The sequence below is a fragment of the Vigna unguiculata genome, chromosome 11 (genome assembly GCF_004118075.2).
Source record: "Vigna unguiculata cultivar IT97K-499-35 chromosome 11, ASM411807v1, whole genome shotgun sequence".
In the NCBI taxonomy this organism is placed as follows: domain Eukaryota; kingdom Viridiplantae; phylum Streptophyta; class Magnoliopsida; order Fabales; family Fabaceae; genus Vigna; species Vigna unguiculata.
The window spans coordinates 4,496,853-4,641,031 of NC_040289.1; the positions used below are offsets into that span (position 1 = coordinate 4,496,853).

The 144,179-nt window shown below is 32.0% G+C and overlaps 9 protein-coding genes across 12 annotated transcripts in view; 3 read left to right on the forward strand and 6 right to left on the reverse strand.

Moving 5' to 3' along the window:
* Positions 1-5,288: 5,288 nt before the first annotated feature.
* Positions 5,289-9,794, reverse strand: LOC114169465 (protein DYAD). Its single transcript, XM_028054621.1, has 9 exons — positions 9,780-9,794; positions 8,931-8,984; positions 8,403-8,532; positions 8,037-8,137; positions 7,247-7,926; positions 6,741-7,124; positions 6,526-6,643; positions 6,352-6,435; positions 5,289-6,057 (listed from the first exon to the last, which is right to left on the reverse strand). Exons 1-9 carry the CDS (start codon positions 9,792-9,794, stop codon positions 5,464-5,466), a joined length of 2,160 nt encoding a protein of 719 aa, XP_027910422.1. The 3' UTR covers positions 5,289-5,463.
* Positions 9,795-26,955: 17,161 nt separating this feature from the next.
* LOC114168960 lies at positions 26,956-27,646 on the reverse strand. Its single transcript, XM_028053965.1, has one exon. It carries the CDS (start codon positions 27,595-27,597, stop codon positions 27,184-27,186), a length of 414 nt encoding a protein of 137 aa, XP_027909766.1. The 5' UTR covers positions 27,598-27,646; the 3' UTR covers positions 26,956-27,183.
* Positions 27,647-34,471: 6,825 nt separating this feature from the next.
* On the forward strand, positions 34,472-36,624 carry LOC114169022 (protein YLS3-like). The gene is made up of 3 exons (XM_028054031.1): positions 34,472-34,901; positions 35,898-35,993; positions 36,377-36,624. The coding sequence occupies exons 1-3, from the start codon at positions 34,556-34,558 to the stop codon at positions 36,520-36,522; spliced, it is 588 nt and encodes a 195-aa protein (XP_027909832.1). The 5' UTR covers positions 34,472-34,555; the 3' UTR covers positions 36,523-36,624.
* Positions 36,625-46,029: 9,405 nt separating this feature from the next.
* LOC114170627 (CTP synthase-like) lies at positions 46,030-52,941 on the forward strand. Of its 4 annotated transcripts, none has more exons than XM_028056146.1 (22): positions 46,030-46,361; positions 46,654-46,810; positions 47,410-47,489; positions 47,668-47,754; positions 47,863-47,913; positions 48,003-48,120; positions 48,386-48,442; positions 48,555-48,619; positions 48,753-48,836; positions 48,913-48,963; positions 49,046-49,108; positions 49,304-49,350; positions 49,471-49,540; positions 49,666-49,728; positions 50,525-50,614; positions 50,706-50,744; positions 50,865-51,092; positions 51,201-51,286; positions 51,477-51,525; positions 51,691-51,771; positions 51,900-51,993; positions 52,350-52,941. In XM_028056146.1, exons 2-22 carry the CDS (start codon positions 46,693-46,695, stop codon positions 52,550-52,552), a joined length of 1,824 nt encoding a protein of 607 aa, XP_027911947.1. In that variant the 5' UTR covers positions 46,030-46,361; positions 46,654-46,692; the 3' UTR covers positions 52,553-52,941. The 4 variants fall into 4 exon arrangements, with proteins under 4 accessions (XP_027911947.1, XP_027911946.1, XP_027911944.1 ...); XM_028056145.1 differs by having other exon boundaries at positions 46,030-46,330; XM_028056143.1 differs by lacking the exon at positions 46,030-46,361 and adding an exon at positions 46,381-46,480.
* Positions 52,942-55,961: 3,020 nt separating this feature from the next.
* On the reverse strand, positions 55,962-68,836 carry LOC114169755 (zinc finger CCCH domain-containing protein 37). The gene is made up of 11 exons (XM_028055042.1): positions 68,401-68,836; positions 67,070-67,308; positions 65,525-65,584; positions 65,313-65,438; positions 65,022-65,234; positions 59,434-59,471; positions 59,208-59,254; positions 59,002-59,132; positions 58,184-58,243; positions 56,702-56,833; positions 55,962-56,372 (listed from the first exon to the last, which is right to left on the reverse strand). The coding sequence occupies exons 1-11, from the start codon at positions 68,660-68,662 to the stop codon at positions 56,226-56,228; spliced, it is 1,455 nt and encodes a 484-aa protein (XP_027910843.1). The 5' UTR covers positions 68,663-68,836; the 3' UTR covers positions 55,962-56,225.
* A 27,230-nt stretch (positions 68,837-96,066) lies between these two features.
* Positions 96,067-99,151, reverse strand: LOC114169466 (serine/threonine-protein kinase RHS3-like). Its single transcript, XM_028054623.1, has 2 exons — positions 97,986-99,151; positions 96,067-96,934 (listed from the first exon to the last, which is right to left on the reverse strand). Exons 1-2 carry the CDS (start codon positions 99,149-99,151, stop codon positions 96,067-96,069), a joined length of 2,034 nt encoding a protein of 677 aa, XP_027910424.1.
* Positions 99,152-102,981: 3,830 nt separating this feature from the next.
* Positions 102,982-106,292, reverse strand: LOC114168324. The gene is made up of 5 exons (XM_028053098.1): positions 105,503-106,292; positions 105,353-105,410; positions 105,021-105,104; positions 104,761-104,896; positions 102,982-103,883 (listed from the first exon to the last, which is right to left on the reverse strand). Exons 1-5 carry the CDS (start codon positions 106,125-106,127, stop codon positions 103,620-103,622), a joined length of 1,167 nt encoding a protein of 388 aa, XP_027908899.1. The 5' UTR covers positions 106,128-106,292; the 3' UTR covers positions 102,982-103,619.
* A 27,255-nt stretch (positions 106,293-133,547) lies between these two features.
* LOC114169468 lies at positions 133,548-136,106 on the reverse strand. The gene has a single exon (XM_028054626.1). It carries the CDS (start codon positions 136,104-136,106, stop codon positions 133,548-133,550), a length of 2,559 nt encoding a protein of 852 aa, XP_027910427.1.
* Positions 136,107-143,004: 6,898 nt separating this feature from the next.
* The window catches only part of LOC114169553 (metacaspase-5-like), a 3,347-nt gene continuing 2,172 nt past the window's right edge, over positions 143,005-144,179 (forward strand). The window contains exon 1 of the mRNA XM_028054754.1: positions 143,005-143,415. Within this exon, the coding sequence (XP_027910555.1) occupies positions 143,070-143,415 (346 nt within the window). The 5' untranslated portion in view covers positions 143,005-143,069. The remainder of the gene's footprint in view (positions 143,416-144,179) is intronic.

Below are 144,179 nucleotides of genomic sequence, written 5' to 3' on the forward strand. Positions count from 1 at the left end.
AACAATACATCTTTAAATATATAGATAACTTTCACCAAATTAAAATCTCTATTCATAGTCTATTTATGAAAATCTCATATTGCATTCATGTGCTAAGCACCGTGTAGTAAAACATGAATTTACTAGAGACCATGCTCACAAAGGTATTGTAGACCTACAATTTGTACCTAAAATAATAATCTTTCTAATATTTTTTACAATTCGTTATTAATTTGTAAATTCGACTTTGAATAGTAAATAAGTTGTATTCGTCATGTAAAAAAGTTATTGGAGAAATTTAAGAAAACATAAATAAATTTAATTAAAATCAATTTATAGATTATAACTTTTTGAAAAGTTCATTAAAATATATTGCTATTGATTGACATTTATAGATTTTAACTTTTAGTTTATAAGAACAAAAATATATTGTTATTGATTGAAATTTCAACCCCAAAAACAAAGTTATATATGTATTGTTATTGATTGAAATTCTAACCCAAAAGCTAAAAGATTTTCAACAGATTCATTGCACACACAAAAGAATATATGAGTTCATTTGATACTATTCACAACTTTGATTTGGCAACCAAGTTTAGTTGTTATCACCACCCACAATGAATTCACAATCATGCTTCTCAAATTCCACTTTCAATGTGTAAAAGATTACATCACACAATGGAAAGGTATAAACTACCACAATATTCATGCTCATCCACATAGCACATTAATTATAAAAAGAAAATATATGGTAACAAAAAAAAATTAAGATTGAAATTTTGTTGTCACTATAAATTCTATATTTTACATAAATTAGATTTATTAGTATGGTGCATTATAGTAAATCTTATTAGTATATATATATATATATATATATATATATATATATATATATATATATATATATATATATATATATATATATAAAAGGATAGTTACAAAACACAATATTCAATATTTAGTACAAAGTACAAAAAAATGTATACATAACAAATCACTGTCTTATTTATATAATAATAATAAATAATAATAATAATAATAAATTTAAATTTGTGAGGATTTTATTATTATTATTATTATTATTATTAATATTACTTTATTATATTAATTAACGAAAATACAGACACATCACCTTTGTATTTGTATTTTTAATTTTTATAAAAATTTAAGTTAAGATTAATAAAAAAATATAATTAATTTTTAAAATAGTTGTTAAATATAAAATTAGAAAATAAAATATGTAAAAAAATTTAAAATAATTTTTAAAGATAATATTTTTTTAAAATAACAATTAAAAGTAAATTATTTATAAAATATTAATTTTTTAAAATAATTAAAGATAAAACTAAAATAACAAAATATGGAAAAATGGACAAAAAAAATATATTTTTCGTATATCGTTATAGATGATAGTAATTGTATTCCGTAAAGGAGATCAAAATATATTTTTCCTTTATTATTACTTTTTCATTATATTTTGTTAGATTTCTGAGTACAACTGTGAAATGATTTTCGCTTTTACTTACACCTCATCATCTATCTACCCTTCATGCTATACTGAAATGGTGACTTCTGCTTTACCCATTGGAAAAAAAAAAAGAATAAGATTTCAAAACAAGATTTTCAGAATAACATTTTTGAAAACGGTTTCCAAACATAAACTTTATTAACTATGTAAGATGTTTTTCAAACAAAGATTTTCAGAGTAATTTTATAAAACATGGAATACTTTCCCAAACACATAAAATAATTTCAAGAATATGATTTTTAGAATAAAATACTTCAAACAAACTTTCTGAAACATATGAAGAATCCAACGTTTGTAGAATAAATTTTCAAGTAAATCCAACGTTTTATTCTCTCTTTTTTCTTCTTCCTGTGCAATGAAGAATGACAGTGGAAAAGAAAAAGACACATTAATCACAATTACTCTGACGGCAGCGTAATGCGTCAACTGAACGTATTTTAGTTCTTTAGTATTGGATGCAAATACTAATCATGCGGTGCAGAAAGTAAAAGGCCCTTTTTATCAATAGAGGTTAGAATTTGGTCCATGGGCTAAGGTATGCGGACTGGTCTCTTTAGCCTGTAGTTCATATGGACCACAACCTTAAAATTTCAATTCGCTTTACACTTTTTCTTTTTACACCCGCACATTTCTTCCTTTCAGTTTCAGCATCTTTTTTTGTTCTTTTTGAAGGGCTAATCTAGAAGGATAATGATTTCGTGACTCTTAAAATTTGATTACTATTTTACTCCCTCAGCTTATGATGTGGCAGTAATATTTGATTTTGTAATTTATTTCTTTAAAATCTACGTTGGCACCACTAAAAGGAGAGAGGAGAACGTATGTTTTGTTTGAAATTGAGTTAGGTAATTCACATTTTTACTTTCTCGTTCATATTCTCATGTCTCGTGAACACCACTCTGTCGCCCCAAAATCCTCTCGTCTCCCCATTTCAAATCAACAAATGACGGTGCAGTCGATGAAACCGAAGCGGATTTTGGTGGTTTTCGCCATTTGGAGATTTGAAGTGGGGAGACGAGAGAGGGTTTTGGGGTGACGAAGTGGTGTCCATAAAACATAAGAATATGAAAGAGAAAGAAAAAATGTGAATGACCTAACCCAATTTCAAACAAAACATATTTTCTCCCATCTCCCTTTAGTGCTGCTAATGTGGATATTAGAAAAATAAATTACAAAATCAAATGTTACTGCCACATCAGATTCCACTTCAGGGAGTAAAATTATAGTTAAATTTTAGGAGTCAGTAAATCATCATCCAAATTAGAATTATGTGAATGATCCTCTTCTTTCTTAATTTATGGATATTATTTTTTATTATTACTATTATTATTATTATTATTATTATTATTATTATTATTATTATTATTATAGAACGATTTATTTCATAAAATATAAAGTTATTATCGAATTTACAATTCTAAATGTATATGACAATATTTCAGATTATATATTTTAGACTTTCTTGTTCTATATCAAAAATATAAGTTCAGATGACAAGACAATAAATTTTTTCTATAAGACTTTATTTATCTAAAATGATATAAATGGTGCTTACTTTACATCATCTTTGAATGTGCATTACAAAAATTAGGGATGGCAATTAGGGCCTGGCCTGCGGGCCCGCAGAAAAAACGCGGGATGGGCCAGGGTAGTGAGCCCATAGGCCTGCACGGGCTAGCCCACGGTCCGCGTGGGCCGGCCTGCAAGCTTGCATAAAATTAAAAAAAATAAACTTGCACTTGTGTATATTAATTACTTCTTTTATGGACTCTTGCATTAACGTTTCAAATTCTTGTATAACTGGAAAAGACAAGTATTATGTAAATTTTTAATGTGCTAAAATTTAAAGAATACATTATGTATGTCATAGTATTATAGTATTATGATGAAAATGTTGAATTATCAATTTATCATCTAATTCCCCAAAGTTTTTACTTAATTTTGTGAACTTCTTAAAGTTTCCCAATTTTTAAACATTGAAAGTTTTATCATAAAAATTTAAAAAAAAGTAAAAAAAATTAATTTTTTTTTTTTAAAAAAAGCGGGCCAGCCTGCAGGCTAAGGAGTATGTGGGACGACCAGTGTTTTCAGCCCGCATAAAGTATGCGGGATGGAGCGGGCCAACCTGCATTGTGCGGGTCTTATGCGAGCCGGACCTAAACAGGCCGGGCCGACCCGCATTGTCACCCGTAACAAAAATGTCTTTTACCTTTATCATTCCAGAAGACATTAAACGCTATTTTAAAATGCATGATCTATAAAGTTTTTTATATTATTCTAAATTACGTATTTTGAAACATTACTTTGCCCTTTTTTGTTTTCTGGAAGACTAAAAATACATTTTGAATAATATTTTTCAGAATGTGACAAGAATTTCAAACGGAAATTTTTTTTCCCATTAAATATGTCTGGGGTGTGAAGAGAATAGTGAGAGGTGCAAGTACTTACAACAACCTTATTCCATGTTAGTTGTCATTATATTTGTGCATTTAAACTTAAAATTTTTAATATGTTAACACAATTTCATATTTGGGTACACATTTTAAATTAACATTAACTAATCTGACACTGATTAAATATTAACATAAATATTTTTATTTATTAAAAATATAATGTAAATTTAGAATTATTTAAACTAATTTTATATTTGTAGTGAATGTTAAATTAATCAATATACATATTTTAATAATATGAAATTAAGCTTAAAAATTATTTGTTTTTTAACTTTAAAAAAATTAATCTTTTATATTACATTAGATTTGATTTAACTGATTATAGTAATATCATTGGCCGACATTATTATAACTTAATTTTATGTTTTTATTTTAAGAATGATTGTGAAATTAATGATTTCGATAAAATTAATTAAAATCCATACTTTTTTTTTTATGTTTCATTCTGTACAATCAGAATTTAAAATTGTACTCCTAACCCTATTTATAGTAGTATCCAGTTAACTAGTCTATCGTGATGGGAAAATTAATTAACATAATTAGCAGTATTCTACTTTTGTCTTGAACTATTTTTTTTTTCTTTTATATCATCCCTAATAACAATAGGACACAAATGTGTTTGAGATTACTGAAAATTTTAAATTACTCCAATAACTAATTACGAATATAATTTGATAAATTACACAAATTAATTTCTTCTTTAATAAGTTTGATAACAAAAATAATGTTAAGATAAATGCTATAAATATATATATATATATATATATATATATATATATATATATATATATATATATATATATATATGAATCAAACGATAAGAAAAAAAAAACTGTCGAAAAGTAATAAAAATTATAAATTTTCATAATCAATGAAAAAATAACCTATTTTATAAATTTACCGACTTGACTGAAGAAGTTAAAAAAAGAAAGGCATTTTGTCTCTCGACCAAGTAGTTAAGCTAAGAAAAGCTTTGCTATTTCAAGTCATCTTAAAAAATGTGAGAGCTAAAAAGAGTTTAATAATATATATATATATATATATATATATATATATATATATATATATATATATATATATATATATATATATATATATATAATTTTGGTACTATCTTTAAGGTAATGATGCTAAAATTTAGCTGACCTACAACAGTGAAAGTATAATTTTTTTTCTTAAAAAACAAAATAGAGAAATAATTGAGACAGTTGAACAAAACCTGAGAAAACTTTATGCAAAAGACAAGTTACTCCAAAAATTATGCATAGATCATGAGCGACTTGGGTAATTTTAATGTGAGTCAGTTTCATTGAACAGCACATCTGCAAAATCTAACTTCAATTATACATAGTATAAACCCAGAAAGAGTTTCCAATTCCAAACTATTGTCAATATAGTGAAAAACTGGCCTAGTCTTTTGCTCAATCTATTTATACCAACAAGAGACTCAAAATGGTGTGGTTTCTTTAAAATATATATATATAAAAAAGTATGCAGGCAGCACTAGTCTAGGGTGAGAGGGGCCTCATTGAGGTTAATAGTGATGGTGGTGGTGATTTTGGATAAAGGAGTACCTGATGGAGGAGAAAGATGAGGGGAGAATGGCCCAGTGACATGGGTCAGTGTGGCTGTGCTCACAGGGCGCCTCTCTGCAAGTGGCTTAACTGGGGAAGAAGGACGGGTTAGGATTTGTAATGGTAGGTGCTGAGGCTGAGGTTTGAAAATCAGCTTTGGGGCTGAGGTGGTAGAAGAGGAAGCTGATGGTGGCGTAGGGACCACTGTTTGGTCATCATGGTTGCCCACAACATGGGGAGACACACCTATATTTGGCCACACAAAGGTTCCTTGAGGCTTGCATATTTGAAAACCACTTTTCAGCCTTTCAATTTTTGCTGTCTTGTTCTCTGCTTCACTGTTGTTTTTCTGCATCTGTGTATCCGCTGAGTTTGTTACTCTGTTCTTGTAGCTTTTCTTTTCCTTCCTTGTCTCACCTCCTATGTTTACTGATGTTGGTCCTGGAAAACAGGCTTGGGGTGTTTCCGATTCTGACATTATTTGTTCCTCCACCATTGTTGGTTTTAGCATTTTAAGTTTCTCCTGCATCAAGGATTCCATCATTTATCACTTCTCAATATTTTATTTCCTTTTATCTGGCAAGTAATTCATTGGCTATCATTTCTCAATAATTAATCCGGGTGAAAAGGACAGGGAAACAAATAATAACAAACTAACAAGCATGATTTTGTACACTTTTGTCGTCTGTTATCTGTCTATGATACTCAACCGGTAGATTTTAAGGAAAAGAAACCAATCATTAGCAACATTCCTTGCTATCAAAATCATTCAAACCATGGACTATAAATAAGATGAAAATGATAATGATTATATTACCTCCATACAACTCAGAGTCAGTGAAATTTCCTTCAATTGTTCCTCTATTTTAGCCTTCTTACTCACCAACTCCGCATAAATCTCCTGCAATATAGCATTTAAGTAACTACAATGGACCAATTTCTATTCACATTAGCAATTAGTTATAACCCTATTACTACTACTGTGCTTCACCTCCTTTGGAGCGAAGGAACCATAGTCCTCCGAATTCAGACTAGACAAACATGAGCTAGGAGTAGTCTCAATGGCCAATGTCTCCTCTCCCTTCTTCATTGCGAGCTCTCGCATATCTCTGTACATCAATATGAGTAACCAGTAATAGCTCAGAATCAGAGGAATATATAACCTAGAAAGTATTTAACAAAAATGAATAAAGACATTGACTTTACTGTTTCAACTTGAGTATTTCTTCTTTGATCTCTCTTAGCTCACTGCCAGTAACGTAATCTTGTGAAATGCTGTCCCCAAGCTTCCATCCAGGGGACGGAGTCCAGTAAGGGTCTTGTACCCCTGCTTCCTTCCTCATTTCAACAAGATCAGCACTCTCTAACCAGTATTCCATTGCGCCCTCAGCATTGTGTCGCCGTCGGAATCTCTCAACTCCTCCGGGTGCCACTTTTCCAGCCATGTGCTTCAGCAAATGATCAAGCAGACCCGTATCACCAATATACTTTCGTGCTTCTGATCTCAAATCTGGCCTCAATATTGGGTTCCCATACACAGCTCTTTTTTCTTTCATAACCTTTAACATGTTCTCCTCTGCCATCATATACCTTCACATATGCGAGGCAACAAAAAGCAATTTATATTTGAGCCATGCAAGAAAACATTGAACTGATTACTATACTAGATTTAAGCTTACAATACTATCATTTGGATAAAAATTATTATATACCTCTCAGCAGACCATCTTCCAATAGAGATTTTCCGTTTGTTTTTGTTGTAAAGCACGATTTGTTGCTTCTTGGGGTCATTCTTTGCTTTCTTAGATTTTTTATCTCCATTGCTACTAACGTTTTGATGATTTTGCCTACATTGACGCGTCATCCTCATATCCCCGAAAGACTCTTCCTTGGTAGCCTCCACTTCCTCTTCGCCTTTCTTCCTTTTCTTCTCACTAGTTCCTTCTCTGAGTTCAACGCTGGCCACTTTTCCCTTACACGGTTCCGGTAAAGATTGAACCTTTGCCTCTTCATGGCGGCCCAAGAACCGAACTTGCCGGCGTTTTCCCCACTGCATCATCCCTGTGAACTTGAGCTGAGTCCAGCAAGAACCCTGCTTGGAAATGAGGCTCCTTGCGACATCATTGAGAGCTGGATTCTCGGGGTCTTGGATGTTTTCTTTAGAAGGAGAGACCCAGAAGCTCCAAGAGTTTCTTCTTTGTGCAAATTCCTCCGTTGGGATGCTCCTGGAAAGCGCTTTGATGGCGAAGTCCATCCCCATCACGTACTTCTCGTCGAGTGCAGGGATCGTCTTCCCGTCCTGTTTCCCAAAGTTTTGGTCGCTGAAGTGCATGCGAAGTGATTGGAGGCTTGGGTACCTTAACGACACCAAGTGCTCCCCTATGTCACTGACCTAATGAATGCACACATTATCCGTTAAACCAAAAAGAATGTTTTTGAATTTCTATTCAATGTTCAAAAGGAACTCTCTTTTTATACACGTATATAGTAATATAGTAATACCATTCCAATGCGAACAGATTTTAGTTGCACTGGGGATATTGGTGAGAGCCTGCTGTGATCAATTTCATGAAATAGACCCACTTTAAAATGCTCCCATGCCCCTGCAATACCGACAGTTTTTACTATAGTGCCTTCGGAAAATATATAATGAAAATATTTATATAACAATACCACAGTAAAAAGAAAATCAACCGCTATTATTCTTTCATTTATTTCTTATCTTCGATAACAAATAGAAGACCAATATTATTGAAAACAAAAAACTAAGAGAAAATTATTTCCCTTCCAATTTAAGACTTACCAAAAGGTTTATAATAGGCCCACACAAATGCCAGTTACCTATTTGTACCGAAAAAGGGATGTTACCTATAGCGCTAGTTGATTCAGAGGCAGGTGGAAACAGCAGAACATGTTTGTCCAAACATGGGCTCTTTTTGCTTCTATCTTCGTCGACGTGGGCATCGCTCTTTTCATGCCTCTTCAAGTGCGAACTCCTCTACAAAACCATGTAATATATAATCATAATTGTCACATAATAACAGAATAAATTTAAGTGTTCTTCTTTATTATGAGAAATTATTAGAAATATAATTCCAACCAATCTTTATTTCACGTTACGCAGATAAACAATTATCAATGTTATCATGATAAAATACTAAATATTTGCAGGAGAGAGAAAATGTACGTGCGTGAAAAAAGCAAATGTAATCATTTATCTTTTTTATCAACGCTGCATTGCGTGCGTGCATGCGGCGATATTGTTCGTTAAGCACACAGGATCCCATAAGGATCGCGTAACTATGGAAAAAAGACTTATATGAATATATATTTAACAGAAAAATGCGCGCGCGTGTTATACTTTTTGACCGTGAAATGGGTAAGAAAGAAAGAGACCATATCTTCTTCATCTGTTCCAGCAACAAAACCACACGGACTTTGCTCCACAATCTGCACAAAACACAGCAACAACATTATTAACAGTAACTAACATCTAACAATTAATTTCACCGCATAAAATAAATAAAACAAAGCATCAACAATTAGGCTTGGACAAACTTCGGAACAAAATTAAGAATAAGGAAAGCTTTTAAAAAAAACAAATTAACAGACACATATATGCGCTTATAAATTAATCATTTGTATTAGAGAAAACAAAATAAAAGTACCAATTATGCTAAGTGAATTAATATGATGAATGTGAAACTATCAATCAAACAGTTCTTAATACGGTAAAGAATTAAATAGGGGACACAGACCAATCATGAAACGAAATTAATGCAAAAGCTGGTTTTATCAGTGCTTGAACAGAGAATGTCGATTTGCTGCTTCATCGAGCAACATGCAATTCAATTAATGAACTGGAAGGTACTGAATCTGAATCACCAACAAAAGCATTAGCAAAACGCTAAGTTCGTACACTGATCGTTCTGAAGCAGCAAAACGAATGAACAATAGTTCACTAAAATCTCGAAAACGAATTAAATGGGTCGGAAAAATAACTCCGTTTAATATTCGCGTTTTCAATTTCGAAAACGAACAAATATAAACACGATTCACGTTGTTTTCTTCTGCGAAATCAAAACAAACAGCGATCAAAGAACGTTGACGCTGATCAACATTCATCCTCGTCGCTTTCAGCATTTCAAAATGAACTAGCTAGAAACACGATTCTTCACGCCAAATAAAAAAATCGATGATCAATGCAGCGATTCAGCATTTTTTTTCACTGAATCTACTACTCACTCGTTCAATCGCCATCTTCATGTGATCAAGAGTTGAAAAACAGCAACGCGAAAATGGTGATCGACACGATCCACACGATCCGAGAAGACGATCGGTGAATAATTGAAAGAGAAAAAGGAACGAAGAACGCGAAGAAGAATTGATGAGAGTTGGAGCATTAGCGTTCTTCAGTGAGGTTTTGGTTTTTTGCTGAAAGTGGATTTGAAAAACATTTTCTTTTCACTGTTTGTTTCACGAGAAACAGGTAAATATAAATATATAATGTTGGAGCGAAAATTTGTTATGCGGGTGAACGCACGTAATGAGAGCAAGGAAATGTGATGATTACGATTCTATGTGAAAATACCTTAATGCCCCTACTGCATCATGCATAGTTCCCGTGTGATACAAGGTTTCAATAGAAGGTGATGAACAGCCAATAGAATAGCGACACGTGGGCATAAGTTTTGTAACAGTGTTAAAAACTCTGAATGCATAAGGGGATTGATTAGTAAAGTTTACACGTTCTTGATGTTATTGTGAATTTGCATTAAAAAAACAGAAAAAATAAAGAACATAATTTTAAATAATTATTAAACAATGTTAAGACAAACAAGTTTCCATTTATGTTAAAGTGAATGTTTTGTAATTGCACTATAATTTCAAAGTCATAAAAGATTAGGTTGTATTATTACATAATTAATAACAATGTTACAGTGCGGGTTATTGTAAGTTACAACAGATTTCTTTATAAACATTTTTAGAGTTAATTGGGTGTTCATTTTAGGTATGGTGACAAAAACAGAAAATTTAAAAAAGACAGAAAATATATATAAAACATAAAGTAGGATGTTATATATATATATATATATATATATATATATATATATATATATATATATATATATATATATATATATATATATATATATATATATATATATATATATAACATCATGTCATTTATTCATATGCTATTTTTTTGTGTGCAGATCTATTACATATTAATATAATATGATATGTTAATATGGTTAATTTTCTGATGATTAATTAACTTGAATATGACAAATAAGAGGTGTGGGAACAAAAGAAGCTATTTTTTAATTTTCAATAAATAAGTTAAAATGATTCATATAGTAAAAAATTAAATGATAAAAGTAAGGATTTAAATTTAATAAATGTTGTACTCTAAATAGATTTAGAATATTTAAAATTAAAGTTAAATATATTTCTCCTCTTTAAATTACTTTTATAAGTTATGATCTGTCCTTCAACTAAATTATATATTTATTTATTCTATGCACTATGAAAGTTAAGAAACATCTTATAAAAGGTGAAGGCTATATTATAGTTTATTATATATTTCATGGAAAATATTTCATATGTTATTTATAGAAAAAAAATATTGTCATCACTTTTATTATTTCACATCATAATTTTTTGTTATCAAATCATACTTTTTGCTTCCGTTGATCGATGCTTTAGGAGTTGAAAACCAACTCAGTCCAAACCGTTCAATGTTTTATATTTATTATTTATTTCATTGCTTAATGTTTACTAATAAATTGAAACACACGAGGAAATAGATAAAATTGTCATTCATCTTTTTGTCAATGTGGTATAACCAAACACAAGTTTAGTAATTTCAGAGCACGAGCCTTTTTGTTTTAGTATATTGCTTCTTAATGTTATTTAGATAATATAATTTCATGCTAGGAAAAGAAAAGAAAAAGAAAAAGTTATTTTTCTTAATATCTCCAAATGATGGAAGACTCTCCTACAAATTTATCCTACATTTATAAACTAAAAGATCTATTAAATCCCGATAAAGTACCATTAATGAATATATAAACAGACTTTACTATAAAATGTAATTAGTTAAAAGAAGATCTAGAAGTAGGGATAACTCATAATAATATAGCATAATACTATTTCAAATTTTGAAAAAAAAAGAGTAAAAGATGAAAATACTCGTAGATAATTTCTTTTTCATAATGACATTTTGACTCGTTTTTAACCTATCATTCCATTTCAATTATCCTTAGATTATCATATTACATGACTAAAAATAATCAAGATAGATAATTAAAGGGTGATTGGAATGGTGGATTAAAAGTGGGTCAAAATTTTTTATTTATTTATAAAAATTAAGGTTCATTTACTTAGAAATGATAATAATTGAACATGTGTTTCAAAAGTTGAAGAGGATAAAAATAAAAACAACTCACTAAAATGAAAACAAAGAAATAACTCATTGAAATAAATAAAATTCTATAAAATTGCATTAACTAATACTATTGTGTGTACAAAAGTAGTGATTTGAGAGCAAATATCATGTTATTCTAGTGTATTGGTTCTTATAATTTTACTTAAATACGATAGTACGAATAATCATGCAATCATTATACATACTAACAAATAATCTTTATGGCTAGTGAAAAGACAATTGAAGTTGTTTTTCTCAACTTGCAAATAATTGAAAGCTTCTCCTACGCTATTATCTGTCAACTTAAGACTTCATTGAAACATACTCCAAAAGTGTATCACGAATGGAATGATGAGTATGAACTTATGTCTTAGCTTGATTATTATAAGAAAATTGATTTTTGTTTCCATTTTTACTTTTAGGATTCAAAATACGAACAACATGATTTTTAAAGATGATGATCAGTAAACATGAATTTAATCCATATGATCACTAGGGAAGGAAAACCTTTTTATGTGAATTAAAAAAGATTTTCTATATCGATTCTAGAACAAGCATAAATACGTGCAATATAGAAAATTTTCACTTTCTATGTCTGTTTTGGAAAAATCGGCATAGAAAATGCACATTCTATGTTTGTTCTAGACCCGACATAAAAAGTCTACTTGGGAAGAGAAAAACCAACACACACTGACGCAGGGGTCTCCGTCTTCCCCATTCAACTCTTCCTTCTCTTCTCCTCCCATGGGTAGAATAAGCACCAACCCACCTTCTCTAGCGTCCATCAAACCCTCACCAGAACCACCTTTGTTTAGACTTGTTCACCATTATCGGCGCTAGCGAGCATTAAAGCCTTAGGTTCCTGTTTCCAGATTCCAGTGAGCTTCTAGCTAGCGTTGCCCATGAATGGCGTCAACACAACCCACCACCTAACCCTCACTAAAGCATCTAGTTAGCCTTCGCCTCAGTCGTTGGTTGTTCCTCCTACGCTCAAGCATGTTGCAAGCTCACCAGTATTAGAACTTGTCGAATTAGGGGTCACCTTCGTCGAAGCTCGCACCTGTACGCACCATTATATTCGACATTCCTACTCACCACCATGAGTACTCTTCGCACTCACCTTCTGCCATAAAACCCTTGTCTGACTAAGTGTCTCCAACTTTGCCCCTAAACATCCTAGCTTGAGCTCGTCGCCCCTAAACCCCTTGCCACTACATCACGGAGAAGTCATCCTGACCAGCACCCCGTCTTCTCATCTCCGACAGAATATTAGGTTTTGGAATTTGAGGTTTTCTTTGTTTTGGTTCAGGCATTCTTGTTGGATTTTTTTTCTTTGATTGAGAATTTTTTTAAATAAAAAAATTTAATGTAAGATATTAGGGTTCAAGATTGACCTTCTAAATATTTCCCTAACACCCTAAAATAGAGAAAAAATAAGAGCATAACGATAGAGATGCGTAAACAACGACAAGAACGACACGCAAGAGCAACACTAGGGCACGACAGCGAGAGCAACCCATGGCCCAACAACGACAACAACATTAGGGCACGACGACAACAAAAATTGGGCATTATTGTGAAAGTGAAACAAGAAGAGAGAACTCTGAAGTGTAGTGAGTGTGAAGTGAGTGTTGCGCGAAGAAGGAAAGAGAAAAATTTAAGATTTTATGGAAAGCTATTTTTGCACTAGAGCATTCAGTATGTGTTAAAGTTTGTACATAAGAACAAAAACAAAATAATGAATACAAGAGCAAAAATAATTAAATAGAATGTAAGTTCTTAGAAGCTTACAACTAGATATGAGTGTTATTTGTAGAATTACACAAGTGTGAAAACTTCCTTCCAAGAAGAGAAGATGAACAAACAAAACATGAAATATAAATATGACCGAAACATAGAAAAAGGACAGGAATAATTTAAAACTTGAAAGGCAGAAAAGAGAAAATAATGTAGAGGAAGAACTTATGGTTCAATGGAGGAAGTCACTGATCGAATCGCCATCGTTTGCACTGTTCGTGTTGTCTGGGTCTTTGGTACCGTCTAACCCATTTCATTGAAGGTAGTGAAATTACAAGGTATTGTCTGCAATCCTTAACTCCATTTTCGCACAAAATTCCTTTGTTCTATTTCGCTACTCAGTAATATCATTTTGGGTCACCAATCTTATCTCATTGGAACCCTAACTTTCGTGAAGCAAATTCAGTTGCAGCAATGAATCTTCGTCTTCTCAACGATGCTTGATGTTTCAGGTGACGTGTTGAGTGTCTTTATTCTCTATTTGGGGTAAATTTTATGGTAGTGAAGAGGATAGATTCATTTAAGGAAGAGAAAGAAGCAATCAAATTTGAAGAACGTTAAGTGTCTAACTCCATTTTGTTTCTTAAGGCTCCTATAAAAATTATCCTTACTCCTTTCAGCAACATTACCTGCAACGATTGATGTTTTCTCACTAATTATGTTTGTTCTCAATAATCTGGCCCAAATAGGTATTGTAGAGGGGAGGAAGACATCACCACCTTGCTTTCAATTTTTAGCTTTTGCAATTTTCTGGGGCGGCTTGGTGGAGGAGTTGTATCATAACATTTGGTCAGGTGAGTGACACTTACTCATGCTGAGAAAATTGTTTGTACATATAATGTTTACCTACATAAGTTACAATATCAATAGATGACTAAGTATTGATACTTCTTTGGAGTGATACTTCTTAATCCATGTTTTTTGACGTTTTTCAGGCAAGAACAGTTCCAAGGACCGCGTGGATGTCGTGCACGCAAACAATTATGCTCATTGTATACCTTTTGTTTGCCTATGCTTTCAATGGAACCCTTTACCCTGTAGATGCATTCCTGGGTGTCTATTATGGTGTGCAAATCTCCGTGATGATCCCCACAGTTTCTGAAGTTTTCGGTCTCAAGCACTACGATGTACTAAGCAGCATGATGAGGTTGGGGAATCCAATTGGTGCAGTGTTGTTTTATGTTCTGCTAGCAGGGAACATATACAATAATTGGTATGTTTAAAAAGAAATTAGAATTGTCCCTACAATTTATTATTAATATATATTTTCCTATTATTATTCTTTTTTTGTAGTCTCATTTGTTTTATTGACTGTGCGTTACATGTACATAATTAAGCTTTTTGTTTATTCTTAAGCTTTTTGTTTATTTTGGGTTTGGTGCTAGATAATGTGACTTGGAATGTTTAATTACATATCAGTTACCTTCGCTTGGCTTTGGAACTTGCAAAATGCATATAATATTGTAGTCCTTCCTCTTATGAGCTATATTGGTATTTTTTAGTTGCTTGTCTTCTGACTCTTCTTTTTGGTGAACCTTTTACTGGTAAAGTTGTGTGCTGACATTCACTCTATGATTCTTGATAATTGTGTTACCATATGAAAATACATCTTAATATACTAAAATAAGAAAAATCTTATAAATTATTAGTAACATCAATTCTTAGTACAAAACTAATTAGTTTCTACGACCTATCTGAATTGAAGGTATCATCTAATTAGTTACTAAACTCAAATGAGGTAGTGATGGAGAAGTTTGTTACTTAAGAAAAGTATGTGACATAGTTTAGTTATAAACATAGGAGATTAACGAGAAGGGTTACTGTGATGAAGATGAAAGGAGAGGAATGAGAAGCAACTATAAAAATATAGGAGATCGCCTATATTTTTCTTTGACACGGTGCATGTTTTTCAATACCTTACTAGTACAGAATAGTATCTAAATTTGGTAGTTGTAAGCTAACAACGTTCACATGAATGGTGTCTCCTATCATTTACTTCAATGACTGAAAATTGGTCGACATCCATAATTCAAGATGTTGACACTAGAAATTGTTCAACCCTAATACATTGACTACTAACTATATATATAGAGTCATTATCATTATAATTAATTATTTTATGCATAATTCACTGGTATAAAGTGATCACGATGTTTTATGCATGCTTTTTTGTCAACAACACCAATTATGAAAGAAAACAAAAATGGATAGCTTTTGCAGTTTTATTAGGATATCTAGTCATTTTTTTCAATGGCAAGGTTCTTTTGTAATGTTGGCATGCAATAATTTACAAGCGCAGGCAATGAAAGAGCAAGCTCAACTTAGGGAGGAGATGGCTTATCAGTACAAGCTGGGAAACTTCAAGGTCATAATTACATGATAATTTCCTATTTTGAGATCTGATTTTAGCTTTTAAGACTCAGCTAAAACTAGTTGTTGTTTTATCACTATAGGTTGTTGCTGCTATCCAGAGAAGGTTGGATCCTGATGTTGCCATATAGCTAAACATTACTTGTTGTAAATGAAGAATTGGGTTTATAGGGCAGAAATAATGTTGTCGCCATGACCGGGTAATGATGATCCTGTCGCCACAAGGATTGATTTTGTGCCAACTACATGTATCTTTTGACCTGGTGTTAGCATGCCATGGATGGTTATGTTTCGATGGATAAGTAAATTTTCACTATTATTGCCTCTTCTATACTACTTTTGCTAATTGAAGAGTAATGCTTTTTCAACCAGTGACCATTTCAAACCTCTAAGAGTTCAAGTTGCGTGCATGGCTTCAAAATTTTCCACCACTCATGATCATTCGGACATACATAAATTGACTATTTGAAAGTTCATCTTTTGAAATGATCTTTTGTCTGACATTATTTCTTACCACATGTTTGAGTGAAAACGGAGAGAAGGAAAATCTGGATATGGAGAGATTAAGGACTAAAGTTGCAACCTGAGACATGCAGTTGTACTATGTACCCACTGATAGTTATGTCGTACTGCTTCCATTGAAGACAATTGTCATCATTCAGTTTGAAAATGAAAAGCTAAGATGCTTTTTGGTTGAGAAAATATTATATATTTTTGTTTCATGTTGAAGTTTCTGGAATTTTTTTTTGTTTCAATTTAAAAATATTTTTACGTTTACTTCCTATTTACTTAATATTTTTGCTTGTCAATATTGAAGGCTTGAAAAAGGAAATTGAAAAATATTCTTGATGTCACGAGCAGCAGCACATATGAAGATATTGAAGGCAATACCCTTGGCATATTATTCATTGTGTTTGGTCTTAAATGAAGCACGTGAGATTTATTTACGTGAGTGAGGTAGCAGTACATGTTGTTGTTTATACTTTTATTATTTTATTATTTGAGAGAGTTAGTTGTTATTTGTTTTTTTTTTCATAATGTGGATATTTAATTATAGTGCTAATAAAAATAGCCATTTATACTTTTATTATTTGAAAGAGTTAGTTGTTATTTGTTTTTTTTTTTCATAATGTGGATATTTAATTATAGTGTTAATAAAAATAGCCAATTGGGTTCAATCTCAAACCTTTTAGAAAGTAGGCAAATGCTCTACCACTTAGCTAAGCATTATACACTTTTAAAATGATTTTTAAAATATATATATATATATATATATATATATATATATATTGAAAGGATTTTAGAATGTTTTAATTTTTTTATATTTGAGTTATCTACGAAATTCTTTGTAGGTAATTTACCTACGCTGGTTTTTGTAGGTAGTTATCTGTGAAAATTTTCATACGTAATTTATCTACAAAATATTTCGTAGGTGATTCGACTATTGGATGAAAAAAGTTTTGACAAAAATTTTTGTAGATAATTATGGATGCTCCAATTTCGTAGATAATATTCGTAGATAAGTTATCTACGAAACTTATTTTCGTAGATAAAGTTACCTACCAGCTCAATATCTACGAAATATGCGTCGTAGGTAATTCGTAGATAATAATACATTACCTACGAAAATTTGACGTAGATAATAAGCTAATTTCTTGTAGTTTATATATCCATAAGTTGCTTACAAAGAAAAATAAGTGACTATTTATAGTAAAAAGGTGTCCCTCAGGCTAAATGTAGATAAAATTCAAATGTTTTTAAAGTGAAATGCAAATCTAACATAGTGGTCTAAATTAGTTAGGCAAAATTACAAAGTTCTTTGAGGGAAATTTGAATTTCAATATTCAAATAAAAGAAATTATCTTAGTGGTCTAAAATTGTGAACACATTTTATATGCTTGTTGATGCTTTCTAAGTCTTTGTTTGACTTTTTGGTTGTGCTAGGTTGAAAATTGGAGCCTTCCAAAGCGGTTTGATGGGACTCAAGTTCCTCTTTCCTTCTTTTATTATTATTTTTTCTTATTATTCACACCCTTAGCTTATTTGCGTTGAATAGTCTCAACAATAAAAACTGCTATTTAAACATATTTTTACAATGAAAGTAAATTTTTCATTTATAAAATTGAATATAAATATGCTTGTTCTATTTTATAAACATCTATTTATTTAATATTATTTAAGATTCCTCTATTCATCAAATTTATATATAAATCTCGTTGCAAGTTATGGTTAAGTAAAAAAGTTTGTTCCTTATGACCAATTGCATCATCATGTAAATAAATACATTTCACATGACAAAAAAAATTATCTTTTTGAAGTTTCGTTGCTTCATCACATTCAACATTGTAAACAAACCTTGTTCCATCATACAATTTTGATTTGTGTTTCCTCAAATTATGTTAAAAACATTCATCAAAACACAAACATAGTGATTAGATAGTACATATTGTAAGACATGAGAGTTTTATAAGTGAAAACATATTAAAAGAGTTTGAGCATGTCTCATAAGAGTAAGTTGTTAGATGAATCAACATGAGAAAACACATAGGCAAGTAAATGGATTAGACGAGTCTAGTATTGAGTTTAGAAAAGAAGAAAGGAAGGATAAGGCAGACATGGAATAGACGTATGAAAGAGGCACTAGACGTCTGATAATAAAAAGGGGTTTCTAATGTCAAAGAATAGTGAGTGAACAAATCAATATAACCTAGTAGATTTTGTCATGGCAATAAGAAAATTCTCAAGAAATGGATTACAAGTGTCTTCGAGAAAAGTGTGTTCAGATGCAACATGGCCATGTGAAACGTATTTAAAACACATCAAGAGGAACGAGGGAAAAGTAGGTGGATAATAGTGGAATATTAAGGAAAAATAAGAATTTTATTTCATGTCGTAGAAATATATTAGAGCCTTGCTTGGCATTTCTCTATATAAGTGAGGGTTGGTCAAAATAAGTATTTTTTGGAAAAATCATGAGATTTAAGAAATAGAAGTTCTTCACGGGAGTGAGTAGAATTATTGCTAGATAAATCAAAGTTTAGAGGAATTTTGGAAAGAATAGTTGTTGCATTTGGTGCCCTAAGAATTTGGGCAGTAGAACTTGTAGAGCTAACTTCCAAGTAAGGGAAGCTAACTTGAGTATGTGTTTTGGGCAAAATGTATATGTATGTGATGTGTTATTGTTTGATTGGGTGTATTGTATGATATTGTGAATGGTTTTCATGATAACCTATGAATTTTGTAATATGAATTAAGAAGTGAAAATTGTATGTTTGATGTCATGCTAAATAACAAGAAAAATTGGGCGTTCTTGTTATGAATGATTCATTCTCAGAGGTAATTGTCTTAAACTTACTTTTTATACACATACGAGGATCGATTGATACAATATGAAATATTCCAGGAAGTACTTGGAGAATGTTGGAATGGTATGGAATAATCATTCTCATGTATAAGAGCATAAGGGGAATAAATACTACAATATAGCTAAATTCAAAGTTAAGGTCGTCTAATGGACACTAAACTCTAGGTCATCTAATGGACACTAAACTTTGGGTCGTCTAGTAGGTCATTTGTGGCTAATATCGTATAATGAGTTATTAGACATTGTGGTTATATAGTGGATGTTTCTACCTTGGATGTTTGAGAAAATAAATTTACAAAGACAGTATGAAAACCCCTTGATGATATGTATGCTTGAGATTAAACACGTTTAGAGATAGATGCGTATGTGTGTATGAAAAACTTGAGGACCAATGGCTTAAAGGCTTGGTTAACCTCTTGTCTATGTTATGAGACCTGCACAATTGAGGATTTGCTTAGCAATGAAGGGTAGTAAGTCCTAGTATTCACTAGAGAATATACTCACCTACATAGATAATATATATAAGGTTTGTGAGATGTTGGGGTGGTTCCATGGAGGAAATCACTGTGGTGGTGATTGTGCTATGTATTGAATTCAAAGTTTTGGGAAATCTATCATACAGACTCTAATAGTTATAGATTTACATAGAAGAAAATAGTTATGTGTTAAAAGTCAATGGAGGTTTTAGGGAGACGAACATGGTATGACATAGGACCACGCTTCTTGGAACCTAATGAAGCTAACCATTTCGGTGTGGTCATTTGGTCAAGGCAATGGTATGAAATAGTAGGAGTGAGCATCGGTCGGGTTGGGCCGGATTCGGGCCCAACAGACCAAATCCAACAAAATCCAAATTTAACATTCGGAAAACCATACCCGACCATTTTACACCTCGGGTTCATCAGGTTCAGATAGTTTCGGATGCGGTTAAAAATGGATAGATACTGGTTATCCAAATTTCAATTACAGTTCAAAGATCAAATGACCTAAGCCTCGAGAAGATCTGGGTGACTCCTCCTCCACCGCGCGTCGTCTTCGTCATCTACTATGACATTCTCCACATGCTTTACCAAACAGATCTACTGGTCACAGCCACAACAAGCAAATATGCGTGCAAGTAAGAGATCCACCATTGTCAGTGTTTGAACTAAGCAGATCTGAAATGAAGGTGGTAAAATGTGTTCTCTGTGATATATCTAGTTTGTGCGTTATTGTAGATGCGTATTCTTGCTCATTCCGCTATTTCCCATGGCTAATGTTGTTTCCCGACAAGCTGTGACGAAGCTCTGGTGGTAGTTGCGCTTCACTAGATCACGATCTATGAGAGTTTTTAGCGAAATGATGGTTATCAGAGTTTATAGTGAGCAGATTTGTTGGGATTGATGGTTATTAAAGAAATGGTAAAGGGAATGGAAGGAGGATTCACAAGGAGAAAATGATATTAAGGGGTTCTAGATGTTGGAAAAAGATGATATGAAAGGGTTTCAGGATGTTGGGGAAGAAGACGTGAAAGGGTTGTTAAATGTTGAAGAAGATGATACAAATGGGTATGTGAATGTTGATTGTAAATTGCACAAGTTCATAACGAAATAGTAGGATTAGAAAATTTCAGATCGGATCGGGTTACTGTGGATTTTGAATTCAAAATCCATATCTGACTATTTTAATCCATCTAAACCTGATTTTTTTATCCAAAGTAACCTGACTCAGAATAAATCGACCACATATACATTCTTCTTTTTGGATATGGCAATTTCGGTCAGGTTGCCTTTGTTTGCTCAAGCCTATGAAATAGGACCATGTTTGGCAAACGGGGCTTGTATAGCTTATTGTACCATGGAGTCTGATGGTAGTATAAGGTGTGGTTTTCACCTAATAGGTGCAAGGTCTCTAAGACTGGTTTTCAATACAAGTAATCTTCTAAAAGATAAGTCGTGATGTTTTGTGTGTGATGTTACTTTGTTGAATTTGTATAATTATAATGTTGATTTTGGACTAATATGTTCCCTTTTATCATTGGACCTTTCATAAATTTTGTATGATTGTTTGACTTCTTAATTAGCTTACCCTTATATTTGTTTTGTTTACCTTTTACCTTGCGATGATTATTACATGAGAGCTGACTCTAGGATTGAAAAAATTCATTTGTTAGGAATGAAGATCAAGCATATACTTGAGGAGAAGTGAGAGATGTAGGAAGTTCTTCCAAATACATTATTTACATTTAAGTTGTAAATTATTTTGAAAAACTGTGTACTGGAAGAATGTAATAGAAATGAAATTTTAAAGTAATGAAATATGTATTTCCATATATTTCTCGTTCTCACTAAGTCTTTTATTGGTGTTGAGAAATTATAACCATTACCAAATGCTAAATTGAAATGAATATGCTTATTCTCGTTTACCTTGTATCAATCTATTTTCAACAATGATTGTAAACGGTTTTACTAAAGAATGAGAATTGATCAAAGTAAAATGGGTTAAGTATATTAGCACCCTAGATTTGGGATGTTACACATATCCTTTTTATTTTAATTTATAGTTTCTTATTTTACTTAAATAACACAATTTCAATAACTCTATAATCCTTAAACATAGTAATAAATCATCCTAAAATGCTATATGTATGGCACCTTGACAATCACAATTAACAACCTATAATACTCAACTCTGTAACGACAATGTCTCATTCATCCTCCCTTTAGGTATGATATACTATGCCTAGGTAGTAGATAAAGCCTCCATTGGTTGCAAACTATAATCCAAACAAATTGTAGTACCAATAATGTAAAAGTATAACCAAAAAGTGACTTTCTGGTATCAGTATTCCTTGCATAATCAACATCTACAAACTCGTCTATAGTAGCTTTGTCGTGGGCAGACCGCCTATACATTAGGTGAGACAATACTATGTACGCCTAGGATCTGTCATGAACCTATTAAACATACTAACAACATGCTCCAAATCCAATCTATTACAAACTATCTCATACATGATACTCTTAACTCCATTAGGATATGAAGTATTCTTCACCACCCTCTTTTCTTCTCTGTACTATGAGTTTGGTAAATAAGAGCTTTGTATGGTGTCACAAAGGTGTTCTCATAGGTTTAGATTCATGCATCCTAAACTTGTAGATCGCTTTCTTTAATTACCCTGTTGATACAAACATAGTATCCCAATTGTTTGGTCTCTCTGTATGTTCATTATAATGTATGTCTCGCAAGACCAAGATCCTTCATTTTAAACTCTAAGCTTCATTTTTTTAGCTTCTTCAATTCACTTTTATACTAGCTAACTGTAATGATATCTCATATATATATATATATATATATATATATATATATATATATATATATATATATATATATATATATATATATATATATATATATATATATATATAAAAGATCAATAGCAACACAAACTCTTTTTCTCTTTTTAGGATGTACATGTAACTACCATAACTGCTTCTCTTAAATCTCGTTTACTTTAGAAAGTCATCAAATCTCTTGTATCACTACATTAAACTTATCTTCTAGTCGTACAACAATCTCTACAAAAGATACATTTTTCCCTCTTCTTCAACAAACCCTTTAGGTTGCTGCATGTAGACGATCTCCTCCAAGATTCCATGTAGAAAAATTGTCTTCACGCCTAACTGTTCAAACACCAGATTGTACTGGTTAACAATAGACATCAATATCCTTATTGGACAATGTTTTACCACAGGTGAGAATATCTCATTATAGTCTACCTCATCCATTTATGTCAAACCTTTTGTCACAGTTTAACCTTAAATCTTTGTGCCTCCACTTTGGTATTCCTTTCTTTTGCTTGAACACCCACTTGCATCCTACCTCCTCCATGGCAACTAGTCGCAATTGACCTTTTGGTCCTTCTATAGCCTCTTGGAAGATTCTAGGCTCTTAACCATTTATCTTTTCAGTTGTTTTCAAAGCATAGATGACAAAGTTAGCATATACAAACCTCTATGTAGGTTTGATTGTCATATTCTCCCTATCATGTGTAAGCTAATAGCTGAAGTCGACCTCTTTACTTTTAGAACTTCTCATGAAAGAGGTAGAGGTTTGGTACACATCATTTGATGCCTTATCGCCTTACACCACTTGATGGTTTGATCCACCACCAAAAGGTTTAACCTCAAAATTGATTTTATCTTTCCTTCTCTTTGGATCTCTACACATATCCTTGTTAACAAAGAATCTGGTCTCTCCTACCCCAACCTCCATAATATGTATACCTTCACAACTTTTTTGTATCCAATGAAAATATGCCTTTCAGTCCATGCCTCTAGTTTATCCTTCTTAACATGTACAAATCCCGAGGTGCCAAACATTCTCAAATTCTCACAATTTGCAAGCCTTTCACTTCATATATTTTCATAGGAATTTTGTAGCTTACAGTAGATTATAGACTATTATTTATTAGGTAGACAATAGTGTTTGCAACTTTCCTCCAAAAGGCAATTTGACTCCTAGAAGTATAGATCCCAACCTCTCCAAGATGGTTTTGTTCATCGTCTTAGTCAACCCATTGTATAGTTGTGTACTTGTAATCATCTTTCACTTATTTATACCTTATGCCCTACAAAACTCATTAAACTCCCTTAAAACGAACTTCAACCCATTGTTTATCGTCGAAACTTCCAATTTGGTACCTTGTTGATTACTCACCATGGTGTCACTCTTTAAACCATTGAAAAGTATGGATGGAAATGTGGGACGGCCCGGCCTGTTTAGGCCCGCCCCACACTTGGCCTGAAAAATGTGGGTTGGGTTGGCCTATCCCGTGTTAAAAATACTTATGTGTACCAGCCTTAGATGTCATAGCTTCACCTTATCCTACATTGTTTGACTAGTCATAGACACAAGCACATTCATTCTTGAATACAGTCATTCTTGAACCAAATAAGATGTACAAATCGTTCTTGGTTGTTGAATCTTTATCACTCATTGTCCAATCTTGGTTGTTGAACCACTATGATTAAACATATTGATCGATAAAATGATTTGTCTTGAGCTTTGGAACATACCTCACTTCTTGCAATAGCATTTCTCAGTCATCAAACATCTTTAATATGATAGACCTCAGGCCTTGCACCTTACAGACTTCATTGTTTCTAAGAATGATTACTCCGCCTTATTTCAATTCCAAAGTCTCATATATCTCTTTCACTAGACATGTATGATAAGTGCATCTTGAGTCCATGACCCAACTCCTCTGTGCATTAGACACAGACTCCACTCGCATCCCAAAAAACTGACAATTATCATACACTAAAGCAACATCAACAAATTCTTTCTTGGAATGGGATTTCTTGCCTTTCTCGTTTCTCTAATTTTGTTCACAACTTATCATGAAGTGACTTTTCTTATGGCAATCATAGCACTCACCTTCTGCCAGATCGTTTGATGAGTATTGCTTTGTCTTCTTCCCTTTAAACTCATTTTCCTTATTCCCCTTGAACTTAGACACATTCAGACTTAAACTATTACCCTTTCCTTTAGACTCTTGAAACTTATGAAGCTCCTTAATCCTTATCAAGGTTTGCACCTCCTTTAAAGAGTAAGGGTTTTCTACTTCCTGAACACCAAAGTGTATTTAAATGTCCATACATCTCAGGCAAGACGTAAAAAAAGTAAAGTCTTATCTTCATCCTTAAGTTTCACTTTAATGTTCTCTAGATTGTCTAAAATCTTACTGAAATCTGCTAGTTGTTACAACATCATTCTTGTATCAGTCATCCTGAATGAACATAATTATTGCATTAAACAAAGTTTATGTTCCAAAAACTTAGTCATGTACAATAACTCAAGTTTCACCCACATTAACGCAACAATTTTCTCTTTACCAACTTCTCTTAGTGTTTGACTAAGACACTAAATTATGGTTCTCTTAACTTTGTTGATCGTGTCAAACTTATTCTTCTTCTAAGACATAAATGCTAGAATGGTCGTCTCACTCTTCAAAGTCTCATCTCAACCTTGTTGTTTCAAGATGGCTTCCAACTTGATCCTCCACAGTCTAAAGTCTTTGTCCCCGAAAAACTTTTGGCCACCAAACTTGGTGGCCATATTTTTAACTTCTTGACTTTCTTTTTCTTATTTCCATATACAACACCAGTTGTTGGGTTCTCAACAATATCAATTCAAGAAAACATAAGAATAAGATTGAAAGAAAGCACTTTTATTGATCGTGGAAGGCTCTATACACAGAGGCTAATTATAATTCAGTGTGATGTTTAAACCCATAAGGGTCTTTACATAAAGATCTCAAAATAAGAGAATAACAAAAAACAATTAAGACAGTTAAATCTAAAAATACTTTCACTAGACTCTATTACATCACTATTAGACAATCTGTAATAAACGATCTATTGTGTCATTCTATCAAACAATTTAATAACCTTACTAAACTATTTAGCACATCATTTGTTGCACATAATTTAAAGTCAATCATCACACAATTCATACTTAGATTTTTGACATTGTCATCTTTTCTGGAATGGCGCATCTCATATTTAACTCTAATTGTTCAACGTCTCCATATGACAAATTCAACTATCAATAAGTAAAACATCTTCACTTTTAATACACTTAATAGATAACCTATTTATCCTTCCTTCCACTTTCACAAAGAAATTAGTAATCTTTTCAATAGTTCTTTTATGATGTCATGTGATTACATTCAATACACACTCCTCCTCTTCGATTATCAATCAACTTTCATCACATCAAATGTTCTTTCTACATTGACTATTTTTAATATATTCTCATTTAATCTAAAATATATCAATTTATGTCATAAATTATTTATTTGTAGACCAATGATTCTAATCAATTTTGTTAGCATTTTTTTTTTTGAAAAAAATCTATCAATGATAATTTAAAATTTTTTTCTGAACAAAATAGTTTGATACTGTGATTTTATTATATTCGAAGGAAAAAAGTAAGAGGAAGAAATTGAAAGAAAAAAAAAACTTAGAACGAGAATGGAAGTATGATATTTAAAAAAGTTGCTCCGCTTGTTAAATATTTTTACTATTTTTACTTTATTTAATTATATTTTCTCTAAAATATTTTATTGTTAATTAATTTTAAAATTTTGATAACACTAATTTCTTTTAGTATTTACTTTTAAAATTTGTCTTTGATTTTTATATTTCCAAAATGATAAATTCAATCTTTTAACTCTTAAAATGATGTGATTGTAATTATTTTTATTCTAAATTTGATATTTATTGACCGTGTTTAAATTAAATCCATATGATAGATATATAGTTTTGAAATTTTGAAATTTAATATTTAAAAATCATCGTATATTATTACATTAGTTGATAAAAAAACTAAATACATTTTTTATTTAAAATTAATTAACTAATTTTTAAAACCCGAAACCAAAGACAAATTTAATGAATAATTGTAAGAAGGAAAAATAATATTCAACCCTTACTTTTTTATTCAAGCACACTAATCTCAACATAAATCCTTTATTAAGAGAAAAAGAAAAAAAAACAAAGTTACCACACGAAGGCACACGGTCAAACACAGTTACCAAATCTAAAACGGCGGCGTTTCAATTGCCGTCGTTTCAGTTCACGGAATCCTGAAACGCCGCCGTCTCTATTCGTGTCTCGTAAGCATAGAAACGTCACCGTTTTCATTCAGGTCTTGGAAGCTTCGAGATCCGCGGCTTTCTGGAGGAGACTGTTGGGGTCGTCTTCGAGGACCATCTGGATAGGGAAGGAGCCGAGGCCGTCGGCGATGGCGAACATGATCTTCTTCATCTCCTCTCGGAACTCGTCGCGGTCCACGGTACCGCTCCGGTCGACGTCGAATTTGTCGAAGATGGAGTCGTAAAGCGTGGCGAGCTTCTCCGGCGTAGTGGTCACGTCGATGCCAAAGTGCGCTTCGATGAGGCGCATGGACTCGAACGCCTTGCGGAGCTCCGACCGCGACAGCACGCCGTCGTTGTTGAGGTCCAGCGCCGCGAACTGATCGTCCACGGACTTCGTGAACGCGGCGGTGTCGTTGACGAAGTCGCTCACGGTGGTGCCGTCGATTATTACCACTCCCATTCTGTTCTCTCTCACTTTCCCTCTAAAGATTAGTAGTGCTCTTTGTGACAGTGAACTATTTAATACAAGATTTAAAAAATTATTTTATAAAATTTTATTTATTATAACTGAATTTCATTTATTATATATTTTTTTATAAATTTTACTCAAAAAGCAAAATGTTTCATCAAATTCACATTTGTTACTTTAAAAATTAATTTGATTATCGGGTTAAGATTAACAATCATTTTTATTTTAAATTCAGGAATCTTAAATTTAAGATTCTCTTTATATCATCTTAATATATTTTAATGGATTTATTTATGTTTAGTTGTTAAAATTATAGTTATTAATACTAGCATTAAAATTGTTCCAATGATATTTTGTTGCGAATGGAAACCGTTGGAAAAGGGTGGCCATTCGATTCTGCGTCGTCAGCAGCAGATTTTTTTACGAAAATCTATGGACGCAGTTTGATTTTGGGACATCGAGATGGAAAATTTTGTACTCACATGTAAAAGAAAAAATTAAATTGGTCTGTTATTTTTTTTTTTTTAATTTGATCCTTATTTTAGAAGATTTGTTTCGTGATATTCTATTCGTGATTAATGTATCAATAACGTTTATCGATATGTTATATGTTAATTCCAGATTTTTTTAATCTTTTAAAAATTTAATTTAATTTTAATTTTCTTTTATAGATAATATTAGATTATTATATGATTTAAACCTCATCTTATCATAATTTTTGAGTTTTTCGGATGGATACTCCTTGATTTTATTTGTCATGTTTTTGTTACTCAATCTTGATGGAACATGGTGGAACATGGGATTATCTGTAGAAAAGTTTTCGACAAATACGTATCTTTAATTATTAGGGTCCACTCTTATTTATAGGAAATTAATCTCTTTTTTACCTTGATTCAAAATGTGGGTTGAGTCCTGATTACGTTCACAGTGATCCAATCTTCATTGGGCTTGGTGTGGGCTTAGTTGGACCCAGACTTTAGGCCTATCATTCTTTCATAGTGGTTTCCTTTAACTTTTCTCTAAGTTAGAGTACACGGCATTCCACTGATGTGGTTGGTTAGTGTAGGTATCGCCTTTATGATTAAGGAATCCGCCTAGTTGGTTACCCTTGTCGTTATGTAAGTTAGTTGATTCATGCATGTTTATTGATGAGGTATTAACTCAGTATGTCGTTATGTACTCGGTTGTGGTTTGTGTGGTATTCCTTTAGGCCTAATGGTTACTTTAAGTTAGCGACCTTTTTGGATAGTGGCCAATCTTGCCTTAAGTTAGCAGCCTTCTAGGATAGCGGACAATCTGGCCATTATGGTACACTTTAAAAAAAAATCATGTGTTAAATTAAGATCCTATTCACGTGGTAAAGATAGTGTGACATGGCATTTATAATGTGGCATTGATAGTACCACATGTCAAGGTTGATGTGAAAAATCTAAATTTAGTTTCTGTATTTGTTATTTTGTTTCAATTTATCCCCAATTTCTTTTTAAACCGAAGCAATTTCATCTCGTGCGGAACTTTAAAAAAAATTTAGGGGTGCCAAATTAAATTTTTTTAAATTCATTATATGCAACTCTGAGAGTTTTAGATAGTTGTTTTTCGTGGTCTTTAATTTTTGGATTATCGTGAAATTTTTCAAGTTTGATTGATGTACATAAATAAATCTTCTTCTTAAAAAAAATCAATTATTTTATTCTTTATCATAATTTTTCTAATATAAATCTACCACGTCTCACCTATTTAGAAAAATATGAATTTGTTATCACCTAATCCAAAGTAGACAAATTTATCACATGCAAGAGGAAACCATATACTTAAAAAAAGTACAAAATAAACCAATTCAAAAGAATAAATTAATTGATCTAAAATATTCTTTAACTTATCAATTTTACTGTGTTACCGTTTTATTTTGAAAAAGAAGTGATATTAAAAGTAAAAATTGAGATAAAAAGAAGAGATAAGATACAAAATAAAAAAAAAAATATGTATGATATTTTAAGAAAAACTTAAAAAATTAATATAAATAATATAATAATACATAAATAAATAATTTAAATGTATATAACAAATTAAATAAAAAAAAATTGGGGGAGTCATGGCTAGAGATGGCAAATAAACCCGTCCCCGTGGGTATTGCCCGAACCCGTCCCCGTTTTGACGGAGAATCCCCGCATTGACTGGGTATGGGTATGGGTATGGGGAATCCCCGACTTTTTCAGTTAGGTATGGGGATGGGTATGGGGATGTACATATCCCCGCCATAATACCCGTCCCCGCCATATCTCCATTCTCGTTTAAATTATTTAAATATTCACAGTTAATGAAGTAACCCTATATATATATATATATATATATATATATATATATATATATATATATATATATATATATATATATTCTATTTTTTATTTCTTTTAATTATTTGATTTGTCATGAAACTCATTTGCATCTCCAATATATTTTTTATCTTATCATAACCTTTATGTAGTTATGTTAAAATGATATATGTTAATTAAAAAAAATTATGACTCACATTTGAATATTTCTATTATTTTTTAATATTTTTATTTATTATATATTTTTCTTTCGCATGAGAATATTTATACTCTCAATTTAAGGTAATAGAACAAAAAATATTTACTTATTATTATTATTATTATTATTAATTTTTGTTTAATCTGAAGAACTCTTTTGTTTCATTAAAATAATTTTTGTTATTATTCAACTATTGAGTATATATGTTGATATTTGAAAAGTTGTCTTAGTTCTCTAAGATATTTTTCATCTTATCATATTTTAATTATACATTTGATTTTCTTTGTGCGATTTCTTAGATAGTTTCTCAAATTATTTCTAAAACACACATTTGTTAGTTTTTTAATATTTTTTTTATTGTTTGTTTCCATCATGTAAAAAAATATTTTGATATATTCTATCTAATTATTTTTTATTTTATCATTCATTATTAATCATACTGTAATTTTTTTCACTTTAAATTATGTTTGAAGTGGTTAAAGTTATATATATATATATATATATATATATATATATATATATATATATATAATGATATTTAGGAATAGTATATGATAATTCACTACAAGAAAAACATGAAATAGTGACTGATTTAGTCATTAACCCATATCAGTCACTATTTTTCGTCATTGGTGGTAGTAATTGATTTATTGTCTGAATCAATGATTAAATTAGTGACCGATTCAATGATCGAACCGGTACTTGATTTAGTGACCAATTTAATCACTAATTTATTTGTAATTTAATGACAAACTTTTGTTGTCACTAATGATATTTCTATTTAATTTTAACCACTTCAAACATAATTTAATAATTAGTTCTCTAAGGTATTTTTCATCTTATCATACCTTAATTATACATTTGATTTTCTTTGTGCAATTTCTTTCAATAGTCTCTCAAATTATTTCTAAAACACACATTTGTTAGTTTTTTAATATTTTTATTTATTGTTTATTTTCATCATGTAAAATAATATTTCGATATATTCTATCTAATTATTTGTTATTTTATAACTCATTATTAATCATACTGTAATTTTTTCACTTTAATTGTATAAATAAATTTTATTTACTACAATATAAAAATTTAATGTAATTGCTATGAATATTTATTTGTCACTATCCAACATATATTGAAGTTCAAAAGATACAAAATCTATGTCAAAATTTTATTATTATGTTTATTATTTGTTCTTTGTGTCATTTTGATCCAGTGATGTATTATAACTTTTATTAGTCTATAAAAAAAAGATTCATTAGAATTTAAAATATTGAAGTAAACAAACATTTAAAATATATTTTAATTTGAATATTTGTTTTCTTTTATATTTTTTTGAAATATTTTTTAATTTTATCAACTAAGTTTCATCAATGTTGTAGTTGGCAAATTTAATAAATGTTTTGGTTCTCATGAAATTTTATTTGGTATTTTAATCGAAAATGTAGACAATTATAATTTATTTCAAAGTATTTGATATGGAAGAAATAATCATCCTCCTAATATTGAATATTTGATAATATTATGTTTTCTTTACCGTAACTTTTTTTCTTTTATAAAAATTAATATTGAAATAGTTAGAACACGGGTACGGGTATGGGTACGAGATTATACCCGTTACCCGATGGGGATGGGGATGGGACAAAAGTTTGATACCTGTTGGGTTTGGGTATGGGGATGGGGATGAATTTTTTATGCGGGGATGGGTATGGGATAACGAAACTCGTCCCCGCCTCGCCCCGTTGCCATCCCTAGTCATGGCTCCCCTCCATCATGCGGAAGGTCTGCTACTAATTTAATCCATTTTAAATTGAGACGAAAATTTTAATTTGTATATAAATGTTATATTGATATTTTTATGGATGAAATATATTTTTGGTCCCTTAACTTTAGATGAGATTGAAATTAATCATTTCTCGAAACTTTGGACCAATTTAGTCATTTTAATCAATTTTTTGTTAAGTTTTTTTGATGTTCAAACACGTTTCTCAACTAATATTGAAACGAAAATGTGTCAAACGGTGTAAACAACTTCAATGATATCATGAAAAGTGTTTGATACGTCAAATAAATTTAACAAAATTTGATTAAAATGAATAAATTTATGCATTTCTAAAGGTGAGAGACTAAATTGGGCCACCAAATTTTCTAAGAGAGATTAATTTCAATTTTCATTCAAAGTTTAGGAAGCAAAAACATATTTAACCTTATTTTTATTATAATGGATATTTTTAACCAAATTAGGTTTATTTAAATTTATATTTTGTATTAAACTTTATTTTAAACCTATTTTAAATATTATATATATATATATATATATATATATATAAAATTTCTTATATGCGTTTATATTATCTTAGTTAATGTATTTAATTATTTTAACTTTGAATATAAAAGTGAAGGAACCAATACAAATTAATTATCATTAACTAGTGTTCTTACGTGTTAACATTCTCCTTTTAATTGTGTATAACTTCCATGAGACTCTTCATTGTCTGTACTTTTGGATCTTCAACCTCCATTTGGAGCTTGATTTCTTTAAAATCTTTTGACATCTAGACTAGGTCTTAATATGAAGACATATTATTTGATTATAAAAAAAAAACAAATCTCTTATTTTTAATTTTTGAAAAATCAACTAGGTGTAGTTATAGAAAGTCTTAGAAAGCAAAGTTTACAGTTTATTAAGAATGAATATTTTAATTAATTAAATTATAAGGATATAAATAGCAAAACAGACAATTCCTTCTTCATTTATTATAAACTTCAATCTTTGTATTACTTGACTCTTCCTAACCTTGCTCTAAATTTAGGAGATTACCATTCATCCATTTCACTTCCAGAAACCAACTTAAAAGACAACATAAAATATATCAAATCTATTTCATTATAATCTTGATATGAGTAAGTTTTCTCTTTTCTCTTAAATTTTAAGTTCCTTAATTATCGTTCTTGTACATGTCGATTGTAAGAAAAAATGAATGTTTGTTATCTTAGGATTGTAATTACATATTTGGTCTCTGAACAAATGTTTACAATTAAAAGAAAAATTGTCTTAATTTAAATGAAAATTAAATTGGGTTATGATTATCAAGTATGTTGCTCTCATGTGATAAATGGTGAATTTGAATGAATTCTTTGATGTTATTAATATTGAGTAGTATGATGAAATTAACATGGTATTGTTGAATAAGAATTGAATGTATTATGATAATTGAACTTAAATGAAAAAGAAATAAAAGCAAACTCTTTAAGGCACAATTGAGTTGAAATTTTTTTATAAATTTCAATACGCAACCAGGCTTACTCGGGTTAAATCCGTGATGAGTCGGGTTGGCTCACCAACCTGTAGATAAAAGGATCACACACGTATTTTTTATTAAGTTGGGCTTCATGTTAGGTTTTCTTTTAAATAATTTGTATTTTTTTATTTTGGTTTGTATTTGGATTGTATTAAATTTTATTTAGATTTTAATTATAATTATAATTTAGTTTTGACTGAAAAAAAATAAAAAAAAATTGTATTTTTTTTAATTAAGTGAACCCGTGAGCCAACCCCATTTAACTCGCCAACCTGTGGTTGGCCGGGCCGAGTTCGAATTTTTTTGACTCGCTAAAAAGTAAGCTGGATTGGGTTAGTTCACTAAATGATCAACCCGTGATGGGTCGAGCCGGGTCGGGCCAGGTTACCCATTTTGACATCTCTACTTTTAGATATGAAAGTTTTCGAAAGAATAATGATATTTTGATAACTAATTTTTAATAAATTTTTTTTACAACTTAAGTTGATATTTTATAAATAATTTTCTAATAAATGAAAAAAATATAAATAATACTATAAATTATAAGAAAAAAATTGTTAAAATTTAATCCTTAAAAAATATTTTTCTCTTAGAAGAGTAGAAGAATTTTTTTTTCTCTATAGGCTAAAAGTGAATGAAGGTAAAGGCTTGTAATAATGAATATGAAGTCACCAAAAGGAGAATATGATATCATGTTTTCTTGCCACTTGTCATCCACGCATGCCACAAGAAGCCACTAAGTCTCTATACATCATTTGCCATAGTGGGTTGGTGAAGTGACGCACTAAGTTATAATACACTTTTCTAGTTTTGTTCACACCATTCTTTTCTTGCTTTTACACATTAAAAGAAACATTAGTTTACAACTAATATTTGTTATTGTTGGTTTTTTTTTCGTTCCAACCTTAATCATAATGCTATTGTTATCTTAAAATAACGTATTTTCATTACATTTTAATTTAATATAAACATCACCAACACCATATATTTATACATACATATATACACTTTCACCAACACCATAATGTTTTCTCAATATTTAAGCACTTTCCATTCTCACATTCACCTCAACCACTTTCCCATCTCTCTCACTTCATTTTCTGAACACTCTTCACAAAATGTCCTACCACCACAAGACAAAAGCCATGGCAGAGTTCTTGTTGCTGGCAACAGTGATAGTTGGCACTGCCATGGGAGATTCTTCATCAACTGACAAAGATGAATGCGCACAGCAATTGGTAGGGCTAGCAACATGTTTGCCCTATGTTGGAGGTCAAGCACAAGCTCCAGCTACAGATTGTTGCAGTGGTCTCAAGCAAGTTCTGCAGAACAACAAGAAGTGTTTGTGTGTAATCATCAGAGATCGCAATGATCCTGACCTTGGTGGCTTGCAGATTAATGTCACTTTGGCTTTGAATCTCCCCACTGCATGCAATTCCCCTGTCAATGTCTCCAAGTGCCCCGGTAACATTCTGTTTGTAATACTCTAAATTATAGATTTCTAAGTACGAGTTTAAATTCGTATAGTCTGATTTGGAGTGTATACTCCGTGACAGTTTTGTTCTTAAAAAACGTCTTGAAAGGTAAACAGAGTAAGAGGTATTGAAACCGTCTAACGCCTCAACTTTTAAGCGAAGTGAGATTATTAGACGTGGTATGATTGTTTTAAGGTTTTAGATTGAAGGGTTTGTTTGTAGGTAAAGTTGAAAGGGAGAATGAGATAGGTTGTTGATTTAAGGTTTAATTAGTCAGATAATACTCACTCTCATTTAGATGCGTCAGTTTGGTATTTACTTTTAAAAAGGTGTCAATTGAGTCATAACTTTTGAAAAGATGTCTGAATTAAGTCATTTTCAGCAAAAAATTATTACCACCATTAACGATATTAATATTTAAAACGACTTACAAAATTAAGTATTGATATTTATATTAAAATTTAGTGGTAAAAGTCATGAATTAAGTTAACGACTTTAGTATTTTTTTTGTCTAAAAAGAACATGATTAAGATAATTTTTCAAAAGTTGAAACTAGATTTACACATTTATAAAAGCGGGTACCAAACTGACATATCTGAACAAAAGTGAGTACCATCTAACTAATTAAACCTAGATTTAACTTCACTTACTAACAATGTAGGATATAAAATTAGTTTATTGAGTTTAAAAGGATGGTAAGAGATTATGGATTCAACTCCACCTATAATAAATACTATAACTAACATTGCTGAAGAAAAAAAAAAGGTTAAAGTTGATGTTATTTGAAGTTAAAACATATTCGTATTTTATTAGTGTTCATTTCTACTACGAAACCTCTCCAAAAACCATGAAATTCTTACCTCTTATCTCATGTGAAAGTTAATTGTGATTTGTAGAAAAATATATTCTTTTTCTTTTACTTATACTTTTTTTCCTTAAGAAAAGAAATGCTTGTTACCTAATAGTCACTTTTCAATGGAAGCAGAACTCTTGCACATGGACCCCAAATCAAAAGAGGCTCAAGTTTTTTATCAGTTGGAGAAAGGAAAAAATGGCACAAGTCCTGCACCAAGTCCTTCAGGTAATGAAATTGACATCAAACTTTGTTTGCTGGTTAATTAAGAACATGTTTAAATTGTGAGTTTAAATGAGTTAATTTGTATAAAATATGAGTTATTTTTTATATATTGTTGAATTCTTTTATTTCTATTTAGTGTCAACTCAAATTTACACATGAATCTTTATAAATTTTTAAAAAAAATGAAAACGTTATTTTTATATATTAAAAATTAATTTGTATGCGGATTAAAAATATTTCAAGAAAGTAAATTTTTACAGATTAACTTATGTAAAATTAGTTTTAACTTTTTTAAGAATTTTTTTGTTTTCTATTTTTATTTAGAAATAATTTATATGGTTTTTTGATAAGAAGGAAATAAGCATGCAAGTGTGATTATGATGCAGCTGCAGTTGGAGCAAATCCTTCAAGCAACCAAACATCCAGTGCCCCACAGAAGAATGATGCATTCTGCAAAAAAAATGGATTTTTTAGGTTAAATGTTTTGGCTATTGGGCTTCAAGTTTGGGCTTTAACTGGGCTTTTGTGCTAAATTCTTTTCTCTCTTTCATTTCTCTCCCTTTATGTACCATTAATGTTATTATTACTTAATATAAAATATGCCAAGTATGGTGTGATTATTTTTCCCTTCAAATTATTGTACAATTTGTGAGAAAATGTATGGAAAATATGAAATTCATGTGTATGAAAATAATAGTTTTTAATATATATATTTTTCTTATGTTCATATATTTTTTAACTAAATACTTTCAAAAACATTTCTAAAATAATAAAATGAAATTAGTCTTTCCATAATTTACAAATTGGTTTATACATAAAGTAATTTAAACTTATTTATTTTAATTTTTTTTTCTTTTAGAAAATTGTTTCTGGAAAATTTATCTAATGATAAAACTCATTGTAATTGATGCGAGAATATTTATATCGGCACCAACTCCATTTAACAAAACATTTTGTCTAACAGATCTAAAAATATCACTTTAAATATATTCTAAAAACAGTTAATTCTAATTCTGGTACATTAATAATTTTATATGACTTAAAAATTGAAATTAATGACAATTTAAATATATTTACATTTTTTAACACGTGTTAGTTGAATATCTTTACTTCAACATTTTTTATCAGAGTGACTTAGAAAGTTTGAATTATTCCATGTCATCTCAAATTTTCAATTACTTTTAATTAAAATTAAGATAAAATTAATTTTAATGAAAAAGTAATTAAAATTCAAGACAAACTTATAATAATTTATACTATACTAATTATTTAAATAACATTAATTAACAATTAGTTACAAATTTATAAAATGATGAAGTTCAACCAATAAAAATAACATTAATGAATACCAACACCTTGGCCATAAATAACCTAGGAATGACCACTCCATCAATGATCCACTTACTCAACTTCAATTTAGGTCATTGAATTCTCCACCTACTTATTTCTATTGTTAAAATTAATGCTTCTATTTTATTATTTATAACAGTAAAATTAAAAGAAATATTTGCTTTTTGACAACTATTAAATCAGTTCTCAGTACACTAGAATCTTTTATGAATTTGGATTTTTTGGGTTTTATTGGATTATTTCTCTACTGTATTTTTATAATATTCTAATTACTATTAGTTTTGACGTTTTAAAATATATTAAAAAAATATTTAAAACATCAATGTAATGTATTTTTAATATTTTTTAATGTTCAGCACAGAATAGAAAAATAATCAGTAAAAAATTTACATTCGTCTTTTATTTGGATATTGAAAATGTGTTTTTCTTTCTTAATACACTTAGCATTCAGTTATGTTTGTTTTCTCTTTTAATCCCTTAAACTGTGGAAGATTTTTTTTTTCTTTTGTTAAACACAGTTCGTATAATGTCACTGGCATTAATGATATTTAAACTATAATATTCGTCATTAAAAGAGAAATATTATATCAATAAATATATTTTGAGACTAACAAATTTTTATATATACTTTGCATTCACTATTCTACTCTTCAATTTCTCTTTCTTTACAAATACAAAAGATAACTTTTTTAATGACCAAAATACTCCTAATAAAAATATATTGTCAAGCATATAGTGTTAAAAAAATTGTTTTAAATAAGAGGTACTTAAGTTTCTAAATTAGGTTAGACATGCGATAAATGTTTGGTTATATTTGAGGTTTGTTTCGGCTATGTATGGTTTCAAAATTATTTTGGTAGACATGTTCTTGTTGTATTAAATGTGAACTTTGAGTAACATGTGAATATTTGGATCTTGGAAGAAAGATGTATTTCTGGTATAGATTATTGTTTCTGACATGGGTTTAAAATGTGGGTCCATATATAATTCCCTAAAAGTTTCAACCTTAAAATTAAAGGGTTAAGTATATTTTGTTTTTTCAGTAAATTTTAAAATTAGTTAATTTTAAATTTTTAGATTAATTTAATTCTTCATATTTTAAAATATGTAGATTTAATCTTTTTAATAAAATTGTGTTAAGTTTATTTGATATTTTAAACGCTTTTCATAATAATATTTGACTTAACATTAAAATAAAAATATGTCAAATAATATAAATAACTCAAATACAATCATGAAAATATATACAACACATCAAATAAACCTAACAAAATTTGATTAAAAAAACTAAATCCACATATTTCGAAGAATGAAAAACTAAAATGGTCTAAAGTTTCGAAATAAACTAATTCACTACAAGGGACAAAAATATATTTAATCCAAAATTAAAATCCAAATTTTCTAATTTTTTAGTTCAAATAAAGACGTACACAATGAATATTTATTAAAAAAAATTACTAACCTAACATCATTCTTTACAATTCAAGTATTATAATTTATAAATTTTAATCTTTAAACTTGTATTCGTTTTATTATCGTATATTTTTAAAATGTCAGACCTTTTTGTCATGTTTGTAAGCTATTCACCATACCGCCAATTATGTAATTTTGTTTATTTAGTAATATGTAACGTTACTATTATAAATCCCAAATTCATATTCAATTTAAATTTATCTTAGGTTCCATTTCCTACCGTTATAAATACCAATTAAAACAAACTAAATAATTAACTTTTATCTGAAGAAAGATTTCTAACACTGTATTTTCCCTACAGTTTCAAAAAACCCTAAACCCTACATACATTTACAAAAAAATAGTTTCTACTTGTTTCTTTATTTTAGATCTTCATCTATAACAATATATAAAAAAGATTTTCTCTTTTGTGTCCACATTTTAAAATATCAATTTTACCCTTTAAAATAAAATTATTTATTAAATTTTTTAAAATTGATCGTTATTTTTACAAACTTTTTATAAAATCGTCTATCTCTCCTCCTCTCTTTTTTTTATTTATCAACCATTATTCTCTCATCTTTTTTGGTGTATTTCATTTTATTTTCAATAAATATAATTTTATTTTATATATTAACTTAATAACATTATATTATCATCATCTACTAATATAATATTATGACAGTTTCTGTGTGTACGCCAGTGAAGATTAAGTTTGTTTAAATATAAATAGAAATTATTATTTTAAATTTATGAACTAGCTAATTGAACTTATGATTTTTTATTTATTTTTCTTAGAAAGTGCTCACTTAAGGTGAGTTAGTGTGAAAAGTGTTGGCATTAGAGAACCATGGGCAAAGAAAGAAACTTGGAACTGTTAAGCACCGAATGAAGCCCCAATGCATGTGTAACACTTGATATCCACGAATATACCTATTTAGGGTTAGGGTTAGGGTTTATCTGATGATGGAAAAAAGCCATTGGAGTTTGGCAAAAATTGCAGGGAAGTGTCTATTTCTAAAAAATTGTGTGATGGTCCTTCCTCTAACAGACCCAATGCATGTTGATTCCATACTACAGAGATTCATCAATAATGTGTCAGGTTGCAGTGATGCATCATGCATTGGGAACATGAATCACCACATGCAAGGAATTCATCTTAGGATTCTCTTACTCTTTCAACAATTTCTACATTTTCTACTCTATCATTTTAAAATGGATCATCATATTTTTAAATTAAATTTTGATAAATTTTTTTACAACACGAAGTAATTTTAAATTATAAAAATAAAAATTTTTCTTAAAAAATGTTACATCATATTATAAGAAAAAAAGTTATTAAAACTTAGTCGTGAAAAATGTTTTTAAAACTACATTTACGCAGTTAATTCATATATATATATATATATATATATATATATATATATATTATTAATTTATATAAATATTACAATAAATATGACTAATTATATATTTAAGTTATAAAAACGAACATGTATGGATAAGTTATTTAAAAGGATTTTTATGAGAAAAAAATATAATAATAAACTTGACCTTTTATAATTAAAATTCGCTTATACATAAATTACAAATGAAAATTTTGGAAAAATTATATAAAAATAAGTTAACTAAGTCAAATTATTTTTCATTAATAAAGAAATATTTTTTATTTTCTTCGTATCTTTCATTTGTAAGAGCCTTGAAAGTTTTTCCAAACATGCTATTTTAACTTCTCAATTCCTTATTAAGGAGGCTTTAACTTCCACGTAAAAAAAAAAAAAAAAAACTAATTTGCAAGTAACAATAATATATAATAATAGAATATTAAGAAAGTATTTACACCTTCATGATATATAATTTTATTACCATATAAGAAAGAGTTAGTTAAGATTTGGAAAAATATAACTTTCTTCAAATCTTTTAAATAGCCAAAATAATTAATATAATTTATATTTTTGCTCAAGCATACATAATTCTTCACCTTCCCATAACTAAGTTAAGAGATCACTCTTCTTAACTATTTTCATTAATATTAATAACAAATGCATAATAAATATAAGAACATAAATAATTTTTATAATAAATAATTTTATTTAAAGATCTGACTGGTTGTAATACAATTTTAAAAAAGATAATGTTTCAAAAAAAATTAAGAGAACAAATAAGTAAAAAAATAACGAAATTTACATAAATATAATAATTTAAAAATATTTGAAAGAAAAAAAATGCGGTTAATCCAATTATTTTACATAAATAACAATTTGTTTTCTTGAACAAAAGGAAAAAACACCAACTCTTATATCAATTTAACTATTCGAAGAAAAGTATTATGTTTTATTCAACATGAAAAAAATAAGCACATTTATTTAGTATTATTATATATGTCAATTTTTTATGGTGATAAAAAATAAAAAAATAGATCATATATTATCATAATTATTAAAATAAAAATATATTACTAACTTTACAAAAATTAATTATAAAATAAATATTATAATTTTGTCATTAATACTTTTTCATATGATTAATAGTTAATTAAATTTAAAACAGAATAATAACAAAACATAAAGAATAAAATAATAAAATAAATTATATCAACAATAATAAAATTAGTAATAAATTATATATACTTTGAGCGGTTACAAAATAAAAATGATAAGATATAGATTATAAATAAATAAAAAAATAGATTAATACTTATAGTGTTAATAAATTAATAAATATTATACAAAACTGATCAAATAACTATAACTGAATAAGACTCGAATAAATAAAAAATTTGACTATAGGACAATTTGTTTTAAATATTTAACAAGTAATTGGATCAATTTTTTCAAAGCAATAGGCCAATATTTGTAATTTTATTCTTGGGTTTAAAATTGCCCCAAAAGCAAGCACAACACTATATTCATCCCAATACTTTTCAGATTTGACCACCATCAATTTAACCACATTCTTTAATACTTCCTCCCCATCCTTCACATTCTCAATCAACAAACTTTGAATCTTCTAAGCTTGTAAGAAATATAAATTCAAATTGGGATAACTTATGGCAAAATTAAGGTTGTAATATCATAAAAAGGCAATAAAAACCTAAACTATTTTGAGTCCTCTCTCCTTCTTCCTCTGAAGGACAATATTTTTAACATTCACCAACCAAATGACAAGCTTCCAAAAACATGTTGACATTTTAGGACACTTTTGAGCTTCAAGCATGTTGAGTTCCATCGTGTAGGGACATCAAGAGACAACCCACATGATGTAATCAACATCGCCAAATTCTTCAAGACATTGTTTGAATTCTACCATTATAGTCTCTGAACCCCTAACATATTTGATGTTATTTCTAATTTGATCCAAATCATTGCTAAACACTTTTAATCCTTCTTGAACAATCAAATTCAATATGTGTGCACAACAATATATATGAAAGAATTCACCCCCCTCCCAACCCCCACATATCAAACAATTTTGTAGATTAAGTTGAATTCTTAAGGAATTTTGGAGCACATCATTAGCATAAGCATTGTCCAAAGTAATAAAAAATACTTTTTTCTCAAGTCTCAATCTTGCAAAAGTTCATAAACTTTCCTAGACAACTTAAAACCTTTATGTGTGTGTGAAAGGAGGGGGAGAGGGGGGGGGGGTAGGTAGACATGTGGCAAAAGTTTAGAAGCTTACTATTTAATTTTTAATTTAAGTTCACAAAATGGGCAGTTGAAGATATGAAACCCTCAGTATTAATAGATGTCCACAAATCATAAGTGAAAAAATCCCACTAAGAATGGAAACAAGCAAATTCTTAAGCATCATAATTTCTTTAATGTACAATCTCCCAATATCATCTTTCTAGTATAACCATAATTGCATTAGGACACAAGTAGCTTATCCAATTCCTGAGTTCAGGATACTCAACAAATTTATAAGCCAAATTGTGCCTAATAATTAGTTCACACAATAATTCATGGTGTATTGCTTGATCTATTTTATTTTCCTTCAATTTTCCTTGGATATCTAGCATCATTTGACCAACATCTTCACCTTTTTCTTTTATCATATTTCATAACATAACATATTCAAATGAGAAGTTCCATATTTTCTTCCACCACACACAAATATTTTGTTGCAACCATTACACTTTGCTCTTTTTTTCCCATCCTTATCCACCCCATTCCTAGTATAATACCTCTAACAATCAACTATGCTAGCCTTATTTTTTCTATTTTTAGTCTCAACTGCTGTTTTCAATATCATCTTCCTCAATTTCATTTTCACAAAAGGGTATATTAACATCCTTTCATCCATTCTTTCTTATTTTTAAATTCTAATTCAATTTCCTAATACACTTACATCAACAACAAATCAATAACAATACACACATCATCAAGCAATACAAATTCAATATATACAAGTTACAACATCATCAAATCAACAATATATCCTGACTCAACTAAGTGTTTAACTCATATAGAATAAAAATACTTAGAGTGAGAGTTAAAAGAGGTCATCAGTGTGAGTTTAACTTCATGGTTGAACTTACATATGGATGATTTACCTATTATACTATTTTAATTGAGGTATAACCATGGAATGGCGAGGAAAGTCCTTGAAAATAGGAGGTGCATGGTCCTAGAGTCTAATAAATACATTGTGTCTTTTGGAAGTTTTGTTCAGTTAGGATATCTTTGAAAGGTCACTAGTGCAGTTTCATGTTTAGACAACGTCTTATATGCCTCAGTTCTCCCGCAAACGAGGTAGATAGAGACGCGGTGACATTTTTGTGATTTTAAACAACTTTTATGTCTCAGTTTACAAAAGAACCGAGGCCTATGAGTGTTTATGCCTCGGTTATAATTCCAACCGAGGCAGTAATGTTGTCAAAAAATTTCAACCTTCCCGTTTTTTTGAAATTCAAAAATAATGACGCAATTTTATGCCTCGGGTCCCACTCAACCGAGGCCTATTCAGGTTTATGCCTCGGTTTCGAATTAACCGAGGCAGTAAACCCAATTAGGTTTAAAAACCCCAAATCGCAACACTGTTCTTGCATCTTATTCATTCGAAAAAAAAGGGCAGCCGCTGGTTCAGAGAATCCAGGTCGCGCCACCACTGATTTTGCTCCTCCATCACGATGACTCCATGATTGTCCTCTTCATCTTTGAGAAGAGACTCCGTGAGCGCTGCGAAACCCAGCGAGGGTTTCACCGGGAGAGTGAGAGGGTGAGGGAGATTGGGGATTTGGTACGACGCAGAATCGAAGAGAAAGGCTTCGGGGGGGGGGGGGTTAATGGCCTGGATCATGCACACGTCGAAGATGGATATAGGGTTGAAGACGAGCCTCTGGATTTGAAGAGTCTTGGACAAGTCCTTGCTCCAGGTGAAGAGGATATCGGGGATGAAGACATTGGGATGAGACTATTTCAGGACAGCTTCATTCTGAGGCTGGATGAAGTGCGCTGCCATGTGGATTTTTGCGGCGGTGGTGCTCATGGTGGCTGAAACAAGATTTTCCACAGCTTCCGGTAGACCCACACGGGTGTTGGGGAATTTGATGAGGTGGACGCAGATGTGGTGGTCGAAGGCTATGTCGTCGTCGATGGTTTTCTGAAAGAGTTCGGCGTTGCCGGGAGTGGTGACAATTGTTACGTGCTGTCCACGTGAGGCGACCAAGCATGAGAGCTAAACCAGTGAGATTTGATGGGGGCGTGCGGTGGCAGATTGAAGTTGTGGTGGTTTGAAGGGGAAAGAAGAAGAAGCTTTATTTTTTTAATTAGGTTTACCCATTAGGCCTTGGTTATGAGAAAACCGAGACAGTAAATATTAAATATGCCTCGGGTTAGTAACCGAGGCATAAAGTACTACCTTTTTACCTTGGTCGTACATGTCTCGGTTGTGGACCCGAAGCCAAAAGCTGAAAATAATCGCTGTCATTTCCCTTCCCTGCACTAGTGAGTTGAATATATGTGATGTGAAATTGTTTGTGATGGAATAAGTTATTGATGTATGGTAGATGTTTTATTATGACCATAATATTTAAATCTATATAGTTATATGAAAAACCCTTTATTATGACCATAATATATAAACCTTTATTATTATTTTAAACGACTTTAGCTTTGTTGTCCATAATTTTACTCTTTGCTATGACCGTGTTATTGACGTGAGTAAAGAGAGAGGTGTGCATGTGTAGATTATGAACAACATTAAGATTATCTAAGGATTTAGGAGACTAATAAGATATATGTAGATTACATTATATATTTATTTTGTAGCAGTATGTAAAAATAATTTGATATTTTATTTTGGAAAACCTTTTTTCTATATTTTGAAGCACTAAACTTAATCCTCTTATCCTATGTGTTTGCTTTTTGAATACCTTTGTTATATGGATCTTTGAATTGTTACAATAATAGTTACAAATATCATATTTTCATTATTATATCCATTTAGTTAAAATCTATAACAATAATAAAGGGGATTCTCCTTTTTGTGTCCACGTTTTAAAATACCAATTTTAACATTCAAATATAATAATTTATTAAATTTTTAAAAAATGACCGTTACTTTTACAATTTTTTTTATAAAATCGGCTATCTCTGTTACTTTTCTTCTTCTTTATCTATCAACGGTTATTATTTCATCTGTGATATATTTCACTTTATTTTTAATAAATATAATTTTAGTTTATATATTAACTTAATAACATTATAATATTATCATTTACTAATATAATATCATGCATATTTAAAAAATGCATACACACAGGCACGATAGCGCCTGTGTTTACACTAGTGTAATATAAAGAATTTGTTCCTTGTACAAACAAAATAAAATATAATAAAACCACGGCAATGAATAAATAAAGATAGTAAAAGAGGTAAACATAACAACCATTTCAATAAAAAAAAAACTTAAAATATTTAGAAAGTAGATTTAAAACAAGTTATAAATTCTTTTTAAAAACATAGCTAAACCAAAATCAAATAATAGGGTAAGAAGTTATTTTAGCTATTAAAAGGTTAACAATTAACTACAATGATGTGCCAAATGACAAAAAGTTAAAAACTAAAGCAAGTTATCATGCAACACTTGTATCTGCTCCTTAACTGTATTTAAGAAAGGTAAATAAAAAATACTTATATTTTTTAAAATTTGAATAAAATATAAATTTTTTGATTATTTGTATTTAATTTGTGGGTTTTGGTTGCTATATAAGTTGAAAAAGAGGGGGAGGGAGGCTCGTTGTTCACCCGCCGCCTGAAGAAAAACGAGAAGTGTGGCTGCAGAGAGGGAAAGAAAAAGGGTTCAACCAATTCACACATCACGCATTCCTTCCCATCAAACCCACTCTAAAACTCAAACCTTCTCTTTCTCTTTCCTCTCTCTCGCATTCCTTCTCAACACTACTCCATTCCATTTCCTGATTCAGATTCCAACCCTTCAAACTTTCCCACCAATACCCCTTTTTATTCTTCTTTTTTCTTCCTACCAAACGATAAAAATAACCCTTTTCGCCATCACCCTCATTGCCACCTAAGGTTTTCTCACACACCCATCATCTCTTTTTCTGTAAAGTTTCGGTCTTTGTCAGTTTTTTCCTCGTCTTTCTTTGGTTCTGCATGTGGGTGATGTGTATGCAATGTCACTGCCGCGTGTGTATCTTGTCATCTCATATTTGCATTTTTCGTGTAATGTTTCTGTTCTTGGTGGTTCTGGTGGTTTCATCGTTTTTGGTAGTTTTGTGGCCAACTGGTGGATCTTAGGAATGGTTAATTAATTCAATAACACTGTTGTGTTTGAGTCTCACGATGTTTTTTGTGTTATGGTTACTGACATGTGTGAGTGTTTGCATGTGGTGTAGGAGAAACAGCAAAAGAGGGGTTTCGATTCAGAGAAAAAGATGAAGTACGTGTTGGTGACAGGTGGTGTTGTGAGTGGACTTGGGAAAGGAGTCACTGCAAGCAGTATCGGTGTGCTCCTTCAGGCCTGTGGCTTTCGAGTTACTTCTATCAAGATTGGTATTTTTCTGTTTTCTTTTGTTTCTTTGATTTAATTGTCACTCGTTTCTTGGAATATAGAAAAAATATCGAATGGAATGGGGAGGTTTTGCCGGTTCCATTTTTTGCTTGAAACAAGAAGAGCAGAATAACATGCATCTTGTACATATGGGACAGAATAAGTTTTTTTTTTTTTTAATTTATTTTGTTTAGTTTTATTTTAAAATATCCATGCAATGGAATGGTGAGTTTAATTCTTACCATCTGATCGTTTGTTACATTTTGTATGCATGTTTCTGAATTGATTATTATCGTCTTTATAAATGATTTTTTTTTACAGTTGTATTGAAACCAAGACAAATGACTATTTATTTGAAATAAGTTGAACATATCTTAATTAATAATGGTGAATGACATTGTGAAGTTCTAAGGGGAACTGAGAAATATTGCATTTTAATTTATCTCTGTTGGCATAGAGGAAATGGCTGGCTTGTGTTTTTTAAGTTGGTAATGATGTGAAAGCCTGGTCTTTCTTTGTTTGTGAAAGTATTTTTGGTATGCAAAATAATATTTGTTTTTATGCAATTTGAGTTGTGATTAAACTTATCTATCTCTTGCAGATCCCTATCTGAACACTGATGCAGGAACGATGTCTCCTTTTGAACATGGCGAAGTGTTTGTTTTAGACGATGGCGGTGAGGTAAAAAACCTGACCCCTTTTATATAATGCCATGATGCTATGCACTCATTTCTTTGAACTCAGTTGATGAATAACATGGCATTGGGCATTATCATGTGAATATTCAATCTTGTGGTTGAATTCAGTTTTAGTAAAAGGATACCTTTTCATTCATGTCTTATTTTCAATTTGGTTAAAGGTTGACCTCGATCTTGGAAACTATGAACGTTTCCTGGACCTCAAGTTAACTCGTGACAATAATATCACAACTGGAAAAATTTACCAGGTTGGTAAATTGTCTTTTTTTCCCTTTTAAAATGTCATGAAGTCAGTTAATCTTCCTATTCGTGCTTGAATTCTTAATGTTTTTGTTTTTATTTTGAATGCTTTTTAGTCTGTTATTGCAAAGGAGAGAAGAGGAGATTATCTTGGCAAGACCGTGCAGGTACATCTCTCTTCTGGGTTTATCTCCAAATATATTTGTTTTGGGCTGAATGCATCTTGGTTCTGATTTCATCTTTGCTGTTCTGGTAGGTTGTTCCACACATTACTGATGCCATCCAAGAATGGATAGAGCGTGTCGCACAAATACCAGTTGATGGAAAAGAAGGCCCAGCTGATGTCTGTGTCATTGAGTTGGGTGGAACTATTGGTACATTGATATTTTTTAAATATTTTTTTATTGAAGTAGAATTTGATTTCCAATAGCATTATAATTTTATTCTTCCAAATAAACTCATGCTAGGCATCACTGTGAGCTTTATAACATTTTTTTAATTATTCAATATTTTAATTTTAAAAATCATGGATGGGGTCAAACCAGAATTTCTCACTTTAAGTAGGACTGTAACAGTAATATGAAAATGCCTGAACCTTCATATTTTCAATGTTAATCCAATGACTTTTCTTTAATGTAGGGGATATTGAGTCCATGCCTTTTATTGAAGCACTTGGCCAATTTTCCTACCGTGTAGGTAATAATTGTCATGCCTGATACCTCATATTCTACTGAATTATATTCACTAATTTCTGTTTGGTGTACTTCAACAATGTAGTCTTGCTTATGTTACTGTTTCCTTTTCCTAGGCCCCGGAAACTTCTGTTTAGTTCATGTCAGCTTGGTGCCTGTTCTCAATGTTGTTGGTGAACAGGTATTGCAAACTGTTTGCTATCAGAGAAGAATTTTTATTCATCCTTCTTAGAAATAAACAAGAGAAAATGTATTTAGATTGTATCTTAGGTCTGTTTTGCACAGTTAATAAATAGATTGGGAATGTATTGCAGAAAACAAAGCCAACTCAGCACAGTGTCCGTCAACTTAGAGGGTTAGGGTTGACTCCAAATCTTCTTGCTTGTCGCAGTTCAAAGGTCTGTCTATTACTTTTTAACCTTGTTTTCATGTTGGTTCCATATTTTGATTGTAGTTTTTCATTGTCCTTTACAGGAACTTGATGACAATGTCAAGGAAAAACTTTCTCAATTTTGTCATGTTCCGGTAACGATACTAATGTTGACAATTTTCTCCTTGTTATCTTTATATACCCTTGCATACTCAAAGGAAACTTTTGCTTGCGCAGTCATCAAACATACTCACTCTCTATGATGTTCCAAATATTTGGCACATTCCTTTGCTATTAAGAGTAAGTAATTCTGTGAGATTTTATGAAACTACTTTTTTTGTATTACTGAAACCCTGTTTGTGGAGTTTTAAGTTGTTTCGCTTGTGGTTTAGTATTCTTTTTCCTAGACAGTTGAATAGCATTATTTTTTACGAAGCAATGTGATTCATAGAATAACCAAAATTTCTCCTTTTTGATGTTCTTTTACTATAATAGGACCAGAAGGCACATGAGGCAATCCTGAAAACATTAAACCTTCGAGGGTTTGTTTGACAAACTCATTCTTTAATTTGTTGTACATCTTCATCATATTTATGTGCTGATGGCAGTTACCTCAAGCAGTTCTGTGATTCAGCTAATCTTTATGGTCCTATTATTTGCAGTGTTGCTACAGAGCCCAATTTTAAGGAGTGGATTGCAACAACAAAAGTATATGACAAATTTAATGAATCTGTGAGTTTCAATATTCCTGATGTAATATCATCCAAAAAATTTTTGTATATTCCATCAGTGAGTTTCAATATCAACACTGAGTAGTGGCTAGTACTGAGCACACAACTATTTTTTTTTCTTCACAGGTTAGAATTGCAATGGTGGGAAAATATACAAATCTTTCAGATGCATATCTTTCTGTACTGAAGGTACGAAAAATTTGCCAGTGATCTTTGCAATGTCCACAAAATGTGCTCGTATAAAGGCCAACTAACTCTTAAATTAAAGTATAAATTTTGTCCTGTTCAACCCGTACATTAGCTTTTATTAGAGTTCAATCACTGTTTTATCAATTTGTGGTCCTGACTCTGTTATCTGTAGCATAGAGGCACTCATATCACTTGTTATGACTAATCTGCAGTAATGTAATCAGCAATGGGTGTCTATATCACCCTACGATTCTGATGCATGGAAACCTGGATTTGGTATACTAAGGCAAAGCAACAGAACCTTAAGAAAATAAGGAAAAGTAAGAAAAATGGCTAAAAGGAAGCATTGATTTTTCAGAATATATAGGGAGTTATAACATCACTAGTGATAAATTATGACTTACAAACACAAAATATATTGAATTGCTTTTTCACATGTTATGTTTTTTTGTGCAATTCCATTCATAATGTCAGTGGCTAAGTGAGTGAGTCAACATATTTACAGATTTACTTGAGTAAAAACACCAGAGAAAGTTTTTTCATGTTAAATTTGTATTTTCCTGCATGGAATATTGTATCTTTCTTTATTTTATCACTACATTTTATGGATGAACTCCTTTGCCTTTTCTTTTTGGTTTTTGTTTTCTTTCTGTCTAAAAGGATGTAATATTTGTGAGGATAAGCCAAGGACTTGTTATTATTGCTCAGAATGCATGTATATAACGTAAGATTGATTTTGAATCTTTGTTTGAACTATAATGTTGCAGACCCTTATGTTCTTTGTCCTTTTGTGCAGGCACTTTTGCATGCTTCTGTTGCTTGCAACCGTAAGCTTGTTGTGGACTGGGTTCCTGCAGAAAATCTTGAAGATGATACCTCTAAAGAGGTAGACAGATCTTTCTATTGTTCTGCATGTCATCTAACTGTTTTTGTTTTACTTTATGCCAAATCTCTGATGATATGTTTACTTCTTGCAGGATCCTGATGCACATAAAGCTGCTTGGGCTCTTTTGAAGGTTTTTTCCTAGCTACCATTCGGAGTGTTTTAGACTAAATGCTTTCATTGTGTGTCAATACACTCTTATTGATAATGAATGTATTGGAATGTAGATGTTGACTAAAAACTCTTATTGCAGGGTGCTAATGGGATTCTAGTTCCAGGAGGATTCGGTGATAGAGGTGTGCAAGGAAAAATTCTTGCTGCCAAGTATGCTCGAGAAAATAGTGTTCCATTTCTTGGCATTTGCTTGGGGATGCAAATTGCTGTCATTGAGTTTTCAAGATCTGTTCTGGGTCTTCATGATGCTAATAGCACAGAATTTGATCCCAAAACTAAAAATCCATGTGTCATATTTATGCCAGAAGTATATTTCTTGATACACCTTTTTACTCTGTTCATATTGTGATAATATTGTTCCTTGGTAAATTTACTTAAGATGGTTTGTAACTTTGTATTATATATATATCAATAGGGTTCAAAGACTCATATGGGGGGAACTATGCGTCTCGGTTCGAGGAGAACTTACTTTCACGTTGCTGACTGCAAATCGGCCAAGTTGTAAGTATAAATAAATATTTCATATGTTGTCATTTCCTGAGGGGATAACACTGACTATAATTTTGATGATCTTTGTTCCAACAAGAATATATTCATTATCACTTTTATATTAAGAGTTTAGTTCACATGGTACCATATTGGTCTCCAAAGATTGATATAGCAGTGATATGATATTATTTTTTTTCATTAGGTATGGCAATGTACACTTTGTTGATGAGCGACATCGGCATCGATATGAGGTAAATTGTGTTTACTTTTAGAAGCTTCCTTTATGTGAAAGGTGTTAAGAATCATTCATACAATACGAGTTTTTAGTGTTGTATTTTTGCTGAACTTTCAAAATAATTTGATGGGTGTGTTTGATATTTTAACATATATTAAACCCTTTTCTATATACTGTACAGGTTAATCCTGACTTGATATCACAACTTGAGAGTGCTGGTCTGTCTTTTGTTGGCAAAGATGAAACAGGGAAGCGCATGGAGGTGTGTCCTTGAGATTGATTAAACCCTTATGGCATTAAATCTTGAAATTGCCACAAACTGTTAAACATATATATATATATATATATATTCCTTTTATCATTATGTGACTATGAATTATACAAATGCAGATAGTTGAATTTCCTGGCCATCCTTTCTTCATCGGTGCTCAATTTCACCCCGAGTTTAAGTCAAGACCAGGGAAACCTTCTCCATTGTTCTTAGGTATTTTTCCAGAGTTACTTCCTCTTGATTTTCATTTAACTTGAAGATAAATGAATTGATTCACTTCCTAGGCGAATGAAGTGTAATTTTGACATCTCAGTTATGCTGATATCCCAAAATCCATCAATCATTTGCCATTAATAATTTTGCCAAAGTTTAGTGTTTTGTGCTATTTTTCTTCCATAGCTTGCTATGGTTATTGCTGATAGCAATCCTCTTTAGTTCTGAACCAAATATTGAATTTATTACATTGATTAAGTTGGGAATCTTCATCTTGGGAAGTTCCAAACTACAAATTTGGTTGAAAAAGATTGGCACATTGAATGAACTAAATGAAGAGTGTGTGATTGTGACAGGGTTGATAACAGCAGCATGTGATAAGACAGTTGTGCCTGCAAGCAAAGGGTATAGCACAAAGATAGCAACAGGGATACTTGGTTCACACTCACCAATGTTGAAAGCACACAATGGAAATGGGTTCAAGTCTCCCAATAGTTCCTTAAATGGTGTATATACAAGTACAACTACCAATGGGGTGTGTGTGGATGGTAGCTGTTAATCAACTTGGTTGTTTTTGCTTACAAATATGTGGGGTTTGATTTTCTCCAGTGACAATTTTGTCCACGGTTAGCTTGTACAGTTTTTAGTGGACTTAGTAGTTCATCAGGGGTTTTCTTTCTCCACCAGATCAAGCAAATTTTGAGTCTTTTTAACAGCTTTTCATATTTCCAACCATATAGGCCAAACCTTGTGGATCATCATACTTGTTCACAATGAATATCAAAACATGGTTGTTGCCTTCCTTAATTTCCATTCTGCTTTTCTTCTGTAGTTTTTGAATGAATAATGAAGAGGGGTGATCCTATGTTCCATCATTCATCATGTCACACTTTGGATTTCCTTGGGGAAAGAATAAGAATAGAGCAAAATGTGTTTTTAGAGACTTCATGTTTGTGTCAAATTTGGTCTTAGTTATTGTATTTTAGAATCAATGATTTGGTCTTTGACATTTTTAAGAAAAAAAAAGGTGGAATTGGTTTTTGTTTTTCACCTTATCTCTTTTAGTCTTGTTTGTTGATGTGGTTAATTGGCCACGTGACATTTGGGATTAATTGTATCTTATTTTAGAAATGTGAAGACTGATTTTTTAGATTTGAAGTACAACGATTATCATCAATCTTGATTACAAGTTTTATACCAAAAGTTGAATTTTATATAATATTATCAACTCCTTATTTTTAAAGGTTTATAGATAATCAAATTTGGAAGTAAAATTCACTTATATATTAACAATAGGAATTAGGTTATTGTTAGAGATCAAGTCAATAAATAGGGACCAATAAATTTCGATTAGAAACTTGAGAACAACATTCATAAATTTTAGTGTACCAAGATAAAAGTTTTTTATTATAACATGTTTAAACATTTTTAATAATATTAAATATTTTATAATAAAACTAGATCCTTTTTATATAATTATTATCATGGATATTACTTAGGTTTGAACTACCAATACTAAGCAATTCCATTCTCATAGGATTTGTTGATATTTCTGGTATAATAGTATTTTCACATAAACCCTTTCACTATAATATAGTTTTTATTATGATATAAGTTATCAAAATAAGTGCATGATCTCATTTTGTATGTGTGGTGGAAAGGGAATAAAAAAATACTTTCCTTTTCAATTCTTTCTCAAACTATAGAACAAAACAAACAAGTGAAGATGAAAATAAAAAATCCTAGCCCCATATATTATGATAAGCCTCCTAGGTTTAACTTCTAAAATCCAAGCTAATTCTTAAACTTCTTTTACTCTCCCTTTGATTGTTTGAACTTTATCTATTATCACTTTGTTTTAATATTTATATTTATAAAACACTTTCACTTTATGATCTAATCTGATTTAAATATGTTAATTAAGCTAAATAAATAACTTGTATTTTTTTTTAGTAAAGAAAATGTTATCTATAAAGGGGATTCCCCTTTTTGTGTCCACATTTCAAAATACTAATTTTATCCTTTAAATATAATAATTTATTAAATTTTAAAAATTGACCATTATTTTTATAAGTTTTTTATAAAATCGGCTATCTCTTCTTTATTTATCAATAATTATTCTTTCACCTTATTTTTAGTAAATATAATTTTAATTTATATATTAACTTAATAATATTACAATATTATCACCTACTAATATAATATCACGCATATTTAAAAAATGCATACACACATGCGCAATAGCGTCTGTGTTTACGCTAGTATTATACAAAGTCGATAATTAAGTTGGACACCTTGTCGCAGAGAATAAATTATTTTAATCATTTAATCAATTGACTTGTATACATACTCGTTTGTAATAAATTATTTATATTTTTTAATTGATTATTTGGAATTGTATGATATTTGCTTTTCATAAGCTTGTACTTTAAGTAAGTCTTCCTCTAGTTTCCCACTTTTTCTTGCATTACTTAGTTTTTCTCTTTTTGATGAATTTTAGTTTTATTAAAAAACCAATTGAGAATTGAACTTTTGTTTTTCTACTATAGTTGTGCCTAACTTTTCATGTGCAATTGTTGAGTGTTATTTCTAGAAAACATAGGAGATGCAAAGTATTCATATGTCGTTGTGATTTGTTGGCTTCAAAAAGCTTATGAGGATGTTACATAAAGGAATCAAACAAGACAGAAGTCATGGTATGTTGTTATTTTGGGAAGTGGATTTTCATATACAAAGGTAGAAAATGTGATAAAGAAAACGCCTCAATTTGAAACATTTCCTTTTATGATGCATGTATTCACATGGATTGTAGGGTTCGTTTGTGGTGAGTCACAATTGGTTATTAGTTTTTCTCATTTCAATTGAAAAACTTGATAATTAAAGAAAATGTTAGATATTTTTTATAACTATTTTTAATAGAAAAAAAACTACAGTAAATGATTTTTTTTTTTATAAAATTAAATTCCTTTACGTATGAATTAGTTTATAATTGTCTTTGATAGAGAAAATGAAATGAATTCCCTTACAAATTAAAATACTTTTATTTGTAAGTTGAAATTGATTTATATATAAAAAGTGGTTTCTAAAAGTGCTTTCCTTTTAACCTTTTTTAGAATTTGATTCTTAACTGTCTATGATCTCATGGGAGGTGGGAAGTTATTGCGATAATGTTTTGCTGCAATGATTTTACCATAAAATGTATATCATATTTCAAAAGTTAGTATACGAGAATTTTTATAAATTACTTCTTACATATGGTAAATATTAAATTTTTGTGTTGGTATGAACAAGTTTATTCGAATAAACTATAGAAAGTGATATCACCGCAAAAAGGAAGATGGATAAGATAAAAACTAAAAAAATTAGAAAAAGATTGGGAGATGCTTGGAAATTTCTTGTATTTATAATTATCTTTGCCATCTAAGCTAGAATTAGAATAAACTTAATCCAAGTTTAAAAATATGTAAAATGAGCTTTTTTATATGAACATAAAACAAATATTGAAGTCTAATATCATTTAGGAGTAATTTTCTAAAATTGGACTAAATTGTTGCAGATAAACTAGATCTTTCACATGCCCCTTGAACAAAATACATTTGTCATCAAAGAGCAACTTCGATAGAAAGGTCCAAAAAAATACTTCAAATTAGACTAAAATTATAAGAGGCAAAATTAAAGATATATTTCCCCACTTCCCAAAGACAACTTAACCATTCAAATTTGATATTTGTAGTTCTAGTTAATATTTGCACAAGACCTTTAGTTTGAATTTCTCTCTTCTTCTATAGGTTTGACTCTATATATTTGAATATCCTCAAATGAGAACATTCAAGGATCCTCATAATACTTACACTTTATGAAAATAAAGAAGCCAATGTTAGTGAAGTGCCTGTTAAAATTACTTCTGTTGATGAAGTTTTTGTAATATGTTGAACATCGTCCCTTCAAAATTAAATAACTTTATTAGATTTAAACAAAAAGAGATCAACCATTCAATTGCAACAATTACAAATTCACCTGTATACATCAAATTCATAGTAGGATTAAACACAATATATGTTTGATTTTTGGGACATAAATGTGTTAGAATGAATTGTGCGTGAAAAGAGAAATTAGTCACTAAAGGAAACATAAACAGGTGTTCAGTCACAGCTCATAGCGATTCACACCATGGTACGAAAGAGAAAGCAGAAGAATTAAAGGGATGATGAAATCCAGAGCAGAAGATTATATCAGTCTTCTGCTTCCCCTCCATCGGCTGATGTTCCTTGAGATTTTGCCATCTCCACAACTTCTCCAGGTGGTGGGTGGTCAAACTTGCAGGTCGCACCAAACTTGCATGTTCCAGTTTTCAAATAATATGGACAAATAACAGCACCCTGTCATGTAACAAAACAACAACCATATATTGTTTAAATATAACCTTGTTTTGGTAGAAATTTTGAGGCTGCTACGTAAGCTAGAGCTTATGTCCACAATGAAAGAATGCACATGGACGATTTGCTTAGACACATAAACAGCATCTACTAAGATTGTTTTGGTAAGCTCTCTTCACATGCAGCGAGACATATCAAGTGAATTGAAATAGGTTGACACCAAAGCCAAAGCCAGACTAGTCATATCAATCTTACACTTTTTGAAAATGTTAATAGAAAAATGCAAATAAAGCGACAAATTGAAGTATGCCCCTGAAAAAGATTTGACATACCTCTCTTCTTGGTAATCCTGCAGGAGTGAGCTTGACAGAAGCCTGCTTTGACAGTGATGGTGCTGAGCGATCAATTGGGTGATGATACTTGCATCTTTCACCGAATTTACAGTCGCCAGTTTTCATGTAAAACTACACGGCAAGCCATTGAATAGAAATATAAAACGAAATTAGAATTTAATGAGGTTGTGACACAAGTTCAGTAAATCAATAAGTTTCCATGAAGATTTAATAATTATCTTTCTCTATATGGAATAATATAATTAAAAAAGAATTAGTTAGTTAGTTAGTTACACTCACAATTGTTAGGTAAAATAGAATCAGTGTTACATGTATAAAGAGCTACGAAGCCCAGATACGACAGAGATACGACTAAATTGAAAAAACATAAAACACGGAACACGGCGTGTATATACATATTAGTTTCAAACTTTCAACTAACACATTCTCAACTAACACAAAAATGAATATAATCTACCTAATATCCAAAAAAGTGAAAAGTAGCAATCATATACAATTTTTTCCTTATTTTTATAATCATAATAGAAACTTATGTAATAAGTTTACAAGTTTATGGATTTTTTAGAAAATTATTGAATTTGTGATTATTAACATTGTGTTGGAGTCATGTCAAAATCATGTCAAATACAAAAAAAATGCCTTTCAAATTGGACTTTACTGAGATATGTGTCGTACAAGAATCGCAAGCGTGCCGGTGTTCGACACGTGTCGGACACGGGACACACCATTGATGAGGTGTGTCCGAGCTTCATAGATAAAGAGGAAAAGAGAGGAGGAGAGAAAATTGGCATCTTCAGCTATTGCTCAGTTATATTAACTTTAATTATCAACCACAACGTGAGCTTACTAATAAGCAGCCATGGAGCAGTGGTGAACACTATTAGAATGTAACTTCAAATTTTATGTAATTACTTAAAGAAAGGGAACTAATCCGACTGATCAAATTGTCTCCACTTTGTAACCAATTCACCTGTTTCAACACCCACTTTCCACATACTGGCTTTGGATGCTTTAAGGGAAATATCATATTGTCGATGACAAGAAAATGACATTAAAAACGTACTTGATAATCAACTTTATCCTAATCCCTTCCTTGAAATCTCAATAATGTGTCTGCTATTGCCATGACAATAAATTCATATTCAAGCCCCCAACATTAAGTTAATCTCATTCTAACCATACAATATATCAACAAATGTTTATTTGTTTCTAGCCTAGAAAATCACATAATGATACTTTGTATAATTCTTGATCTAACCTATTTCATGGTATTATTATTAAGGCTACCCTACCTTATTTAGCTTTTAAAAAAAACAGATTGATCTGAATTGAACCCTTAGCCCCCTGCATTTTTTAAATTGAATACTAAATAACCCAACAAATAAATACTGACATGTAAAATTCCAAATACGTATTGGCTGGAAATCTAATTACTATAACAAAAGACAAGTCTTTGCTTACATCACATTCGATCTGGCCAGGTCGTTGAGGATAGATGGTTTCTGCAATTCCCACCTGAGACTGGAAAACATGCCACATGCATAAGACATATTGAGTTTTGGGTAAGTCATCTACGATGACATCTCATGGAAATGCAGTTTAGAATCATTATTTTTTTTGTTTGTTTAGTTGTTAATATTGTGAATTGTTAAGAGCATATCTCAAACTTGTCCTCCTACATTATTGAGTCAAAACAGCAAAGAGGCTTCACCACTATAAACCCAAACATGTATTTTTCTAAGAGAAACATATCCTACGCATATAATGCACTAGACGAGCAGCAGCATCTCAAAAACATTATGCTTAACATTTAAGGCAACCAGGAAACTATGGAAGACAAACAGAATACGAGACTTGAGGCAAAAACAATGAAAAATACAAAATGAATGGCTATAGCACACACCCACAAAAAACCGTACCTAATTACTTAATATTGATTTAGAATGGAAGATGAGCAAAAGTACACCACACAAATATTCTTCTTCTTTGAGAATATAACTAAGAAAAATATTACTTTTACAATGTTTACTTATCACCAATACTTATCCGTTTAAATCTATCAAGCAATGATTCAATGTTCCATGTTTGACTGTATACTAGAATACTATGTGTTCATTTGGTGGATAACCAGAAATATACAACACATTAAGAAACTCAGTCTGAAGCATCTACAGTTCCAGCCCCTACCCCACAATAACGAGCATCAGGGATAACATTATTTGCAATTTGAATTTGTCAATCCTCTACGACAATAAGTACAGTAGCAATTTCCACATTACCATTGGATTTGACAGCCTTGGGTCAAAACCTTGATAAACAGACATAGCTGGACTGAGAAGTCCAATATTCAGACTAGTAGCTGAGGATGGAAAAATAGAAGCGCCTAATCCAGCAATGGGTGGATTAATTGCTGCATGAAAGTATGATCATGTGAAATAGTTGTTTAGAAAGGAAAAAATATGAACAATCAATATGTTATACATACCATTCCTATCAGGATGATTGTAGCGGCAAGTGGCACCGTACTTACAACTGATTCATATGAATGAAAAAAAAAAAATTAAGGATATTTAATCCAAAGAACATGTGCTATGCCTAGCTTATTATGGAGAAATAATCACCTTTTATGCAGTTTCCTATGAGAGCTAGGGAAAAATAAGTATGACTTCCTCTAAAATTATGAAACCAATTGAAAATAAACCAATACTTACCTGCCAGTTTTCATGTAGAATGGACAATCCACTTCCCCCTGTCAGAAGAAAATTGCACAGTAAAACACAGGCTTTTACAAAATGAAGGCAACAAATTAGAACGGAAAAGGTCGTCACAAGCTAGAAGTCAAGGAATGTATGGGTATCTTATTGTTTAACTATAGAAAAAAGAGATGCATTGAGCATAAACCAAGTTCTTCCAAGAGACAGTACGGAGACTTTATTTATATTGAGAAAACAAAAGCAATAGAATATTTAAAAGATATGTGATATCCACTAATATAAAGATACGAACAAGTAAAATGTATTTAAGAATGCATATATAACATAAATACTGCTTATTTAAAGGATTTGCTCATTATTTCACAATTATAACATTGCCCATCAGCTTACTGCAATTATGATCAATCATTGGTCCTCCTACAGAATTTGTCAATTTGTTAGTCCACTTTTTACTGGAGTTGATAAATTCCTGGTGATGTCTCCAAATTCCAACTTTTCTCTAATGAAAAGACAGTTGTCACATATAAGGTTCATTTGGGATTTTTCGTCATGTTTAAGCTCTTTGAGAAGTTGATTTAGACATACAAGCTTGTAAGTGTCTAATGTCAGTGTCCTGTATTCCACTTCTGCACTTGACCTTGCCTTGATATTTTGTTTTTTACTTTCCCATGATATTAAATTACCTCCAACAAGTCAGCGTCATAATACCCAACAATTTGATTATTTTCATGAGACCTTTGATAGGAATACTCTTAATATCTGCATCCTAATGGTCTCAACAAGGAGAGTTTAAAATCTGACTTACTATGCTCACAGCAATGACAATGTTAGGACGAGCCACAATGAGTTAATTTAGCTTACCAATAAAACTGTCCATATCTCACAGGATCACAACACAATTTTCCTTGGTCAATTACAAGTTTGACACTCGGATCCATTAGGGTGTCACAAGTTTAGCATTTAACATCTCTATTATCTCACGTGTTCAAGATCTTTTCTCTAGAAATGTTCTGCAAGATATTGTTTAGGTTAGACAATACCCTCATTACTATATGTAATAACAATTTCTTAGGGAAAATGATGATAAAACAAAGAATGATCAGCACCACTTTGTATCATTCCAAACTGTTGGATATCAGTTTGAAATGCCCAAACCATCAACACCCAACGATTGATGTGCCAGTTGGAAGAGGAACCAACTCCTAAATACCACTACTAAGGAAGACACACATCTCATCAATCATCATTGTTGCTACTTTGAGTGAGATAAACGTGACTTGATAATAGGAACAAAAGATAACAAGGATAAAAGTGTAATGCACGATGGGAAGTTTATTATAACTGAGGTTAGTATGGCGGAGATAAGGGTTACATGGGTCCCATACTAGAATGTCAATACATCATGAATGGTGTTGAAATGAAATGTTATTTTTATTAGTTTTCTTGTGTGTACCACCTTTAGGGTTAGGGTTTTAGACAAGTGCCTTGCCTCTTCTTTTTATCCTATAAATACATCAACAAAAGCCCTACAATGTAAAGCAGATATACATTTTATTTTCTCCATCTCTTTAATTCAAGTTGGTATCAAGAGCCTTACTCACCTCTGTCCATTGTCTTTAAGGTAGCTGCCACCATCCCCTGCCATAAAGTGCAATATTTCTTTTGGCAAATTCAGGGTTAGGTGTCTCGAGGAGCACAACCAATCTCCGATGGTCCCTAATTCAAAATATCTTTGACATGCAACTCACCTCCAGGCCCTCTTTAGGCACGTGTCTCCCACGTGTCATCTTCCTAGTGTTGGAATCACACTGAACTGCTATTATTTGTCTTGTCAACGCCTTCTAAGCTTGTTACTGCCCTTGTTGTCTTTATTCATTGGCAGTAGCTCCCAACTAGGGTTTTTCCTTCAAGGCTAGGGTTTTTCCTTCTCTCCTCAAATTTGGTGTGGTTGTCTTTAGAATGACTTCTCCCATTTCTACTACTACTATGACCACAACAAAGCTCATATGGAAAGTTTATTTATCTTGGCCTACTTCCATGGTGTTATGGTTGCTATGTCAAGGATATCATGATTATTTGGAGAAGGATGTCATTGCTATTGCAAATAAAAAAAACTTCAGTGGCAAAAACTGGTCTTCTAGTTATGTGCTATTTTATGGCAATCAATTGAACAAGATGTCTTAGAAATTCTAAGATTGTACAAGACATCTTCCATTTGAAAAAATGCATAAGATATTTTTGCTAATGAAATTCAATGCTCTTTTATGCAACTCAAAGAGTAGCCTCTTTCAAATAGACCAATCATGTAGCAAAAGGTTGAGTTATAGTAGAAGAATTGAAGAGATTGTTGGAATAATAATTAGGTCTAGTTATGTTAGTGTAGTCAGTAGGCCTGAAGCAAGGAGTTGTGTGTTTGGGTTATCTCTAATTATTGTTCCTAGTTTTGTAGCTAGTAGTCTAGGATAGTCTCTTGACCTTCCATCTTCCTATTGTATCAACTCTTAATCAATATAAATAGTAGAACATGAGATGGGTCCTTTAAGCCCTCTAGAAATATATTTTTGTGTTTAATCTCAAGTTGTTATCAGAGCGGGTCGATCCCGCTCTGGTTTTCTTGTCTTGTCTTGGTTGTTGGACGTAGTCACTAGTGTCCGCATCTATCCACCTCCGTTTGCTGCTGTCCACCACTATCTACAACTGTCCACGTTTTTTTTAAACTGCCCAATTTGTCTAACGCTGTCGTCCACCTCTATCTACAACTGTCCACGGTTTTTTTTAAACTATCCAACGCTATTAACCATTGTTCTTTGCCCGTCCGCCGCCGACTACCGTCGTAGTTTCGTCGGACAACCACCGGATTTGGATCGCCTCTCCAAGCAATAGCCAACCCTTTAGTGAAGCAGATCATTTAGTCTTTTACTATCATACATCTCTCGAGAAATGTGTTTATTTAATAGTTTATGTTGATGATATAGTTATTACAGGAAATGATGCTGCTGGAATATCTCAACTGAAGGAGTACTTGTAGGGATCTTGGAAGCCTCAAATACTTCTTGAGCATTGAAGTAGCTCAGTCAAAAGATAGAGTTGTAATCTCTCAAAGGAAGTATGCCCTTGATATATTATAAGAAATAGGTATGATTGATTGTAGACAAGTAAACCATCCTATGGACCCAAATCAAAAGTTAATGACAGAAGAAGGTGAATTATTCTTTGATCCAGAAAGATATAGAAGGCTAGTTGGAAAGAATTAGGGGGGCATATTAGGAAGACACAAAAGGTTTACGAAAGAAAGAAGTGGAAACCAATTGCATGGGGACCACAAGCCCACACACGTTGATTCTGATACTAACATAATTGCCTACGTGGCTTCTAGAAGGAGGAGGGGAGATCTTTCGTTTTGGGAGGCAGAGAGAGGGAGGGTTTTAGGGGGGTTTTCCGTTGGAGGAAAGGGGGGGCTGGTTTTTTTCTGGACAAGGAGAACCAGATAGTTAGAAGGCAGGGCCATGGAAAGAGGGTTATCCTCAAACAGTTGTTTTTGAATTCAATAATACAATCCGTATTTTCTTTTCATCTCTCCTTTTCTTTGTGGTTACTTATTAGTACCTAAAAAAGACTCCTGGGCAAGGGTTCTTATATGAAGATAAAGGAAGCATCCACGTCTCACTGTATGTTTCCCAATAATAGGATGTCTTCTTCCTCTCTCAAATATAAAGTTCCTCACTCTATAATTTTTCCAAATAACCCTTTATACCATGTTTCTCCATGTGTGTTTGGGTGTACTTGTTTCATTCACAATGTCTCTCCAAGTCTTGGCAAGCTTTTTGTAAAAGCTTGATGTATAAACGTTATTCTCCCTCAACTAAAAGGTATTATATGTTTGCTAATTTCACCTTCTTTGAGGATGCACCTTCATTGCTATACTTGAAGAGGTAATGGAGAAACATCAAGTTATAGCAGAGTCATTGTTGGAGAGACCTGAATGTCCTAATTGTGCATTCATCATTTGAGGGACAACACATGCACATATCGATGCTGATGGAGATAATAAAGGTCATGTGACTCATATCCCAAGTTGTTAGAGATCAAACATTGACTAAAGATATAATTAAATTATAATATATAAGTGAGTGCAAATCTTACCTAATAAGTTTGTTTTGTGAGATTGAGTTAGATTTAAAATTCACTTTTTGAGATGGTATTACCTATTCTAGTGAAATTTGTTAGGACTAATGTCATCCACTATTGAACCACCCATAAATATCTAGTCTCACACTCGAGATGTATAACCTTCAGCATGAGACAATGCATTGGAAATCCTACATCGACTAGAGATATGACAAAATTATAATATAAGTTCATGCAAACTTAACCTTACAAACTAATTTTTTTATATTGAGTTAGACTAAAAGTCCACTTTCTAAGAGTCATCTTGCCCAATACTCGATCCTACAAGGTAACATCTTGCCCAAACTAATTTGGAAGCCCAGTTGAATAGTTAGACCCACCCATCTTCTCAATATTAAACATATGGTTAAAAATGCTAGAGAATATGTTCTACGTGTTGATTGGGTGCTGGAAGACGTTTTTTTATTTCTTAAAATCCAGAAAAAAATAACCTGAGGGAAAATTAGATCAAACCATTGAATAAGCTTTGACGGAGCCACCACCACAAGGGTAGGAGTTCATGAAACAGGCAACCTAGGTGCAAGTTGGTTGGCCTTCAGGTGCCACCACAAGTGTCGATTGGAGATTTGGGTTTGTAGGAGAGAAGTCATTTGGGGTTGTAGGAGAGAAGTCGCATGTGAGGGCACATGGATGCGTGGTTTTATATAGGTGTTTATACAGTTGGATAGATTAGTGCAACCCAATCCCAACCTTGTGCTTGCCGGAGAAAATGGAGGTTGCCAGAACAATGCACGTGAACTTGAGAGAAAGGTTCACCAAAAGAAAAAATCCTCTAGAGAAGATGAGTCTACTAAGCCAATACAGTTTTAAAAAATCCTCTAATTACCATGTTAAACTATAGGAAAGAGAGAGACATTGAGCTGAAACTATATGTTTTTGAGATAACACATGCTTTGTTTATACTGAGATAACAAAATTAATACAATGAATAGTGAAGATTTGATATCCTCTTTACAAATATATGATACAGGAATAAAAATATTCCAAGTAATACATATACAATCTAGATATTCCTTATTATAAAGGATTTGCTCCTCATTTCTATAATTACAGCACTTATAATATAAATTAGAGGAATGCCAGGAACAAAATCTTTTCAACACACCCTCTTCTACTAGTTAAAATTAACCAACTATAAAAGTTGTGTTCCTAGCATTTCTATAAGCTATAACTTCATATACCATCAAAGTAAAACAGTAACCAATCCAATCCCTGAAATTCAATATCATTATTTCTACTACAATTGTTAATTTCAGTCAGCAGTTCAAAGCAGCATACATCTAGCAAATAATAGAATGAATTGGAAAAATCAATAAATTTGGCAAGAGCATGATACTAAATGAATTGATGCGTCTTTCCTTTGATCAAAGGACGGACACCAAAGGATAAAGATTTACCAGTCTTACTGGAAGTCCTTTGCTATTTTGCAATGATGGAGATATAAGAGACTTAATTGGTTGTGTATCTCCAAGGGCTCCTCCTATCATAGAATTTATTTCTGTCTGTGCAGCAGTATGACTCAACTCATCAGACGACTGAATCTGGATATCCTTGGGGTGATGGAATTTACAAGAAGCACCAAATTTACATTTTCCAGTTTTCATGTAGAACTGCATAAATATTCAAACATCGCATAAGCCATATAGATAAGTAAAATCTCATGTTAAGGGAAGGTGTAAATTACTAACCGAGCATGGGGGCTCTGATGGCCTGTCAGGTAAGCCAGAAGTTACATCATCATTTTCAGAGGAAACCTTAGGATGATTAAATTTGCACTTTGAACCAAACTTGCATCTCTGAGTTTTCAGAAAGAACTGCAATGTATTGGATTCAAATGAATTAGAAAATGCCCAAATACATATGAAGAGAGAGAGAGAGAGAAAAGGCAAAATATGCTCACTGGACAATCTGGTACCCCTGGTCTCTCAGGAGGAGTTTCACTTATAACAACATTTGGAACCTAAATCAGGTATCAATCAATCATGTGCATCATCAACAAATTAGTACAAACCAAATTTTCTGGACAATAAGATTTCATCTTGTGAGATAAAAACCCAATGCAAGCAGAGAAAGAAATAGAAATAATATGAAGGGTAAGAAACACAATATTTACTCACAACATGAGATAACTAGAACAAGAGTGATCGTAGCATACAAAATAGGCAGCCCATGTAGATTTTAACCACAATATTTGCCACACCCATCCTAAACCTCAAAGGGTAATAGATTCTTCTAGAGAAAAATTGATTAACATTGTTGTAAAATATCATTCTGATAAAGTTGCACAGGAAGTACATAGACTAATGCATAAAAATATGCCTATAAAGTTGCCAAATCAAAAAACTGAAACAGGATTATCAGCTCAGAACAAAGATATAGAAAGTAAGATTAAGAAAGATAATGCGGCATTTGGGGGCAATAACCTCCTTCACAAAAATTAAACACAATTTATGTTTCTTTACCTTCCTCACTAACTTTCTTATACTACTAATAGCCTGATAGCCTAATAGTATATCCCACTCTTTTCCCCCTTCCACACACACATTGTGGTTGGCAAACCAAGTTCTCAACCCATCTCATATTCCCCCTCATGTATCCTGCAAAGGGTGCCCAAGAAGAAAGTATGCAGTAGAGATTTTGGAGGAAAGTAAAGAAACTAGCTTGTACTGAGTTCCCCATTTCACATTTGTGGAGACTCCCACAGTTCCACTACATCCCAAATACGGTTGGCCACTATCAAACCCCAGGAATTATTGAAGACACAAGTCCAGATTATCTTACAGCTAAACAAGATATTTTTGTTAGCTCTACCCTTAGAGATAAAGGGTTTTTAATGAGACCACTAAAGATAAAATGTGAGGTTCATATTTTATTAAAATAAAACATGTCAAGATGTATCTCTTGTCTCCACTAGTTTTGTTAGTTCAAATGACTAAGAAACATATCTTCATCTCGTAAGTCCTCAAGCTAAATTTATAACAAGGTTCATTCGTATGATTTGCATGCTCCAGCCTCTGGCAAAAGCATTGGGATATTACAATTAGCCATTAATCTTTAATATTATTAGAATATATATGGTAATAAAAGAACTATCGAACTATAATATTTTCCTGTGTTTATTCTATTATAATTTATAATTTTACTCTATTACAAATAATAAATATTTCTAATATACAGTTTTCACAGTGAAAAAAATTGAAAACGAGGGTTTTTGCTACAAATGTAGCTAATATAAACACTGGAAAAACATTAGTTAAATTGGTATATAATACTCTACCATACATTCATATATAGATATTTAACTCTATAACTTTCTATAAAATATAGAATCGTAAGAATACATGTTAACTTTACAGTTACCAATAGTAAATGTACTACTATACACTACAATATAATTTTCATAGGCATAAAAATAATAATAGTGATAATAATGGCAAACAGTCACCTCTTTCCAATCCCGGATTCCACCCTCAGGAACCCAACCAGGATGGTCAAACTTGCAGCTATCTCCAAACTTACAGGTTCTTGTGAGCATATAGTGGGCACAATCTTTCTCTCCTGGCCTCTGTGGATATATAGTCATATTGGAAGCACTTTCATATCTAGGGCGCTTGGCCAGTGAGTTTGTAGAATACCAAGCTTCACTTTGCCCAATTGTACCCAAAATGGTTGGATGGTAGAGAGCTATAGTACATAATAGACGGGTATATACAAAAAACCAAAGCAAACGTATAATGTTACGTTATAAGTTTGACTAAGAAAATAATTTTCCACAAAAAGCATACGTTAATAAATATAATGGATATACTTTATATAAAAAATAAAATATACCAACCACACAACATGGCATATTCCTAAAAATACGTAAAGTAATAACTATATGGACGAATTGAAGTACACAATGGTCAGCGTCGCCTTGTCGCCTTGTCGGTAAGTAACAAGTAACGCACTCAGAAGAAAAGCAAACCCGGACAATCTTTTTTCTCTCCTTAGCTACTATAATCAATGTTGTTCATAATAAGTTGCATGCATTCAATAATAACAGAATCTATCCTAATCATATCTCCGCTCATTCGCTATACCAGCCACTAATCTGCATCATCAATTGAGATTCCAAAATCATATCCATAACTAACCCTGTCCTGGCAGCCAGAGTCCATCATAACCAGAGACAATGAAATTTAACCTGGATACTCCGATGGCCAAAACACAAATTAATCACTAAAACTTTAAAACAAGAGTAAAATACTAACAAGACAACAACCAATACAAACTACACTACACTACACTACTCTGCACAACACAACAACTCTATGATGTGCTTCACATCCTCACCCTCAGGACCACCTATCATATCATCTCAAACATAAACTCCAAGTACTGAGCTTATCTTGCTAGAAAACTGAAACAACAAACATGTGCTTCAAGAACTAAACACAATGAGTGAAATCTCTGTTACTTCATTTCAAAGTAAACACGACATTGAGCTCATTTACTCAGTCCCTGTTTGGATTCAACGTAGAGAAACAAACAAACCCTTTTCTAATACTAAAAACAAAAACTCATTTCTTTTGCTTTAACCTAAGTTCGTAGATTCCAACATACAAGAGGACTCAGTGAAATCTCGGTTACTTCATTTTTACATTAACCTAAACTCAATAGGTTCAACTTGGAGAAATAACGAATCAGCTAGTTCTAAAAACCAATCTACGGAAACAAGCACTTTTGACCTAGACAAAAAAAAGAGAGTAAAAGGGGGAAATGTGAGAAACTAACCGTCGGAGGAGCGTTTGAAGTCGAGGGAGGAGGTGGCGGCGGAGGAGGCCCAGGGGGAGAGGTAGTTGGCGGCGGAGGAGGAGACGATGCGGGAGGTAACACCGGGCGGGGCAATGTCGTCGGCGAGTGAGGAGGAGAAGCGGAGGGCGGTGGAGTCGGCGGCGCGGTGGTGGTGGTGGGAGAGGAACATGGTTGAGGAGTCGGAGTCGCGGAATCGGTAGTTGGTGGAAGGGCTGTAGGAGGAGTAGATGTGGTTTTCCATTTTGACGGAAACTGAAACGAGAAAACGATGTTGGTGTGAGTCACGGGAATAATGCTTGTGTTAGTGTTATGGTTGCTTTGGCTTGAGAATTTGATACTAATAAGTGAGTGAATGAGTGAGATTGCACTTTGCAGAAGTGTGTTTAGTGGGACTTTACAAGCCTGGTGAGACCTCACACACAACCTTTTTCTTTAACTCTCTTTTAGCTTTTTGCCTTTTTTCCTTCATTTGCAACCTCATGATCCAGTATCAACAAGGTATATAATAAATATTAGTTTAGTGGTTATTAGATTGATTGTAGTTAAAATGATCATTTTTCATTCAAAATGTACATATTTTAATGCTTGATTATCTCCTTTGATATAGGAAGTAGATTATACCAAAAATATAGTTAAATAATCTATTAATATATATATATATATATATATATATATATATAATATTTTTGAAAGGTGGAGAATTTTCTTATGGATGTATCTTATATGTCCTATCTTCTCTTTTATATTCATTGTTATTTTTTTTTAGTTTTATTTACATTTTTAAAATCATTCATATTTTTCAATATTATTAGAGATGTTAAAATGAGTTTTAACTCATGAGTCAACCCGAGTTATCACATGTTTAGGTTAGGTTAAAAAAAATTATTTTTTTCAAGAGTGAGATGAACTGAACCTGACTCACTTAATCCACGGGTTAAAAAGGTTTGAATCGGATTAAATACGGGTTGACCCGTAACCCACTAACAACCACACTTTATTAATATTTTTTACCACTTTTTTTATAAGATTTTTATTATATTTATTTATTATTTCTAATTATATAGGTTTAGAATTGACCTTTTTAAATGCTAAAATGTTGTTCAATAATATTTGAATAGTTTGAATGTTTAATTTATTTGTTTGTCAAGTTATATAAGTTGATACTTCAATCTTCAACTACTATCTTTATAATAATATTTGGAGAATTAGGTGAACACTTGATTCCACTATTGTAAAAAAATAAATAAATTGAGTCAATGCACTTTTATTGTACTGTAATAAATTGTAAAAATAAAATATTTGTAAGTGAGTTATTCCACTAACATACCACCATTTATTATGTAATTACAATCATCATTTATATATTTTTTATTAAAAAATTATACACATTCATGATGATTGAAGAATAAATGTTTTGTTTCTTAAAAAAATAGAAAGGTGTCGTAGATAATTTAGTTAGTGTTCCTACAGAACAAATAAGAGATGTTAGGAACACAAATATCGTCTTACCTCAATTCTCAACCTCTCAAGTTGACTCCTTTTCGGCTTGCATATGCCATCTGCCATCTGCCAGTGTATGCGGTTTGGACCTTTGAGGGGTTACCTACGGAGAGGGCTCCGATGATCAAGTCAGTGAAAGGGCTCTCAAAAAGTCAAATCTCTTATCAAGGGATTAATGAAAGCATACCTTTAATTATTGGGATCCACGTGTATTTATAGAGTCATTAATTATGCCTACCCTTCTAATGGGCTGGGCCATTGTTTGGGTCCTAGATGGGCCTAGGCCAAGCACAAGCCCCGAGTTAGTGTTTGTTGGTATCAGGGGTCTTGCCTGCAACATTTGAAGTTTGGTGTTATCAACAGATTACGTCTTACCTTTTGAAGTAGGCGGCCTAGACCGCTATGTGTTTCCGCTTGACCGGTTACTTACTTGATAATTTCATTTGTGGGGTTATGTGTAGGCGGGTTTGGCCGTGCGATTTTCTTGGTCCGCCTAGGTGCAGTACAATTAGTGATGTATGTTAATTAGGTAGTTAGTAGTATGCTTAGGATAGATCTAAAATCAATAATGATCATGTTTAATCATTATATCTCTTGTTCTCCTTCCATTTTCTTCTTTGTTCTTGTGAGTGTGTTTTAACAAACGATATATAGAGTTATGTTAATTGATGACCTATGTGTGATGACCACTAGCTTGTGAGATATTATGTTGTGTGAGAAATCTTAATCTTGTGGTTTTTTTTATCTATTTTGTAAAACTTTTTGATTTTGGAATTTAGTAAGGTTCAAAGGGTGAATGGAGGTTGTGGAAAATTTGTCAAAATGAAAGGTGATCAGAACAAAGGCAAAATTTTGATAAGAAAAACATGTAGTATTATGCTTGTAAAAAAGGGGTTCATTTTGTAGATGAATGCTACAACACTAAAGGAAAACAAGTGAAGGAGAATGAAGCTAAAAAGGCACAAGTTGATATTGATGATTTTGATTCAGGTCCTCTTCTTGTCATGGTGATAACATTAATTGTACTAAATTTGATAACTTGTATTTGAACATTGAATGTTCAATTCACATGATAGGAAATAAAGAGTTCTTTGGTAGTATTGATGAAGAAGTTAAGAGAAAGATAAAGTTTTTAAATAATAACATTGTTACAACTGAAGGGATGGACAAATTTTTGATTCAAAGTAAAGATGAAAAATAATAATTCATAACACATGTTCTTTGTGTACCATAAATGAAGATTAACTTGTTAAGCCTTTAACAATTAGTAGAGAAAGGCTATGTCGTGAATATGGAGAAAAAAATGTGATGAAAGTCACTAATTCTAAAGATTCCTTTATCAAAGAACAAAACCTTTAAAATTTGGATTCATATTCATGAAAACATTATTTTACATTTATTATGGGATATTAGAATTTGCATTTCCATTAAACATTTAGACATATAAGTTTTAAAAGCTTATGAATATGAAAGGAATGGTGCATGGTTTGCCCCTTATAAAGTACTATGAAGGTTGTATCATAAGCATACATAATAGGAATCCCTTCAAATAAAAAATTTCATCAATAAAAAAAACCATTGAAATTCATATATTCAAATATGTGAGGTCCTATGTGATGTGTAACACCCTAGACGAATATTACTTAGTACACAAAAAAATATAATTAAAATTCAATTTGATACCATTCCCAACACATGGGAAAATTTAAAACTTCGTCAACATGATCCATTACAAGTTCCAAAAACTAAAATCAACTTAAAAAAAAGAAGAAAATATTATGAAATATAGTTCTTTTAAAGTTCTTTCAAAATTCCCCACAACTAGCCCCCATCTCCTCACCTATGTCTCGCCAGCATCACTTGAAACCACATATGCTCCCATGTGACAGTGCCACACGATCATCGCACAACCACAAGCAAAAAGGGTGAGCTTAATAAAATAAAACATATACAAATCACATAATCACCTCACCAAACAACATAACACGACAAGATACCTATACATTGAGTCTTTACATCACAAGGTAATTACGCAGCCATAACCTCATAAACCATACGAGGCCAACACAACCAGACACATCATTACTTTATTCAACTAGAGTCTTAAAGATAACACAACCCATCTACGAATTTGCCCGCTCGTAGTCTAACCTCTACAAACCTACCCGCTCGTAGTCCAACCAATATTCAACCCTCAACTTACAAACCTCCTCGTTTGTAACATTTCAGCATAAACATAACCATAACCCAACATGAAGAATCTATAGGATTCACGCTTCATCACCCAATTCATGTAGGCACACATAGAACACAAATAACTTAGCTCCTCAATACCACAGACCACCAAGCCATCACACACATACATGCATAACACACACAAAAATGAGAAAAAAAAATTCTTGGAAAACTGCTTGGCAGAACAAAACTGTCACCCGACGATTACTGTTGTGGTCCGTCTGGTTGATCTGCGACACTGCCTGGCGCTCCAATGCGCAGTGCCTCCCTATCCCATATCTCGCCTGGCAGTTTAGTAGCGTTGCCAAATGTTAGTGAAAACAGCAAGTGCATCGGTCGCACGTAGCAAGTAATAAATATATCTTTCTCTCTACAGAGACTTGTGCGACACATGACAAATCTCATAATTCATAACACAAATAGACAACAAAGCTCACAAAACACAAAGAAACTATTTTTGGTATTTTATCAAACAATTAGTGTGCAACAGAAATTTAAGATAAATTATATACCATTGCCAAGACTAGATTTCTTTCACTTTATTCTCATGCATTCACAAACATCTTAATTACAATTTCATGTCAAAATCAACTGACAAGAATACTTAAATCATATTCCTAGTGACTTTGAGTCTATGATAACTCATCAAGTTTCAATTCCTTGAATCCTCAACAAGTGAAATCATGCATTAAGTTAAGAGTCTTAAGATTACTAATGAATCATGTTCTATCTTTAAATACAAGCTCCATTAGGTATTCAATTTTAGTTCTAGGTTCAAAAGACATTTTCCAACACCTCAAGAACCACAAATCATGCATGGGTGGCCAACCAAAGCAAGCTTTAAGCATGGAAATCAAATACTAACATAGAAATGGAAAAGCATATGGATTAACATCACACAATACATAAGAATTAAGTTCATTACATCTAATCTCAACATATAGGTTTAGCTCTCCATGGTGGAGAACCTAGGTTTTACAAATGGAAACCAAAGAGAAGATGCAAGCCCTTTTTCAAGATTATTGGCAGCTGCTCCATGCTCCAATTGCGCCTCCCCTTTGCATCAACACCTCCAATTCGTAGATCCTCTCCCTCATCAACCCCAAAAGGGAGAAAAAACCATGGATGAAGATTGAAGACCCAAAGATGAGTGGGAGAGCTTACCAAATCCTCAATCAACCTCCAAGGGCCTCTCTTAGTCACTCTAGGTGAAGAGAAGTCGTGGGAGGAAGAAATGATCTTGAACCCTCATGAGAAAACATGTTTAAATACCCATTTTCGACCTATCAGCGTCGTCACTGCCTGGCGCCATCTCAGCACCGTTGGGCTTTATCAGTAAAATCGCAAAACTGGCAACTCTTGAGAGTTACCGCCTGGCAGCATGTCTCCACCGCTCGACAACAAGTTTTGCGAATTGAATGACGCTCAACCTCACTTTCCACCGCTCAGCCTTATGTAGTTTGACATCATTTTGTATTTAAAGCATTGGGCGTGATTCCTTGGTGTTCGGCATGGGTATTTGGCTCAAAATCAAACTTTTACTTTCCAAAACATGCTCCCTTAGGTTCTTGCTTGTTTTCATCCACTATGATTGCTCCCTATTCATTTATTCACACACTTAAAAGAGAGATTAGAAGTAAAACAAGCATAAAATAGCTAAAACACAAAAATAATACAAAGCACACTAAACTTGAGAATATAACAAGATAAAAACTAGGAAAGAGTTGATTTATTCATGAAAATAAACACAAAAAAAGAAGTAAAAATAGACGTTATCACCAGACGCTATACCAGTAGCACCAAATATTGTTGCTCATTTACGATCCATTTACAGATTTTCACCACCCAATAATTCAACCACAGGTTCCAAACACAAAAACATCATTCACATATTGCAAACATGAACCACAAGATGGAATACCACTAATTAAGTGTTCAAGACATGCATAACAACTAAACCTTCAAAACACCATAACCAATCAACAAGAACTCACCATAAGAATCTCATTTATCATGGGATCAAAAAATCGACATCTACGACAATAACCATAATATGTTCCTCATTCCAAACCCATGTTTAACATGCATACAAGACTTCCACTTGCACAACGTAATTTACATACTCACATCTCATCTAGATATTCAATTTTTAATGTTTTTCAACCCATCTCTAGTTAACCAATTATCCTTTCAACATTATTAGGTATTCATGCTTAGCACATCAATCTTTATAAAAAATCCTATTGGTACAATGAAAAGAAATACAATTCTACCACCACCAATTCATGCATATCACACACTTCTTTAAACACACCAAAATTCCACAAAATAGTGGCAATTTGACCATTCCATAACATTATAATAAACATTTGAAAGTGAAAGTGCAAAGAGAAACCAAACTCGCATCATCGCACAACAAACCTGGATTCCGTTGCACATTGGAGGCTACCTAGCAGTCCACAACTGTCGCCAATGGTGCACCAAAGGTTCATGTGTAGAACCTCATTTTCTCCACTTGCAAAAATACCCATACCCCAAAAACGTGACCCATTCATGTAATTGCACGAAAAATCAACCAATCATGCTTCCAACATCCATACATACTCAATTGGCTTCATCAAAACACGTACATACAATGTTTATGCAACACATGGACACCAAACATCTTGTTCATGAAGAAAACAGAATCAAATGGCGAAGAGGCAACATACAATCATGGTAAAACGAAAATACAACTCCCCTTACCTCTTTTCCCGATGCTCCGCCCTTGCTCGCGCTAAAGATGACCTCCTAGGTTCTTCTCCTTACCCAAAAAAAGCTTCAACCTTTACCTTTAACATCAAACACCTTCCTAGTTGTCTACGCTCTCCTTAGGTCTCCTTTTGGTGCTCTAAAAATTCAGCCTTCATAGCCCCACGAATTTCCCCTTAATTCTTCACTAACCAACCCCTTAACTCCCTTTTTTTAGCCTAACAAAAATTACTAAAATAATTAAAAACTAAAATGGCTTAATTGTCATTCAAGTGCCATTAACATGGAAATTTCTGCCCATAAAGGCAAATAAATAATTAGTATATCACACTAATGACATACACAAGATTCAATCCAAGACCACCCAACACCACCAAGTACTCTCAACCACTTGAGCTACCATTATTCCTTGTTATAACTTGACAACATAATTATTTTATATATACTTCTAATCCATAATCATTACAAATAAATATTTATTTATTTATTTAATTTTCCTTGGTCTTACACGATGGAAAACACCTTCTCCTCCACACAATAAAAGACAAATGAACATTATTAACCTTTCTCAAGAAAGGTTTCTTGGATAAGAAGTAAGAAGATTACTCCCATGTTTGATCTCAAGAACAATAAAAAAAGCATAATAGCAATTTGAATTCTTATTCATCAAAAAGGAGTCTGACATGTAGTAAATGATCTTATTTATAGATGTATAACCCCTTAGCAGTTCTTATAACAAAAAATGTGAGACTAATAAGGTTGAAAATGAGTCAAAACCAGAGCCCTTCCTTATCTTTCTATTGTGCACACAATTGACTTAAAAGTTGTCTCTCATAAGTAATGCGAGACTCCAAGCTTTCATTCTTTCTTCTTAATGTGTTGACCAAATTTTCCTTACTTATCTTGGGTCTTTCTTCAAAGCAATGTTTGGGATTTCTATTTGAAGAATGAATAACACACTTTACTAAAATTTTACTTTAATGTTTTAGTTAATATTCAAAGTACTTGAAGTAAAACCATGTTGAAATACTACAACATTGATATTTTCAAATATTTAAATATCACCAAATTAAACAAACATACATATGCATTTATATGAGGATCACAAGTTAACATAATTAACATAAGTAGTAGACAATTGAAAGGGTGTCCAAAATACTCTTCCTACATTTGTACTTCCAAAGATCACAAGTTACCATAATTAACATAAGTAGTAGACAATTGAAAGGGGGTGTCCAAAATACTCTTCCTACATTTGTACTTCCAAAAATGGGCATAAAATAAAATAAAATAAATTATAAGTTACAAATTACAAATATGCAAGTACTCTGATATTCTTATTGCTTTTCATCTTGTCAACTTCAAACATAAACTCGAAACATTCATCGAATCCATGAGAAGTACAAAACTTCATCCAGATACTTCCAATTTTGTTAGACTTCCTTAGAATATTTCTTAACAGAAGTTTGCACTTGACCATCTTACATGGTTAATGAAGAACAATATTTCTAAATCTTCCTTGTCGAAAGATACTTGCCAAAATCAGATGACAAATTCTGAAGAAAAAAATTATTGACTGAGTAAATAAATAAAATGAAATATGTATATAAATAAAACATCGATGTTCAACAAAAATCCTAGTATGAAAAGATGATATTTTAAAAGAAAAGAGAGAAAAATTGAATTTCTTTTTTGCAAAGATGCAATTTTGACCTATTAGCTTCCCCATAGAGTCAAAATAAAAGAAAATTTTACCTAACACTAAAGCATTCACTACAACATTGTTTTGGAAAAACTACGAATATTCAAATCCTTAGGTAAAACACATTCAAAAATATCATTTTGTTTTTGAAAAGAAAACAACATTGTTAAAATTGTATACTTTTTGCAAAGATTAAAGAAATGGAAAAACCGTAATGATGAAAAAGAACCTAAAAACCGAAACACGATTTCCTTTTTCAGTCTACATTTGTGTGAATAGTTTTTGCAAATATGTAGTGCATACCGAAAACCTAAACTGTAATAGTTTTTCAAACTTGAAAAGCATTCAAAAACATTAATTTTGAATAAAAAAGCCTAAAAGCAAAGTAGCATTTTGTTTCTGAAAAGGAAACAATATTGCTAATAATGTATACTTTTTGGGGAGATTGAAGAAATGAAAAAACCCTAATGTTGAAAAAGAACCTGAAAACCTAAACATGATTTCATTTTTCAATATACATTTTTGTGAATGGTTTTTGTAGAGATAGAGTGCATACCTTTTCTTAACGATTGCGTGTAAGAATCACATTCTCCTGGGGAAAAGGCTTGTGGGATGATGAGAAGTTTTGATAATTGTAGAAAGTGTGGAAGAGGTTTCATATTTTGTGGTGATTCATTATTGACTCGAATGGTCAAACATATATTGATGAGAGAATGGTTTCTGGAAGATAAAAAGTAAGTATGCAAATATGAGAACCTTTCAAATTCGTACAAACCTTGTTGTAGAAGCAACATAAATTAATTACAAAATTAAAATTTAAAAATTATAATTACATAAAAGATTACATCTAAATCATATCAAGGTTTGGTGTAAATTTTAAATGTAGTCATAATTCATTATGAAAACATGTTGGAAGATGCAAATATTTATTTATCAGTGTAAATCATCGTATTATGTTGGAATACGAAAAGTATTTATTAGTTGTTGAAGGAATTTTTTTTTTCAATAAATTATAGTCTTAGAATATGAAAGTAATTATTATTTACTAGTTGTAAACCATTTAGTATCAAGTGATACGTTATTCAACATTTTTTCAAATTAATGGATTTGTGAGAATATGAAAAATAGGCCAAAGGTCTACACAGTTTTTTAAAGAAACATCGAATTTTTAAATAAACGAAATGTATATTTTTTAAAATGAGTTATTTAGACCATAAAAACTTAAATTTTACATATGTCCACATAATTTGTAATACTTTTTTTCTCCATTTGTCACAACTTCAATTATAAATTTCATTAAACATTATCGGTATAAGTTTTTATTAATTTATAAAAAATTGAAAGATTCGTAGAAAACTACATGACATAAAACAAATATTATAGATCTTCATATTGACATCAAGTTAAAGTTCATATTACTAAAGTTTAAAAACTAAAAGACATATTACATATTCATATAATTCATATAAATATAAACTAAAGTTCATGGTTGATTTTACGGTGACAGATTATAAAGAACTTTCACATACATACTTGTTTTTTCACTATCAACCTAAAAAATAAGTACATCATTTTCCTTTAGTGCATGAAAGGCATAAATTTTGTTTCATCCACAGCCTATTTTGACAAACCTTGTTCTTATTAGCAACTTGCTTTAGACTTGGCCTTCTGGTCCATGGAGCACAATAGTTGAAAGTCTACTATTGCGAAAATAGTTGGCTAAGTCTAAATTTAAATCCTGCGCAAAAAAATAATAATTAAAATTCGAATAATGTCCGAAACGACATAACGATTACTAGTGTATCAAACAACATGAGAGAAGTGCGAACAAGTAATTTATTACTCATGCATCAAAACAATGAAATTAAAGGTAAGAAAGTAAAATATTTCACCAAATAGCTAGTTTGCGAATTATATTTCAAAAATCGGGCCTAAAAAAAGTTTGACATAGTTAGAGGAGCATTTGTTGCAATATTCTTTAGAAATTTGCCAATAATAGAGTCTAAACAATGGTTGGAAAAAAGAATTTGGAAAGAAGAATTTCCAACACATTTTAACATGAAATATTTATGTGAATGCAACTCAAAATTTTTTTAAATTAGACTACCCTTGAGTAACCATTGGATTTTGCATATCCATATTATATGTAACGTTGTGAAGATTACCCTTTTCGTCAATAATGGTCCACTGTGAAATGAGTTTACTCCCAAATCATATTACAAACAATCAGTCAACATAACCAAAATCTTTGTAAAACAACAAGTTCATAAGAAATAGACATCAACAAAAGAAAAAAAAATAGTGGAATGTAGTGCACCATGGAAAATAGTGCAAAAGATAGAAACATGGTAATGAATCATCTCTTAAAATTTGGAACAAGTATGGATTGTGAAGTGGCCATTGATTCAATTAGTAAGATAGAAAGAAGATTTGTAAGTAAAAAATATGGAAGAAGAATATTACTTATAGAGTTATAGAGTGATGAATATAAATGAACTTAACATACTTCTCGTATAAATAATAAATAATAAATAATTAAAATAAAGTGTTATTTTAGAAAACTAAACACATCAAAAAATGAAACTCTCTTTCAACCATAGTTGGGGTTGGGACTGTTAGAATACATATTAAAGTTACAAGTTCCACTATCATGGTTTACATTTATTGTATATCTTTGGGAACTAAAGACAAATCTTACACCTTGACATGACTTATTAAATAAAAAATATTAAATAAATAAATAAAAGATATTAACATTCACAAATATTTGATGAGAGAAGTGAAGCGAACACATAATCAATTTTGTGAAAGAAAAATGCAATACTAAAAAACTTTAATCTAATGGAGAAAGGTAAGAACATGAGGTGTGGTCATTGGATAAGAAATCTTACCATTTTCTTGGAAGGAATGAAGAAGAAATATGTGTTCTTATAAGTTATTCAATTTGACAATATAAAAAATTTAAGTGATTTCTTAATTGCTAAATTAATTACTTGCATGACTAAAAACAAACTCCAAAAGAAAAAAAAAAAACTTATTTAGAAAGGAGATATAAATAAGAGAAAGAAAAGTACTATCCTCAAAAAGGTTAAATAAAATGGAGTTGCAATATTCTAGTTAAGACAATAAAACCATTCACAAACCTACTCAATCCATGATGTTTAAGGCTAACCCAAACAAATTCTTGCTTGGTCATGTGCTTCATCTCTTCAAAATTTTAATTCTCCTATTTCTATTTTGTACTGTTGCAACGAGCTAAGCTACGTAAACATTATTTACTATCAAGAATTATTATGGTTTTTCTTACTTCATAATTCCTATTACTTCAACTTCAACCATGGTTCATGGTGATCAAAGGTTAGTATATTACATTATGTTATTTAGGGTTTTGCTTTGTTTTGGTTAATTTGTTTGAAAATCCAATTATATTGTTTGATTTCATTAATTTTCCTTCTTTTGTTTATAATTTAGGTTTTTTTTTTTTCTATTTTTCTCCCTGGGTTTTATTCAATGATAGCACTGAAAATCTACCACATTGAGTGGTCAATTCTAGAAGCTTTATTCAATAAGTTTAACTAATTCTATGATACATCCTCCTAACAATTATAGTTGATATGTAGTTATCATTCACTATCAAATTAATAATTCATGCTTATATATTCTGTTTTATGCATATATTTATAAGTGGCTGCGAGTTATTTAAGGTATATACATTTAACATTAAAAAAATAAAAGTCCACTAAGAGACAAAGAGAGTGTGAGATTAAAAGTCCCAGATCGGGTGTAGAGAGTACAGATGAAGGAAACTCAAAATGAAACATTAAACATTGTGTTTTCTTTTGAGAGATATTAGTTGAAATTGAAAAAGTGTATGAATGAAAACATGACAATATTCAAATGGAGAATGGAACAATATTAGGGTTATCACGTGTTCTTCTCATTTTAGTTTAGTTGTTGTTTTTCTTTAGTTTTTGTTTTCTATTTTTTTTAAGATTGTTGTAGTTTAGTTTGTTGTGACTATTTAAGATCAAGGTTGCATTATGTAAGAGGAGAGTCATAATGAGTAGAAAGTTGCATTTTAGGTCTTCACTCATCAATACACATTTATAAGTTAAATTTGACTTAATTAAATTATTAAAATGTATAATATGTTGAAAAAATTTGAGAATATATTTTAGTATCTTTTGTAGCTTGAATACCATGAAGATCATGAAGAAAATCTTGTACAATAATAAAATTTGTTATGTAGTAAAGAAACAATTTTAGATATATTATATTTTAGCTTTGTGGATTTAATTTTGAAAGGTTGTGTAAAATCTTTTATGTAGTTTCCATTTTCTAATCAATTTAAGAAACTATTATATCATAGAGGAGGAACGTTTAGGAATTATGATTTTAACAATTAAATTATTAGAAGAGTTTAAGAACTTACCTGGATCCATTGCAAAGTTCTCTTAATCAATATGTTTTTCCTTCTCTCACTTCTTTTTAATGGTTTCTTGATGATATAGAATTATCAAGTAGAAAATATTCTCTTATCAAAGTTACTTTTCTTTATGTTCTCTTTGAAACGTAAAAACTCTACCACTTTTCAGAAGCAACTGTCATCCTTTTCTTATAGTATTTTAAAACTTTAATAAAATACTATAATACCCCTATGAAGTGAGAAGTGAGGAAATTAATTTAATAAGTCTAAAATAATCTCCATAACTTTAATAACTTATATTCTAATAATCATCACATTAGAATCTTTACATTAAATCTATTCTTTAAATTACATGAACCACATATTAAATTAATATATAATTTAACATTCTCCCACTTGGTTCATGTGATGACTTGAAGATCCAATATTAAACTTTAAGTGTGCACCATTCATTGGAATTATTAAGTCAACTTTCTTTAATAATTGAATTGGATGATGGATCATGGCAGTTGGTAGCTATTCAACAACATGGCTCCTTCCATGTATCACAAATCATCTGACTCAATTTCAGTTTAATTATACCATAATATGTATCTTTATTTTCTTTTCAAAGATACATCCTGTCATTCCACATAAACAAAACAATAATGTATACTTTTAATTGTGAATGACAAATAAATGCACAAAAACATAACTATAATTGAATTCACAAGTGTCAAATGTAAGACCCGTTAAATTAGTTAATTAAATAATTAATTAATTAATAAATGCGAGTTGAAAGAGCCTTTATGACATTAATTGTTGTTTGGTGTAACGTGGAAAAGTAATAGCTCAAGTGGTTGAGAGTACTTTGATTATGTGAGAGGACTTGAGTTCGAGTCCTATGTATGCCAATTATGTGTTGTATGGTTTATTTATTATTTTGTTTTGGTAATGGAATTGTGAATGGTGAGTGATAGTATAATCATAAGATTATAATGGTTATCACTAAATGTGAATTGGCATAGCGGTTGTGCTTTGGCCTCATGAGTGGAGGGTCACAGGCTATAAATTCTGCAAGAATATTAGGGTGTTTATAAGCATTTGTAACTTTTACAATAGCAATGTTTAGTTTTCTATTCACACAATTCAGTTTTTTGTGCATATTCGTCTGTAATTCTTCGATTTTTTGAGGCTTACCCTCTATTAATAACTTTGGAAATCCTATATATATTATGACTTGAATCAGATCGATTCTTTTTTGAATTTTTATCTCTCCAATTCCTGTTATGTTCCCGTCCCCTGCTATTGGGCGAGGAGTCCATAGTATGGTGATTGCACCAGTTAGGATTCTAAATTCTCAAGTCAAACAACTCAGAGGGAAGGAGATTCAGACTGTGAAGGTTCTCTGGCCTGAGGCAAACCTTTATGGGCATAGAGTAAGCTTTATTTTTGCTAGGGAAAACCATAATAAATCCCATTTTCGTTTTATTTTTAAGACACCTATAAAAGGCAAAGTTTAGGTAAAAAGAAGGGTTTCTGCAATTGTTTTGTGGCAGCTTGAGAGGAGAACGAAATTGGAGAGTGAGAGGTTGAGTTGGGTGTGCAAGGGCTGAAGCAAGGGGGAAATCGTGAATCAAGGGGTCCTGTCTTCACAATTTTTGATCACACATTCCAGGTTAGGGGAGCTGAACTGTAATTGTATGCTTTTGGTCATATTGCATGCTTGTGATGTTGTTTTGCCATGAAATTTCGAGTTCCTTATGAGAGGAATTAGGGGATTGGTATTTGGTACTGTTGTATTGGAAATTTCATGTGACTTGGTGCTCATGATGGCTATTTTGTGTTGTGTATATTCTTATGGTATGAAAAGTGAGAATGAGAGTCTATATGGCATTTGTATCTTGATGTTCTGTGAGTGTAATGTTGACAATTGAATTGGTGTGTTTTGGGAGCGTTTTTGGGTCTCTGATGCAGTGCTTGTGTGCGTAAAACACTGTAGAACCTGCAATTCTCGCTCAGGCGGGTGGGACTCGCCTAGGCGAGACATGTAGGGACTCATAATCTTACCTTTCTTGCGATTCTCGCTCAGGCGAAGAGTCTTGAGTTTGGGCGACACAGACACTTGCTTAGGCGAGTGGGGCTCGCCTAAGCGAGATAGTGATGAAGTTGCGCGTGTTGAGCGCGACTTCTCGTCCAGGCGAGGGCTTTGTGGGTTTTGAGCGAACCAGGGTCTCGCTCAGGCGAGACGGCCTCGCCTAAGCGAGATGTCGTGGTCATGTGTGATGCTTTGTTTGCATTTTCAGACCAGGCGAGTTTGAATTGGGTGTTTGGGCGAGAGATGATCTCGCCTGCGAGAGGATCTCGCCTAAGCGAGATAATGTTATATGGTCACTGTTTGTAGCTCGCTCAGGCGAGGTGGGTTAGCCTAAGCGAGGCTGAAGGCTTAGCTTGGGCAAGAAGTCCCTAGCTTAAGCGAGTTTATGCGAATTACTATGTTTCTATGTACTTGTGAATGTGTTTTGACTGTTTTTATTAAGGTTAGGTTATATATGCATGTGGTGGGTTGTTTGGGCTTGAAGGACTAAGTCCCATAGGGGTCTGGGATGTGCTTGGTGGTTGGACACATGATGGGCAAGGAACTGGTTGAGTTCCCGTCGGCTACTAATGGGCAAGAAGTCCTTAGTATGGTGATTGCATGTGTCGGGGGCACAATGGGCAAGGAACTGTTATGTTCCCGTTGGCTACTATTGGGCGAGGAGTCCATAGTATGGTGATTGCGTGCGTGTCAGGGTCCAAGTGTGAGACTTGGATGATTTACTACAGACGAGGAGTCTGTAGGGCAGAACTATGAGCGGGATAGGCTCATAAGGTTGGACCACGAATGAGTTAGTTTCGTGGGAGCACAGTGAAGTCCCAAGACCTAGTTTATGCATATGACTCATGAAGGACTATGAGGTCATGGTTGGGTGATTTGAAAAGTATAAGAATTGCAGTTATGTTATTTGGGTTGGGAAACATGTTTGTTCTTATATCTGTTTATATTTCATTGTGCATAGCTCACCCTATCTGTGTGTGTGGCGATGATCGGGTATCTTGTTATTCGGGAGCAGATGATGTGACAGGTGGGCCAGGAGATGCATAGAATCGGAGCGAGGGCTAACAGGGGATATTTTGTATATACATATAGTTTATGTCTATGATTTTGTTTTGAGAATATTATTAAAACATGGCGGGAGCCATTGATTTTGTATTTCAGTTTTATGAATTATGGACTCCTGGTTTTATGGCTTTATATATTGAAGTTTTGAATTTCCCATGTTTTGGGAAATAATTTATAATAAATGCGACAATTATTGTATTTTGTATTTTATTTATTTAATATCAGTAATACTCCTTAGGGATGTTACATCAAACAAAGAGAGCATTACTGTAATAATGTATATATACCAGATTAGATTCATAACAAGGACTTGTCCATAACACCCATCCTTTCAACATGACCAATAAATGTTTTGGGTGGTAAGCCTTTAGTTAATGGATCCGCTATCATTAAATATATACCAATATGCTCAATTAACACTCTGCGTTTCTGTAACATCCCGCCAGGATATTACTAATTTATAAATAATTAAATAGAATAATAAAGACAACGCATTTAATAATACCTCATTTTCCCAAAACGCGGGAAAATTTAAAACTTTATTATTCATGCAGATAACTTAAAAGTGTTCATTACAAAACTGAAACCTCAATAACATCAAGTCACCCCTCAGGGTTTACAATTGTTTTCAAAACAAGTAAATACATAAGAAAAGTTTCCCCAGATAAATCCCCTCTCCGCGCCTAAGCTGCACCTGAGCCACCTGCATCATCAGCATCTGCTCCCGTGTACCGCGTACACGATCATCGCCACACACACGCAGATAGGGTGAGCTTAGCAGATAAAACACATGTATATACAAAACTATAACACATACATATAAATCAGTGATCATTCACATATCATCACTTAAATTAACTTCTCACATTGTCCTATATTTTTATTCTCTCGATTCAATCTCCAATACGTTTATTCGTGTTCTACCTCGTCTGCAAATTACTTCAAGGTGACTTGCTGCCATACCTATCGGCCACAACCGATAGAGCACGTGCGGGAATACATGCTACGGATCATACACCGCAACGCCAGGTAGAGTTCCCACATACGAACAAAGTCCGTATCTTCCCAAGACTACCAAACTCGTCAGCCAACAACTGAGGAGGGCAATCTATCTGGACCCATCCGTACTGGCCACAACCAGCACACTCATACCGGCCACACTCGCCAACCCGAGCCACAACTCCAGGATTCCTCGTGTCCATCCGCCATCCCGAGCCACAACTCAAGAGATGCTATTCCGAGCCACAACTCAAGGAATACCACGTGCTTAACCCCTATCCCGAGCCACAACTCAAAGGATACGTTCCGAGCCACAACTCAAGGAACTCCAGCATCATCACCTCTGAAGCATTACCAGAAACCTTGTAGAACACCCTACGAAGTCCAACAACTGGGACTTACAGCATCTAAAACCGCCTAGCGGGGGACACGTACCGCTAGGCGCCACAGCTTCCAGACCGCCTGGCGGGGGACACGTACCGCCAGGCGCCAAGCGCCTCAACACACCAAGTCTGCACCCACCGCCTGGCGGGCCAGTATACACCGCCAGGCGGACGCTGTTCCAGGATCACGTAACTCTTCGCCATCGCCTGGCGGAATCCCCTTGCCGCCAGGCGCCTCCTGCACCAGAACCTCACTGTTGTCTCTCTACCGCCTGGCGGACCTAGTTCTGTCTCCAGGCGACGTGTCAGTACTTATGCAGTGCTGGTTTTGGTCAATTACCCTTCGCATCTTGCCTATGCATTACACTAATTAAGGTTATTTAGAAGATCCCCCCTTCGACCACATATTATCCAAGTACACATTTTCCCCTAATCTGCCCACAACATGATTAATCCTTCCAATATGCTCACATGAAGTCCTCCTCTATTTGGTACCCAGTCTGACCAAGGCATTCCCTTCCCTATGGTATTTTTCAGCCTTAAGACCTGTCTGTCATCATTCCCTTCTCATTGTCCACCCCATAATTGACCCCATCTTATTAGTCATATTAAGTCTACACTCTCCAAACTTTCCAATTCATCCCGTAGTTAAACTTGTTCATACCCAATATACTATTATCCCACTGCACGAATTCCCACTCCACCAGCCCGAACCAATCCAACCAAAACTTCAGTCTACCACTGCTGTAACACTGCCGCCTGGCGATAACTAACCTCCCGCCAGGCGATGTACCAGACCCGAGAGCCATCCTGCTCTCTTTCGCCACTGTTAACCCTTACCACTATCACCTATCATATACTTCAATACAATTCCTCCTATTTTGGCATAACAACTCCAATAATTTTGGCCTCCCCATCTCAATACCACCCTATCCCGCAAGGATCACAGAAATTCCAACCCAAGAGCACTCCGCTTTCATCTCCGTCACACTAAATCACTGTTTCATTCATTCCTATCTACTATCGCGTAAACTGCACACCATGTACTATCCAATTCATCTATTGTTAATCACCAACAACTTTTCCACCGATTAGATTTAACCCAGAACTCCAGAAAACCCCAAACCAAGAAAAATGGCCTCGCGCTGCCCGGCGGTTCAACTAACCCCGCCAGGCGCTTCATCTGAAACCCAGAACGTTAGTGTAAATCCAAGCGTCGCCTGGCGGCCGGGAATGTGCCGCCAGGCAGTTCCCCTTCCAGAGTCCCCAAAACTTACATAAACAGATGAGTCGCCTGGCGGTGGTTCATCACCCGCCAGGCGGTTTCTGGAAAATTTCCAGAAACGCAGAAATTCGAGCACACAGCAGCGGATATACATTCAATTATAAAACATCACATGTAACTATTCTTTTCAAACAAAAATCGCGGAGTCCAGCTCCCCTAACCTGGTTCCTTAGCTTAAATTTGATTACTTGATGAAGCTTTCCCTTGATCACTAATGGCCAACCTTGGTTTTCCCTCAATTCTGCCTTCAATTCTCTCACGCCAGTCCCTTCTCACTCAAACCTCATCAATCCCTCTGATTTTCGTGCTCTAGTTTAGGTATAGTTTATCAGTTATCAAACCTTAGCCCTTAACCTAATTTTCCCTTTTAAAGTGTGCCTAAACTAAGGAATAAATTTCTAAAACGAAAATGGCATTCAATGAGACCTAATGTGCCATTCAATCCTTCCCGTGGCTGCCCTTCCAGCCTCCTTTGGCTGCCCACTCACTTAGGTTTTCCTCCCCACCTTTCCATATTCATGTCAAAACCAAAAATGCCAAAAAAATATAAAGTTCAATGTAAGTTCTCCAAGACTTGAACCCACAACCATGCAATTGCCCAATCAATATCAAACCATGTAACCAATCCATATTTCATGCTAGGAACTACAACTCAATTATCATAACATACAAGAACATGTTTTCATAATTTTAAATAACAAAACTATAACATCAAAAGTTAGCATACATAGGACTCGAACCCAAGTCCTCTCGCACAATCAAAGTGCTCTCAACCACATGAGCTAGCACTTTTCCACGTCATACCAATCATCATTTAATGTCATATTTATTACCCCTCCCGTATTTATTAATTAATTATTTATTTAATTAATTAAATTCTGCGGGTCTTACAGTTTCTGCACTTCTTCTTTGACCGATAAGTACTTCAAATCCATATGTTTTGCACCTTTCGAGTACTTATCATTCTTAGAGAAGAAAACAGTTGCATAATTGTCACAATAAATCCTTAATGGTCTAGCAATATTGTCAACAATACCAAGCCTTGACACAAAATTTCGCAACCACAAAGCATGAACAATAGCCTCAAAGCATGCTACAAATTTAGCCTCCATGGTGGAAGTAGCAATAACTAATTGTTTTGCACTTTTCCAAGAAATTGCTCCTCTAACCAATAGATAAACATATTCAAATGTGGATTTTCTTGAATCCACACATCCTACATAGTCTGAATCCGAGTAACCAATCACTTCAAGATGATCTGACTTCTTGTAGGTGAGCATATAGTTCTTGGTGCCTTGTAAGTACCTAAGAACTTTCTTTGCAGCTTTCTAGTGGTCCATACCGGGATTACTTTGATATCGACCTAACATACCAACAACAAAACTGATATCCGATCGAGTACAAGTTTGAGCATACATCAAACTCCCAACCACTGATGCATAAGGAATTGACTCCATGGCCTTTCATTCCAAATCATTCTTAGGATATTGCATTTGACTAAACTTATCCCCTTTCTGAATTGGAACTATTCCAGCAGAGCATTTATCCATTCCGAATCTCTCTAATACCTTGTTAATATATGATTTTTGAGACAATCCCAACAATCCTTGTGATCTATCACAAAATATGTCTATTCCTATCACATAAGATGCCTCACCCATATCTTTCATTTTAAAGTTATTAGAGAGAAACTTCTTTACATCATGTAACATGGCAACATTATTAGTAGCAAGTACAATATCATCAACATATAGGACTAAAATTACAAACATGCTCCTACTAACCTTCATGTAGATACACCGATCAACAGTGTTTTCTACAAAACCATATGACGTGATGGTATCATTAAACTTGAGATACCATTGTCTAGAAACTTGTTTTAGTCCATATATTGACTTCTTTAATTTACACACCATATTTTCCTTTCCCGTGGAAACAAAACCTTCAGGTTGATCCATATATATTTCTTCCTCTAAGTCACTATTTAGAAAGGTGATCTTTACATCCATCTGGTGAGGCTCTAAATCATAATGAGCCACCAAAGCCAAAATAATTCTCAAAGAGTCCTTTTTAGAAACAGGAGAGAAGGTCTCTTTGTAATCAATGTCATCCTTTTGAGTAAAACCTTTGGCAACAAGTCTGGCCTTATATCTTTCAATATTGCCTTTTGAGTCACGTTTGGTCTTAAAGGCCCATTTACAACCCACTTGTTTAGAATTTTCAGGCAATTCTACTAGATCCCAAACTTGATTGTCATCCATTGACTTTAACTCTTCTTTCATTGCATTGAACCACTTTTCAAAATTATCACTTTCCATGGCTTGTTTAACTGAGACTGGATCCTCATCGATGCTTAAGTCACATTCATGTTCAATAGAGTAAATCACATAGTCATCTGAAATAGCTGGTCTCTTTTGCGTTACAGACCTTCTTAATATTTCTTCTTGTGGTTCCTCTACCATTTCCTCATTAGTGACTTGCACATTGTCACTTGGTTCATTATCTATATGTTCATTTTGTGGTATTGGAACATCAACTTGTTGTCTCTGCATGTTGTGTGACTATGATACAATAATAGGGATAACAACTTGAGAAGAGACATGTGTAGAAACATTACCGTTAGTCTCTTGAATGTCCATTATACGTGATTTCTCACTCCCACTGAACTTGCCATTCTCAATGAACCTAGCATTACCAGACTCAACTATTCTTGTACTATGGTTAGGACAATAGAACCTATATCCTTTTGACTTTTCAGGATAGCCGATGAAGTAACCACTAATGGTTCTTGCATCAAGCTTCTTTTCATGTGGATTATATATCCTTACTTCTGCCAGATATCCCCAAACATGAAGATGTCTTAAAATAGGTTTCCTTCTAGTCCACAGTTCAAAAGGAGTCTTAGGAACTGCTTTACTAGGAACCCTGTTAAGAAGATAAACAACAGTCTTTAATGAATACATCCACAAAGATTTAGGAACATTGTTATGACTCAACATACTCCTAACCATATCCATGAGAGTACGATTTTGCCTTTCTGCTACACCATTTTGTTGTGGTGTACCGGACATTGTATATTGTGCACAAATACCCTGACTTTTGAGAAACTTTGCAAATGGACCTGGGCATTGTCCAGTTTCAGTGGATTTTCCATAAAATTCACCACCTCTATCGGATCTCACAACCTTTACTTTTCTATTTAATTTCCTTTCTACTTCATCAATAAACACCTTTAGGATGTCCACTGATTGAAACTTTCATGCAAAAGATATAAATAACAATAATGTGAAAACTCATCTATAAAGGTGATAAAATACTTTTCACCACTCCAAGATGGAATGTCAAATGGACCACAAATATCTATGTGTATTAATTCAAGAAGTTCATTACTTCTTATGGCAGAATTCTTTGATATGTGTTTAGTTTGTTTACCTTTAATACAATCAACACATACATCCCAGTCACCAAAATCCAATTGAGGTAAGATTTCATTTTTCACCAACCTCATCATCCTTTCTTTGGATATATGACCCAATCTTTGGTGCCATAAGAAAGCAAAATTTTCATTCTGTACATTGCCCTTACTACTAGAAACATGTTCAACATTAAACAGGGAATTAGTAAAATTAACATTAAGATTCAAACGGTATAATCCATCACATAAAGTACAAGAACCATAATAGTACGTATGTCTATACAAATAAAAAACACCATTTGGAATCTTAAAATTAAAACCTAAACAATCCAACTTTGCAACATAAATCAAGTTTCTAGCACAACCAGGAACATAGAGACACTTTTCAAGATCTAGTCCCTATTCCTTCTATTTGTGCCTTCATTCTGTTCCCCATATATAAATATTTTCCAGTTCCTTTTATGGGTTGGATTGAAAGAAATCCCTGCATAATATTAGAAACATGAGTGATAGCTCCAAAATCTAACCACCAAGTATTATTAGGCACTTCAACAATATTTGTTTCAAAACTTACAGAAACATAAAATGTACCTTTCGTTTCAAACCATGATTTCCTTTCCAGACAATCTTTCTTGAAGTAACCCACCTTCTTGCAAAAGAAGCATTTATGGTCCTTCTTGATTATGCCCTCATTAACTTTCATTAGGGCTTTGTCCTTCTTGTTCTTCTTTCCTGGATTAGCTTTGCTAGAGCTAGAACCATCATGAGTCATGAGATGAATTGAATGATTCTTCACTTTCTTGAGCCTTCCTTCCTCTTGAACTAACATGGCTTTTATTTCTTGAAAGTTCCATTTATCTTTTATAGTATTATAATTCACTTGGAATTAGCCAAATTCAGGAGGAAGAGATTTCATAATAAAATGTACCAGAAAGGATTCATTCACCTCTATTCCTATTGACTTCAACTTTGCAGTTATGTTTGCCATCCCTGTTACATGATCATGAATGGGCTGTGACCAATCAAACTTTTTGGTTGTCAACTCACTCATGAGAGTTCCCACAATGGACTTATCAGTAATGTCCAACTGTTATTGATTAACCTTATAAATTCCTTTGCATTTTCGGTCTTGGGCATATATGATTTCACATTCTCTGCCATGGTCATGCGCATCAAGTTCAAAGACAACCGATTAGACCTTTGCCAAGTCTCATAAAGAGTCTTTTCATCTGTTGTACTGGTCTCATTGATGGCTGGGGGCATCTCATCCATAACTATGGCTAAATCTAAATCGAACACACCCAATTGAAACTAGATTTGTTCGTACCAATTAGCATATTTCAAGCCATTGAACTTGATCACACCACTGCCTAGACCACACATATTCATGGAAGCTGTAGAAAAAAATATAAACTCACACACATTAATGCTTTGATAAATTTAATGGATTCAGACAAATAACTACACTAGTCATGCATTTAAGTTCACCTTTGGGTGATGCTTAAACTGACAAATACCATACGAGTCATTCATTTAAGTTCACCTTTGGGTGATGCTTAAACTGGCATATATCATACAATTAAGATGATAAAAAAAGATGTACTTTAATAGACAATCAATCATACTCAAGTTTACATGTATGTTATCTTTGGATATTTTACTAAGTATATCAAATGTATGTCTCACTTTAATATCATTATAAGCAATGGTTCACCTTTGGATAATCCATATATGCCTTATAACAATAACTTTCAATAAACCCATAAACCAATTAATATATACATAATTTGGTATCCTTTATTTCATGGGTGATTACCATAATTCAATTTTACTTTAGAATTAATTAAAATGTAAAATTTGATCCCTTTGGTGATTACAAATTTACCATACAATTAATTCCTAAATTTGAGCTTTTAAACCACTACATTGCACAATGTCCATTCTCTTAAATAGTGATGAGCGATTTAGAAAACAACGGAATAACAAAACTTTAAATTTCTATTATAATTGCAAATCACCCGAAATTCAACTTAATTGAATTTTCTTTATCGAAGTGAAATTAGCAATAGCAAATAAACCATAAAGCAAACCATTATGCCATACATGTAAGTCAATGCACTTTCAAAGCATTCGTAACAGTAAAAGCTTTCAAATTCACATTGCAGAATTTAAAAGGTTTTCAATTCAATGCTTCTTTAAATCCCGCTACATGCGTACACATTTCAAATTAAACCCATTCCTAATAGTGAAAACTATAATTCACATTAGCATTTATAACTTTTAAATACACGGCTTCCGATAATACTTCAATGCACAACGAAAAAATGATGGCATCCTTATATGCTATTAAAATAATGCATATTGCAATCCAAATGGTGCAACGAGAAACAATTAAAATTTTAGCAACAAAAAACCCTACATTCCATAATTTCAAATTAGGGTTTTATAATTTGAGAAATACTCTTTTATGGAGAATCATAAATTCATAAACCTGGCTCTGATACCAATGTAAATTTTTTTATGTAGTTTCCATTTTCTAATCAATTTAAGAAACTACTCTATCATAGAGGAGGAATGTTTAGGAATTATTATTCTCACAATTATATAATTAGAAGAGTTCAAGAACTTACCTGGATCCATTGCAAAGTTCTCTTAATCAATATGTTTTCCTTTCTCTTACTTCTCTTTAATGGCTTCTTGATGATATAGAATTACCAAGTAGAAAGTCTTCTCTGGTCAAAGTCACTTTTCTTTACGTTCTCTTTGAAACGTAAAAACTCTACCACTTTTCAGAAGCAATTGTCATCCTTTTCTTCTAGTATTTTAAAACTTTAATAAAATACTATAATACCCCTATGAAGTGAGAAGTGAGGGAATTAATTTAACAAGTCTAAAATAATCCCTGTAACCTTAATAACTTATATTCTAATAATCATCACATTAGAATCTTTACATTAAAGTTATTCTTTAAATTACATGAACCACATATTAAATTAATATATAATTTAACAGGTTGATCCTTACTAATGACTTCAAGATAGTTATTTTAATATGTAGTTTGAATTCTAATATGAAAATATATGTATGAGTGATATTTATATTGGATTCAATTATGAATGTTGTTTGAACTCTTAATATAATGTGGTCTCTAAATGTTTAATATTGTAATTTGGAGACATAAAATTTCATTATGAACTTGTATAAGCAACAATTTAATAAGGGTGACTTAATTCAAAGGCAACATTTATATGGGTGTGATCTAATATTTAGACCACGATTTTTATAGTTTAGGCCCCAATTTTATTTTATATTGTTGCCTAAATTGATTTTTGTTGTATTGAAGTGAAAAATATAAAGTAAAGATTTTTTTTCTAATCTTCATATAATAAGAAACCTGGTTAATGGAACAACACAAAAAGAATATAAGACTTTCACGTAATGGGTTGGGCTCGATGGTTGACAATAAACATACAATCTTATCCTTACAAGTAGCGAGATAAGGTTTAAACCCATGACCTCAAAGTCATAAGGGTTGCACTCTATGAACATAAAGACATGAACACAACTAAATTGCAAAAATATAGGACACATTGTTTCTTATTTTCTGCATGCGTAAATGTTGTACACAAAATTAACAATCAATATGAACAAAGAAAATGTCCAACACAAAAAATAAACATGAAATATTTATCTTACATGTGTAAACTGAATGGGAAAGTAAGGTCCTTGATTAATGTCTATCCAAAATCAACAATTTAAACCCACTCTCGCTCCTTCACATTTTCAAATATACATCATAACATTCTAATTACTTAAAATGGTTGCTCAAAGATAATTTATTTTAAACCATTTAAACACACGACAACAAACTATTCTTTCTGTTCTAAATATGTTTAAGGTCACATTGCTAGACTAAGACAATTATCACATAAAAAATTAAATATGGTAGTTTTTCAAAAACTTCACATTAAAATCGTCATTATTAATGCCATTTTTGTTGTGATACTTTGACTATAATCAAACTTTAATTGCTAAGAAAAATATCTTGAAAATAACATGCTAGTATGTTGGATCAAGAATGATGCAAATGACATAAAACGTGTTGTATATTACATGAAACACATGAAGTTAATCCTAACCTTTGATATAGATCTATGTTTGAATTTCATAATTAAATTCCTTCCCTTTTTCTTTGATAATTCTCCACCATATTGGGATACATGGATCTAGAATATGAATTTACATGTCATTCCATTATAATTAGCATTTGAATTTGAAGATGACTTGTTTTATTTAGGCATTGCTTTAGTGCCTTATATCTTAAAGAGGTTTTAGTATCGATCTTACTTGTCTTCATTGAGAGTTTTTCACGTAATATACACATCATTTTATTTATTTATTTATCTTGAAGTATTTTTGACAAAATTATACTTGGGTCTTTTGGAGAAGAAATCAGAGTCAGTTTGATATCGTTCCTGGACAATCTTAGAGCCTCTCACAAAAACATTAATGGAGATCATGTGCCTTCCTTGTATTATAGAACGAGGGGTGTCGAAGAACTCACCTTGGGTTCAAATTGAATAACCTCCATGGCCACTGACGACCATGCGAAACGACCTACCAAAACACCCATTTAATTTATACTTTAAATATGTTTTTGTCCCTTAACTTTAAGTAAAAATTGGAATTAATCTATTTTCGAAACTTTGGTCTAATTTAATATTCAAATGTACACATGTCAAATGATATATGGAGCACGTTGAGAGGGTATTAAAACCCTTTTAAAGAAAGGGGTACCGAAACACCCATTTAATTTAGGGTTAAATAATTTTTTTATCTCTTAACTTTTAGTGAAAATTAGAATTAGTCACTTTTCAAAACTTTGGTCCAATTTAGTCCCCCGACTTTAAAATTGTGTGGATTTAGTCATTTTAACCAATTTTTGTTAAGTTTATTTAACGTTTTAAATACATTTCACGATAGCATTTGAGTTGTTTACACAATTTAACACATTTTTGCTTCAATGTTAGCTAAGAAACCATCATGAAATACGTTTGAAACGTTAAATAGACTTAATAAAAATTGGTTAAAATGACTAAATTCACACAATTCTAAAGTTAGGGGACTAAATTGGGTCAAAGTTTTGAATATGGACTAATTCTAATTTTCACTGAAAGTTACGGGACAAAACACATATTTAACCCTTTAATTTATAGTCATGCCTAACTCGTAAAACATATTTGATATATTGATTTTGGGAGAGTCATTCTTGTCACAATGTGAAGAAATTCTTTAAGTATTATTTCAAAGGCTAAGATTAAATTCATGATTCCCATGTAGTATACAACACATTTTATGTCATTTTCACCTTCTTAATCTAACATACTAGTAATGTTGTTGTTGTGATATTTTTCTTAGTAGTAAAATTTTGATTGTACTCAAAGTATCACTACAAAAATCGTACTAACGATGGTGATTTTAAGATAACAATTGTACAAAAATTATCATAATTATCTTTATGGTATGACAAATTTATAATTGCCACATTTTGTATTCGAAACATGACATTTACAAGTGTCATTTAATAAGTATATTCTATTACAAGTGTAATTTTCTCAAATGACCAATGCAATGCTAAAATAGCATAGAGAAGAAAGTGTAGAAAAAAAGTTGAAAAGGAGAACAATAAATCTTTTACTAAAATTTACATATTTGTGTACAACATTTAATTTTCATAGACATCTTTCAAAATTTGTTTTGAAATGTAGTGTACATTTTTGTACAAGTAAAGAATTGTATGTATGCTTTTAAAAGTACTCAAAATCTTCATAAGATGAATCTGGTTGTGTATGGTTGCTTTTATGACTTGCAATAATATCTGCAACCCTTTTATCCATAGGTGGAACATCTGTTTTTCTAATGTACGGGGAAAAATCAAAAGGTTCTGGTATAATTGGAGGTGTAGCACTTCTAACAAGAGCCCAATTCACTCCATGGAAAAAGGGGTGTTGCTTTATTTCTGTGGCACCTCTCTTGTAAGCAAATCTTTTTTTAGGCTCTTTCACTAACAACCCTTGTATAAGGTCTCTTGCCACTTTGCTAACAACTGGTTTTTCTGGAAACCTTAAGGGTTGTCCTACAACATTGAAAAGGGTCGCTCTATTTCCAGCACCTTTAAAGGGTGTTATTCCATGCAAAAGCTCATACAAAAAGATTCCAAAGGTCCACCAATCCACTGCACTACCATGTCCTTCACCACGAATAATCTCTGGTGCAAGATACTCATGTGTCCCTACAAAGGACATTGACCTCACATTTGTAGGCTCAGCCATTAGTTCAGGGAGGCATCCTCCAACCACAAGGCCAAAATCTGACTTTGTCTTACGATTCTTTTTTGAAGGCAAAATGCGTGGAAAGAAACTTGAGTGGTGCATGCAACCATGTATTGTTTGATCATGACTTAGAAGGCCTCCATAAGGACCATTACTACTTTCGTGTGCAGATGAGGACTTCACTAGTGTAGGATTCACAGAGCATCGAAGAGATAAGTCAAAATCTGATAACATTATGTGACCTTCATCTCGAACTAGAACATTTTCTGGTTTTAAGTCTCTATACACAATGCCTAACATGTGCAAGTATTCCAAGGCTAACAAAATTTCAGAACAATAAAACCTGTCACAGGAAATAAGACATGGAATTCTTAAATTGTTACAAAGTTTATGTCATATATGTTTTTATTAGTGCACAATTTAGGTGGTAAGAGATTTGACATATTTCTTTCTCTTGTGTAGATAAACAAAGATTACCCATAAGTTCAATTTAGTTACACAAATGTAAGGATAAACATGCTTAATGAACATGTTTTTTTTAAACTGTTGAATTCTTAATTAACTTTACGATTGTAATTATATTGTGTTGTGAAATAGTACATATAACATGAAGACAAGATTCACTCTCATGTGTATGACTTTCCTTTCTTTTGAAACAACATAATGGTTATGAAGTTACTATATTTTTCAATTGTTATCAGAAGTGTGTGTAGAAATACAAAATGACAAAGAATGCATTAAAGAAAACTTTGTCCAAAAAGGTTGACTAAAAAAGATTTTAGTGTTACACTATTTCATTATTAACTCAAAAGAGAACAATTGGTAGAAATAAATAAATTGCATTTGTTTCATTGAAACTTTGATATGTCATCTTATAGGGTTAAATGTGTTTTTAGTCCCTAGTCTTTGCCATGAAATTGGAGTTCGTTCATATTCCAAAATTCGATACAATTTAGGACCCAAACTTTAAAAATAAATAGATATAATACTCCTAATCTTATTGTGTTTAATTTTTTTGACGTGATAAACAACATTGCAAGCTAGCATTTGAGCTATTTACATTGTTTGACACGTTCCAACTCAAATGCAAGCCTAGAGCATTGTTTAACATGCAAAAAAAAAATATCGTTGGGTTAAGAGGACTATATCCATTCATTTTTAGAGTTTGGAGACCAAAATGTATTAAAGTTTTGGAAATAGAGGAATTCAAATTTTGCATCCAAGTTTAGAGACTACAAACATATTTAACTCTATTTCATATTAATAAAGCATTAACTTACCACATTTAACTACTTATATTGAACATATTAACATATAATCATGTACAGTAGCTATTATAGCATGCACTTTGGTGGAATCCAAGTGCCATGTATATGTGTGTTTAAGCAACTAACCGTGTAGCTTCTTCAGTGAAATGCTTGCTAGGTTGTTTCATTCGAAGACAATGCAAACTACCACTGCTACAAAACTCCATGACTAGACAATAGTATTTATCAGTCTCAAAATAAGAATATAAAGTTGGCAGAAAAGGGTGATCAAGAAGTCCAAGTATTTCTCTTTCTGTTTGTGCTCTCAAAAGCTTATTTCTACTAGCAAGTGCTGCCTTATCCATTACTTTCATCGCAAAGAATGCTTTGGTTCCTTTAAGTTCCACAAGGTACACACTTCCAATATCACCATATCCAACACGCTTTAAAAGCTTGAAATGACTGAGATCAAGACCATTACCATTAGAAACCATGTTAATTGCATCCCACCTCACATCACCTCCAGTATGAGGCTTAATATGTGCACAACAAATGCTATCTAAACTGTCACTACGAGAGCTACTGCCACTTCTATGACCACCTTGAATGGTGTTTTTTTTAGGTACAAGAAAATTTCTTACATCTTCTGTTGTTGCTCCTAGTGTCGTCATGGTTGAAGGATAGTGATTTGAAGACATTCTTGTACTTAGAGTATGCGGCTTAATATGTGCAATGCTTATGCTCTTTAAACTGTCACTACGAGAGCTACTAACACTTTTATGGCAACCTAGAATTGTGTTTTTTGTGGGTACAAGAAAATTCCTTGCATCTTCTGTTGTTGCTCCTGGTGATGTTGTGGTTGAAGGATTGTGATTTGAAGACATTCTTGTACTTGGAGTATGTGGCTTAGTATGTGCAATGCTAATGCTCTCTAAACTGTCACTACGAGAGCTACTGCCACTTCTATGACCACCTAGAATGGTGTTTTTGGCAGGTACAAGAAAATTTCTTGCATCTTCTGTTGTTGTTCTTGGTGATGTTGTGGTTGAATGATTGTGATTTAAAAACATTCTTGTACTTGGAGATGGGTGCTCAGTAGTGGAAAACTCATAAGTATTGTTGTTATGAACGTGATGGGGTTTAGATGTTGGTTTACTCGTCACTTTTGCATTATGTTTAGAAAAAACTTGTTCTATTTCTCTTTCTCGGCTGGTTTTGTAATCACTTATGGAAGTATGATTAGTGGTATATTGATTTTCTTTGTGGATATGACTTTCAAAATCATTTGATGAATTTGCATAAGCCTGATTCATCTTGCGAATCTGCATTTCAAATTCAAGATATATATATCATTAATTTCCATCAATAAATTTTTAGTTAAAAATAATGCCTAAATGAAATAACAATATGTATAATTACATCAGGTAAATTAGGCCTTTGGGTTGGCTTTGAAGAACAATGCAATGACACCCTTCGAGAGGAATTTCTACAAACAAAAATGTTAAAAAATTAAATTAGTTATGATAGGATATCTTACATGTGAACAATTGTTTTAATATCATGTCATATTAAATATAACAAATTATTTTCAAGAAATAATTATTTTAATTTGTTTTAACCAAAAGTTCTAATAGAAAGTTGTAAAAATAAGTAGCTATTTGTTCAAAATAAATTGAACAACAAAATACATAATTATAAAAAAAAAATTATGAACTAAGTAAACATGTGTTATAATTTTTTGTTCACACATAGCAAAAGGAAACTATAAAAAACTTAAATGTATAAAAGCACAAAAATGATGAAGAAATACTCATTTCATAATGAAATGTATAAAAAATAAACAAATTAAGTGAGATAAAAGTCAAATACATGTATGATAATATGTACAATTATTAGAAATCAAAAACTATTTAATCTTGTACAAGAATTGACACAAGTAATGGTATATGATTGTGGATAAACATGGTGAGAAATAGAAAGAATTCTTCTTCAAAAGAGATTCTAGAAATGCATGTGAAACTAAAAGTTAAAAAAAAAAATCAATAACACCTTATAATTTCATAGGCTCTCTGAGATTGAGCAAGAGAAACAATGATATATGTTTCCCTTGCATGTATATCTATGAAGAGACATCTTTGGATTTTGAAATTTTGAGAAAGAAAGAAACAAAGAGAAGAGAAGAAAAGAAAAATTTTATTTGGTTTTAGGAAAGAAATAACAAATGGATATTGAAAATAGCTTGTTCTTGTTTGCATCACCATCCATTCATGGGAGGAATTTGTGGAACAAAAGAGGGAAGATAATAATAGACCCATAATATGTGTATATAAATAAATAATTAAAATGTGTTTATGCATTATGTATTTGCCATCAAGATGAATGGGGTAGCGTCTAATTCTCTTGTGAAATAATGGTTTATGTAATTCTCTTGTTAAAATATATTTTTTCATATATATATTTCTTTACTTATATATCTTTTTTCCTTCTTTCTTATATTGTACTTTTATTTTAATAGTAATTTTATTTATAAAACTTATGTTATTAATTATAGGTGATAAAAAAATTTCCTTTCAGTTTCCAATTTTTTATATTGGTCCTTTGAAAATAGTTAATTACTAATATTGTTCATTTAACTAATTTATAGCCAAACATTAATATTATAATTTATAGTCAAACATTTGGACATAATTTGAGAGTTGATTTTTTGAACTAAAGCTAAATTATGGATGGTTTGTCAACCTTCTTTCGCTTCTGGATAGAATGTTGTTATTTTTTTAACTAATATTTTTCTGTGATTATGTTTACCTTAAATTCTTTTCAAATTAAAAGTATCTACCACTTTTAAAGAATATTGGCGTTGGTTAAAATGAGACGTCATAAGTGCAAAATCATTTTTTATTAGTCAAATAGAGATAAATAATTATTTTTTATTTATCGTAAGCTTGACCGGTACCAAGACATAAAAAATATAATAATCAGTTTTGTTTAAGGGGACAATGCGGGCTGGTCCAACCCGTATTTGGCTCGCACAATGTGGGCAGATCTATTCCGCCCCACATTTTAACGCGGATTAAAATGTATGTCCCACCCCACATAAGTATGGGTTTGCGGGTTTGCAAGCCAACCCGCTTTTTTAAAAAAATTTAAAATTTTTTTATTCTTTTAAATTTTTTTTAATTCTTATGCTAAAACTTTCAATGTTCAAAAAATTGGGAAACTGTAAGAAGTTCACAAAATTATTAAAGCAAAGACTTTGGAAAGTTGGATGATAAATTGGTAATTCAACATTTTCATCATAATCGTACTTTGACATACAAGATGTATTCTTCAAATTTTAGTACATTAAACAATACATAATACTTGTCTTTTCCAATCATACAAGAATTTAAAACGTTAATGCAAATGTCCAGAAAAAAAGTAACTAATACACAAAAGTGCAAACTTTTTTTTATGCGAACACATGCCAGCCCACGCAGGCTGCGGGCTTTGACGGGTCAAGCCACTGCGGGCCTGCAAATTCACTGTCATGACCCATTCCGCATTATTTTTGTGGGCTTGTGGGTTGACCCGACATGTCGTATTACCATCCTAGTTTTGCTTGTTTCATAAAGTGAAAAAACTTAAGAAATCTACAAATATTTTCAATATAATAAAAGTTGTTTCTTTTATTTATATATATAATTTTAAGTTGAAGAAACTGAAAGTGCAATCTATTCAATACTAAATTTCTTAAAAAGCAAGATCAGCATTTATATCCATCTCTCATATCAACTCATTGTGTGAAACGCGTAATTTAAGAATTTTTTTTTTCAATTGATGTCTATAATCAAAACCTAATGTTTTATCTTTTATGTGGTAGTGTCATTACTTCAACAAGTTTTTGCAGATAAAGTGGTTCAAACACTAAATGACTTTGTATCCCAAAATTGGATATACCTTGGAAAAGACAAACTCTTCTCCAAACAAAACCTTAGCAATTTCTTATTTTTCACCAATTCTAGGTGTTATCAACTACCTCTCATTTAATACGCATTTATTGTTTCAAACACCCTTGTCTAGAAGCTACTCTCTTCACACTTCTGCACTAACCTTTTATTCAATTACAAGTCTCATTGCATGTCACAGGTCCTTAATAAAAAGTAGAAGAAGATAATGAAAGTAACAAAGAGAGGAAAAAGATTGTTTAAGGAAGTGTGTCACATGAGATAACTTACTTATCTTAACATATTGAAATATAACATATTAGCAATCAAATATTACACCATCACATCTCAAGTGCATTGAAAACCACTCAAACAAACTCCACACCAACGAACACGAGTCTAAATTTTCTGTTGAGGCTTTTTGTATTGCTCGTCTACAAACTGATATTGGTATATTAAAATAAAATGCTACTGATGTCGGTGTATTAAAATAGGGTTAACTATATTTTTTGTCTCTTAACTTTTAGTAAAATTTGGAATTAGTTAATCTTCGAAACTTTTAACTAATTTAGTTTTTCATTTTTAGATTTTTAACCAAATTTTATTAAATTTATTTGATGTTGCAAACACAATTCAGAATTGTATTTGAGTTGTTTATATTGTTTGAAACATTTTCGCTTTAATGTTAAGTCAAATACTATTATCTTTGAAACGTCAAATAAACTTAACAAAATTTGGTTAAAATGACTAAATTCACATATTTCGAAAGATGAATGACTAAATTGGTCCAAAGTTTCAAAAATGAACTAATTACAAATTTCACTAAAAGTTAAAGGACCAAAAACATATTTAACCCATTAAAATAAAATGCTGGCATTAGAATTCATCTCTATTTCAAATTTTGATATATTTTAGTCTTTAAAATTTAAAAATAAATAAATAAAGTCCTTTTAATCTAATGTTGTTAATTTTTTTGGATCAGTTAAATGATGTTCTAAGTTGACATTTGAGTCGAAACGTATCAAACTCATGCAAACATCCCAAAATCAACCTAAAACTCGTTCAACACATTAAAATTTTTTAATGCAGCTAGGTTAGGATAACTATATCCATTCATTTTTAAACTTTAGGAATCAAAATATATCAAAATTTGAAACATAAACGAATTCCAATTTCATATCAAGTTTAGATATACGTAACCCTAAAATAAAACATCAAAATTAGCGTCAATCAATATATTTAGAAAATACATCATAAAAACAACACCAAAGACTCAACTAACTGACAATCTAAATTCTAGAGGAACTCCAAAACACATTGTGGGATGACATTCACCAAAGCCAAAAAGTTGGAGAAAAGAGCAAAAAGATAAGAACTCCATAGAAAGAGGAAAAAGAAGAGGAATGTGGTCCTACAGTCCCCTATGCAAGTATCCCCACACAGGCTGTTAAAGGGAATAATAAATAATGCAAAGCCTGATTGCTCACATGGACTAAAACCAAAAAGCAAACTGACACCACACATGCCCTTGCCTTCCCTCACAATTGCACATGCACATGCTCACTGTCCCCTAACTCCTACACCTTCTTCTTCTCATAATCTTTCACTTAAATCATCAATTGCACCTTAATTAATCACACCCAAACTCTCATTAACTCCACACACCTCATGAAAAAATCACAAAACCCCTCTTTCTCCCTATCTAATCTACTCTAATATTATACACAAAGTAACATTACATACATACAACTATAGTTAGCATGCACATTACACATATATGTATATGCTCTTCAGCACACACAATCTTGGTCTTGATCTCTTCTGGGTCAATTCAATTTTTTCTGAGATGAAGTTGGAACTATTGAGAGGACTCTGTTGTGCATTGCAAGTGTCTATGGCAAGTGATTAAGTGGTCATTGGTGAGTCCTGCTGCTTGCATAAATGAGTGTAGCACTGTTGGACCTACAAACCTAAACCCTCTTCTGATCATGTCTTTGCTTATGCTCTCTGATTTTGATGTCTTCACTGGAATCTTGTGGCCAAACTTGTATTGTGTGGAGATGGGTTTGTGATTCACAAAACCCCAAATGTACTTGTCAAATGAACCAAACTCCTTGTTAATCTGCAATGACCCAGTTTAGAAAGAGATTGTTAAAAATCTATATCTTCATATAATCACCACAGAACGTGTTATCACATAAATTAGTCCAACAGAGTTCTGCATTTACACTACATGTCTCTTTCTATGTCCCCTCAATTAAAATATAATAACACTTGAGCAAAAGAAACTAGCAACTGAGAAAAAGAGAGAGAAAGAGAGAGGGAGAAATTGTAGTTGCAAGTTGTTTTTTTTATGTTGGACAGACAGGAAAAGAGACAGATAATTTAAGTCCAAAAACAATACTCCTTTACTACCTGTCAGAAAGAATTTTTTGTGGGTACAGTACACATTTGTTTCAGAATTTAATTAGAATACATTATGGTATACCCTTTCGTTTTCATTTTTATCCAATTACACATTGTCATATAATAATAACTACCTTAAAAGACATGTCTCACAAGGTTGATACGGTTGGAAATTGAAGAGAAGTTAACAAAATGCAGTGGAATGAAAAAAGTCATTATTGTACTTCTCATCATTCATACTACTAATCTGTTTTTTTGTCGAGAGAACATTCACTCAATTCATGAAACTAGTGGTCTTGGAGGGCCGCAATGTGTGTAAAGAAGAGAAACCATTATTTCAAATTTTCTATTGAGTTTTCTGGTGTTCTTCTTGGCTGAGCATTAAAATACACTAATGTTAGTACTTTAAAAATCTTTGTAATATATTTTAAAACATCAAAATCAGTGTCTATTCATGTATTTCAAAGACACAACAGAGAAACATTATCATGAAAAATCCAACAAAGAATTCAAATTCAGATTCCAATTACCAATTACCAATTAGCAATGAGAGAGTAAAAGGGTGCCTTTTTTGAGGCTTGATTCTTGCTTACCTCTAAAATTCTGTTAGCATTGTCAACAACACCTCGAACTCTGCTGATATCAATGCCATATTCCAAACTAATAGATACCATTTGCTTATCAGTCATGTTGGCCAAGGTTGCTGCATCAAATTCTGAAAATGCAGTCCTGCACATGGTTTAAAATTCTTTAGTTGGTTCATTTAAGGGGACCCCATCAAAAGAAAGGTACACACACATGTTGGTGTGCTGTGCAATGAAGCATTTATATGTTTCTTTCTGCAGAATCCAACCTGAAATTCTGGCGTTTCTTCAAGATTGAGGTCCAATCTGATCCAACCTGAGCACCACTTAAAACTAGAAGCTCAAACAACATCCTGTGGTCACAATAATGTTTTTGTTAATCATCACTTGTCTCTACTATCTTTGTTTTGGTCAAAGTTTATGCTCCTTGGATAAATTTCAGATATAAAGGTAGAATGAATTAAGTTTCTTATGCATATTCTTATATAACATTTTCAAAAGTTATTTTGAATTAGTGTATGAACTTTAGTTTTACAGAAAAGCTTAATTCATTTTCTTCTTTATTCATTGAAAAGATTATCCAACCAAGATGGTAACTCACTTGTCATCATGAACTGGAACTCCCCATTCTACATCATGATAAGCAATATAGATAGGATCTATGTGGAAAAAGAGGCATTGAGATTAGCACATTGCAGAAGTATAAGAAGTGGGAATCAATTAGCACTGAAATATGAATTTTTTCAGATACCTGAATTAGGTGTGATAAAGCTGCATCTCTTCTCCTCCTCACTTGTCTTTGAAGGAAGATTGGTTGAAGGATCAAGAGGAACAACTCTTTCAAACTTTGCAGACTTTGATCTTCCATAATGGGCAATCTTCATTTTTCTCTGTGCATGCTGCAGTGCCATCTGTTCCCTCCTCACTGCAGCAATGCTTCCTGGGGATTCAGTGATCAGAGTGGAAGAGTAGCTCAATGAGGCCTCTATGGAGGCAGAAGAAGATGAATCCTTAAAACTCTTAGACTTTTTCCTCTCTAGAGTTGGAGGAGTTTTGATGGTGTGTCTTGGGATAACAATCTTCTCAGAACTTGAGTTCAGTCCATTATTATCACTGCCTCTCTTTGTAGCTAGAGGCCTAGGTGACCTAGACTTTGGAGAAACAGGAGGTGTTAGTGAGGTTTTGGTTGGAAGTGGTGGTGAAGGTGGAAAATATGATTTTGGTGACACTTTCTTGATTGAATTTCTTCTCTCAAGACTAGGAACTCTGTTACAAGTAGGTTGAAGAACTGGCCTACCATTGATTCTGGCCAAAGGGTATGTGGCTGTGGCTGTGACTTCTATGCCTACAGTTACTTTGGTCTTGTAGCTGCACATTTTGTTGTGTGCTTCAATGGAAATGCTGAAAAGGAAGAGGTTTGAATATGAAACAATGGCAAAGGAAGAAGAGAAGAAAATGAAGGATGTGATGAGGGATTGAAGGAGAGTGAAGGGAGCGATGTGGGGTTTTATAAAATGTGAGGATGGTGGGGATAGTTAAAGGGGAAGTTGTAACATGGGAAGGTGGGAATCTGCCATACAAACTCTTGTGAAGGGTGTTACTTTAGCCAAACTAAACCACGAGGGGGTGAATATGACATAGACTTCTAAAGTGACCATTTGACAATGTCTTGAACCTAATGCTTAAGTAAATCAAATTTAGATTATCTATCGAGTTTTACTTAGTTATTTCTCTGTTGTGTTTTCAAAATCAAAATACAACAAATTACGAATTTCGAAGTAATATATTTTTAATGTTCAGCAGAAGATAACACTCAAAAATTCAGTAGAGAATCTGGACTCAAATAAATGTTTTCATATGATAATATTATAAGAGAGGATTGGTTAACCTTTATGACAGTTTTTTTCATATTCAAGTCTAACTGTTAGCAAGATTCTTATTGATATGATGAGTATTGGAGTTAGAATTATAAGGGTTGTATAAGGAGGGAATCAAGGAAGCTTAGAAGGGGATTCGTTGGGTGAGATATTGTGGTATGTGTTGGAGTGATGAAGCATTTCCACTTTGTTGCAATAATATGCTTCTCTTCCCAAGGATTTTGTAGGTATGAAGTGATGGAGAAGGAAGGTAAAAAAGATGGAAGAAAAGAACCAATGATTGGTCTAGTCTTTTTAGCTGTATGGAATCTCAATCCCTTACTCTTTCTAGCTGTATGTGTGTGAGAGAAAGAGTGAACGGTTTTGGGGGAAGAAAAAGCACATGAGACACTTTATGTGCATCACAAAGTTTGTTCTGGTAATGGTGTTGTAAGTTGTAAGTTGTAAGTTGTTGTAACAAATAAAATAAGAGAAGTTGAGATCATGTGAGAGTTTTGGTGGGGTTTTGGTGACATTCACTGAGATCTTTTCTATTTTTCTTTGTTCTTATATTTGTGTCTAGCTTCCAATTTGTGTGTACTTTCCAGGTAAACTGAGTTGCATATGTTATCATCAGTGGTCCTCACTGTGTATTAACTCCCAATTCTTGATAATTATGGAAGATATCTCTTCAGCTGAGCACAGTTTGAGTACTCTTAATATCCTTACAGCTTGGAGCAATGACTTGTTCACTTAAACCATGTTATGCTCCAAAAGTGTAGGCCCCTACTCAAATTCTTCCACTTTATTCTCTCTTGGGTAGTCACATCTCACGTCAGAGATATATATTTTTAAGTAGGACTAAATATTAATGAGTGGTCTAATATTAATTCGATGGTGGGTGATACGATAGGTCTAACAAACGATAAATCTCATTAGAATAGGTTTCGGACGATATTGATACTATCTCAAGAAGTGAACTTTAAACATAACCGAGACTTTCAAAACTGACTTGTAAAATAAGATTTGTAGCCACCGTCAAACAATAAATCTCACTAAAATAGGTTTCGGACGATATTGATACCATCTCAAGAAGTGAACTTTAAACACAACTCAGTCTTTCAAAATCAACTTGTAAAATAAGATTAGGCGCCGTCAATTCGTTTCATCTCTAATCAAATGTGAGATTTCTAATATCTTTTTTCTAACTTATACTGTTACCTCATGAACATATGATCTCATACCACCAAATTAAACTAATACCATCTTACCTTTGTAGCTCACCTTATTGGAAGGTTTCATATTAAAACCTTGAGACATTGAAAAGGGTGAAAAGTAAACTGAATAAATGAAAAGGAAAATAAAGAAAGGTTAAAATTTTGATTCCCCTTAAAAGACAAATTTTGCAGCATCCAATAGATATATTAGATGACCCTTTATTTGGGAAGTATCCTATGGTACCACACCTACACACCCACTATGGTTAATGGATCATTAATCTCTGCAAACATTTCATATTCTAGCTGTCTGCTACATGCAAGAAACATATAAGTTTAATGATGCCTCAAAATTGTGTGGTTTATGCAAAGTGATTTTATGGTTGAAGGAAATAATATCATTGATCTCCCTTATTAACACTGTAATCTTCTCACAGATTTCAAGAAATCTGCTATTATTTTCTTGCACTTTCAGCCTTTCCTAGGCACAGGATCTTTATTTTGTTCTTCTAAACTTTATTCTGTGAAGGTTTATGGAAAAGTTTTGCATCCAACACTTCATCATGGAAGGAATTTTAGTGCCTGTTCATATCATGAGAGATTGGTTACTTTTTCATGTCTTCATTTTCCACCGCAATATTTTGAAAACAACTGGGACATTTTTGTTGCACGTTCGTATCAAAATTATTGTATTCAAAGACTATAAATTAAAAACTCAACATTACAAGAAATTGCATATTTGCCGAACAAATTCGTTAGAAATGGATTTTAAGTCTAATTTAACCCCACAAAACTAGTTTGTAAGATGGAGTTTGCACCCCACTTACATATTGTTAATTGGTCTTATTTTTAATTGATGTAAAATTTCCAACAAAATTTTATCCAAAAAATATCTTTCAGTAATATAAATTTTACTAGTGAACTTTGAAATTTTTATTATTGAATGATATTTTTATCGGTAATATATCTATCGTTAAATTAGTACTTATACTATTTACAAATATTTTTACCGATAATATATTCATTGTTAAATTTTACTATAATAATTTTTAATTTTTCTTATAATAAATGTTTCTGTCAATAGGTTCGTCGGTAAATTAGTAGTGTATGGATGGTAAATTTGTTTTATTTTATTATGTTATATATATTTTCTTTGGTACATTGTAAGTTTAACTATATTCTTATTCTATTTTGAATTTCAAAAGAAAACATATAGATAGAGTATAAGATCGATAAGAAATACGCAATAAATATATTATATTATATATATATATATATATATGATGGAGAATAAATTTATTATCATACTAAATATCATACATCTAATTCATTCCACATTTTTTACTGTGTAAGTCAATGTTGTCCAACATTGTCATCTCTGGCCTAGACTTATTTTATTTACGCAAGTTCTCAAATTTAAATAATATATAAGAATAAATATTTTACTAAAAGTGGTCTAATGAGGTTGATCCACAAAAATTATTGGCAATGCATACAACCTACCAAAAAAATTAAATATAGTTTGTTTACAAATTGTTAAAATATGATAACGTAGAGGAATCTTTGACTGCTTAGGATTTAGATCCTCGGAGAGTTATAAGAACATTCAAGCAAACCATATTTTCACACATAACCCTAAAATACTAATTAAAATGATTCATTCAGCTATTCAAAACATTTTTTTTTAATCTTTCTAATGTACTTAAAGTAGCTTATCAGGGAAAGTGGTCCCAAACATGATTTTATTATTTTTCTTAAGATAAAAAAGTACAATGTCAAAACGAATTTATATTTGTGAACCAATATCCCACTTATCACATGGTTAAGTTAGGTTGTGTGAAAAAATATTTAGTTTTATTTAACTATATTAAAATATAATCAAATTACTTAATTTGTGAGTTAAATAGGTTCAAAATTTCTACCTCTAAGAAAATTTAAATGGAATTAAGTTGACTTTGTTTTCTTTAACTCAACCTTTAGAAAAGAAAAAGTATAGTATGAGCCTAAAAAAAACACAACCTATGGTGTCTTTGAATCCAATGAATTTTAGAGACAGAAAAGATAGCTGAAATAAATAAAGGTCTTTCCTTTTCTTTTTTATGGTGTAATCAATTATTTATTCCGCTGCCAGCTTACCCTTTTTTACTCAATAAATTATCTCGGGAGGATGTATTGATTGTGGATTTTATGTAGGACACGTGTCACTAACATATATTTTTCACATTTTCCTCACATATTCTTAAAAGATGAAAATTTTATATTTTATTATCACCAAAAGAATATATATATATATATATATATATATATATATATATATATATATATATATATATATATATATATATATATATATATATATATATATATATATTCACCCGTTTATACTTATGTATAGGAAATGATCTAGAAATGAATAATTTTATAATGTTAATTATCATCTCACTTTATTCAAGCCTATTTAAATATTTACAAATCTTAATATAACAATTATAAATTTTCAAGTTAAAATACTTTTCATCTTCAATTTATTATAAAAATTGTGTTTTTGTATTTAAATTAGATTATAAAGTATCTAGTTCTATATTTTATAATGGTGTTATATGTAACATATTCTTCTCAACAAATGGTGTGTGTAATTTTTTTATGTGAGAAATAGAATTCTAGAAGAGTAAAAAAAAATCAAACGTAATACATCTTAAATCAAGGACAAGAATTATATTCCTACAAGTATATCTATCATAAGGTCACGATGCAAAACAAAATGTTAATAAAGTAATTCCACCAGTATTTGAGTGAACCATTTGTGTAGTTTATAAGAAATTTTGACAACATTCAATGTAAGTCATGGGTACTATAAACTAAACAGGCAGAGAAACAAAGACCTTATGTCTGGTGCTCAATTTTTTTTTTTTGTAGATACCAAGTATGAATCATGCTTCTTTTACTCAAACTCAACAGGTAGACCAATAAAAACTAAATCTCATCTATCCATCTCAAAATAAACTAATTCATGATGATCATGATCAGAGGCGGAACAAGGTTGTGACATAGGGGAGTCAGGGCTCCCCCAACCATTTCTATTTTTGTTTTTTTTGTTATTTAAAAAATAATATTTATATATTATTATTTTATTTACATTAATTGATTTTTATTTTACTTTATTTTATATATTTTAAAAAAATATACTTATATATTGTTATTTTATTTATATATTATTATTTTATTTGTATATTATTATCTTATTTATATTAATTTAGTTTGGATTTTTTTTTAAATTTAAAAATTATTTTTTTTTCTTTATTATAATTTTTTATATTTTTTTATTTGGTTTTTCTCTTCCATGTTTCCATCTCTTTCTCTCATTTTATTTCCATCTCAATTTTTACCATCATTTTTTTATTATTTTCAAAATCAAATTGCACTACGATAAGATTGAAAAGTTAATGAATATTTTGAATAAAAAATGATGTAAGAAATTACTTTTTTTTAATTAAAAAAAATAATTTATATATAACAAATATAATTTGGCTCCCCTAAAATTTTTGGTCAAGTTCCGCCACTGATCATGATCACAAATTGTTGTTCAATTACAAAATCAAAACAAATCGACTATAGAAATTGTAATCGATATATCTTAAGCTTGTGGTTAACAACAGGGTGAATGTCGATCTAAGACTTTTCGACAATTGTGGAGTTACCAGATTCATTTTCGTGCTCGCGTCAAACTTAAATTTCGTGATATGAGAGTGTGACACTGAAGTCAAAGGCTTTGTTCCTCTCATTGATCCCTAGTCTGATGAAGGTGTGCATGTCGTAATCGTCCTCGATCTTAAGGATGAAATAACATGACAAGTTGAGGACCGGCTCATTGCACTCGTATTCGCCTGGCACATGAAGCACATGACGAAGAGGTCACTAGTGTTCAAATCCTTATAGTTGATCTCACAGTAGTCCCGATGAGATACGATGTGGATCCGTTTTGGCCAAATCTTGTTAGACTCACTACACTTATAGTTGTCAGAGGAGGTGCACACGGTGGGATCTAGTAGAGAAAGACCTAACACACCACCATAAACCGTCAATTTTTGAAATTTATAAAAAAAAATTAAGTTTGAGGACCAAAATGTATCAAAATTTAAGATAATATCAAATTCCAATTTACATTTAAGTTTAAAGACTAAAATCATATTTAACTCTTGAAATTATTTTATTCTTGATGTTTGGTGAGAGTTATTTCACAACACTTGAGTCATATTTTCTTAGTTAATATTAATGATTTTTTTTTCTAATGTCAAACACATTTGTTTTGAATTTATATCAACTAAGGTTCTATTTAGTTGATGTCACTTAGAATTGTTTTAAAACCAATATAAATTGGAGTTATTTTATAGACAATACAGGTTGGGGTTATTTATTGATCAACATTAATTAGGAATTTTTTTTATCAACATTGTATTTTACCAATGTTAATTTGAAAACTTTTTCAATCGACATTGATTGAAAAGTTGGAAAGAAATAATCCTAACTAACTATGTAACGCTCATATAACTGACAATCATATTATATTCAACTCTACAACCTGTATAGTAACATATCAAAGTATTTTAAAACACACTATAAATTATATATACAAACATAAAATGTTTTTTCTCAAAAGTAAGATATAACAAGAACTAATATATTAATATTTCTGCTCATCCACATCTGCTAAACATGCATCTATGTCTACTAATATATATGAATTTAAAGAATGATAGTATAAACAAAAACAATCTTATACAATCTCATTACAATCACACATTCACAAATATAATAATAATAATAGATCACACATGAATCAAATATTTTTTTTATGTTTTATACTACTTTTGAACTTTATCGACATGAGTAGAATTTCATAAAATTTATTTTTCAATCTAAAACATTTACCATTCAAGTATAATTTTGTATTCCTAATTCATCTTATTCTTTATTCTTTATTTGCTATACATCTATTACTAACTCTCTCTTTTTTTTCAAAATAAAAATTTATTACTAAATAGTAAAAGAGTCTAGATTGAAAAAAAAAATTCTATTCACGTCAATAAAATCCAAAAGTGGTTTAGAATAGAAAAAAATGCCACATGAATTTATATAACAAAGTAATAGTCACTAATATATATATATATATATATATATATATATATATATATATATATATATATATATATATATATATATTATGAATTAATGATTGTCCATTGATTTGATACATTTACTCATATGATTCATTACTCTTTATGGTAAATATATATTTGTATTAACTAAGTTGATTTGTTTCCTTTATGGATTACATATTGTATCTATAAATAAAACTCTTCCTATCAATAATAATACATAGATGAGTTGCTCCCTATTCTCTCATTCTCTATTCTCTTTTGTTCTTCTCTTCTCTATTATCTGTCGTCATTCTCTATGTTATTCGATTTATTTCATAATAATATATATATTATTGACACCTTTTAAAAAAACTCGTATGTAATTTCTATCATAGATTAACAATTTATTATTTAAGCATACCTAAGTTTTCATGGTTGTGTGTAAGTTTAAGACATCTAATCTCAAACTCATATTGTTCCATATGTGAAACAAACTCTAATTTAGCTTCCAACTACTTAAGATTCTAATTTATGTGATCTAAACACTTGATGAAGCTAATATATCTTTATTATAGATTCTATAACTTAATATCTCTCTATTATGTATATCATTTAAATCATAATTATTCTATATCATAAAAAAATACTAAAAAATTAACAACTCATCATTCATTGCACCATAATAATATTCAATTGTCACAAGTCACTAAAGTATAATAATTTATTGAAATATAAATAATTTTTAGAAACCTTTAAAAATATATTATTTAAAGTGTAGAAAACATTGTTTCGCTTGGTAATCTTATTTAACTAATTAAGTACATGTTTAAATTTATTTAGTGACCAATATACTAATTCGACCAAAAGTTCATTTGTGCAATGACATGTTGATCGTTCAACAAACAAAACTTTTGGATTTTCACAAATTTAATTTCATTTAGTATCCAAATCTTTTAATGAATGAAGTTTGTTCAATAAACCATGTGACTATGCAGAAGATATATCTCCAAAAATTCATAAATTATGCAAAAACTTACAATTCTAACCAAATGTTTAATTTTATATTCAAATTTAACTATTCCAAAATCCATGTTCAAAGTCAATCTATTGTTTAGCGAAATTCCACAATTAAAAAACATACAATTAATTATTTTAGATTTCGAAACCAATATCAATCAAATTCTCTATTCCTAAAGTTAATTTAACATTTTTCTCTAAGTTACTTACAAAATACAAACATATATGGTTTCCTTATCTAGAATGATTCAAATTACAAACAAAACACCCATAAAATCAGAAAATTTTCAAAATTATAAAGATCTAAATTACATAACTAAACAGAACTAAATCTTTATATATGACTAAACTAAGCGAAAAGTTCACATTAGTCAACTTATCAAATCAAAATAAATGTCAATCATAAAAAGAAAAGAAAAAGGATTTAGAACAATTATATACGAATTAAAAGATAATTTAAAAAATATAATTTTTTTAAACTATTGTATATATAAGTTAATTATAAGAGTTTAAAATGTGTATTTTATATTTTAAATTTTCTATTTTAGAATTTCTTATAAAAATTCACTACTAAAAAAGCTCATATTTTCTGCCAATTTTGTTTTAAATTTTTTTATAGAAAATACTTCTAAATTTTGTTATGAAAAAATATTTGCAGGAAATTACTGTCAATTTTTTTGTAAAATATTTTATATAAAACACTTTTCACAATAAATTTTGTAGGAAATACTTTTCGTAATATAGTAAAGATCCTTTCAATTTTTATTTTAATTTAAATGTTTTATATTACATGAAACATTAAGTCAAAAAATGTTATACAATAAAAATACTTTCAATTAAATTGAATGAAATATTAAATAACAAAAGCAATAATTCATAAAATTATCATAAGTTTAAAATGATTAACATTTCCTATAAATTTGACTCATATATTATTAATATTGTATCTTCTAATAACACAAAAAGAAGATATTTATTGAAACTCTAGCTTGTATATTGTGATCCTAATCCAAAGGGCATTTTAAGCTATTTTTTTATATAATGAGAGGTTGACTTAAAATTGATTGGTTTGGGCACGATGGAGACATTCCATGTGATGATGAGGCACTCTTTAATTCAATAATTGTTTATGGATAACTAACCAATATATATATATGAATATCACAAAATTCAAAATTCAAAATTCAAATACTTCAATTTCAGTAACACACGCTCTGCTACCGTTGCTTTTCTGTTTCATTTCCTTCGCTCTTCCAAAACCTAAACTTTTCTTTTTAAATTCATTTCTTCAATCATTCTCTTCTTTCTTCTTTAAATTCTCTCTCAACTCCTGTTTCCAACCAGAGTATTTTTTAAATTCATTATTACTTGCTATCAGATAGTGTATTATTAAAAATGAATTTTAAATTTAATTCAACCCAGTTTATAAAAAAAAATTTGTATTTATTTGTATATTATGAGATTATCTTATTTTTAGTTTGACATAAATTTTTTAAAAAAATATTATATTTAATGTTGTCTTAATCTTAACAACGAAATATATATTCTTATTTAATTGGTGTCAATTGTAATAGTTTTTTTTTTTGTTTTGTTAAATATGATCGTTTTACTTTTGTTATTAATGATTTTATGCTGTGATTTAAAATATTATTAAAATTAAAATCAAAAGAAATTTCCATATATTATAAAAGTTCTTTATATGCATATTTAAATCAATTGTAATTTATATTCTATTTCATTTTACGCTTTATTTCTTTTTGCGAAATACGGTTGCACTTTTTTTGTCTTCAGTAATTTTTCTGTTCTTATCTTCCAACTTTTTTATTCTTATTTATTTTATGCGGTTATATGGATTTTTAACTTGATACATCATTATTTAGTAAACTATTTCAGGACAAAAATAAAATAAAAATGTTTCAGAAAAAAAAACTTTTAGAACCACAATTTCCAAGAATGTAATATAAAATTATTATGGTTAAATATGTTTTTTTCCCTTAACTTTAAGTGAATTTTGTAATTAGTTCATTTCGAAATTTTAGATCAGTTTAGTCCTTCATATTTCAAAATACGTATATTTAGTCATTTTAATCAAATTTTGTTAGGTTTATTTGATATTTCGTATACATGTCAAGATTGTATTTGAGTTGTTTATACTATTTGATACATTTTTGCTTCAATGTTAAGTCAAATACTATTATGAAACGTGCTTGAAATGTCAGATAAACTTAACAAAATTTCATTAAAATGACTAAATCAATGTATTTTGAAATATGAAGGACTAAATTGGTCTAAAGTTTCGAAATGGACTAATTCCAAAATTCACCGAAAGTTAAGGACAAAAACAAATTTAACCCAAATTATTAAAATTTAGAATCATAATTCAACAAATAGAAGTATTGCCAAAAACCATATTTAAGTCCTTCTTTTAACTTGTTTATATTTCTCTCTCATCTCTAAAGTATTATATTTCGTTTTTCATTTTTATACATTTTTCTTTTTGTTTTTTATATCCCTCCACTCCAAAATGGGTTGAATGTTAACCTTTTTTTTTTAATTTTCATTTTAACATTTATATATCTAAATGGCATAAATGCATGGAAATATTGGACCTACAATATGTATGTGGATGGGAATGGAATATTTAGTTGTGAGGCAGAAAACAAAAAGGATGTTACTTTACTTTACTATATGTTAATCTTCTTTATCATATGAATGCACATGATCATGGAAAGTACAATCTCTTCCCATCGCTCTATTATTTGTTTTTTTCTAACTACAATTATCTCTTACACACTTTCTAGGAACCTACCCCAACAACAATCCTTTTCAAATATGCCCTAATTTTTTTTCATTTTTAATTAAACAAAAAGAAGAAAAAAAAACTATACTTTACCATTCAATCTATCACTTTTTACCTTACACTTTCAAGAGGGTGTCTGGAACAACAACTCTTTTATTTTCATTCCCATTAGAATGAGATTGTTTTGGAGAATGATTACTCAAAAATAAAATAAAAAAATTGTTGTGTTATTGTTAGGTTTTATGAGAAAGTTTAGTAATTTTTCACTCAACTATGATCATGAAATTTTTTGTTCCCATTTATAATCATTATTTCTTATGATTTTTTTTATCATCTTATGTTCATTAAAAAAATATTTATTCACATACCATTTATTTAAAAATATTATGAGTATTACTCTTACACTCATTTGGTCCCAAAAGGTTTTTCTTTAATAAATAATAAAATGTAAAAAAAGTAAAAATATACACATGTATTACTTCATTATGTAAAACTCACACTCACAAAAAACGTGAGAAAAATAATTAAGAATAAAATACTCTCAAATACTAAGATTCTCTATAAGTTCTTAATAAGAACAAGGTCATAAATTAATTAATTAAGAAGTCACTTTAATTAATTTGAAATATAATGAATGATTAATTCCATAAAGATCATTAGAAAATCAATGAAGATTCGTATTTCGGAAAGACATTGTAATTAACCTATTTCCTTATATTTTTTAAGCCATTTTGATCTATTTGCTATTTGTTTCTTGTTTTATTTATTCATTTTCTATTTGATTTAATTGCTACGCATCTCATCTTTTATCTTTATATTTCAAAATCTAATATTTTCATTATAGTATTCTATGCACATATTTAGTTTAGGCATGCTATATTTGCGCATCTCATTTGTATTTGTTCCTTTTAGATTGCTCTAGGCGTGTTGCATTTAGTACTTTAGAAGTTTTAATTTTAATAATTGAGTGTCCCATCAAATTTTAATAATTCTAATAAAAATAATTAGAAAAAACTGTAATTAACGAAAATTATTTAGGATCTAATTACAATTTATAAAAATTTAAAAGGAATTTTGATGATGGGTAGAGTTTGGATTCTCTACTTGTTTTTCTATGTTGTTCCTCTGCTGTGTCTTCAAAATACATTGATGATCATTAATTTTAAAATATATTAAAGTTATCTTTAAAGCATCAAAACAATGTGTTTTGAAGGCTCAGCAGAGGACAATAAAAAAGAAAAATTCAATAGAGAAACTAGACTCGGATGGGTATGGGTTTCATCATCAATTATTATCAAAATTTGATCCAATACTAAGAACTATTATCAAAATTTGATCCAATACTAAGAATCCATAAACGTGTTTTTCAAAACCACAAATTTATTTTCATTTATGTGGTGAATTTTGAATTATTTTTTAGTTTGATTAAAAGAAATCTTATATAAATACAACATTTTAAGCTATTAAGTAATGACAAATTCATAAAAAGAAATATTTTCATTATCTAAATATCCCATAAATATTAAAGAGTGAATGTGAGTGAATGGATAAGATGATACGAATTTGGCAATGAAGAAGAATGGAAGCACATGGAAACCAATTATTTTGCAACCAACTTTGCATGTACATTTGTTTGGGAGGGGACACTTCCTTTATACATACGAATCACCCATTCCTATTCACAACAATTGCATATGTTGTCTCATCAACTAAATTACTTTAAAAAATCTCACTTCCTACCAAAATTAAAACATGGAAAAAGTTATGGTTAAATCATTTTTTACTTAATTAAACTTTTAGCTCTATGATATATATACATTGTCATAGTAAAACTTTTTGACCATTAAAAATCTCAAGTCACCACATGGCATCATGATATACTAAAATAAATAAGAATATTTATAGAAAATAATATAAAAGTATTTTATTTGTGATAACTAAAGTAGAGTAAATTACATTTTTTGCTTTTGTTTTATTTTAGAAGATGGATATATATGGTTGTTTTTAAAGAAGTTTTATATTGAAAAGATTGTTCACAAACTGCTGACTTCGTCGATGTGAATGACTTGTTTTTTCCTTTATAAACCTTAAAGTGATTGAATGTGAGAATGTTATTTGCATAAATCTTTTATTTTTTTATTTTGTTTTACAGTGAGAATTATCATTTTTGGACCCGTAAATTGTACAGTTCCATTTACACTGTAATATTTTTGTTTTACCTTTGTATTCTGAGTTTTTCAAATTAGACTCACTTTCATTTCACGAGTTGGGCCTAGTTCTACTGAAGATGTTCAAGTAAGCCCATTAACTTTTTGACATTTTCAAAAAAACTGTTAAGCTTTTCCACCTTAGTTTCTCCTATCAATTTATTTACTCTTCAAAGTTATGTTTTGTTCCTCTCAAACTCAGTTACTTCCACTCATTCAAGCAAAAGTTGAGCTAGGGTTTGTGCGAGATCCTACTTTGAGCTAACTGAACACCCTTCCTACATGTAAGTAAATCTCAACCTCTGTTCCATTCTTGTTTTTTTTATCTCTAAGCTTTGGTTCCACGTTAATCTCTAAAATGGTCTCATTTTCGTCACCCTTCGTTATGTTTGCCAGCTTCTTAAGCTGTAATAGTACAGTGGCACTCTTCAGTTAGGGCTCTCTCTCTCCGCAACTTGCTTTTAGTTTTGAGGCAAAAAAGCTAGGATTTTAACGTTTTTGAAATATCTTACATGTCTTTGGTTCTATTTCATGTTTAAAATGCTTGGATGATGCTTGTGTGTGTATTAGAATGAATTGTCTGTGGTTTATTTTGGATTCTGACGGACTCTAATTAATCACTATATTAACCAATTTACGAAATAAAAAGTTATTACTAAAATAGTCACTATTATAAATTAAATATTATAATTAATCACTAATTAATTAGAAACTAATTTAGAAATAAATTTCTTTGGTACCAAAAATCTTAGTAGCTAATACTTGGTGACCAATTTTTCTTTGGTAACTAAAACCTTGATAGTTAAATTTTAAAAACCAATTTAAAGACCAATTATAATTTTTTATTCATAATAGTACTATTTTAGTAACCAATAATTTTTTATTTTGTAAATTGATATCTAAATTTATCACTATAGTGACTAACAACTTTTAATCACTAAAATTGATTGTTAATGAGATATTTTGTTATAGTGCTTACCCAAATAGTTGTATTTGCCAAGAAGTATACTTTAATAATTCAACTATACAAAACTAGTTTTTACGATGAGGTTTGCATCCACTGATATATTATAGCAGTCTGTTACCGAGTAAAACAATAGATCCAATAAACAATAAATTTTGCTAAAATATTTGATTTTTTTCAATTAATAGATAAATTAGTACCTGACACCTTCCATCCAACCTGGAAAAGGTTCAAATTGTGTGCTGGTTATCATGGTGGGGCGTATGATGACCAATGGTAGAGTGTTTTTCATTTTCATTGAAATTATTTCCCCCATTCCTTTGGTGAACACATAAGTGTTTGGCTATCCATGAACATTTGCCCTATGTTAACAATAGATAAGGCAAGATTAAGAAGACAAAAATGGAAATTCAAATTTTCTTTGAATTTCTTTATGATATTTTTGTACTATGTCTTCAAAATATATTCATGATTACTAATTTTAAAAATTTAAAATATATTAAAAATAATTTTAAAATACCAAAATAAAACATATTATGCATAAAAACAATTCAAAACTACACATATGAATGCATACTTGTGGCATAATTAATTTGAAAATATATAATGCATTAGTTTAGTTCTTTAAACAAAGTTTGTTTCTATTTGGACTAAATACCAATTCTCTGATGTTAAACCTTTTGAATGACTTTTGAATCTGTTGCAATTACTAACTACAGCTTCAACATTATTTCAAAAGTTCTGGCAGACACATTCACACTCATTGCTCCAAAAATTATTTCACCATAGCAATTGGGCTCTGTTAAATGCAGAAAAATAGTTGAGGCTTTTACTTTCTGCACCCTCAAAATTTTCAAAATCACTATTTTACTTTTCCTAAAAGTGACTTTTGGATTACATATTCTAAATCTGGAAAAATATTTCCAAAATTTTCAAAACAAGACTTTTAGAACAGAATTTTCAAAATAAATTTTTCAGAATTTATATAATATATCTTTCAGAACGTTCATATATGAAATATGTTCTAAAATATGCATTTATATGCCTAAAAAAGGAGTTAATTACTTGATTTGATCATTGCGTACCCGTAGATAAGTGGAGAACAATCTCATTTATGTCAATTCATAGCAAAACTCAATATATGAAAAACTCCCATTGTGTTAGTGCTCATTGCAATATCATATCTGCAAAATAATATATACACACGTAACTGAGATATATAATCTTCCGATTACATAATCAATTTAATCTATAAAAAGATTGTGATTAAGAGTAGGTTAGATTTTTCGATGTTCAGTCTAGATTCAATAAATGAATTGAATCTATAATCTAAATCTAGTTCATCTAGTTAAAATAAATTTGGATTCATATCCATTTTAACTAAATTAATCATATTTAGATTTTTTTTTTCGATACAATTTAAATTGGATTAAAAGTATTGAATATTTTATCGATAATATTAAATTCAATAATATCAATATAATATATTTGCTCTATTAAGTATAAACATAATTTATTTAATTTGATCCTTCGACTTAAATCAATTCAACTTGACTTTAGATTTTAGTTGACTCAACTCGATTTATGATTAGAATTTACATGTGTCAACCTCTGATCAGGGTCAACCTTTGATTAGAATTCACTAAGACCAACTTTCGACGGACAAAGACTATGATAAACTTTTGAGTGACGCGAGCCGACTCAAACATTCAACTTGAAGATATTTTATTCATCCTTAACTTTGATATATTAACGAGAATAATTGTTGATTGATAAAATTGTTTTGATCGGTAAAATAATATTTATGTATCAATTTACGTTGTTAGCATAATACTAAGCCTAATTTTGATTTATTTTATTTTAAAAATATTTCTTAACTTAATTGTACGTCGTATTGATAGAAATTAAATTACTTATTTTTGATAAATGAAATCTTATTACCTCTCATTAAAGGTGGTGGTTGCAGCAGTGCGTTAGACACCACTTTTACACCAAAACCTTAAGGTAATGTTGTTATGGGTCTTTATTCTTATATAGTGTTTAACTTTGTCTTTTCTATCCAATGTGAGACTTTTTGACTCACACTTGGACTATTCCCAACACTAATGACCTCAATATGTGTAAATATATTCAATTTCAATATTGGTTAGGAACACTTATTTAAATAAACATCTTGACAAAGAAATAAAATCAAATAAATTTATTCATAAATTGAAGTTAATTTATTTGTAAGTTAAGAATCATAGTGGGAGCGAGTTTGATTATTTCATTCATTTTTAAATAAAAAATTATTTTTATATTTATTATCATATCCAAAATAGGTATGAAATTTTAGTCTTCTCTACATACCGTCAAGGAACGGATATACTTAACTATAACTATTATTTTTTTCAAATATTAATTAAATAATTTTGTATTAAAATAAAAATTACAATAAAAAAAATCACGATATTATAAAGTATTTAATGTTAAAGGATACATAATTTCTTTTCTATAATATTAAATATTAAAAAAATTATAATTACATAAGTGTGAAAAAGATATCAATTAGCAATTAGATAAAAATAAAATAATTATAAAAGAGTAAATAATAAAATATGTAGCATGAAAACAACTTAAGAAATTAAGAATAAAAAAAATTAATATATGATTACCTAATAAAGTGTTTTAGTAATTTAAAATAATGATGGATATGAAAACGAAGACCGGTATTAGAATGAAAATGGGACAATATGTACATTTTCTTATTTTTCCACATACTCAATTTAGAAAATTGATTATTTCTTATATTTATATTTAACGAATGCAAATATTCTTTCACTCATACTCATCTCTAATGAATGCAAATATTCCCTGTCAAACTTGAAGAATTTATTTGTCATTACAAAAATTTGGACACGCAAAATTGCCATCTTATTTTTCTTTAAATTAAAAATTAAAATAAAATTTGTTTAAAATAATTACTTTTCTGTGTTAATAGACTTAAGAAACGTGAATATGTAATCATATTATAACCTAAATTATTAATAATTAAAAATTAAATTTTAGTTCATATGAAATAATTTAATTTATAAATATAATAATTATTTTAATTTATCTTATTATTTAATCAATAAAAATTAAAAAAAAAATATTTACACAATTAAATGTATTATACATATAATTCAAAAATTAAAATTAAAAAAAAAGTGACAAATTAGGAGTGTGTGGTAAACCAAGAGTAAGGTAGAATGACCTATTTTGACACCCTAAAAGAAAGTTGTCATTCCAAAAAATATTATTTTATAAAAAAGTTATCAAAATTTAGTAATCAAAATATTATTTTACTTTAATAAAACTATTAACATTAAATTTGAATGAAATTTGAGAAAGAGAAAACCACAAACTTTTTTCTACAAATCCTGTTGCACCTGTCACAGAAATGGTCTTTCCTCTGAGGAATTCATGGAAACTTTCAACCTTAGCCATGGGTAGATATCTTTATTTACAAAATTTTAATATGATTAGTGTCCAAGGAAATGTAATAATAACTTTCAAAAAGTTGTAATTTACAATTTTGTATGAAAAGGAAAAACAAAATACCTAATGTATATTTGAAAATATGGATGTCAAGTAATCAAAGAGGTAAAAGTATAAAAGATGGTAGAAAAATTATAAAAAGTAATATAAAAGCTCATTCAAAAAATATAAGAAGATTCAATGATACTAGTAAGAATAAAAGGTGCAAACAGTACATGAAATTTAAACAAAGAGAAGGGTGCGGAGAGTAAAAGGAGGTTGCAGCAATTAACATGAGTCCAGAAACAAAAATAGAGGTGTCGATAATAGAAATATCAGGTGCATAAAGAAAACTGGACTGGTCCGGGCCCATATCCAGTTTTTAATTTTGTTTTATTATTATTATTTTTATTCCTCACATGTTTTTCTTAAACCCAGAAGCTTGTTCTCCTCCCTCTCGTAACAGATCATCACCACACCAGACGCTCATGGCGTCGTCCACATCACCGCCGACAGACAACCAAACTCGCCGCCGGAGGCGACGCCGGCAACCTCCTAAGGCAATGCACGGCCGGTATCGGCGTTCCTCTTCTTTCTCCTCCACGATCCAATCGAACATGAACGAAGCTTCCACCAAAGACACCTCCGCGCAGCACAGTTCAAAATCCAGAACGAAACCTCCGCGAGCTCATCATTGTCACTCCACTCGAAGCTACCGTGACGACGTCGCTGTTGCTCTCCTCGTTCATTCCCGGTTCTAAGTTGCGCTCTGTTTCGATCACTTCACCGCTAGCAAAGGCCGTCAAGCTTCATCGAGACTCGCCAGCGGCAATGCCGCCGGCGATTATATTCGTCTGTTCGTTGCGCGACTCGCTTTCTCCATCTTCTAGCGCGAACCATAAGCCTAGCGTGGCAATCAGAGTAATTACCGGCGGTGACGCCCTTTTCCTTTTTCTTCGAAGTCACGTGAGCTCTTCTTCTTCATTTACCACCGCTGTGCAAAGACAAATTGTGCATTTCTCTCCTTCAAATCGCGATTCATTCTAAAACCTAGCTCTTCCGCTTCACTCCGGCCACCGTCAGCACCACCAGTCTTAATTCTCCGATTATATCCTTCCTTATTTAATTTTCTGTTTTTTTAGTATTGTTATGTTGAATTAGACTTTATACTCTGGAGATTTGTCCTGTGAGTATGAATTTGCATCACAAAACAAGCTAGTAATAAGAAAAACAGTAATCAAAATAAAGAAAGTAACAATTTGCAGTAAAATTGAAGATCAGTGAAATTGGAAACAAAACAATTGCAATATTCATTTCAATAACAGAATCAAAAAGACAAATGAACAAATATTCATTTCAATAGCAGAATCAAAGACAAATGAACAACCAATCCATCCTACACTGAAACAAAACTAAGAAATAGCACCTCCCAAGCGTGACACCTTCTTGTATTCTTACTGCTTCTATTTTCTTTCTCTTTGAGATCTTTCTCGCTCTCAACTTTTCCAGTTCTGTGCTCACTTCTCTTCCTCACTCGTTCTCTCTAACCTTTTTCTCTCTGATTTTTCAGACACCCTACAAATTAAGCACTAAACCTTTTATAAGAGTCAAATATTCATCCCATTCCCCCACCACACCAAGGTTTTTTAACAGATTTTCAAAAATGATAGGTAACCTAAGGATTTTCAAAAATTGTTGACGAATTAGTAATAGTACAAAATCTATCGATAAAATAATTATTAGTAAAATTTATTCACAAGGAAAATTTCTGTTGGTATTTATTAAGAGTCAAAATCCATCAATATATTGATGAAGCGAGAAAAAATGGTGGAAGTTAAATTCTAATTATAATTGTGAATTATACTTTGTTTTTTTTAATTAGTTTTTTTTTAATTTTTTACAGGAAAAAAAATTCAACCATATTTTGTGTTATTTTAATAATATTTTAGTTTCAATTATGTTGCATTATTTTATCAAATTTTACAGTTAAGCATGTTTGAAGTATGTTCTATTATCTATGTTTGGTAAAGTAAGATTGTCGATAAATCTCCATTTTTTATTTAAGGGAAGAAAATAAGAGTTATTTTCACTATTTTGATTAATTTTGTGTTTTAAAATAGGTTTCTACATTGACATCTCAACTCAATAAAATGAAGGATATGGTTATTCTTTTTTGTATAAAATTATCAATGATAGTTGTTTAGTCATGCATTACCGATAACATTTAAATCTTGATTAAATTAATATATGTTTTATATTATTATTTGAAAAGTTATAAACTATCATTATTTTTTATATATTATGTATTTGATTAAGAAAGTGTTCTTAACGAAGGAAAAAAAATATAAACATCAAGCACCGCATTGGAATAATGTTATTTAATTTTTTATTGTCTATTTTTCTGATTTAGAACAAATCATGTTGTAATGAATTACTAATTTTATCTTTTACGCTTTGTCATTTCCACTATTTTATATTAAAATTCTAGACTTCCTTCTTTGTTCCTTTTATGAATGTCATATACAAATTATAAATACCAAAAATCTAAAATGTTTGTCTTTTATATTTTTTCTTTTATTTCAAGATTTATGTATTAATAAAAAATACAAAATAAAGAAAATAAAAAATCCCATTGAAAAATATTTAAGGCTCAGTGTTGACATAGCGGTGGTTTTAAATCTCAAGTATTATCAGAGATTTCAAACCCCAAGCAATATTAAGGGTTTCAAACCCCAAACAAACACTTAGGAGTTTCAAACCCAAGGTAGTACCAAAAGTTTCGTAAATTGTCGGTAAGTTACACTATTTTAAGAATTGCTAAAAACACCAACGTTGGCTCTTCCATAGGAATCACAAACTGCAAAAAAAAAAATACTCTTGGTAGGATGTTTAAACGTCCAGAAATATCAAATATATCCCCAACTAAAAATAATTATGTTCATAATATAAATATTCATTATAATAATTAATGATAGAGTTCAATCGTCAGTAATTATCCATCAATAAATATCATATTTTAATTTTTCTTATTCTTTCTATATTTTATATTTCTTATCCGTCAATGTTGTTAATTTAGTAAAAAAAGTGTTTTAATAAGTTGATATTCATGTGATTGAAACAAATATTATACGAAACTTGTTATCCATAATCATTGTGATTTACTACTAACACATTTTACATTACTATAGTTTTTCTTTTATATATATATATATATTAGAACTTTTGTAAAGTATTATGAAGAACAATTTTTCTTGTGAATTTTATAAAGTGCATATAAGAATGAAGTCTCACACAAAAAAAAAAAAAAATCGTGTTAGACGTCCCTAAATTTAAATCATTTGGTGAGAACTTTATTTAGGGTAAATTTTTCTATTATTTTTTACCTTGAAGTTATCCTTTCTTCTATTTTTCGTATGTTGTGATTTAACATGCAACTTAGATTTGATAAGACAAAATAAGCTTATGTGAGGTTGAATATGTTATAACGTGTTTACTTGTTAAGTTTGATTATTTAGGATTATCTAAAGCTTTCTTGAACATTCTTAAATTATAATTTTAGAGTTAATTACCTTGAAGAGCAAGACAACTATATAGGTAAGAAAAACTAATATTAATCTCAACTAGATTATTCACATATGTAAGAATTTCTTAAAAGTCAAAATTTCCTTATATGTGTTTTTAGTTGTTTGAACTTGTTAAGTGGAGATTGTTGATAGTAATTTGAGGAGAAAGAAATTTTACTCTAAGGTGAAGTTTGTAAATCTTTGTGTACTAAACTATTTTTAGGTTAGATTGCTTGTTTATAGATTTAGGTATAGTGAATTCTTTCTAGGATAAATTGTCTTTCCATAGGCATATAGAAGTAGATAGTTTGATACATTTTTCAAGAAGAAGTAAATAGACATATGAAGATAGAATTTTTTAGGGTTGACAAAGCAAGCACTATAAAAAGTTGAAGAAAAATAGTTTCAAGTCATTTTTCAAAGTGCTCGTTAATATGAAAGATGATTTTATACGAATCTTCTTGGTCAGATGAAAGAAATCGACCTTCTCTCCAAGATAAAATAAACATACATATATTTGAGAAGTATTATGCTAGCTTAAAAATATGTACGTAAGATATGAGAAAACACATTGTTTAAGATACATAAAAAGGGTCTACACAATGTTATATTATTTTATAAATGAAATTGTATCTTACATGATGATACAATGGCGAATCTTGACAAAAAGGTTGAATGTATTAAAATAATGTATTCAAAATTTATATATTTAAACATTTGTATTGATATAAAAAAAATATATATAATTTAATATTGAAATATCCTTGAATGTTTTTTGTTAGAAAAAAAATGATAATTTTGAAGTTGTATTTATATGAAATTGATTTTTAATAAATTTTTCTAATTTCATTTCTTTCACTCCTGATATATTGTAATATTTAAAAATATTTTGTTAAATAAGTTTCAAATAATTAATATAATTTTTTTTTATTTGTAATTCGAATATTAAGGAAGGATTCTGGTAATTTAATATATAATATATACTACATATATTTTATCTCAACGATTTCTAAGCTCTGCATAAAAAGTCACACAAACTCATAACATAAGGTAAACAGAAAAACAGAAAGGTAACTCTAGGTAACTCTAATACTATTATTAATAAATTGTTTGCGTATAAAATTGATTTGTTTGAGGATAATCATTAAAATGTTAAAAACATTAAATAAAAGTTTAATAAAGACAGTTTTATAAAATATTTGATGTTAACAAATATAATTTGATGAAGACAAGTTGGTATGTAATGGAGTCTTTTTACTAAAAGAAATAAAAAACTGTATCTTAAAGATAATTTATTTAAAAAGAAGTTATACAAACGAAATAGTGTAATGGGGGTATTAAAGTAATTCAACTTAATATTTAAAAATCATTTTTATTGGTCAAATGGCATCTTGAGTATTATTATTGCGACCACGTGTTTGTTTTTTGAATTTAAAAATGAAAAAATTGGCGTCACTACACTAAAGAAATGCAATAAACACGCACTGCAATTATTGTATAAATTGGGTCGATTAAAATTTTTCTTAATTTAAAACCTAAATCTCACTAATCAAGATATAGAATTTTATTCAAAATAAAAAATATAAAAAAAATATACCTCATTAAATCCTAATAATCTTTAATCTTGTATAGTAATCAGATCTAGAAGATTAATGTATACTTAAAAAAAAAAAATCCCTGTAAAATTTTCTATTATATTATAAATATGAGATTATGCCGTAAATGTCAATCAACTCAACAAATTGTAATTTTTTTACTATGTAAAATCCATTTAGAGATACAATTCATATATTAGTAGCTGAAAAATACTATAAGAAAAAGGAAAAATATTTAATTTATTCGATGGAAATCTCTTCAATGAAGTGTTCTGTTACGTTCAAGGTATGATGTTTTACTTATTTACTCGAATTATAAATACGTTATCTATTAATAAAGAAAAAAAAATGTTTGCATCCAATCTGAATTTACTTTTGTTGAAATTTTATTAATATTACATAGGCTAAATTATATAAATTGTTTTTTATCTGTTATCTTCTTTGTTTTGATCTTTTATATTTAAAAGAATTAATTTTTACGATTTTAATTGAGTTATAATAGTTGTATTTTTTTAAACCTAATTTTTGACATTTCATTTCATTCTTCATCTTTTTTTCATATTTTTTTTTCTCGTTATTATCCTATTTCTCCTTCTCACGGAAGAAGTTATGGACGAAGAAAATTGAATTAGAGTTTAGCAGGAGGAGAAAACTTAAGGAATCCATAATATAGGAGGAACGTGACAAAATAAGAAAAAAAAATAGACAAAAATATTTGATGAAGACTAAACAAGGTTTAAGAAAAATATAGGAAGAATATTTTGTAAAAGCTTAGAAGTTCTTTAAAAATGTTGACGAAGAATCTAAAATGGTTTAGTAGACAACAATATGTTTTATAATAGAATGAAGTTGTTAGATGTATTTAATTACATAATTATCTAAGTGAATATGTAAGTTCACAAATGTGACGTCCCATTTTAATAGATTAATCTACCAAATAAAATATCACGCAGTTATAATAACGAGAAGCATTCAGATGAACATAAACATAGAAATGGTAACTGTTACAGTCATCCATAGGAGTACTTAGGGAGAATCTAGGCATACATCCATGCCATAAACAAAACACAATTCTAAAGGTTCAACAGTCTTGCAAAAAGGGTTGCCCTCTAGGCAACTAACACTAAAAAGGCCTCATGGCCCTGGAATTTCTCCTAATACGTCCTGACAAGGGATCTAGGCCGCACCGCTGCTTCTCTCAGATCCATCCCGATCATTCCTCCCATCTGCTCCCACCAGAAGGTGATCATCGCAAAAGAGAACATACAATAGGACACAAACAGAAATGCAAGGGTAAGCTAGTGCAATTAGGTCTTATCATGCTACAACAGACAAGTGCTTAAACATTCCTTAACATGCAACACACAACCACATAATATCATGTTATAGCAGACAACAGGACACTATGACTCAATTATCCGGATACATATATTAAGATCGGATTCACTGGACGCTTGCACTTGTGGTGGCCTCTACTGCTCTGCAGAGCCATTGCCAATGGGTTTCACCCTACCACTCACAAGGTTAGCCTTTAAGCGTCTAAGGCCATTATCCTGCTAAAGACTAGGGCCTCCCGCTACTCTCACCACTTGGGTCAGTTTTCTCTACCTGAGACTCACTGACCCTTTAGAGTTTCGGGATACGATCCTTACTTGAATCCATATCTTAGTATATACACTACACGCCACCATGAAGTCTCCCCATGGGACTCATGGAATTACGCCTATCTTACCATCATAATCATGTTTCTCATACCATAACCACCACGTTGATCTCATACATACAATCCTCATGTTAAAACATCACGAAACCACAACTCCATGATCAATCTCACACCAAGCATGCCAGTTTCATTCATAAAAACCCAAACACCCAAATATATTCACGCACATCATATTTAGAAAGAATAGTTTGAATGGTACATGCAACAAATCACTCAAACAGCCAAGGAAACATAACACCCTTTCGCGAACTCGCTCAGGCGAGACGCTGGCCTTCCTGAGGCAGCGAATTCTCGCTCAGGCGAGATAAGCAACATGGTTTCATCTCGAATTCTCGCCCAGGCGAGACGCGCGACATGACCCCTTCACGAATTCTCGCTCAAGCGAGACGCGCAACGTGGGTTTTTTTCACGATTTCTCGCTCAGGCGAGACCTCCTCGCCTGAGCGAGACATGGCGTCGCTCAGAACGTGGACAGGTCGCCTAGGCGAGCTCTCGTGGTAGTGAGTACTCTGATACTCTCGCCTAGGCGAGACAAGCTCGCTTGGGCGAAAATAGCAGCGTTCACCACTGTCAACCCACATGCAGTGGCGGAAACCGTCCAGATCCACTCCCAAACACACATGCAAACCCATATCATTCGATAAAAACATACTAGGCACGCATACGAACTCAAAACGACCACAAACAACCCAGAAACACTTAAGACCGAAGAGTCTAGCTTCCCTTACCTCTGTGTTGGAGAACAAAGGAACAAACAGGTTCAAACTACAGGCACTACAGCTCCCAGAGCTAGGACGGAGCTGAAACAATGAAGATCCAGACCAAAACGGGGTTAGGAGATCGAGCCTTAACTTACCCCAAAGCGCTCAACAGCAAGGAAAAGGGGAAGGAGTAAACTAGAGTGCTAGAGTTCGACTTACCAGAGGGTTACGAACTGTTTTTGTTAGCTTGGAGGTAGGAGGAAGTCGTATGCCCTAGTGGAGCTCTAGCTGGAGAGTGTGGAGAGTGTATGAGGAACTGAAGCTTGGCTTCTGCAAATGAGACAGACCACAAGGGTTTAGGGCGTGCAAGGGTAATGGGTCCTTCTGTAGGGCAGGGCCTTGGGCCTCCGAAAAGGCCAGGCCCAAAAACTTTAAAGCACAGAAAAGGGGCTTACAATATCTCCCCAACAACAAAAATTTTTCGTCCTCGAAAAATTAGACTTACCAGAACAGATGTGGGTATGAACTCCTCATGTCCTCCTCTAGCTCCCAAGTAGCGTCACCTGTCCTCCGGTCCCAGATGACCTTCACGAGACTAGTGGCTCTTCCCTTACGCTCCTTCACTTGGCGATCCTCTATAGCCACGGGCTGTACCACTACCTGGAGATTCTCCCTGACTTCCACATCTTCAGCCTCCAAGACATGCGATGGATCAAAAACATACTTCCGTAGCTGTGAAACATGAAAGACTGGGTGTAGATTAGCCAACTGGGGTGGCAATGCAACCTCATAAGCCACGGGCCCTATCCTCCTCAAGATCTGATACGGACCCAAGAACTTAGGTGACAACTTCCTTGAGCGGATAGCCCTCCCCACACCAGTGGTTCGGGTCACCCTCAAGAACACATGCTCCCCAGCCTCAAACTCTAGGGGTCTCCTCCTCCTGTCAGCATATGCCTTCTGCCGACTCTGGGATGCTTGCAACCTGTCTCTCACTAACTGCACCTTCTCTGTGGTCTGTTGCAACAACTCTGGTCCAACCAAAACTGACTCACCGTCCTGGTACCAACATAAAGGAGTCCTACACCTCCTCCCATACAAAGCCTCATAAGGCGCCATCCCGATACTCGCTTGGTAACTGTTGTTGTAGGTAAACTCCACCAGCGGTAACACCTCGTCCCAAACGCCAAGGTGATCCAAGATGCAAGTCCTCAGCAAGTCCTCCAAGGACTGAATCACTCTCTCTGACTGGCCATCCGTCTGAGGATGATAAGCAGAACTCATCCTCAACCTGCTACCCATAGCCTCCTGCAGTGCCTGCCAGAACCTGGAAGTGAACCGGGGGTCCCTGTCAGACACTATGCTACTAGGCACTCCATGAAGTCTCACTATCTCTCGGATGTAGAGCTGGGCCAACCTGGCCATAGACATTCTGAGATTCACCGCCAAGAAGTGAGCACTTTTCGTCAAGCGATCCACCACCACCCAGATAGCATCATGTCCTCTCACGGTGCGAGGCAAGTGGGTAACAAAATCCATGGCTATGCTATCCCACTTCCACACCGGAATATCCAAAGGTTGAAGCGTTCCACCGGGCTTCTGATGCTCCACCTTAGCCTTTTGACACGTCAAGCAAGCGGATACAAACTGTGCAACTTCCTTTTTCATGCCCTGCCACCAAAAGTTCTCCTTGAGGTCTTGGTACATCTTAGTCATGCCAGGGTGCAGACTAAGACGACTCTTGTGTCCCTCCTCAAGGATCAACTTCCTCAACTCTGCATCTTCTGGTACACAAACTCTGCCTCTGAACCTCAACACACCGTCACTGCCCAAGGCAAACTCCCTAGCCTGATCTGATCCCAGTAGTTCTTTCACCTTCTGTAGACTAACATCCCTTGCTTGCCTTTCTCTGATTAAGTCCAGAAAGTCACTAGATATAACCAAGGTGCTACACCTAATGAATTCCGGCTCCAACTCAAACTGTAGCTTCATGTCTCTGAAGCTCTCAAGCAACTCTAACTCTTTTATCATCAAGTGCGCCACATGTACTGTCTTCCTACTCAATGCGTCTGCCACCACATTCGCCTTCCCTGGGTGGTAGAGAAGCTCAAAGTCATAGTCCTTTAAAAACTCTATCCACCGCCTCTGCCTCATATTTAACTCTTTCTAATCGAAGAGGTACTTCAAGCTCTTGTGATCACTAAACACACGGAACTGTGCACCATACAAGTAGTGCCTCCATATCTTCAAGGCAAACACCACCGCTGCTAACTCTAGGTCATGAGTGGGGTAGTTCTTCTCATGAACCTTCAACTGCCTTGAAGCATAAGCCACCACCTTCCTCTCTTGCATCAAGACACACCCAAGGCCCTGATGAGAGGCATCACAATAAACCTCAAAGGGTTTACTCACATCCGGAATTACCAACACTGGAGCACTCGTCAGCCTCTGCTTAAGCTCCCTGAAGCTCTCTTCACATCTATCAGTCCAAACAAATGGTTGATCCTTTCGGGTTAACTATGTCAGGGGTGCTACTATCTTGGAGAACCCCTCTATAAACCTCCTGTAATAGCCAGCTAAGCCCACGAAGCTCCGAATCTCAGTCACCGACTTGGGACATTCCCACTGTATCACTGCCTCTACTTTAGCTGGATCCACAGCTATTCCATGAGCTGATATCACGTGCCCCAAGAACTGCACCTCTCTCATCCAAAAGTCGCACTTGGATAACTTGGCAAACAGTTGCTTCTCTCTCAAGATGCTAAGCACTATCCTCAGATGCTCAGCATGTTCCTCATGCGTCCTGGAGTAGATGAGAATGTCGTCTATGAAGACCACGACAAACTTATCTAAAAACGGACGGAAGATCCGGTTCATATAATCCATGAACAAAGCTGGAGCATTAGTCACACCGAATGGCATGACAACATACTCGTAATGCCCGTATCTGGATCTGAAAGCAGTCTTCTCAACATCTTCTGCCTTCACCAAAATCTGATGATAACCCGACCGGAGATCGATCTTGGAGAACACTGACGCCCCATGAAGCTGATCCATCAAATCATCTATTCTTGGCAAGGGGTACTTGTTTTTGATAGTCAGCTTGTTCAGCTGCCTATAATCCACACACAATCTTGAGCCACCGTCCTTCTTCTTTACAAGCAAAACAGGCGCTCCCCACGGCGAAGCACTCGGCCGTATGAACTGTTTCTCAAGCAATTCCTCTATCTGCTTCTTCAACTCTACCAACTCTGCTGGGGCCATGCGGTAAGGAGCTATCGACACAGGACCGGCTCCTGGTACCAAGTCTATGGAGAACTCAACTTCTCTCCTAGGGGGTAAACCCGGTACCTCTTCGGGGAACACATCCTCAAATTCCCTGACCACTGGTATTACTGTTATCCTCTCCTCTTTCTCAACTTCCATCCTAGCAAAAACCATATAACACTGTGCGCCGTCCCGGATTTCCTTCATGACCTCATAAGAAGACAACAACTCAGGCTCTTCTGAGTTTGAGAACAACAGCTTCCTCTCCCGACAGTCTATGAGAACGTGATTGGCAGAGAGCCAATCCATTCCCAAGATCACATCTAACCCTTGCAGAGGGAGGCATATAAGGTTGACTTTGTATACGCGCCCCTCTACCTCAACTGAACACCTAGAACACACAGAAGAAGTCCTAACCAACCCAGATGCCGGGGTCGATACCACGAGATCGAACTGTAGTTCACACACCGGCAGACCCAACTCTCGCACACAAGACTCAGACACAAATGAGTGTGTAGCTCCAGAATCAAAAAGAACACAACAGGACTTGCCAGATATCACACAACAACCAGTAACAAGGTTACCTGAACCTGCCGCCTCTGACCCAGTCATAGCAAAAACCCTGCCTGTAGCCTGAGGCCTGCTGCCTCCTCCTCTCTGCTGAGTCTGGCCTGAACTCTGACTCGAAGTCTGTGGTGGGGGTCGTGCTACTGACCTCCTCAGAGTAGGACAATCCCTGCCAAAGTGGCCCTCTCTGCCACAATGGTTGCACCTGCGGAACCCAGATAGTTGTGGGCAAAAACTCTTCACATGCGGTCCTCCGCAGTGGTGGCACTGGATCCTGCTGGGTGGGGAAGAAAAACCTCTAGACCCCTGTGACTGTGGGTGGGGTCTAGCATAAGGCTTCCTCCTTTCTTCAACTCGTGGCCTGGACCCAGATGGTCCGCTAACTCTCTGTTGTGGCTGCTGCTGGGCTTCCACCTCTACCTTCATACGTTCCATGACCCTGGCCTTTTCCACTAAGGCCGCAAAGTCCTTGATGGACAGTGGAGCTACCATCAACCGAATGTCTCCTCTGAGACCATTCTCAAACTTCCTGCAACGCCACTCCTCATCTAGTGGCATGGTATAGAAACGCCCCAGGTGCTTGAACTGTTCGGCATACTCGGCCACCGACTTGTTTCCCTGCGTCAGCTGGAGGAACTCAACCTCCTTAGCGTACCTCACGCTATCAGGGAAATACTCAGAAAGGAACCTCCTCTTGAAGGCTCTCCACGTGATGTCCTCATGTTTCTCTTCCATCACCAGCTTCATGCTGGCCCACCAATGCTCAGCCTCCCCAGTGAGCATGTAAACAGTGAAAGCAAGCCTGCTCTCATCCGGGCACCTCTTGGCATCGAAGATGCGCTCCATGTCCTTCATCCACTGGTCCGCCTGGTCGGGACTCTTCTTGCCATCAAACTTGGCAGGTTGGTGCTTCAAGAAATCTTCTAAGCTCCATTCAGGGGGTGGAGGTTGGGGATGAGGACCATACATCTGAGCACCTGCAGCATTCTCCCCTAACTGACGGAGAGCATCCACATGCTGCCTCTGAGCATCCTCTGCAGCCTGTCTAGCAGCTTCCATCTGCTGCATCATGAAGTTCTGCTGCTCAAGAGAGGCTTCCTGGCGCTGCATCGCCGCCTCATGCTGTTGCATCATAGCATTACTCTGTTGCGTCAAGGCTGCAGCCATAGCCTCGATCGCCCTAGCTAGGTCTTGCCCATCACCCTGAGAAGGTTGAGGAGGAGCTACACGAGGGGGTGCCATATCACTGGACACACAGAAGGAACCATTAGAACTGGGTTAGACTGGAAACTCATCTAAACACGACAAGGAGGGGCACAACAAAAGCTAAGCAAACACATAACCCACAGACACTTAGGAACGAAGGCTCTGATACCATAAAAGTGTGACGTCCCATTTTAATAGATTAATCTACCAAATAAAATATCACGCAGTTATAATAACGAGAAGCATTCAGATGAACATAAACGTAGAAATGGTAACTGTTACAGTCATCCATAGGAGTACTTAGGGAGAATCTAGGCATACATCCATGCCATTAACAAAACACAATTCTAAAGGTTCAACAGTCTTGCAAAAAGGGTTGCCCTCTAGGCAACTAACACTAAAAAGGCCTCATGGCCCTGGAATTTCTCCTAATACGTCCTGACAAGGGATCTAGGCCGCACCGCTGCTTCTCTCAGATCCATCCCGATCATTCCTCCCATCTGCTCCCACCAGAAGGTGATCATCGCAAAAGAGAACATACAATAGGACACAAACAGAAATGCAAGGGTAAGCTAGTGCAATTAGGTCTTATCATGCTACAACAGACAAGTGCTTAAACATTCCTTAACATGCAACACACAACCACATAATATCATGTTATAGCAGACAACAGGACACTATGACTCAATTATCCGGATACATATATTAAGATCGGATTCACTGGACGCTTGCACTTGTGGTGGCCTCTACTGCTCTGCAGAGCCATTGCCAATGGGTTTCACCCTACCACTCACAAGGTTAGCCTTTAAGCGTCTAAGGCCATTATCCTGCCAAAGACTAGGGCCTCCCGCTACTCTCACCACTTGGGTCAGTTTTCTCTACCTGAGACTCACTGACCCTTTAGAGTTTCGGGATACGATCCTTACTTGAATCCATATCTTAGTATATACACTACACGCCACCATGAAGTCTCCCCATGGGACTCATGGAATTACGCCTATCTTACCATCATAATCATGTTTCTCATACCATAACCACCACGTTGATCTCATACATACAATCCTCATGTTAAAACATCACGAAACCACAACTCCATGATCAATCTCACACCAAGCATGCCAGTTTCATTCATAAAAACCCAAACACCCAAATATATTCACGCACATCATATTTAGAAAGAATAGTTTGAATGGTACATGCAACAAATCACTCAAACAGCCAAGGAAACATAACACCCTTTCGCGAACTCGCTCAGGCGAGACGCTGGCCTTCCTAAGGCAGCGAATTCTCGCTCAGGCGAGATAAGCAACAGGGTTTCATCTCGAATTCTCGCCCAGGCGAGACGCGCGACATGACCCCTTCACGAATTCTCGCTCAAGCGAGACGCGCAACGTGGGTTTTTTTCACGATTTCTCGCTCAGGCGAGACCTCCTCGCCTGAGCGAGACATGGCGTCGCTCAGAACGTGGACAGGTCGCCTAGGCGAGCTCTCGTGGTAGTGAGTACTCTGATACTCTCGCCTAGGCGAGACAAGCTCGCTTGGGCGAAAATAGCAGCGTTCACCACTGTCAACCCACATGCAGTGGCGGAAACCGCCCAGATCCACTCCCAAACACACATGCAAACCCATATCATTCGATAAAAACATACTAGGCACGCATACGAACTCAAAACGACCACAAACAACCCAGAAACACTTAAGACCGAAGAGTCTAGCTTCCCTTACCTCTGTGTTGGAGAACAAAGGAACAAACAGGTTCAAACTACAGGCACTACAGCTCCCAGAGCTAGGACGGAGCTGAAACAATGAAGATCCAGACCAAAACGGGGTTAGGAGATCGAGCCTTAACTTACCCCAAAGCGCTCAACAGCAAGGAAAAGGGGAAGGAGTAAACTAGAGTGCTAGAGTTCGACTTACCAGAGGGTTACGAACTGTTTTTGTTAGCTTGGAGGTAGGAGGAAGTCGTATGCCCTAGTGGAGCTCTAGCTGGAGAGTGTGGAGAGTGTATGAGGAACTGAAGCTTGGCTTCTGCAAATGAGACAGACCACAAGGGTTTAGGGCGTGCAAGGGTAATGGGTCCTTCTGTAGGGCAGGGCCTTGGGCCTCCGAAAAGGCCAGGCCCAAAAACTTTAAAGCACAGAAAAGGGGCTTACAACAAATATAATTAATACATTAATATAAGAGTTGCAATTTCTCTCACCTCATCACACAATATGTATAATTTTAAGATCGAGAATGACATTGTAATAGTTTACTAATTTTAATTTTTACATTTTTTCATTTATATAATTTGATATTAAAGTTGTAGAATAACATGTAAATTATAAATACTAAAATTTTAAAATTTTTGCCTTTTATAATTTTGTTTATTTGTTTCAGGATTTATGCACATTAAAATAAAGGTTAAAATACCTTTTTGATCCCAAATTTCGTCAAGTTTTTTCAAATAAGTCCTAATTTTGGTTTCGTGTTCAAATAGGTCCTAATTTTCGTCAATTTTATTCAATTGGGTCCTTTTTTGCTAACACCATCAATAACGGCCATGAACAGTGACTGCCACGTGTCATTTTGTGGTTTTTTTTTATTTTATTTGTTGATTTTTTTTTAAATTTTTATTTTTATTTTTTTTATTTTTTAAATGTACACGTGTCAACCCAGTAGCATGCCACGTGTCACTTCGTCATTTTTTTTTTATTTTTTTATTATTTTTTAAATTTTTTCTTTGAATTTTTTTTAAAAATATTTTAAAATGTCCACGTGTCAACCTAGTAGCGTGCCACGTGTCAAAGTCAAAGTTCTATATTCAATTTGGTCCCTATATTTGTTATTTTTGTTCAATTGAGTTCCAATTTTTGTTAAAATTAACCAATTTGGTCCCTCTCCAAATTGAAACTAAATTTAATTTTTATATTAAAATTCACATTTTTTATTAAATATTTTTATATAACATATTAAAATTCACATCATTATAACTTTGATATAAAAATTAAATTTGATCACATCTTTGATAGGGACCAAATTGGTTAATGTTAACAAAAATTGGGACTAAATTGAACAAAAATAACAAATATGGGGACCAAATTGAATATAGAACATTGACTTTGACATGTGGCACACTACTAGGTTGACATGTGGACATTTAAAAAAAAAAATAAATAAATCACGAAGTGACTCGTGGCACGCTATTGGGTTGACACATATACATTTTAAAAAAAATTAAAAAAAAACTTAAAAAAATAAATTAAAAAAATTAAAAAAAATTCAAAAAATAAAAATAAAAAAATTCATAAAAACCACGAAGTGACACGTGGCAGTCACTGTTCATGGCCGTTAATGATTTAAACGGTGTTAGCAAAAAAGGACCCAATTGAACAAAATTGACGAAAATTATGACCTATTTGAACACAAAACCAAAATTAGGACTTATTTGAAAAAATTTGACGAAAATTGGGACCAAAAAGGTATTTTAACCTTAAAAATAAATACAAATGTAATATCTCATTTAATAATGAAAAACTATCAAACAAAGGAATTTTATAATTGATTGTCAATATCAGATAATTCAAAATAAATATATATATAACATTAGTACAACAGTCCAAAATGAAATAACCATATTAACATAATATCTATACATGGAATCTACTAAACCAGAGAGTTTTTCTCTAAAACTACAAAGGTGATTATTGAAAAAAGAAGACAAAACATAGCAACCAATAGAACACATAACATGGTATGCTAGATAAAAAAGAGATACAAATAATCACAACATATCAAGTTATTTAATTTACACATGAGATATAGTTACACCCATAAAAAAGATCATACATACAATTAGACTCTTCTAGACTCAATTTATCTGGATTAGTGCACTTGAGTTAGACTTGTGAAACTATGCACTTATGGTAGTAATACATTACTCTACCACATTGCTCTACCAAGTCCCTGACTTGGTCATAAGAACCCTAGAACCATTCTTATGACAAGACCTCCAACCACTTTCGCCCCCTAATCATTTCCTCCACATGAGTATAAATTATTAGTAGAGTTCAAGATAGCCCCACAAAATGAAATAGTCCTTACCTCAATGCACACCTTAGTGAATCACACATTAAATGGGATTCCATCCAAGGAAAAGTCCTATAACTCATCCATTCATACCATTGTTTAACCTTACGAACCAAATCACACATTAAACAGGTCCCTCTAAGGAAATGCCCTATAACTCATCCATTCATACCCTTGTTTCACCTTATGAACCAAATACACAATTGTGATAACCATTGATATCATACAACTATGCGAAAAGGCTCACAAAATATGCAGAACAAAAATGGGGCCAAGTAGCATCAGAGGTGTGCCCAATATGGCTCTCCAGGTGCTTGGTGCCAGTGGACCATTTTAGCACCCAACACTAAGGTCCCTAGAACACCTTTGGATGAATTTTTGAGACTAGCACCCAACAGCACAGGGTGGCGCCCAATGACACGAAGTTAGTGAGCTCACTAACTTTGGTTTCGCCTAACGGAGCACAGACTTGCCCAACAACAACCAAGTCAGAGGTGTCAATTTGCGCTTAATGCCATTGGAAAATGAATAAGAAAAATCTAGCTTGATCAATTGACTCTAATTGGGACCTTTATTTCTTTCTTTAGTTCCAACCGATGTAAAACAATATGTAAATGGTACCAGTTAAGCCAATTTCTCAATTTAGAATTCATAACAACATATAACAACATTCATTTAACATAAATCACAACTTCTATATGAATTAACACATGTTCATAAATAGGCTTTAACATTAAATTTGTCACACCATCAACATACAATATCAATTTCAACATATAGACAAAATCACAACAAGCTAGCTTCCTTTACTTGATCAAACTGATCAAACAACTTTAAGACAACTCAACACCTCCAAACTTACAGGATACTTTATCTACACATAGAAACATTACAAACATGATCACACCATACCACTATTATCATTGATTAACATAAAACATATAGAAGACTAATAGGACACATGTAAATCAAAAGTGACTGCATGCAAGGGAGAAAACAAATTTGACAGAGAAAGAGCTGAAAAATCAACTTGCTCAAACTGAGGAAACAACCTGTTGGAATTGAAGAGTTCGTCACAACAATCACTCCAACCATCTCAAATCTTCAAAAAGACAAACAGAGAGTAAGAAAGAGGAGAGGGCAAGTGGTTCCGTGAGAGATAATGTGTTTTAAAGTAATGAAACTCATTTATAAACTTTCTATTTATACTTAAGCACTTTAACTTTAAAATAATTGAGTCTTACTATTTTAGAGACACTATCAATTCTGAAGTACCATTTTATAGGTCCTTACTGCAATAAAATAATAACAAGAATTTGAAACCCTAAAGAAAAAATTGTAAGTTGAATGTTGACATAATGAGGGTTTTATATTGTTGGAAATACATGAGGTTTCATAAACCATCAAGAGTAAAACTTAGACAAAATTGCAACTATTGAAGACTAGGCAATTTTTTGTTAATGTTTAAAATAAAATTTGAAAAACATAGTTTTCTCCTTTTTAAACATATAAAAGAAAACATTAAATATTTCAAAAGATAAACAATCAAGATTTAATCTAAACGTTAAAGTACCTTTACATAATTTAGCTTATTATTTACTATAATTTTAACGTTTGATATAACAAAACAATTCATATTTAAATATCATAATTTCCAAATATTGATATTATTGATATGGTAGTTATAATAACAATGAACAAAAATGTTAGAGAATATCTAAATTTAAACGCAGAATTATAATTCGTTCATATTCAAAATTTTGATATATTTTGAATCTAAACTTTAAAAATAATGCATATAATTTTTTTAATTTGATGTTGTTAATTTTTTTTTCAAGTACTAATCAATGTGTCATATTAGTATTTGAGAAAAAAACGTGTCAAACAGTCAGGTTACACGCAACTTGAAAAATTGATTTTCGTGTTGAAAAAGTTCAATTAAATTGGTTAAAAGGATTATATGTATTATTTTTAAAAATTGGAACCAAACTATATTAAAATGTAAAACTAAACTATATTAAAGTTTCAGATGACGAATTTTAATTTTGCATAAAAGAATAAGTACCAAAAATATATTTAATTTTAACTAATATTATAATTTTTCTTATTAATTAAATAAATATTTATACAAATTCTAAATTTTATAATTAAATGATTTAATAAAATTATTTTTATTAAAGGTTTTATGCAACTTCTTTTAATTATTATATTTGTGACAAATTGTTTAATATTTTTGTTTTAGTTTATGAGAAAGACTTAATGTGATCTATTATATTAATGTTAGTGTTATTAAAAGATTTGGGAGTATGAACACTCTTTCTAATAAAAAAAGAAGAAGAAATATATCACTATCAAATTATCTCACACAAACAAATGTTAATAGAAAGAAATTATATTAACTTATTCTAATAAATACTAAATATTAAGATAATATTAAGTAAATAATTTTAAAAATATATTAAACAGTTAATATAAATACGGAAAATAAAAGGCATATTAAAATAAATGTATTTAAATTATGTTGAATCTTAACTTTTAAGTAATTTATGATTATTGGATTTAAAGTAACATTCTATTTGAAAACTAACTTTTTTGGTAAAAGAAATTTTTATTAGGAACTAAGTATTAATTCCCAAGTTTTATCGTATTAAAACTTTTAAATTAAATTCTAAAAAATAAAATAAATATGAAAGATAACACTCAATTATAAATATACTAACAAGACTTTAATCATAATTATAACTTTCTTACATGGTTAAGTTAAACCGTTACTAAACAATGTAATTAAGGCGAAAATAGTAGATACGTTATCGTATACCGGAAACACCCTTTGTCTTCGTTCTCGTTCAGGTAGAAAAACGCGCAAGATAAAGGGTAACACTCACACTGGTGGATCAGAGAGAGAGAAAGAGAAAGAGAGAGAACGTTTCAATGACGAAAAAGGCAGTGTTGATCGGAATCAACTACCCGGGCACCAAGGCGGAGCTCAAAGGTTGCATAAACGACGTGTGGCGGATGCAGCAGTGCCTCGTCGAGCGTTACGGCTTCTCCGAAGACAACATCACCGTGTTGATCGACACGGACAAATCGTACACGGAGCCCACGGGGAAGAACATCCGGTCGGCGTTGACCTCGCTGGTCCGATCGGCGGAGCCTGGAGACGTGCTGTTCGTGCACTACAGCGGACACGGAACGCGCCTTCCTGCGGAAACGGGAGAAGATGATGACACTGGATATGATGAATGCATTGTTCCTTCTGATATGAACCTCATCACTGGTTGGTTACTGTCTGGATCCGTTTTAACTCTTTGTTTTGTTCTTTTCTGGCTTTTTGCTGTGTGGTTGTGATCGCTTTTTTCGGGATGGGCTTTTCTTTTGGTTTGGACATGATTGGGGAATATTATTTTTCACAGTTTCAACCGCTTTTGAAGTAAAAATTAAAATATAAAACTAACAATGCTTGAAATTTGTGAATTTTTTTTTTGAAAAAGTTAATTGTTTTTTTAATCTGAAAATCTGTGATTTATGATTCCTATTTTGTGTATGTAGAAGCGGAATTTATGTTACTTCCAAACAAAATTGTTTTTTAGGTAACTCTTTTGCCGAATTGATCGAAACAAAAATTATTCTGATTGCAATTGATTATAGTAGTGTATTATTTATTGATCATTGACATAATTTAATTTTCGTAGTTGTCTCAAAAAATTGTTGGAATTAATTAGTTGTCTGTTTTCTTTTGGTTTTCTGGGTTTTGAGACGAAGGAAAAGTTGACCTAGATCTGATTGTATGCGTGTGAAATCAGTGTAGACTTGTGACACCATTTTGGAGGATGTTTGATTTTATAAACGGTTGATGAAGTGGAATGCACCAATTACTGCCTTCGATTTATATAGAAATTTTCTATCTGTTTACACCATGAACCAATAGGAAATCATCCCCTTGTATTAATTTTTAAAATGATTAAAACACTTTTTTAGATAAAAGTTAGAATTGTTTGAGATTTTCTCTGTTGAAGATAATTGGGACTTTTCCTGATTAGA

What these genes read in the sequence shown, in the direction of transcription:
- LOC114169465 (XM_028054621.1), bottom strand. An exon ending in TGAATCAACTAGCGCTATAG is followed by an intron (nt 8,138 to 8,402) that starts GTAACATCCCTT and finishes TCGGTATTGCAG; the next exon opens with GGGCATGGGAGCATTTTAAA. An exon ending in AATCTGTTCGCATTGGAATG is followed by an intron (nt 7,927 to 8,036) that starts GTATTACTATAT and finishes TGCATTCATTAG; the next exon opens with GTCAGTGACATAGGGGAGCA.
- LOC114168960 (XM_028053965.1), bottom strand. Translation starts at nt 27,597, where the DNA reads ATGGGAGTGGTAATAATCGACGGCACCACCGTGAGCGACTTCGTCAAC.
- LOC114169022 (XM_028054031.1), top strand. Translation starts at nt 34,556, where the DNA reads ATGTCCTACCACCACAAGACAAAAGCCATGGCAGAGTTCTTGTTGCTG. An exon ending in CAATGTCTCCAAGTGCCCCG is followed by an intron (nt 34,902 to 35,897) that starts GTAACATTCTGT and finishes CAATGGAAGCAG; the next exon opens with AACTCTTGCACATGGACCCC. An exon ending in TCCTGCACCAAGTCCTTCAG is followed by an intron (nt 35,994 to 36,376) that starts GTAATGAAATTG and finishes ATTATGATGCAG; the next exon opens with CTGCAGTTGGAGCAAATCCT.
- LOC114170627 (XM_028056143.1), top strand. Translation starts at nt 46,412, where the DNA reads ATGTGGGTGATGTGTATGCAATGTCACTGCCGCGTGTGTATCTTGTCA. An exon ending in TTTTAGACGATGGCGGTGAG is followed by an intron (nt 47,490 to 47,667) that starts GTAAAAAACCTG and finishes ATTTGGTTAAAG; the next exon opens with GTTGACCTCGATCTTGGAAA. An exon ending in TTGCTTGTCGCAGTTCAAAG is followed by an intron (nt 48,837 to 48,912) that starts GTCTGTCTATTA and finishes TGTCCTTTACAG; the next exon opens with GAACTTGATGACAATGTCAA.
- LOC114169755 (XM_028055042.1), bottom strand. Translation starts at nt 68,662, where the DNA reads ATGGAAAACCACATCTACTCCTCCTACAGCCCTTCCACCAACTACCGA. An exon ending in CTGGCCAGATCGAATGTGAT is followed by an intron (nt 56,834 to 58,183) that starts GTAAGCAAAGAC and finishes CTTGCCGTGTAG; the next exon opens with TTTTACATGAAAACTGGCGA. An exon ending in CAGGATTACCAAGAAGAGAG is followed by an intron (nt 56,373 to 56,701) that starts GTATGTCAAATC and finishes GTTACATGACAG; the next exon opens with GGTGCTGTTATTTGTCCATA.
- LOC114169466 (XM_028054623.1), bottom strand. Translation starts at nt 99,151, where the DNA reads ATGAATCAGGCTTATGCAAATTCATCAAATGATTTTGAAAGTCATATC. An exon ending in TTCACTGAAGAAGCTACACG is followed by an intron (nt 96,935 to 97,985) that starts GTTAGTTGCTTA and finishes TTCCTGTGACAG; the next exon opens with GTTTTATTGTTCTGAAATTT.
- LOC114168324 (XM_028053098.1), bottom strand. Translation starts at nt 106,127, where the DNA reads ATGTGCAGCTACAAGACCAAAGTAACTGTAGGCATAGAAGTCACAGCC. An exon ending in CTTTATCACACCTAATTCAG is followed by an intron (nt 105,411 to 105,502) that starts GTATCTGAAAAA and finishes TTTTCCACATAG; the next exon opens with ATCCTATCTATATTGCTTAT. An exon ending in ATGCTAACAGAATTTTAGAG is followed by an intron (nt 103,884 to 104,760) that starts GTAAGCAAGAAT and finishes GGGTCATTGCAG; the next exon opens with ATTAACAAGGAGTTTGGTTC.
- LOC114169468 (XM_028054626.1), bottom strand. Translation starts at nt 136,106, where the DNA reads ATGGCACCCCCTCGTGTAGCTCCTCCTCAACCTTCTCAGGGTGATGGG.